The sequence below is a fragment of the Neovison vison genome, chromosome 13 (genome assembly GCF_020171115.1).
Source record: "Neovison vison isolate M4711 chromosome 13, ASM_NN_V1, whole genome shotgun sequence".
In the NCBI taxonomy this organism is placed as follows: Eukaryota; Metazoa; Chordata; class Mammalia; order Carnivora; family Mustelidae; genus Neogale; species Neogale vison.
In genome coordinates, this window is record NC_058103.1 from 47798684 (window position 1) to 47942862 (window position 144179).

Genomic DNA, 144179 nt, shown 5'->3' on the forward strand with positions numbered 1-144179 from the left:
AACTGCTCATAAATCCATCTATAATTTGGAAAAAATAGATAAGGGGAAAATAGCTAACAGTCTATCACGGACATCAGGTAAAATTCAAGGTCTTGCTTGTATTACAGCTATATTTCTGTACACATTAATCTATGATCCTTCGGTTAAAGACCATGAACTAAAAACTCAAGTTCACTTTTCACTGCAACATTGGTTAAGAAAGAGAAGCTACAAATGCAGGCATTAATCATCTCAAAAACCTTTGGCATGTGTGATGGTTTCTCTGACTTTGGTGTAAAAGAAAATGTTTTGAGCTTTTCACTTTCTATGCTAGCTGGTATTACTGGTAAGTTTTCCACAGCCCTTTGAGGAGAGACAGAGTGAGTTGGAAGCATGTTGATATTAATGTTTCATAGAAGTCTCTTGGAGCCCCTGGCATACCAAAATTGTTCAATGTTGAGTGAAACAGAGAGTCTATTTTAGAAGGATTGCCAGCTTGAGTGACCATTTTTCTATTGGTAAACTTTGAAAATCCCTTATCTGAGGAAATGGCTTAACCATTAATAAGAAAAACACGGACTCCTTCTCTAATTCTACAGTGCCCTTATTGAACTTGGCCAATCACAGGTATGATGGCTCAACGCCCACTAAACCATTCCAACACCATTCTGGGTTAGATGTTGAAAACAATAATCTCAGTTGTGTGTGTGTGCCTGTGTGTGTCTCCTTCTATCTATCTATATACACACACACACACCTATATGTCAGCATGTACATATTCTCAAACACACACACACACACACACACACATGAGCTGTTTTCTGCACGCGTCCATACTCTATACATGAATAGCAATGTCCTTACTAGCATAATAAAAGTCTCTTTCAGTTCTTCTCTCTCTTCAGTTCCCATTTCAGAGCCACACCACAGACTCTTTGTGCTCTAAGTTCACAGGAAGCATCCCAAGCATTCTCACAAGTTCTGTGGCTTGGCTTATGCAGCTGGGAATAAAAGGTCCCTTGAATACAGATGGCAATGTTACATTCTAACAGCTGTCACCCAAGGGTAGTGAACCCCTGCAGTTCATGTTTTGTAGCACTACTTTCTGTGCCAAGGGAAAGATAAGAGAAATGTTCTTACTAGGAACTCCTTTTGGTCTGATTTATGAGAGGAAGGAACAATTCTTTTGATGATTCCCTGTGGCATGCAAAATGTTTGACTTTGATTTTAGTTCCCAGGAATACGTGAGCTTCTATACAAGGTCATGTCTGAATTTTGAAGCTAAAAGGATTGGGAAATGGTTCCAATTCGCATGGAGATAGCACTTCTCAGGTTTTAGAACCGATCCACAACTATCATGTGTACCCTCAGCAGCCATGGGTTAGATCCTCTGCTATTAATGGATACCAGAAAAGAACATTTGGGTAAGGTCACCGGGGCTTAGCCAGAGCTGGAGGAAGTGAGTGACTATATTTACAGTCCTAGAATGAAGCCTATTTCAGCTTTCCACACAAAGGATGCTTTCTTTCAGCTTTTAACATGTCACTAAGGCGAGATGGGTAGGTTCTGAGGACTCACAGAGGGATTTGTTGCCAAATTGTAAATCCAAACTCACATGTCATAAATTTCATGACTGTATCCCTCATTCTACCAGAACAGCCTATGGCACGGAAAGTCTTCGGCCTAGTATAATCACACTAAATACAAAGCATCTACAGAATTTCACGGAATGAAAGAATAGATATTGAGCTTTTTTTTTTTTTTTTTTTTCTTTCCTCTTGAACTTTGTGCATTTAAAACAGGCGTGCATACTCAGGAAGCTAAGTGACAGAGGAAGTTCCTAGTGGCGTAGACACAGAGCTTTTCATCCCTAGCTGGTGGGTATAAACCTAGACTGAGTCAGAGGTGATCAAGAGTAGATTGATGGGTTGTATGGTTTTTTCGTGAAAACAGTACCTTCCGGTTGATAGTTACTATTCCACACATCATTACACTGACTGTGACAAAATCCCACAAGTGAAAGGGAACTTGGAGACAATGTAGTCTAACTTCCTCATTTTACAAATATCAAAAATAAGACTGGGAAAGATATATGACTCACTGAAGGTCATGAAAGCTAGGGATATCAAAGCTGGGAATAAAGTCAAGGTTTCCTGATTCATGTTCCAGTGTTTGGTCTCTTTAAACATCTATGACACTTTGTTGAATGGTATGAATTATTTCTCTGAAATGCATAAGATGTCTTTTTGCTACATAAAGTAGTTTACTTAGGTGGAAAATGAAGCAAATGTTGTATAACATGTAAATAGGGGCTGGGGGAAAAATAGCATTTGTAGTGACCCAGGGGGAACTATTTCTGAATGGCCAGCCTGCACATTAGAGTCACCTGGGGGAGAGTTCTGGTTATCCAGTGTGCTGCAACAAACTATCACAAAACTCGGGAGTGGAAGACAACAGTCATTTTCTTGGATTTCACAGTTTTGAGGGACAGGAATTTGAGAGAGGCTTGACCCAGTGATTCTTCTATTCCATGTGGCATGTAACTGGAATGACTTGGTGGTATTTAGCTGGCAACTGGACTGGCAGTTTGGAGGATGAAAAATGGCTTCACTCACTTGTTTGATTCATTGAGGGAATATAAGGGAGTCTGGACTCAGCCAGTTCTCTTTCTTCCCAAGCAGTCACTGGGGATCTCTACATAGTTTTCTTACATGGTAGCTCAGCGTTCAGGAATAGATAGAAACTGACATTGCTTTTAAAAACTAGGCCCAAAGCTGGCCTGATTTTGTTTCTGTCATTCTCTATCAGTCAGAGTAGTCATAGACAACCCAAACCCAAAGGGAGAGGAAATAGATCCCATCTCTTGGTGGGAGGAGTATCAAAGGCTTTGTGGCCATCTTTAATCTACCACAACCCATCCTTTAACCATTAATTATTTCTATTCCTCCCACATACAATACACACTCCCTCTTACCCAGAATCTGATCTTTTAAATCATGTTTAAGGAACAATATGGCTACTCAGATGTGATTCTGTCCATCTGAACACCGGTCAGCCAAAAAGCCAAGTTTCCTATCTCATATACCCAACATAAATGATCACACTGAAATAGAAAATCACAGGAGACATTCAAATTCAGAAGTGGGAAGAAGGACAACAAGACCCACAGAGAAGTACCTTCTCCATAAGTATGAAATACAATTGGCCACAAGTCATGAATTCCTTGAATGGGTCCTGATTTAACTGGGTCTGGAGTAGAGCCCACATACTGGTATTTTGCACTGGCTCCCCAGGTGATTCGAATGGAGAGACAGAGCTGGAAGGACTGACCTAGGGAGTTCATACGGCATTTTTAGTGTGGGAAAAAAAGGGAAAACTTGAAAAGTTCAAGTGTGCTCTCATTTCTGGCAGCATCTCATCTTTTATAAAAATGCAAATTTCTGCCCTCAGACTAGATCTACCGAACTCAAAATCCTTGTAATAAGCCTGCCACCTTCTCCAATGCTTTCCATGCTATTAAAAGTTTAAACCCATTGGATTTACCTCTTTATAAAGTCAACTACATTTTGTAATTTTTTTTCTTTTTTTTAATTTATTTTTTATAAACATATAATATATTTTTATCCCCAGGGGTACAGGTCTGTGAATTGCCACGTTTACACACTTCACAGCACTCACCATAGCACATACCCTCCCCAAAGTCCATAACCCCACCCTCCTTCTTCCAACCCCCCTCCCCCCAGCAACCCTCAGTTTGTTTTGTGAGATTAAGAGTCACTTATGGTTTGTCTCCCTCCCAATCTCATCTTCTTTCATTTTTTCTTTTCCTATCCCCCAAACCCCCCATATTGCATCTCCACTTCCTCATATCAGGGAGATCATATGATAGTTGTCTTTCTCTGATTGACTTATTTCGCTAAGCATGATACCCTCTAGTTCCATCCATGTCGTCGCAAATGGCAAGATTTTGTTTCTTTTGATGGCTGCATAGTATTCCATCGTGTATATATACCACATCTTCTTTTTTTTTTTTATACCACATCTTCTTTACCCATTCATCTGTTGATGGGCATCTAGGTTCTTTCCATAGTTTGGCCATTGTAGACATTGCAGCTATAAACATTTGGGAGCACGTGCCACTTCGGATCACTACATTTGTATCTTTAGGGTAAATAGCCAGTAGTACAATCGCTGGGTCATAGGGTAGTTCTATTTTCAATATTTTGAGGAACCTCCATGCTGTTTTCCAAAGTGGTTGCACCAGCTTGCATTCCCACCAACAGTGTAGGAGGGTTCCCCTTTCTCCGCATCCTCGCCAGCATCTGTCATTTCCTGACTTGTTGATTTTAGCCATTCTGACTGGTGTGAGGTGATACCTCATTGTGGTTTTGATTTGTATTTCCCTGATGCCAAGTGATGTGGAGCACTTTTTCATGTGTCTGTTGGCCATCTGGATGTCTTCTTTGCAGAAATGTCTGTTCATGTCCTCTGCCCATTTCTTGATTGGATTATTTGTTCTTTGGGTGTTGAGTTTGCTAAGTTCTTTATAAATTTTGGACACTAGCCCTTTATCTGATATGTTGTTTGCAAATATCTTCTCCCATTCTGTCAGTTGTCTTTTGGTTTTGTTAACTGTTTCCTTTGCTGTGCAAAAGCTTTTGATCTTGATAAAATCCCAATAGTTCATTTTTGCGCTTGCTTCCCTTGCCTTTGGCGATGTTCCTAGGAAGATGTTGCTGCGGCTGAGGTCGAAGAGGTTACTGCCTGTGTTCTCCTCAAGGATTTTGATGGATTCCTTTTTCACATTGAGGTCTTTCATCCATTTTGAGTCTATTTTTGTGTGTGGTGTAAGGAAATGGTCCAATTTCATTTTTCTGCATGTGGCTGTTCAATTTTCCCAACACCATTTATTGAAGAGGCTGTCCTTTTTCCATTGGACATTCTTTCCTGCTTTGTCGAAGATTAGTTAACCATAGAGTTGAGGGTCTATTTCTGGGCTCTCTATTCTGTTCCATTGATCTATGTGTCTGTTTTTGTGCCAGTACCATGCTGTCTTGATGATGACAGCTTTATAATAGAGCTTGAAGTCCGGAATTATGATGCCACCAGCTTTGGCTTTCTTTTTCAATATTCCTTTGGCTATTCGAGGTCTTTTCTGGTTCCACATAAATTTTAGGATTATTTGTTCCATTTCTTTGAAGAAAATGGATGGTACTTTGATAGGAATTGCATTAAATGTGTAGATTGCTTTAGGTAGCATAGACATTTTCACAATATTTATTCTTCCAATCCAGGAGCATGGAACATTTTTCCATTTCTTTGTGTCTTCCTCAATTTCTTTCATGAGTACTTTATGGTTTTCTGAGTATAGATTCCTAGCCTCTTTGGTTAGGTTTATTCCTAGGTATCTTACAGTTTTGGGTGTAGTTGTAAATGGGATTGACTCCTCAATTTATCTTTCTTCTGTCTTGTTGTTGGTGTAGAGAAATGCAACTGATTTCTGTGCATTGATTTTATATCCTGATACTTTATTGAATTCCTGTACAAGTTCTAGCAGTTTTGGAGTGGAGTCTTTTGGGTTTTCCACATATAGTATCATATCATCTGCGAAGAGTGATAGCTTGACTTCTTCTTTGCTGATTTGGATGCCTTTAATTTCCTTTTGTTGTCTGATTGCTAAGGCTAGGACTTCTAGTATTATGTTGAATAGCAGTAGTGAGAATGGACATCCCTGCTGTGTTCCTGACCTTAGCGGAAAAGCTTTCAGTTTTTCTCCATTGAGAATGATATTTGCAGTGGGTTTTTCATAGATGGCTTTGATGATATTGAGGTATGTGCCCTCTATCCCTGCACTTTGAAGAGTTTTGATCAGGAAGGGATGCTGTACTTTGTCAAATGCTTTTTCAGCATCTATTGAGAGTATCATAAGGTTTCTTGTTCTTTCTTTTATTAATGTGTAGTATCATATTGATTGATTTGCGGATGTTGAACCAACCTTGCAGCCCTGGAATAAATCCCACTTGGTCATGGTGAATAATCCTTTTAATGTACTGTTGAATCCTATTGGCTAGTATTTTAGTGAGAATTTTCGCATGTGTGTTAATCAAGGATATTGGTCTGTAGTTCTCTTTTTTGATGGGATCCTTGTCTGGTTTTGGGATCAAGGTGATGCTGGCCTCATAAAATGAGTTTGGAAGTTTTCTTTCCATTTCTACTTTTTGGAACAGTTTCAGGAGAATAGGAATTATTTCTTCTTTAAATGTTTGGTAGAATTCCCCCAGGAAGCCGTCTGGCCCTGGGCCTTTGTTTGTTTGGAGATTTTTGATGACTGTTTCAATCTCCTTACTGGTTATGGGTCCGTTCAGGGTTTCTATTTCTTCCTGCTTCAGTTGTGGTAGTTTATATGTCTCTAGGAATGCATCCATTTCTTCCAGATTGTCAGATTTGTTGGCGTAAAGTTGCTCATAGTATGTTCTTATAATTGTATTTCTTTGGTGTTAGTTGTGATCTCTCCTCTTTCATTCATGATTTTATTTATTTGGGTCCTTTCTCTTTTCTTTTTGATAAGTCTGGGCAGGGGTTAATCAATCTTATGAATTCTTTCAAGGAGCCAGCTCCTAGTTTCATTGATTTGTTCTATTGCTTTTTTGGTTTCTATTTCATTGATTTTTGCTCTGATCTTTATGATTTCTCTTTTCCTGCTGGGTTTAGGGTTTCTTTCTTGTTCTTTCTCCAGCTCCTTTAGGTGTAGGGGTAGGTTGTGTACCTGAGACCTTTCTTGTTTCTTGAGAAAGGCTTGAAACCCTATACTCTCAGGACTGCCTTTGTTGTGTCCCACAGATTTTGAACCGTTGTGTTTTCATTATCATTTGTTTCCACGAATTTTTTCAATTCTTCTTTAATTTCCTGGTTGACCCATTCATTCTTTACAAGGATGCTGTTTAGTGTCCATATATTTGGGCTCTTTCCAAATTTCCTCTTGTGCTGAGTTCTAGCTTCAGAGCATTGTGGTCTGAAAAAATGCAGGGAATGATCCCAATCTTTTGATACCGGTTGAGGCCTGATTTAGGACCGAGGATGTGATCTATTCTGGAGAATGTTCCATGTGCACTAGAGAAGAATGTATATTCTGTTGCTTTGGGATGAAATGTTCTGAATATATCTGTGATGTCCATCTGGTCCAGTGTGTCATTTAAGGCCTTTATTTCCTTGTTGGTCTTTTGCTTGGATGATCTGTCCATTTCAGTGAGGGGAGTGTTAAAGTCCCCTACTATTATTGTATTATTGTTGATGTGTTTCTTTGATTTTATTATTAATTGGTTTATATAGTTGGCTGTTCCCACGTTAGGGGCATAGATATTTAAAATTGTTAGATCTTCTTGTTGGACAGACCCTTTGAGTATGATATAGTGTCCTTCCTCATCTCTTACTATAGTCTTTGGCTTAAAATACAATTGATCTGATATAAGGATAGCCACTCCTGCTTTCTTCTAATGTCCATTAGCATGGTAAATTCTTTTCCACCCCCTGACTTTAAATCTGGAGGTGTCTTCAGGTTTAAAATGAGTTTCTTGTAGGCAACATATAGATGGGTTTTGTTTTTTTATCCATTCTGATACCCTGTGTCTTTTGATTGGGGCATTTAGCCCATTAACATTCAGGGTAACTATTGAGAGATATGAATTTAGTGCCATTGTATTGCCTATAAGGTGACTGTTACTTTATATTGTCTCTGTTCCTTTTTGATCTACTACTTTCAGGCTCTCTCTTTGAGTAGAGGACCCCTTTCAATATTTCCTGTAGAGCTGGTTTGGTGTTTGAAAATTCTTTCAGTTTTTGTTTGTCCTGGAAGCTTTTTATCTCTCCTTCTATTTTCAATGATAGCCTAGCTGGATATAGTATTCTTGGCTGCATGTTTTTCTCGTTTAGTGCTCTGAATATATCATGCCAGCTCTTTCTGGCCTGCCAGGTCTCTGTGGATAAGTCTGCTGCCAATCTAATATTTTTACCATTGTATGTTACAGACTTCTTTCCCCGGGCTGCTTTCAGGATTTTCTCTTTGTCACTAAGACTTGTAAATTTTACTATTAGGACCTATTCTTATTGATTTTGAGGGGAGTTCTCTGCCCCTCCTGGATTTTGATGCTTGTTCCCTTTGCCATATTGGGGAAATTCTCCCCAATAATTCTCTCCAGTATACCTTCTACTCCCCTCTCTCTTTCTTCTTCTTCTGGAATCCCAATTATTCTAATGTTGTTTCATTTTATGGTGTCACTTATCTAATTCTCTCTTCATGGTCCAGTAGCTGTTTGTCCCTCTTTTGCTCAGCTTCTTTATTCTCTGTCATTTGGTCTTCTATATCGCTAACTCTTTCTTCTGCCTCATTTATCCTAGCAGTGAGAGCCTTCATTTTTTATTGCACCTCATTAATAGCTTTTCTGATTTCAACTTGGTTAGATTTTAGTTCTTTTATTTCTCCAGAAAGGGCTTTTATATCTCCCGAGAGGGTTTCCCTAACATCTTCCATGCCTTTTTCGAGCTCAGCTAGAACCTTGAGAATCGTCATTCTGAACTCTAGATCTGACATATTACCAATGTCTGTATTGATTAGGTCCCTAGCCTTTGGTACTGCCTCTTGTTCTTTTTTTTGTGGTGAATTTTTCCGCCTTGTCATTTTGTCCAGATAAGAGTGTACGAAGGAACAAGTAAAATACTAAAAGGGTGGCAACAACCCCAGGAAAATATGCTTTCACCAAATCAGAAGAGATCCCAAATTGTGAGGGGGGAGAAAGGGGGTAAAAAGAGGTTCAGAAAGGAAAAAAAACAAAACCAAGGAAACAATTAAAAAAAGAAAACAAATAAAGAAAAAATATAAAAAAGAAATATATATATATATATATATATTAGATAAGCTAGTTTAAAAAGTTAAAAAAGAAAAGGGAAAAGTTTAAAAAAATTTAGAAGAGAAAAAAAAATTGAAAAAGAAGAAAAAATTAAATTAACTGCAAGACTAAAGAATCATGGGGAGAAAGCCATGTGTTCCGTGCTTTGCTTTCTCCTCCTCTGGAATTCCGCTGCTCTCCTTGGTATTGAAACTGCACTCCTTGGTAGATGAACTTGGTCCTGGCTGGAGTTCTTGTTGATCTTCTGGGGGAGGGGCCTGTTGTAGTGATTCTCAAGTGTCTTTGCCCCAGGCGGAACTGCACCGCCCTGACCACTGGCTGGGCTGAGTAATCCGCTCGGGTTTGCTTTCAGGAGCTTTTGTCCCTTGAGCGCTTTCCATAGAGTTCTTGAAAACAGGAATGAAAATGGCGGCCTCCTGGTCTCCGGCCCAGAGGGGCCAAGAGCCCGGGGCCCCACTCCTCAATGCACCCTCAGAGAAAAGCGCCCAATTACTTCCATCTCCCTGGCCTCCAGCCATGCTCCGAGCTCACCAAGCCTGCGACCGGTTCAAGGTAACCCCGAGCTGGGAGCTCACTTCTCGGCTCCTTCTCTGTAGCCGGCTTTCCCGTTCTAATACCTGTAAGCTCTGTGACACTCAGACACCCCCGATCCTTCTGTGACTCTGCGGGACCTGAGGCCACACTGACCCCGCGTGGGCTTCACCCTGGTTTAGCCTCTCGAACGATGTCTCTCAGCGGAACAGACTTCTAAAAGTCCTTATTTTGTACTTCGTTGCTCCGCCGCTTGCTGGGAGCCGGCCCCTCCCCCCGGGGTCTATCTTCCTGTCGCTTTGGATTCACTTCTCCGCCAGTCCTACCTTTCAGAAAGTGGTTGATTTTCTGTTTCTAGAATTGCTGTTTTTCTTCTCTTCAATCTCCCGTTGGATTTGTAGGTGTTTGCAATCTTTAGATAAGCTATCTAGCTGCTTTCCTGCTAGCTGAAGAAGTCTCAGTCTGCTACTTCTCCGCCATCTTGACTCCTCTCCCATTTTGTAATTTTTTAAAAGAATGTGGTGATGTTGCACATCCTGCAGTGGGTGATAAACGTTTAACAACCAGATCTTCAGGAAAGAAAAATGCTGGATTTGTAGTGAATGCCAATTTCTCTGGTGTAAATATGCCCGCAGTGGTTATTTCATGTGCAACATGACATCAGGAACTTGCAAAATTCCTGAACATATAAAATGACCTCTCATGAGACAGCACTAGCTGACTCTAGTGTACCATGGCTCACATTTGACATGAAGTGAAAAACCACAGTGACAACACAGGACCAGAACCTTCAAAGGAAGGCTATCTTGAATAAAAATTCTGGTTCTGCAACTTATTTGTTGCATGACCCTGGACAAGTTAGTTTTCTAAGTCCCAAGTTTTACATAAGTAAAGTGGAGACAATAATACCACTTTAATGGGTTAAGTTTCCCCTCTTTTTCCCAATCATGTATTCCCAAAGCACTCCATATTTCCTCTATTACAAGACATTCCATACTCACATGACTTAATCACCTGCCTTCTTCACACTACTGTGAGCTACATAAAGCAGAGCCCTTCCTTGCTTTTGGACTCCTATCTCCAGTGATCAGCAAAGTTCCTGGCATTATAGGAAGGGCTGGATAATCACATGTTGACCAAATAAAGGACATTATGTGTCCTATTCTTCCCTTCTTCACCCATGGCAGACATTAATAACAGATCATAACACTTGGCTACTAGATGACAAGTTATTTGAGAAAATGGCGCTGTAGGGAGCCACTACCCAATAAGCTGGAACTAGCACTTGCCATGAACCTATTTTCCACCCTGTCATAAACTCTGCCAATAAAGGATCCTAAGCCTCAAAAAAAAAAATAGAGCAACCAGGGCTCAGAAACCAACTATATTAACTGTTCTGCTGAAAAAGAAAATCATTTGGATAGGACTTGGACTGTAATGCCTGAAGAGGAGGAGAGGAAAAAGAATATAAAGGAATAACTGGTAACTATTCCATCCTCCAGAAGAGTAATTCCAATCCACATCCAATTATCCTGTGGTCATTTTGGTCTCAGCCAAATTTGGCTCTATCAGCTCTAAGCTAAGATAGTGGGATGAAACAAGGGGACATGAAGCCAGGCACCAGATCTATCCCTGACACCAGCCTCTGAGCTCGGGTCCCCACGGGCAGTACAGGGTCCACAGGGGAACGTAGCAGAGAAGCCTTAGACCTCAAGAGAAAGCTCTCTGGAGGAGACAAGCCCCCTTTCAGAGGAGAGCGATAATGGTCCTAAACATGGAATTCTTAACTGTTCTGCAGCCACATTTCACAGTACCTGGCATCTCTTTTCCTACTTAGTGTAGCTTATCTGCTTTAGAGATTATATACCATGTGTGCCATCGCTCAGGAAATACTGAATTTTCAAATTTCCTAGGCACTGCGTAAATAAAGTGCAACATACACACACACACACACACACACACACACACACCTTTGTATTGAGGAGTTTGCAATCTGCTTAGGAAAAACAGCAGTTATATAAACCACCGCATGCAAGGTTGAAAGTGATGTTTTATTAAAGAACTTCCCATAGAATCTTCAGAGAATTCCAAGAGAATGGGATCTAATTCCAGGTGAGGGCAGCGATGGGGGCTTGGAGTTGGTAGGAGAAGGCAGAGGGAGTACAGGTGACAGAATCACATGGGCACATGGGTAGGTCAACAGAGAGTGAAGGACGCAGCTGAGATGCGGACTGAGTAGGTACAGGGAATGGCAGGGGATGTGGTTGAAAAAATCAGGAAATCTTAAATGCCAGGCTAAGGTACAAGACAGGTAAAAGATTTTTAAACATGAAAAGGGATAGTTACGACAAATGCTTCAGTAAAAGTTACCAGGCAGTAATGAGTCACAAAGATAGCAGAGGAGACAATTATAATAATCTAGAAATGAGGGCTTGATTTTAAGCAAGAGAGTTCACAGACTTCAGACCGGATTTGGAGAGCGAGGGGAAAAGTCTATATGACTCTGAAGTTCAGGGACCAGGTGGCAGGAGAAACCATCCGTCCATTCATCACATAATCATTACACGCTTGCTCTATGCCAGGCATGGCTCTCAAGAGTACTTAGTACTGAATAAAACAGATACAATCCTGCCTTATGGAGTCTATAATCTAGTCAGGAATTCAGAGCACAGACAATGGAAAGATAAAGCACCCAATATCCCAAGTGGTGAGAACGGCTATGGTGGAAGTTAACAGTGACGGGAATGGAGACAGAGGAGGGACCTACTCAGACAAGTTGGTCTGGGGTAGATTCTCTGTGCAGGAACCCAGAGGGATGAGGAGACATGCACAGGAAGTGTCTGGGCCAGAGGGATGCACCCTAGGAATGGGACGGTATGTGGCGAAGTTTCCAAGACCCAAGACAGGCAGATGGTGCAATGGAATGTGGGAGTGAGGAAAGGCAGGGTGGCTGGGAAGACACTACAGATGAGGGAACAGTGGGCACCAAGAAGATATCAAAGCAGATGATGGAAAGACAGGATTTGAGCTCAGATGAGAGGATCACCTGCATGGAGGCAACAGGGGAAGAAGTGCATGAGGTGGGGAGTGCTCCGGGGAGGGATGGAGGAGTCATCAGCACATATGACATTGGAACTGGACACACAGAACCCTGGGGTGGGTGTGCAGAGTCAGTCCCGGGAGTCCTGAGGGGCCACGGGGTCCAGTGTGTGAGCTGAGGAACAGGATCAAGGTGACAGAGGATCGAGAGCTGCTAATAGACAAGTTCATGGGGGGATACTGGAGGTGAAGATACTTGGAGAGGGCACAAGACCAGGGCAGGGAATGAGGTCAAGCAGCAGCATCTAGTTCAGCCTCACCATCTACTGCACCAGAGCCAGGGGAAGCACTGCTTGCCAGCAGCAAGAGCAAAGGATAGAGCCTCAGGCAATAAAAGGAGGAAGGGGCAGGGCCAGATGCTGCCCAGGCTAAAGTGGACACAGATGGCTCTGGTGGTGAGGGACATGAGCTGGAATTCCCTATTTCAGCTGTTTTGTATGAAAGCTAGTCCTGCCCAACTCCAAATGCATGATGTGTTCACAGAAAATGCTGACCTTTTGTTCTCCCATAAGTGAGCAGAGCAGGGATAGAGAAGGGAGTTGTTCTGGAGAAATCTACCACTACATTAAAGGTTCAGAAAGGCTAGGAGTATGATGACAGCTGCTTTTTCTCACACTTTTCTTTCCTGTTCTTGGAGACACAATTTTCCCATAAGCTTTACTGATTGTTGCTAAAGAACAACACAACACATGCAAACTTTTAAATCTGGAAGAAAAAGAAATAGAAATTCCTCTTTGGCACAGCGCTTTAGACGACAACAAAGCCATGAGGAGGAATTTAACGGCGTGACACGTGTGGGACTCCCTGAAGAGGAGGCGTACCAAAAGTCAAGTATCCTTAAAAGAGATCATTTCTGGAATATATTTGGGGAGCCACAGAAGGCTAACAAAAATGGTTGCCTTTTTTTTTTTTTAAGATTTTATTTATTTATTTGAGAGAGAGAGAATGAGAGAGAGCATGAGAGGGAAGAGGTCAGAGGGAGAAGCAGACTCCCACTGAGCAGAAAGCTTGATGCGGGACTCGATCCTGTGACCCAGGATCACGACCTGAGCCTAAGGCAGCCAACTGAGCCACCCAGGCGCCCCCAGTGATGGTTGCCTCTGCCTTTCAATGGAAGCACCCTGATGCACAGACTGTGATTTCCATACAACGCAGATTAAGAATCTGAACTTAAATGATACGTCACATTTTTTACTTTCATTGTGCTATCGGAAATTCTTATAGAAACTGGAGAAAACAATGTCACTAAGTACTTAGCTGGTCTGTATCCACATGTGGACTTGGGGGATTTGTCTCAGTTCATAAAACATCTTAAAACACCTTATTTTAAGCTGATAACAACTTAAATTTCAATTCCAAAGAATTCCTAAACTTTACATTTTACTTCTCCTCCCCCTCACAATTTAGGTTATCGCTGTTACAATCTACATATTTTTCATATTGTGTAACTAATAACAGATTCTTGTAGTTATGGTTATTTTTACTACATTCATGAATGTAAGCAAATTATGCACCACCATTACCATATCACACAATCTAGCTTTGACTACATATTTTCCATTACCAGTGAGTATTTATGATGTTAATCTGTGGGGGCTTGGGGGGAGGAGGAATATGGTCAATGTATAGCTGCTCCTCTTACCTTTCTACTGTGGTCTTTCTTGGTCTCTGTGGTAAAAGGGGATGCTTCTGCTTCACCTCCATGTTCTAGGATGCTACCTTGTTCATGGATAGTTATTAGTCATTGTTCTTGTGAGGGGAGTGAAGTCAGGAATGACCTATGTCGCCATCTTGAAGACATCCTCTCCGCACAGTTCCTGTCACCCTATGAAGCAAAAATGTTCTGTTTCCATATATCTTCTGAAGTCTAACCAGTAACTTTAACTACTGTTCCTTCCCATCCCAGAGGATGAGAGAGAATGCAGCAGTCTTTATCTTCAACACTTCATCAAGGCTTACTTACCTTATTAATAAAATCAAGCACTATGCAGTTTGTACCAAATCAACGGCTACCCAATTTTTCAACTTCTAAACAATATGACATAGAATTTACCGATGTAAATTGTCAAAAGATAACCTGAGGCATAGTAAAAATTTCAAGAGTTTATATGAGCAAAAATCAATTCCAGCAGGGCAGCACCAAACCAGAATTGGTTAGGAGCACTCTACCAACAGAAGCTCAATGAGGAACTTTTACAGAGAAACGGCAGAAGCAAAGTAAGGAAATTATTGACTGGCTCTATCTTGAAGTCAAGTTGGCTGTTTGTGATTGCTTGTCCTCAGCTTTCAATGCCATAACTTTGAGGCATTTACAGGCATAGGTTTTGGTTTGCTTATATAGGCCACCAGGCATTAGAGTTACCTCAAACTAACAGCCCCCTTGTTTAATTACTTTAACCACACATAATGCTAAAATGTAATACTCTTTCACTCACACATTATTTCACATCAACAAGTTCTTTCCCTAATTACATTGGAAACATTTTATACTCAAGGGTTATACATTTTACTTTTTAAGTTTTCCTATATCAAACCCCAAGAGAGTGCTAGATCATTTTTACACAGTGAAGTAGCCCGGTTCTCCAGATGTAAGTAAACTTATCACTAAATATTTAAGTAGCTAATGAGAACAAAAAAGGAGGGCAAAGAAGTTAAACTGGTAAAATTGGTGAAGCAGTCACCTCTCCTCCCCCACTGCTGATATGAAAAAAAGGGGCGGGGGTATGTCAGAACCATCCTCTAGTTCATTAAGATGGTGGGGACAAAATACAGAACCTTCAAAAGAGGCCTAGGATACAGTAGGATAAGTGATTGTCTAGAAGATTCTGAAATAGATGTGTCTAACAATCTGGGAGGGGTGTCCACTAAGAAGTGAAGAGGAAAAGAAGGAAAGTTTCTCTCAAGTGGAAGGAAGGTCAGCCACCTCAGGAGCTCAGTTCGTACTCCAGGACAAATGCTTGTGGTCCTACTAACCAGTAGAAGGGTCCTGGTCTCAAGGTCCACACGCAAGAAGAGTTATAGTAGAGGTGATAAGCAGTCCCCTCCATGGCAGGTGGACTTTCCAGGAGGGCTGCTGGGCGTGGCTTCTTCACACTGCAGTAGCCATGTTGTGGCCAGATAAGGAAATAGCCACTGAAGCTCCATATTGAGATACGAAACTTGGGAGACTTGCAAAGATGAGGGGAGGAGGAAATTCCTTGGAAGGATTGGTTAATCTTGATCTTATAAAGTGACCTATCCTGAAACTCAAGGGATTAATCAGGTCAGGATAAGCTAAACTTCAGAATTTCAGTGGCCTATCATAACAAAAGCTTCTCGGCCACTCATACCACAGTTTCCAAAGGAGGTTGGCCATGAGCTCTGCCTGCCGTGTTCACTCAGGCAGCTAGGCTGATAAAGGGTTCATCTCCCCACACATTTCAAAGCTCACCCAACGCTGGGAAGGGAATTATAGGAACTGTATACTGGCTTGTATATGTTCCTCCTGGAAGTGATGCATGTCACTTCTGCTCACATCTCATTGGTCAAGGTAAATCATGTGGCCAAAGCTAATTTTAGAAGGGCAGTGAGTACAGTCCTATCACGTGGGGGCAGGAGTGGGGAGCTATTTGTGAACAACAGTAATGAACCCACTGATACCATGGAAAATACCAGTTTCCCCCCAAAGCATTGATCTACCTATTCAGCATGGTGAAAATCTTTTCTCCATAAGTGTAACGAAAACTGATTGCCTGCTTGATTTCATACCACCATTGACTATCACCAAATATTAAATGAAAAGATTTGGATTTAAAACATGTTTTAATCTTATTCATAAATTTTACTACAATAAATGGTTAAATTGTAAATTCTCCTTAACTAATTCTTCCTAGAACACTCTAAGTAGGTAGTCCTCTTGTCCACTCTCATTTTATCCTGTAATTCCCTTCATAGACTTTACCAACATTTGTAACTACTCATTTTTCTATGTACTCATTTGTTTAAAAATTTTCAACAAGTAATATTGGTGTAAATCTTGTCCTAATTACAGAAGAGCTAAAATATAAAAATATCACTCTCTAAATATCACTCTAAATTTGCCATCCTTGGCTCATTACATACTGGTAGGGTACTCAATAAATCATGATTACTACCAGGCTGATGAGGATAGTAAATATAAGGGAAAACAGTTTTCTAAGGCCATTTCATGGAAAAACAAACAGAATTATGTATGTCGCTGAAACCTGAATTATTCACTAAATGAATTAGTTTATGATGAACTTGAGTTACTTAAAAAAAAAAAAAAAAGTTTTACACTCAATATCCTCTTGTTAAGGGTACAAGAATAGACTTTGGTCATACAGGTGCTGCAGACCCAGCAAAATCTCTCCGTTCCCTATAATGACTAGAAATATCAAAAGAATATTGGGAAGCATGGATGGCTCAGTTAGTTAAGCATCGGACTCTTGACTTCAGCTCAGATCATGATCTCAGGGTAATGACCTGAGCCCACCTCAGGCTCCACATACAGGGGAAAGCCTGCTTGAGAGTCTCTCTCCCTCCTCCACTGCCCTTCCCCTGACTTTCAAATAAACAAATAAATCTTAAAAAAAAAAAAAAAATACAGAAAACCCACATCAGCCCTGGAAAGCAGGAAAGAGTATCATCAGGACTTCATTGAATTTCTAATGGATTGCAGATAGAAGCAAATTAAAGGAAAGCCCTGGGTGGTGACTTGGAAACTTCCTTCTTGAAAAGAAGAAATAAGTGAAGGGAACTTGTACCCAAATGTTCATAGCAACATTACTCATACTAGCCAAAAGATAGAAACAGCTCAAGTGTCCATTAACAGACAAATGGATAAACAAAATGTAGTATTCATAAAATGAAATATTATTTGGCCATAAAGAAAATGAAGTATTGATACATGCTAAGCATGGGTGAACTTTTAAAACACTATGCTAAGTGAAAGAGGCATTCACTATGTGACTCCATTCATGTGAAAAGTCCAGAATAGGGAAATCTATGGACATGGAAAGTAAATTAGTTGTTGCTTTAGGAATTGGTGGGGGGAAGAGGGGAAAATAGCTAAAGGGTACATGTTTCTTTTTGAGATGATGAAAATGTTTTAAAATTGGCAGTAGTGGGACGCCTGGGTGGCTCAGTTGGTTAAGCAGCTGCCGTCGGCTCAGGTCATGATCCCAGCATCCTGGGATTGAGTCCCACATCGGGCTCCTTGCTCAGCAGGGAGCCTGCTTCTCCCTCTGCCTCTGCCTGCCATTCTGTCTGCCTGTGCTCGCTCTCTCCCCCTCTCTCTCTCTCTGATAAATAAATAAAATCTTAAAAAAAAAAATTGGCAGTAGTGACGGTTGCACATGTCTATGCATAGACTAAAAACCATGGAATTCTATACCTTAAACGGGTAAAGTACATGGTATATGAATTATATTTTAACAAAGCTGTTAAAAATTTAGGAGGAAGGGAAGGGAGCCTCAAGAAACCTTAGCGATACTTCTAAGTCTGGCTGAAGGTAAAAGGCAGCTGTAGGATAGATGAAGCCAGATCCCTTGAAACCTTCCTGATGCAGATGAAGAGCATTTGACAGCAACTACACAGAAGGCCTGGAGCCAAGTACAGCCAGAGCAAAGAGGAAGCGTACCAATCCCAGCTACCTCTCTAACGCTATGGAACTCTTTCTGATGTGTAGGCAAGAGGCAGGGCAGAAGGCTGGGCTAAAGAGCAAACAATATTCAGAAGCTGGCTTCTTGTGCAGTTGCTTTAAAAAACAGGGCAGAAACTACTGGAAAGAGTCTCACTTGGGATTGACCATGGCCTGAGTCTTTGGCCACTATTTAGCAGTCTTTGGCTAGTGTATGATGACACAGACGTGTTACCTCCATTCACACAGTCCCCTGGTTTGTGATCAGAGAGGAGGTATCTAATGACAGCCAGGCTCTAAGGGATCTTTGGCTACATAATTTTTCCAAACCCTTAGTAAATGTCTAATGTGTTTGTTTTGAGGAGGTTCTGCATGTCAATAATCATACCTAAATCTCTTTCCTACTCATAATTCCCAAACCTAATTTCTTTTTTTCCACTCTTTCTCAATTTAATGGTGGCAATTTGGGGAAGCTAGGAGTAAATACCACACTTTTAAGGAGTTCTTTGCCTTGGATTGAGTCTTGAAGGGTTTTAACTCCTCAAAATCGTCTTTCAACTTTTGAGCCCAAAGGCAATCAGCTTTTCCTACTTAAAAGCTCCAAAGTTCTAGTCTCTGTTTTCTTCTTTTCTTTCAAGCCAGGCAGTTATTACTTGGGATTTTGCTAAAACCTTACAAAATGTAGCCCCTGTCAACTACCACCCAGTACTCACATTCTTTTAGTCAATTTCTTCTCATAGAACTAAGAGCTCAGTGCCCACTCCCCAGCTATAAAAACAGTACTATATGGTTTAGCTTGGGGTTATGGTAGAACCCTCTTTCTTTCTTTTTTTTTTTTTTTTAAAGATTTTATTTATTTATTTGACAGACAGAAATCACAAGTAGATGGAGAGGCAGGCAGAGAGAGAGAAGCAGGCTTCCTGCTGAGCAGAGAGCCCGATGCGGGCCTCGATCCCAGGACCCTGAGATCATGACCTGAGCCGAAGGCAGCGGCTTAACCCACTGAGCCACCCAGGCGCCCAGAACCCTCTTTCTTTACCATTTTTTGCATTCATACACACTAGCTGTCATGACATTTGCATCTGAGTGGCTTTACATAGCCCAAGTTTATTTCGGCTTTACATAGCCCAAGTTTATTTCTCGCTCATATATAGTCCGGTAGACAGTAGTGGGGCTCTGCTCCACGTAATAATTCGGGGACTCAAACTATAGAGCCTGCCATTTCAGCTGTGGCTTACAAGGCTGCCGTGGAAACTGTCTGCAGATCAGATAGAGCAAAGGGGTCATGGCTTTGAAGTGCAAGAACTTCACTGTCACCATATTCTGTTAGAACTCAAGTCACATGCCCATGCTGACACCAAGGGAAACTGCAAATCCAGCAAGAGAACCAAAGGGGCATGGAGATGGCTACACAGTGTGTGAACTCATCCTATTAATTCCAGAGATTTTCAGATAGGTCTCAATGAAAATAGTGGCAAAATCTCTAGATTTTCAATAAGAGACAGTTAAATTGAAAAAGAAAAGTGATACAGAAAAGTTCAAAAAGACAAGGGTGACTACAGACATATCAAAAAAGTACACACACAAAAAGAAAGCAAGGGGACCTTCCTAGCATCAGATTAAAGGTAACAAGGCAATTGACATTAAACAGAAAAAGCACTTGAGGAAGTGATCTGCATCAGACTCTATAAAGTGATAACTGGCAGTGTAAGAAAAAAGATGGCCCGATGTATTATACTAGTAAAGTGTTCAACAGTCTACGTTTTCATTCCTGGTAGATGAGGAAGCCAAAAACAAAGATATGGGGTATTTGAACAATGTATTGAATAAAGTTAAACCAAAAATCACTCCCTTAAGTAACTGTTGGTCTAAATGATCAAAACCATTGTGTGATTTATATTCTTTAGGCCTCAGGGAACAGAGACTCACTCAAACGATCAGTCTGTGGGTGGTTGAACTGGCGGATGGACTTGTAATACAGGGAGTACCAGGGAAGTGGAATCTAACAGAAACACACCAACAGGAGCAAAGCTAGAATTGGGGGTCCTCCAGCATAGGCAGGAGGTGACCTAAGCAAGGGGCCGGCAGACTGACCATGTGGCTCTTGCTCTAGTTCTCCAGCATGAACCAACTCAGCTGTCTTCCACGGGCTGTTTCTTCCTGCACTCCACCAACTGGCGTCCTCCCTCTCCGTATCTTGCCTTTCTCTCACAGTTTCTGCTTTTTTAATGAATGTGCTAATTGCCTTTATAACCTCTCCATTCCTGCACTTCAAGACGGCTTCCATATTGTTCCTCAGGCTGTCTCTAACTCTGAGGATTTTTTAGTTCAAATTCTTAAGAAATGGAATCTCATTAACTAGCACATCCGTTGTTTAGGAGACCCCACCTTCAGTCCCTGGCCGGCCTGTGGACTCTCGGGGGCCCCTAAGTACTCCTCACCCAATAAGCAAAGAGAGAGGAGAGTATAAAACTGGATGCCTGAATGCTGCCCTTTCTGAAAAGACAGGGGCAGACTGCAAACTGGATAATAATTTGTTTAATGAACAAATGAAGAAACTGCTAGGATCAGGCGTTTGGCTAGATGCTATACATATTGTCTGCGACACCTATAAAATACCATGCCGTTTTCCAAAATTCACATTTACAGACATGGAATGAGACCCATGATATAATGGTAATTTAAAATATCCAATTGCAAAACAGGATTATTCTGTTCTCTGAAAAATAAAGTATTTGTATGCATAAGAAAAAAAATCCAATAAGATATATGAAATATGAACACGTTCAATCATGGTTTTCTCTCAGTAGCAGGTTTGGGGTAATTTTAATTTCTTCCTAAATCTTTCTGAAGTGTCTGCACATATCTAATATTAAGTTTATACTGGTATTCTTTTTTTACAATCAGGATAATAAAGCTATTTTTATTATGGGATGGGAAGCCTTAAAATATGCATACCTTTTGACCTAGTAAATCCATTTCAAAGAACTTCTAAGAGAATAATTGGAGTTATGCTCAAACATATTTTTATAAGAACACTTAAAGGGTTCTCCCGCCCTTTCTAAAAGGAGAAGCTATTTGACCTTTCAAGGCTCCACAGTTTGTCTATAAATGTGGCTGAAAAATGATCCTTTACATTTCCTTGACTGGTCTGAAGAAAATTCAGTAAAACAAGCTAACCACTGGTTTTGAGACCAAATAACCTAAAGATATAAGTGAGAATACCCCCACGGCATGGTCAGGGAAACAGACTCAGTGAATGCTCGATTCTTTACAGAGAAAAGCAATTTTTCTCATGCCAGTATCAGGAAGACATTTCTTTTTCCAGATATCAAGTATTCCTAAGCTTTTTTTTGTCATGAAAATTCATTTTGGAAAAGAATTTGAAACTAATTTTTTCAAAAGCATAAAAGACACATAACAACAATGTGATTCTCCACTGTATACTTAATATAAATTCCTCCTCCCTCCATCCCAAGATGTGTATCAGAAAGCTTGAGATGTGACCCATGATCAGCATTTTAACAAGCATGCCAGATGAATTTTATGGCAGTGGTTTTAAGATGACACTGTGAGAAATACTGCCTTAACATGCTGTCTCAAGCACAGACATTTACATTTTAACAAGAACCAAAGCCTCAGCTTAGAGGAATGAAGTTGATATCAATTTCTGGCAGCATAGTGGAAAACACACACACACACACACACAAATCCTGCATAAGATGTCTTTTAGCATCTTTTTAAACTGTTCAGAGAGCAAGACTTTCTCTGAGACCAAAAAAACAAACAAACAACAACAACAAAAAAAAACAAGAAGCCAGAGCATCTAGGTTCACTTTTGCCCTGAGGGATTTGCCAAACCCAGGGGAAACTAGGCATTAGTTCTTATCCACAAAGGGGTTCAGGGTAGAAGAGACAAAGTTCTTTACGGAAAGATAGCGGGGATTCTAAATAAGAGATCTCCACTGAAGCTGGGGTTCATCAGGGCTCCTCAGTTAAGTAGCCTAGGGAAAAAAAAAACCGCCCTCATTGCTGGATAGTGTAAAGAAAAGTACCTCTCTCAAACTGTGGGGATGGTGGGAAGGAGAAAAAGTCCCCTTGGGATATCCTTAACCACAAGCCATATTTTATGTGGCTTATGCTATCTAGGTCATCCAAAATGTCTTAAGGTGAATATTGGGATTAAAGCGGTTTGGGGTTAGTAGTTGACAGGAGCCAGACAGAAGCAAAGAGAAAATTCTCTGGGATGGAAACTATTTTGGGGGCACCTGGCTGACTCAGTCAGTAGAACATGCAACTCTTGATCAGGGTCATGAGTTCAAGCCCTAACTTGAAAATGGAGTCTACTCTTCGACAAAACAGGAAAAAATATACAGTGGAAAAAAGACAGTCTCTTCAATAAATGGTGCTGGGAAAACTGGACAGCTATATGTAGAAGATTGAAACTCGACCATTCTCTTACACCGTACACAAAGATCAACTCAAAATGGATAAAAGACCTCAACGTGAGACAGGAATCTATCAGAATCTTAGAGGAGAACATAGGCAGTAATCTCTTTGATATCAGCCACAGCAACCTCTTTCAAGATATGTCTCCAAAGGCAAAGGAAACAAAAGCGAAAATAAACTTCTGGGACTTCATCAAAATCAAAAGCTTCTGCACAGCAAAGGAAACAGTCAAAAAAACAAAGAGGCAACCCACGGAATGGGAGAAGATATTTGCAAATGACAGTACAGACAAAAGGTTGATATCCAGGATCTATAATGAACTCCTCAAACTCAACCCACACGAAACAGACAAACACATCAAAAAATGGGCAGAAGATATGAACAGACACTTCTCCAATCAAGAAATACAAATGGCTATCAGACACATGAAAAAATGCTCATCATCATTAGCCCTCAGGGAGATTCAAATTAAAACCACATTGAGATATCACCTTACACCAGTTAGAATGGCCAAAATTAACACAACAGGAAACAACATGTGTTGGAGAGGATGTGGAGAAAGGGGAACCCTCTTACACTGTTGGTGGGAATGCAAGTTGGTGCAGCCTCTTTGGAGAACAGTGTGGAGATTCCTCAAGAAATTAAAAATAGAGCTTCCCTACGACCCTGCAATTGCACTCCTGGGTATTTACCCCAAAGATACAGATGTCGTGAAAAGAAAGGCCATCTGTACCCCAATGTTTATAGCAGCAATGGCCACAGTCGCCAAACTATGGAAAGAACCAAGATGCCCTTCAACGGATGAATGGATAAGGAAGATGTGGTCCATATACACTATGGAGTATTATGCCTCCATCAGAAAGGACGAATATCCAACTTTAGTAGCAACATGGACGGGACTGGAAGAGATTATGCTGAGTGAAATCAGTCAAGCAGAGAGAGTCAATTATCATATGGTTTCACTCAATAGCATGGAGGACAAGGGGCGTTAGAGAGTAGTAGGGAATTTGGGTAAATTGGAAGGGGAGGTGAACCATGAGAGACTATGGACTCTGAAAAACAGTCTGAGGGGTTTGAAGTGGCGGGGGGGTGGGAGGTTGGGGTACCAGGTGGTGGGTATTATAGAGGGCACAGCTTGCATGGAGCACTGGGTGTGGTGAAAAAATAATGAATAATGTTTTTCGGAAAATAAATAAATTGGGGAAAAAGAAAAAAAAAAAAAAAAGAAAATGGAGTCTACTAAAAAGAAAAAAAAAAAAAAAAGCCACACAGGAAACCATTTTTGACCCACATGCAAAAAACTGGCAAAGATAGTTTTCAAAATATGGGCTCATATAAAAATCCCTCCTATATATAGAAATAGAGAAGATGTCAATATCATACTATCCTACCGTATCGACAAATCCTGATGGCTTGGTCTTTAACATATAAGCACAATTTCACCATCTCCATTTTCACCTCCCTCACCCTAGTTCAAATTATCATTATCTGTCACCTGTATTATATGTTTGGGCTCACAATTTTAGATATATGTGAACAAAGAATTCTAAAGCATGATCTTAAAATGATTTTACAAAAGCATCAAAAATGTAGAGCTATACATCCAACCAAAAAAAAAAAATGTGCAAGGCCTCCATAGGAAAAATTATAAATCGTTATTTCAAAGATAAAAAATAAATAAATATAAAGCTGAGATCACATTATGAATTGGTCAGTTCAATACTGTAAAGAGGCCATTATCCTAAAACCTATAAATTTGATGCAGTACAAATCAAAATCTCAAAAGATTTACTTTAAATTTTCCCTTTTGTGTGTGTGTATATGTATGTATGTGTGTGTGTATATATATATTTATATACAGCTTGTCTAGTTCTATACATAAACATATATGTTTTTGTATTTAAAATACATGTGGAAAAAGGAACCAATAGTACTGAGGGTCATCTTGATAAAAAAAAATTGGGCTGGAAGTAGAAGAATGTACCCAATCAGATGTCAAGAATTATTACATAGCTATATCAATTAAAACACTGAAATATGAATCAGGGATAAGTCAGAACTGAGTGTACCTGTTGTTTATGGCAGAGAGGGATCACAGAACAGAAAAGAAAGGATGGACTTTTAAAAAAAAATGGTCCTGGAGTATTTGGTTACCCATAAGGAAAACCAATCAAATGGCATCTCTTCTTCACAGCTTATGTGAAAATCAATTCCAGGTGAATTAGGAAGACTCATGTGAGAAAGACAATACTCTAACATTATAGAAAAAAATAGGAGACTATCTTTATGATTGTGAGATAGAAAAACAGGATGCTAAAAAGCATCAGCCATAAAGAAAAGCGTTGGCAAATATCAACTATATTAAAATTAAGTACTTCTGTATATTGAAGGACACCAAAAAGAAAATAAAGATGTGAAGGGATTAGAAGTCTGAAGACTGTACGCAAAGTAACCGCTTGAGCTAAAGCCGACCCGAAAATAAAGATGTAAGCCATCAACCAGAAGAAGGTATTTGTGACAAATACAACAGATAAAAATTTAATGTCCATACTACATAAAGAAATTTTACAAATTAAAAAAAAAAACAAAGCTTGAACAAACATTACTATACAGAAAATATACTAATGAACTTGGAAATAGTAGCTTACCTATAGTAAGAAAAATGCAAATTAAAACTACAGTACAGTAGTATTTCATGCCTACCAGGAAACCAAAAATTAAAAATTCTGAAAAGGTGATGATCAACAGGAAAATAGGGACTACAGTTTTCTCTGAAGGGGGAAGAGCCTGCAAAGGACTTTAAGGATAATGACAAATTATTTTTCAAACCAGATGTTTGGTATCATTATTTATTTTATCTTATACATGTTTTGTATACTAGTTTATCTTTCATTTGAAACCACTTTCTGCTATGATACACTCTTCAACAAAGTGAATCTCTATTAGGGTATTTCAAATTTTATAAGCAATTGGGAGAAAGATTTAAAAGGGATTTAGGGCATCTGGGTTGCTCCGTCAGTTAAGCATCTGTCCTGGGCTTAGGTCATGATCCCAGGATTCTGGGATGAAGTGTCCCCCCACCAACCCTGGTCTGGCTCCCTGCTCAGCCTGAAGTCTGCTTCTCCCTCCTCCCCTCTCCCTCTCCTTCCCCACCCCCATCTTGTGCTCTCTTGTGCCCTCTCTCAAATAAGTGCTCTCTCTCAACTAAATAACATCTTAAATAAATAAATAAAAGGGACTCAGAGAACCTTCTTTTCTCCCCAGCCTATGGGCATGAGGAATGTCTGCCTTGCCAGAGACAGTTCTCTCTAATTCTCCTATTCTCTCACTCTTTTTAAAACCCGTAAGTCAAGCAGAGAGAGTCAATTATCATATGGTTTCACTTATTTGTGGAGCATAACAAATATCATGGAGGACAAGGGGTGTTAGAGAGGAGAAGGGAGTTGGGGTAAATTGGAAGGGGAGGTGAATCACAAGAGACTATGGACTCTGAAAAACAATCTGAGGGGTTTGAAGTGGCGGGGGGGCAGGGTGGGAGGTTGGGGTAACAGGTGGTGGGTATTATAGAGGGCACGGATTGCATGGAGCACTGGGTGTGGTGAAAAAATAATGAATACTGTTTTTCTGAAAATAAATAAATTGGAAAACAAAAAACCCAGAGTTCAGATACACTCTCCCAGTCTCCTACCGCCTTTTGCATTCTTGCATTCTTTCCAAGGCTATAGCGGCCCATTTTACTCCAGTCTTTTTAAATGAACACAGTTTACCCGTGCAAGTTTGCCAAACACAGATGTAAGTGCCATTTAGCCTCAGCAGAATTTACCCAGACCTCAACCACTGAGTTTTCTGGTTACTCAAAGGCCCTCATTTTGGCCCCATTCCTTGGCTGCTGCCTTTTGCTCAGCTCAGGGGTGGGTAACCTGGCTGGGCCATGTGTTTTTGGCCCTGCCTCCTGCATTCCCCCCACCCCCAGCCTGGTTGTCTGACATTCATCTTCAGGCCTCATGACCCAGTGACCTCCACAGACAAACACCCTTGAAAGGAATAAGTCCAGCCCCATCAGGCACCCACATCACCACCCCAAATACTGTGGGAAGGAAGTGTGAAGAGAGCAGCTGCTTCAAAAATCACTCAAATATAGTGATTTCATATTAGTCTCATTCGTGTACCTCTGCCAGTGTTCCCCATTCCAGCCCTGTTGACATTAGCAAATTGAATATGACCACTGAATGTTCCAAACAACGGAAAAACTCTCCGGAGAAACTGATGACTGTTTTACTGTTGGCGTGAGCTTAGGGTAGGGCGGGCATTCCAGAGAAGCCCTCCAAGACACCACCTGATCTGATCCTCTTACTCTCAGAGTTCGAGATGTTCCTCACTGAGGGACCTTGCGTTTTACAGACTACTGCCCAAGGAACTTGTTGCTACAACAAAAACTCCCAAACCATGGAAACTGTTTGTAGCCGGCCAAACCCAAAGCGCAACTATATACAAAGTCTAAAAAATCAAGTTGCCTTAATCTTGCATTTTTGGCTTATTTTGCCTGGCCACATCCTCAAACCAAATGGGTTGAATTACTGGATGAGAAATAAATTTCATCCGTGGGAACTGTTGCTATTGTCACAGAAAACAAAGGGAAGGGGCTTCCCTGCCATGTCTTAGAGGAAGTGAAGTCACTGTTTTAGGATCAAAGGGAAGACTGACATTCCCGCCACAGGCAGAAGAGTGAAGCTGGTTGCTTTACTAGATTCCCTGTTAAAAGGTCTCTCATTATTTTCAATTCTCTTTTAAGAAACCATGTCCAGGGAAGCTTTTCTAAAGAAGTTTGAAAACGTGAATTTAAAGTGTTTAAGATGCATACAATTTTACTCAGTAGTGCCAGTTCTGGAAATAATTAGGAAAGTGCCCCCAAAGAATTATCTGCATGGAAAGTTAATGCTGTATCACTTTTAACAGTGAGGAGAAACAAAAACAAAAATAAAAAGACAACTTTAGATGCCCCACACAGGAAACTGGCTAAATAAATTACTGTATGGAAGACTCCTTGCAAAGCTCTACAGGTTCCTGGAGTGACCATAATTCTCTCTTCTTTACATAATCTTATTGTCTAATGCCCCATCATGCCGAGTTCAGGCAGCAGGCTCTCCTGAGTTAACCCACACACTTACACTCCCACTAGGTGAGTCGTATGCTCACCAGGAATCAGTTGTGTTCGTTCCCAAACCTGTTTATGCTAATCATTTTGACTGTAATTATGTAATTTGATTACGTAGCAGGTACATCAATGAAATGACAAAAAGATTTTTATTTCTCCAAACACTGGACTGAATGCTTTTAAAAAGACTGGATTGTGGCGCCTGGGTGGCTCAGTGGGTTAAAGCCTCTGCCTTTGGCTAAGGTCATGATCCCAGGGTCCTGGGATCGAGCCTCGAGTCGGGCTCTCTGCTCAGCAGGAAGCCTGCTTCCCCCTCTTTCTCTCTGACTGCCTCTCTACCTACTTGTGATCTCTCTCTCTCTGTCAAATAAATAAATAAAATCTTTTAAGAAGACTGGATTAAGTAAGCTGCCAAAACAAAACAACAAAAATAAAAACAAAAAAACGTTGAATTAAGTGACAGCAGACAGCTGTAAAATATTAAGGGAGAAACTGTCATGATGCCAAAGGCTTTTTTTTCTGGGTTGGCAAATATATTTTCACCTAAAATACATGGCTTAGGATAGGTTTTAAGTTAAAAGGTTTCAGGGGCACCTGGGTGGCACAGTGGGTTAAGCCTCTGCCTTCAGGCCAGGTCATGATCTCAGGGTCCTGGGATCGAGCCCCGCATTGGGCTCTCTGCTTAGCGGGGAGCCTGCTTCCCTCCCCCCTCTCTGCCTGGCTCTGTGCCTACTTGTGATCTCACTCTCTCTGTCAAATAAATAAATAAAATAAATTTAAAAAAGATTTCAGTTACTCTGATCAAGTTGGAGTGGACAGAATCTACTAGACAGTGATATGGTAGAGTATTAGTCAGCTATTACAAATGAGTATGCAGAAGAGTAGGTGATAAAATGGAAAAACATTTGTGGTACATTTAGTAATAGGTACAGCAAATAAGTCATAGAAGAATATATTAAACATGACCATGATTTCATTTAAAAGTATACATTTATGCATAAGAAAAACTCTAACGGACATATTCTAAAATGGTACCAGTGATCATCTCTGGGTGGTCACTCTGGGAAGGTGTGGCTGGCTATGGGATATCATGAAGGCCATATTTAGCAGTCTACAGGGGGATGGAGGAAGGTGAACAAAACAGAGAAGTCTGACAAAATAAAAGATGCAAAGGGATTACTAGCAGCTTTCTGCTTCCATTTTCATTGCTTAGTGACGGGTTCCAGCATTTTTCTGAGGCCTGGGAACATTCTTGGCTATGGTTCCCTAAGACACCCATATTACTAATTCCTCATTGTTGCTTAAGCTAGTTTTCCTAAACTTGGTTTCTGTTACAGCAGCAAAGAATTTGCTAATAAATAGACTTACTTTCAAAAACAAGGGCACAGTGGCGCCTGGGTGGCTCAGTGGGTTAAAGCCTCTGCCTTCGGCTCAGGTCATGATCCCAGGGCCCTGGGATCGAGCCCCGCATCGGGCTCTCTGCTCAGCAGGGGGCCTGCTTCTCTTCCTCCTCTCTCTGACTGCCTCTCTGCCTACTTGTAATCTCTGCCTGTCAAATAAATAAATAAAATTAAAAAAAAAAAAACAAGGGCACACACTCACCTAAAATTTGGGTTATCTTGGTCTCCGAGAGTTCATTAATGATACCATGCCACTGATGCATCATTATGAGGGAAAGGTCCATTCCCTCATAAGTGTTCATCTTGAATCTGACCAGAAAAACCTAAGAAAGTGTGAGAGCCCATCTCAAGGTCTGAAAGAACCACCCAGGATGCCCCCAGCAACTTGAGAGCAGGGCCTATGGCTTGTCAAGATGGAACCAAAGCACTGACCAATGTCATGGGTCCTTGTTTGACACCAATAGTTCATCCTCATTACATGGGATAGGCATGTTTCCCTGGGCCTAGGATTGAGGCTCTCTGCAGTTAGCCTCAGTTGGACTTGACTGACCCATCTGAACTTCACTAGGAATATAATAAGCTGAGTGAATTCAGTATTTTCCTTGAGAGTTGTCCTTGGGGCTTCTCCAGCAGAACAAATGGGGGACCTTATTCAATGCTGACTCCTGGACCTCACTCCAGGCCTACTGAATCAACTCAGCTGTATTTTTATAAGCTTTTAGCAGGAGTCTGCTGTGCATTAAAGTTTGAGAACCACCGTGCAACCAAAGAACATTACCTCATCTCTCAGGTGTGACTCTATGTCATTAACTGGATTCTGCTCCTGGATCTGACTTCAATTTGCTCTGTGATCTTAGGCAAAACCATTAACCCCCCTGGACTTCAGTTTCCTCATCTATAACCTGGATGGGGTTGGAGAAAAGATTATCCAAGATCCCTCCAGTGTGAAATACTTCAATTTCTATGTTGTACGGGATCTTTTTTTATTTGAAATGTGCCTAAAGTCACTTCAGGCTCACAGGGGGCTTTAATTGTTGACTGATGGCTAAATAGCAGGTATAAATACATTTAGTACCAGCAGACTTGAAAATAACAAAGAATTAACTACATACATGTAGAATTTCAGAGTTTCTGTTCTTTGTCCTAAAATGGCAGTTTCCTTCTGATTCAGCTTAAGTCCTTAGATCATTAGGACAAGAAGATATTTGGCCATTTTCAACCAGAAGATACGAGGCAGGATAGCAGAATGACATTAGTGGTTTTCATCCTGGTTTTAGAAAACCACTTCCAAGGTGAGCCAACATTAGGACCAGGGTTAGGGGTAAGAAGGGATTGTGTGATTTATTCATCAGGTAGAATGGTTCCAGTCCAAATTCAACATTGTAAAGGGAAAAGATTGATACCCAGAGAAACAAACAACTGATCTAAGGTCAGCCCTCCAGTGTCACAACTCTGTCATCCTGACTCCTTGTTCAAGGGCCTTGATATATCATACCACCAAAGGCCCAGTTCCAGGGTTACCAGAATTTTCCTGGGGACTCAGGGCTTTCCCTCATCAGAGAGGTACCACTTGAAAAACTGTTGTTTCCTGGGTAAACAACGGCCAAGAATGGGCTAGTAACATTTTCTTTCCTGTGAATATAGGGAAGATCGTGTAATATTTCCCTCTCTAGGTCATCTTCCAAGCCCCCAAGTGTGTAGAGCAAAGGCTTTTTAAGTTAACCCCATCTGGTTATCTCTATCTGCATACAGTGGTTTACACAGAATGACAGGGCTCCAATTCTGCTGCAAAATACCGATTAAGGTATTTTGGGCACACAGACCTTGCCCATGGACCGAAGAGATGCATGGCAGGTGGAGAGATACCTGCCCTCCTGTTAGGAGTTCAACACTGTCCCTTATTATGTGACTTTCTGATCCCAGGCTCCTGCCCAATCTCCCTCCAGAGCTCCGTGTATCCCAAAAAGGATAAACTTCAGTCCCTTATACAAAACTGAGCTCCTCTTTCCTTCCTCAAGTTTGCTCAGCTTCTGTGTTTATTTCTCTTTCAAGGCACCTTAGTCTTCCTATCAGAGAGATTTGAGGTTGTAGAGACAGCTTTGAGGGTCTCCTCTTCCTCCAAGCAAGCATTGGGAGCAGCAAGAGTAATGAGAGCAGTAACAACAACCCTTGTCATTGGCTATCACGAGAGTCGACCGTACGCACATACGACACGGGGGCCTTACTACATTACCTCACAACGACACCAGGAGTATGATCCCCATTTTCACCTCAGAGAAGGTAAAGAAGCTGCCCAAGGACACACAACTAGAGACTCAGGGTGCTGGTACAAAACCCAGGTGGGTCTCAAAAGCCCCAGTATCCCACTCTGCTGCCATGCCTCCCTACTCTTCCTTCATCTGTCCCTAAAATTCAACCCTACCTCTTCCCAGGCCATGGGGACCCTTCCTCACACCTATCCCAGCTTCTGGTCTTTCTTTGTTTCAGTCTACCCTTAAAGTAGCAGCCAGAGATATCTTTTAAAAAAATTGCTCTGTGAGTTCTTTCCCTGCTCCACCATCCTCCACAGCTCTCCATTTCCTCCCCAGGAAAGTAAAACTTTCTTATGTGGGCGTTAAAACTTTCCATAGTGTGGACCCAAGTGCCTTTCTAACCTTAATGTTACATTAGCTTGTTTTTTTTGTTTTGTTTTATTTTTAAAGATTTTATTTATTTATTTGACAAAGATCACAAGCAGGCAGAGAGGCAGGCCGGGGTGGGGGAAGCAGGCTCCCCACTGAGCAGAGAGCCCAATGGGGGGCTCAATCCCAGGACCCTGGGATCATGACCTGAGCTGAAGGCAGAGGCTTAATCCACTGAGCCACCCAGGCGCCCCTAGCCTGTTTTTGTTTTTTAAAGATTTTATTTACTTATTTATCTGTTTATTTTTTATATTTTATTTTATATTTATTTACTTGAGAGAGAGAGCACATGAGGGAGGGGAGGAGCAGAGGGACAAGGAGAAGCAGACTCCCCACTGAGCAGGGAACACGATGTGGGGCTTCACCCCAGGATCCCAAGATCATGACCTGAACCGAAGTCAGATGCTTAACTGACTGAGCCACCCAGCTGTCCCACATTACTCTGGTTTTAAAAAAAATTAAAATAGAGTTGGCATATTAGTTTCAGGGGTACAGCAGTGATTTGACCATTCTATACATGATTTTGTGTTCACCACAGAAGACTAGGTACAATCTCTCACCAAGGTTATTACAATATTATCAGCTCTATTCCTGTGCTGCACTTTTTTCCCCATAACTTACTTTATAACCAAAAGTTGGTACCTCTTAAATCTCACATGACTCTTGCCCACACACCCAGGGTTTCACTTTCGAGTCTCAGGGCTTGCACCAAACTCCTATGACATCGGACCACCACTCTCCTTGTTCTACTGTCTCCATATGCTGAAATTCCTTCCTGCTGGACAACATGGCCAGTGTGCCACCTTCTCCTGGCAGTCTTCCTCAGCTCCCCACCAGCAGCAACTGCTTCCTCTGCTGACCTCCATCAGCCTTTGTTTGAATCCCTCTATTGTCTTCTGTATCCTTCACCCGTTGGACCTTTGGGCATATGTCTCAATTCTCTATTAGACCATAACATTGTGAGGCATAAACTGAGTTTTCTATTTTATCTCCCATGGAGCTTCATTCAGTCCCCACCTGTAGACAGCACTGTCTTAGTACCCTGAATCTACCACCTACCACCTGTGTGACCTCAGGCAGGTTGCTCAAGCTTTCTGTGCCCATTACTTCATCTCTAAAGCACAATGATCATTCTCTCATGTCTCCTAAATTCTACAGGAATCAAATGATCTCATAGAATTAAGTGAGCTAATAAATATAAGAGCTAGAATGGTGCCTGGTATACAGAGGGCATTCATTAAATGTCAGTTATTATTAGTTCTATATGTATGCATCAGCACTTATAAAATACCGACTTCTACTTTATATGTATTATGTAAGCTGGCTTCACCAATCAACTAAATTCTGGTTACTAATTATCATGGAAAAATAGATTAATAATAAGATGGCTATTTATTGATACCCTAATTCTAACATATCATTCTTATTTTACTTAAATAAAGTACTTATTAGATATATCACTATTATGTGAAACTAGCATAAAATTTCAAACCCTTGTAAAATCTGTTCGAATTACTAATGGTCTATAATCAAGAAATAATTGCTAACTCAACAGAGCAACATTCCCTGAACATTTGAAGCATAAAAAGAAAAAAACAAATTCAATTCTTTCCTATTCCCCTGTATTTTGCCTTATGCAATAAAACCTCACAACTCTACCTAAGTTGATTCAACAATTTCACTGATTTTGACAAGAGCTGGCCTAAAGTTTATTCTGGGAGAATCAATCAATATAAGTAGAACTGGAATAAAAATTCTAAGAAAACAGAAAAGAGAAAAAATCTCTTAGGTAGATAAAAACACTTTGGGACCACCTAGTTAAAGATTGATATCTTGACTGGATTTGAAGCACTTGGCGGTGGGGGGGGGTGGACAGGGGGCCCTGTTAAGGCTATCATGATGGCATTATTTCAGATTATTCATCAGGATCAATTCAAGGAGAAACAACACTTTAGAGCCTAACTCTGATAACAGCAGGTACTCAAAAATAATAAACTTATACTTTGGAAACAATATTCTAAGGATCAGATATGTTTCTAACTCAGACTAGTATCCCAATTTTTAATCTAGATTAGTGAGATTTCACTAGTCCTAGATGTACCCAAACTGAAAGATCTAGTACATACAGATGGTGGCTAATGTCTACCACAGAGGAAAGTACTAGAGTTAATGTTTATTGAGCACTTACTATTTTCAAGTAACTGGGAGGGATGAAAGAGTAAATAGTTCCTCAAAGTGGCAGCCCCACAGACTAGTGTGGGAAATGCACAAAGAGAGGTTGATATTAATACAGTTAATACATCGCAGAAGAAAGCTTTGTGTGAGGAAGACGGAAGAGGGAGCGGTTAATTCTGACTCAGGGAATGAAGGAAGGGTAAGGTTTCCAAGAGCAGAGCTGGGGCCAGGGCATCAGCAGACAAAAGCACATGAGCAAGGGCAGACACATAGGAAAAGGGCTTGCCCAGGGAGCAATGAGCAGTTTGCAGTGAGTCGAGGGTGTGCCTATTTGGGGTGGGGACAAGCAAAAGTGTGGGAAACAGAACCTGAGAATGGGGCTATGGCCACGCTGTGTAGAGACTTAGTGACCATATCCAGGAGCTGGGCCTTTATTCAGTAAGCACGGGGGAGCCATTGACATTTTTTAAGCCAAGCAGTGAGCGGACCTAGATTTGGGGCATTCTCTTAGGCAGCAGTGGGTAGGACGGGTTAGAGTTAGGAAAACCTAGAGACCGGTGAGAAGGTTCTGGGGTCCACTGTTCCTGATTGGGACTCTTATACCCAATCTTCCAGTTTACTTGCTGTGTTCGGAGAGAATTATTAGCCTGTAAGATATGACTTTTTGAAACTAGAAAAGTATAAACTAGGTTCGTCATTATTCCTTTGTTCCAAAAAGCTGGTTATCAGATGTTTCAGTGCCCTTTTCATAATCTAAGAACTTCTAGTGAGTAGTTAATGTGCAAAAAAGATATACATATTGTTCGGTTTATAAATGTTGGCCATTTTAATTGACATTGGTGTGACATGTCCAATGTGCCTTTAATATATAGATGATGAGAAGATGTTCTTAAGAGAAATTGTCTATCTATACATAACATTCTTGAGTAAGGTGCTAAGAGCACTCCACCACCAGGAATAGAACTAAAGAAAATTAGTTCTGCCTTGTCTACAGACCATGACTTCTACCTTGAGGCAGTGTGCCCTGAAATGAACACCCACTTCCACTGGTGTGCCTGGGAGGGATCCTGGGTGGAGGAGCACAGTTTGATTGATTGTTCTTCTTATCTCTGGATGGCCCAACAGTTTATAGCTATTTTTTTAAAAGATTTTTTATTTATTTATTTGACAGAGAGAGATCACAAGTAGGCAGAGAGGCAGGCAGAGAGAGAGAGAGGAGGAAGCAGGCTCCCCGCTGAGCAGAGAGCCCGATGCGGGACTCGATCCCAGGACCCTGAGATCATGACCTGAGCCGAAGGCAGCGGCTTAACCCACTGAGCCACCCAGGCGCCCCAGGCCCAACAGTTTAAACATAGGACCAACATCTCTACCTCATGAGCAAGAAAACCGACCAAAGATTTAAAATGACCAGTTTTGAGATACACACCTCATCAGTTCTAAAGGTAAGAGAAAATCTTCATCTTTAGAATTCTTGTTGGATGTCTCCCGGTACATATACAACTTTCTCCTGAGGTCATTTGCCCGTTTATATCCTAGAAAAAAATTCCGTGTTCAGATGCTTCCAAACTTTCTCCCAGGACTTCACACTTTTAAATATATCAAACATAACCAATTTATTAGCAAAGCGAATTACAAAGTACAATGCATTGGTGCCCTCACTTTTGAAGGAAGGCAAAAAAAAAAAAAAAAAAAAGATTACTATGTAAAAGTTGTTTTTCTCCCCCTATACAAATCATCGCTACATAAAACATATACTTTGCAAGTATTTCCAAAATTTCTGAAAACTTCACATCTCTTGTCTCAAACTCTAAGTCTGAACCTGCCTATAATATTGTGGGGCTGGGGAGAGGCATCTGAACTAACTTGTTAATACTTAACTGCCCCTCCTATAGCAGAAGCCCTAGATACCCTTAAAAAAGGGGGCCTGCAGCAGTGCCCTGCAATGGGAAAACTCTCTTGGGATGTGTGCACTCCATCCTTTGCTTGAAACTCCTTATTTTTGCTCAGTTTCCTTCCTGGTAGACACCTAGAACCACCCAAATCTTTCATATTGACGACTCCCTGGGAAGCCTGCCTATGATCCAGCCTCTTGCTGCAGATAAGATATAATCTCCCAGACCCTACTCTGCTCGTCACTGACTAACCCAAGGGCCAGCTCTTCCCCGGTCCAACCCCTTCTAGAAGGGTGAGTTGCAAACAGTCACAGCAAAGGATAAACCCTCCCAGCTCTACACATGATGTGGCTTAACACTTTGTCTTCACTAGAGGAACACATAATAGCCACTTCAGCACAACTATAACTAGAAAACTAGATTTGCATATTTTAAAAAAAGGAGGTGGTTGGAGCTAACTGATGAGTAAGACCCTTGTAGCTTGCCAAGTTACCTATTAGCGTCCAACTTGTCCCACTGGCTGGCCGACTAACTTGGCCTATGGGTTCCCCCAATGCAAGATTCTCATGACTCACCTGAACTTTTACAATTCAAAGAGCTGGACCTGCTACCTGGAAAGTTTTCCGACAAGCAGGATGTCAATTTGTGAGCCCGAGCGCTGCCTTTGCCCCTGGATGTGTCTGCGTGCTAAACGCGGAGACAGAACTAGGGCAGATGGTGGTTCCGCAATCATTAACTTTGGGCAGCTGTGTTCAGCCACCACGAGCTCCCTGGCAACACGCGCCCCACAAGCCCACGGATTATACCGATAAATAGTACAAGACCGCTCACAGGTTGTAGGCCACGGAACACATGTTTAATTTCTTCGGGGCGGCTGGGGGGGAAAGAAAGAAAAATTTGACAAATACCTCATTTCCTGTTGTATAACCAGATGGTTATGAATCATGTAAAAAATCCCTTCCACCTCCATGAACAAATATTTCGTGTTATTTACAAGCTAATGGTACATTGGTGACTGTGTAAGTGCGTAAGAGATGTCTGGGCCACGGAATAGAGTTCTCAAGTATGCAGAGAAATACAGAACCTTAAAAAAAAATCTTTATCTTCCAGGTGTTCTGAGTCATGTTTATTAAATAGTTATTGATGACCCAACAAAGACGACGGCGGGTATTCAAGCGCAAGACAGCACTGTCCTGGAGAAAGGAGGTTTTCCAGAAGTGGGAACCCATCTTTTTCACTGTGGTTTCACCCTCTTATTTAAAATGAAAATGAATGAGAAAGAGAAAGAGAAAACGAATGCTTTTTTGAAAGTGAGAAAGAGAAAGGGGAGAAATGGAAGGTGGTGGGAAGGAAGGAAGCAAAGAACTGGAGGGTTCTCTGCCAGCCAAGGTGCCTGAGAGCTATGAACAAAGCTAGGAAATGCTGGAGCTTTCTGTACCACCTCTGCCTCTCCCTGGGGCGGAGAGCAGGCCCTCCCGCTCCCAGCCTCTGAGGGGACGCGTCACCCTCCGGCACAATCTGGCACAGAGCGAGCGGCTCTGGCGTTGTCCTCTTTGGCCTCCTGACAAGAATGTTCGCTCACAGATCCCCAGTTATCCTGAGTCCATCTGGTGCGTCGTGAGGCTCAAAAACAAATGTGGGAGCCTCCCCTCCTCCCGCACCCACCCTCTCTCTCAGGCTCTGACCTGCTTTCCTGAGCACTCGGGGTGAAGCCCGGACTTGTCCCAAGGAGGTTGCTCCGGAAGGGAGCCTCTAAGCGCACAGTGCAGTGCCTCTGCCCCCTCAGCCCGCCCCAGGGGCCGAATGAATCAGCCTGCAGTCCCTGACAAACCGCGTTGGAACACCGCTCGGTCTCACAGATCCTCCATCCTGGCCACTCGCCCCACACTGCTTGGTTCTTATTCCAGTCAGAGACTCGATTTTACCGAAGGACGAAGCTCCGCAAGGTCGGCAGCTCGCTATTGCTCACACGAGTCACAGAAGAGCTGGGACGAGATACCAAGGGCGGGGGTTTCCGTTTTATTTTTATTTTTTTTAAGATTTTATTTCTTTGTCATTTGACAGAGAGAGAGAGAGAGAGAGCAGAAGCAGGCATTGTGGCAGGCAGAGGCAGAGAGAGAAGCAGGCTCCCTGCTGAGCAAGGAGCCTGATGTGGGACTTGATCCCAGGACCCTGGAATCATGACCTGAGCCGAAGGCAACAGCTTAACTGACTGAGCCACCCAGGGGTCCCAGGGGTTTCCTTTTTAATGTTCTGCCATCGAAAGGCTAGGTTTAGATTAGAACCAACTTTAACCCAGCTACTCTTCAAGGAAAAATAAAGCCAGGGAGTTTGGGGCATCATGAGGGGAAAAGGAAACATCAGTCAGCGTTTTATGTCACCAAACAGACACCTTTTCTGACACAGGTGTGACACGTCCAATACAATAGCATGCCATCTGCACCAACTGGCTTGACCTGAAAGGCGGGTTCAAATGCCAAGGTGGCTGGGGGAGGGGGAGGGCACCGGAAGAGAAGAGAGGGGAGAAGTTCCTACACTTTCTCAGGGCAGGAGTCTGGCACCTCAGTCTTTCCTGAACAATAGAGTCACTGTGTAAGTCCCACATCACCCAGGGAAGGAGAAAGCCAGGAGGCCCCACGCTTTGTAACCCACACTGCTTCTTCCTCATTTCCTCACTGATTCCTCACTCTGGGGGCTAAGGGTGGGCTGCGCTTGATGTCCAGTTATTGGAACTGTCCACACGTCCTCTCCTCGATTTCACTCCATTGCAGGAAGTAGCCAGAGTGCCACTGGAGGCTCTCGGTGTCTGGATTTTATGACAAAAGAGGATTTATAAACAGAACTTCAGAGCCTTCCTGAGAAAAAAGAATCAGCCTCTCTTCAGGCAGGAGCCAGGGAATTATTTGCACGCCAAGCAAATAGCTCTCGAGCTAACAGTAAATGACTCTGGGGACGTGTCATTCACTGACCCTGGGAATTCACCAGAGACACCTCTGGAATTTGAAAATTGCTGTTAATGACATTAAATTGTGAGGGTTACAGATTCTTCCAGAAAGGGATGATCATTAGAAATGTACGGTGTCAAATGAGGTTCTGATGAACAGGCCCTACCAGTCTGAATTGTTTTTCTTATAACCCAATTGTTTTTCTTATGTCCCTTAAAATGATCTGAGTGTATGAACACTCAAGCTAACTGTAAGTCGGGCCAATATTATGAAGTGAAGTTAAAACCTACGCTCTTCTCACCTCCCCCTTAACAGTATATACTGCATTGGTCTGGTGCTTGAAACACCTACCACAGGTTATTGCTTTGGGCTGAAGCATTTACATATCTAAGAGTCTTCCCTCAAAATGAAAATAGGCTGGGAAGGGACAGCACATCAAGCCATTATGGGCTGAATTTTGTCCTCCCCCAAATTCAGATGTTGAAGTCCTCACCCCCCATATTTCAAATGTGACTGGGGCTTAGAGACTGGGTCTTTAAAGAGAGAGTTCAGTTAAAATTAGGTCATTAAGGCAGGCCTTATCTAACGTGACTGGTGTCATTATAAGAGTAAATTAAGACACAGACATGAGGGGCTCCTCGGTGGCTTAGTCGGTTAAGTGTCTGCTTTCAGCTCAGGTCATGATCCCAGGGTCGTGGGATGGAGCGCCACATTGGGCTCCCTGCTCAGTGGGGAGTCTGCTTCTCCCTCTCCCTCTGCCTGCCTCTCCTGTGCTTCTGCTCTCTCTCTCTCTGTCAAATAAATAAAATCTTTAAAGAAAAAAAAAAAAAAAGACACAGACATGTACAGAGGAAAGACCAGGTAAAGACACTGGAAGAAGGCGGCCACCTGTCAGCCAGAAAGAGAAGTCTCAGAGGAAAACACCTTGATCTTGGACGTCTAGCCTCCAGAACTGTGAGAAAATAAATTTCTGTTATTTAAGCCACACAGTTTGTGGGTCTTTCTTATGGAGGCCCTAGAAAACTAATACACAGGCTATTTCCACTTAAACATGAATTACTGATAGTAGAAAAAAAGCAAGCTCTGTAAGTTCTACAGGAACAGAGATGGCAAACCAAAGTAGAAAAAAAGCAAGCTCTGTAAGTTCTACAGGAACAGAGATGGCAAACCAATCATGGCCCTTGCAGGGACGTGGGGCACAGTGTTTAAGAGCTTGAACTTTGAAATATGCACTAGCTATGGTAACCTAAGCTACTTAACCTCTCCAAACTTCAGTGGTTCATCCATGATGTGGGGATTATAACTGGACCCACCTTATGAAAGTCTTAAGATTAAATAAAATACAGAGCAAGTGTACAGTGTTTGCAACATGGCAAGTCCTTGTGTACTGGAATTATGATAACTCAAGAGGGGCCAGGAGCAGATGTCTGAGAATGGAACTCGGTGGAGCCTTGGGTGGGAAGTTGACAGAAGAGTGGTGCACCAGAGAGTTGAGAGCCCTGGATTAGCCCTAGCCCTGCAGCTGATAGGGTTTGAGAAATGACTTTTCCACTCTGATCCTCGGTCTCTTCATCTATACAGTGAGAGGGCTGGGCTACATACCAAAAAATGTACGGGAAGAGGGAGCTGACAGCCACCTCAATCTCTTCTCAAAGTGGTCCTGGAAGGAAGAGGTTCTTTATTCTTCCTTTCCACAGATGTCAGTAACAGATCAACTTCAGAGTTGGGGGGCGGGGGGTGTAAGTGTAAGTTTTTACTTTACTTTACTTTACTCCTGTTTCTGTTCCACCAAATTCCCATCCCTGTAGCACGTACCATGATTGGCAAGTGATCTCAGGACTCTGGAGCAGCCCCCAGACCCTTATCCATTGACCTTCATTTGAGTCTCCTCTCTAAACTTTCCTATCCAGGAAACCAAGATTTCCACATCCCAGGGCAACATTCCCCTTGGTCTTGGGAAAGCAGAAGAGCATGCATGGCTTAGACCTTGTGTTACTATGAAGAAATACACAGAATTTGTCCTGGCGATGAATTCTCTGCCAACATCAGAACTTAGGAGCCTTAATCACAAAATGACTGCATTTAGTTGATGAGAATTGACGAAGCTTTAATCAGAGCACGCATTTAGGCAGTCCTTGCTCTGTGCCTACCAGCTGTCAAGATACTGTGCTAAGTGAACACAGGAAGAAATAAGACACCGTACTTCCTTGGAGGGAAATTCTCAGAGTATTAGATAGTTAAAAAAGAGTCCATCATCTTACCATGCTCTTTATATCAAATGAGCCATGGTATACTGCTATCAAATACTGATAAAAGCCATCATGAAAATAATTAAACTTCCTTACCTTCCAGAGGCACCAACTGAACATTTCTCACCTATTCATGAAAGCCATAGAGCACTTCTCCAGATTCTAGGACTCAGACACATTGCTAATAACAGGATACTTCTCAAGTCTGGAGAGTCAGAAAGATCCAGGCCCCCCACACACTACTTGGGCATAATGTTATGAATGGACCTATAAATCAACAGAAAGATTTGTGCCCTTCAGGTATCTGGTCAAAACAAGTACTTGAAATGTGACTCTGCTATAATCTGGCACCCAAGCTGAGCCCATTACTAGAAGTAACTGGACTGGAAAACATCAAAAGGAGGGAACTAACAGGTAAATCCCTACTGAGTGGATATTGGGCATAGAAGTAACTTAAAAAGAGTGGTTATAAAATGGGAACACAGTTTTCTAATTCCAGAGTCCATGAGTCTTACACACTTGTGCGGAGACTGTAAGCCATGCTTCTCATTGCCTTGATTACCAAAGGAAGAAGGAGGATTGAAGACCCTCAGAAAGTTCCACCCCAGTCTTTAAACACCGTTTGAATGGAGAGTAAGGGACACATTCCCATTTTACAAGGTAAAGTTTAAAGATTACATGGATGACCTTCATTGCCACTTGTCCTGTGGTTATAAAAAAATCAGCAGCCCTATGTATCTCAGAAGGAAACTAATGCAAAGCTTAACATTACAGAGAGCAAGAAAGTGCCAAAGCAAGAGAAGAAGGAGGGAAAGGAAGGGAAGAGTGGAAGGGAGGGAAGGGAGAGAAAGAGAAAGGAAATGCTATATAAAATGTGGTATTTGTCAAGCTCTGTCAATAAACTGACCTGTGTGCATACAGATGAACCTGGCTGGCTTGACAATGAAGACCCCAGCATAGAACTTCTTGGAAGATTCCCCATGCAACAGGGATCCTAAGGCTCTCTGGTGAATGGACTGCTCCAAGAAGGATGCATGATCAAATACTTCCCGCAGCCAGAAACCACTCAGAGCTGCCTCACAAATCCTACTTATATACTATAATGAGTTGTGAAGAATATGCTTTACTTTAATTCTTGACTACACAGAAGATTTAAATGCCTAAATGCATGAGAAGACTCATGAGATATGGCTTTAAAATATATTTTTAGATTAAAGGTTTTCCAAAGCTAGAAAGTTTCAAACTTGCAAGTAGGTTTCTTATGAGAAAATGAAAACAGAATGCATCCAAAAAAGTGGGTCTGTATAGTAGTGAAAAACAGTCCTTTCTGCTTTGCAGATTTAAAAATATGCACAGTCAGTGGAAGGAAAGTGCTGTTTTTAAGGAAAGAATAGCGAACACTAATGGGTGATGTTTATTGAGCATTTACTATGCACATTTGCTCTTCCCAACAATTCATGGAGCAGGTATCATTTCCCCATTTTACAGATGGAGGCAATTGAGAAATAGCAACATTAAATCCCCAACCAAGGTCACAAGATTAGGAGGCAATGAATGATAACTAAGACCTGGAGCAGCCCAACCCTAGCGCCCATTCTTGCAACTATCACATTGCACTGTCTCCCTACAAGGAAACCATCTTAACCTTCCATAATGTCCTGAAATGAGCAGCGATTCATCTACTTTGGAGTAACTGAAGTATTTATGGTGCAACAAACTCTCTTTCACTTTTTTCTACGCCTCCAGGATTTCCAAAGTTTGGCTTCTTGTCAGCTGCTCAGCAGAGGAGGAACCTGGAACCTTCCATCCATTGTATCTTCTCTCTAGCTGGCGCTAAGAACTGCCTCACCCTGCAGGCTTGCTCAGCTACTAAAACCCACCTACTCCCTCCCACACCAAGGAGGGAGCTGTCTGGAGAGCCACCGCAAGTCTGATGAGTGCTGAAGAGGCACTTGGGCAAAGAGGTGCCCACTAAACATTCTCCCAAGAAATCTGGGGTCATGGGACCCCTGGTCACTGCAGAAAGGAACAGACAGAGCTTTTCCACCCACAGATGATATACATGTGGAAGAATTATCTTTCAAGCATGAATGAGGTACATGTAAGATCTCAATCTTTCTGTCATCTCTGTCAGTTGTGGTCTTAAAGATGGGCTAATGACCCACTTGCTCATTCTCTTGGCTAGCAACCTGGGGGACATTCATCAACATTTCATGCTGTGTAAGGGATGAGAAAGTAAGTCAGACTTCAAGCTATCAAAAGTATGGCATCCTGGTAAACAACCGAGCTGGAAGGAGGATAAACAAATTCCATCAGATGGGAACATTGTCTTATTGACTGCCTACTCCTCCATGAATGTCGATAAGCGCAGGGGGGCCACAGAGGAAGTGTAGGAGGAATGAAACTATTCCCCGCTCTAGAAAAGTACCATTTGATGCTCACCTAAGCCTCAGGCGCCCCCTCGTTCTCAAGGTCTTATTAATTACGTCTTAGGTGAGTGAGATTTACACTTGTCTAGTAGCATCGATGTAGCACTCAGCTGGTTTGCTGCCAGTTTCTCTTAACTATACACCTAAGGTCAGGAAGGAGAGTGGTTATACATTTGTTATCTATTGCTACATAGAAACCATCCCAAAACATAGAAACTTAAAACAATGGCAATCATTTAGTTGCTCACGATTCCGTCATTTGGTCAGGATCCAGTGGGGACAGTTGGTTCTACTCCACATTGTGTCAGCTGTGGCAGCTCAACTGGGCCTGGGTGGCCCACTTCCAAGACGGCTCACTCACAAGGCTGGCAAGTTAGCGCTGGCTGTGAGTTGGGATCTCAGTGAGGGCTGTTGGCCAGGGCCTTGGTGCTCCTCTACCTAGGCCTACCCACATGGCTGCTTGCGCTTTTTCATAGTATGGCAGCTGGCTTCCAAGACCAAATATTCCAAGAAAACAAGCCCTAATATCAAAGCACTTCTCAGACTTTCACTTGTATTACACTTGCTAATGTCCCATTGGCCAAAGACAGTTCCATGACCAAGTCTAGGGTAACGTAAGAGGGAGCTTCACGAGAATATGATTACCGGAAGTCATGGGGCATTGTTAGGTTACCAAAGTGACAGCCTACCACAGAGTATGATCATTTTTGTTTCCATTAGCAGAGAAAAATTGAACATCAATGTTATTCATCCACTTGCATATGTTTTGTTAGCCAGAAACTTGGTACTAATCGTTTCCCAAGTTTTTAATTGGCTTAGAAAAATTGTCAGGAAACAAACTCTATGAGAGGAAAAAAAAAGTGCCCTGCGTATATAAAATCAGGAAAACAGAAGTTCTTATTTTAAAAAACTAAACTATCTTGTAACCACAGGAAAGAAAGGGGTAGGCATGTGACTGGGGAGGGGGGGAATGATTACATAAACTATGGCATGTTGGTTGGCAAAAAACACACATGACATAAAGCACACACAAATTTCATAAATAATAGAAATGCCACAAGTTAATAAAGCCTCTTGAAGAAATAACAAAGACTTTTCAGGTAAAGCCAGAGAAACAAAAGCAAGAAAATAGTTCAATTTTATAAGCAGCATTTCAAGTGGACTTTTAAAGGTTTATTAATTTGACCAATATTCCATGTTTTTATCAATGATGAGATTATTAAAATAGGGAAATGACTAATACTTTAAAGGACTAGACCAGAATTTAAATTAACTTAATAAATAGAAGAAGTTAAGAACTAAAAGTACAACTTCCATCTTTGTTAACTACCATTAATGGTTTTTGAACCATTACATTGTTCCAAGTCTATATTACAAACTCTGTGTATATTTGTCTTCACAAAAACTTAAGCCACAGAGTTTTAGTCACTTGTTCGAGGTCACACAGTTGGTTAGTGTGGGAGACAGGATCTTAGCCTCATCTGTCTGCTTAATCAATTTGTTAGATAACAGGTTTTTTGTTGTTGTTGTTATGTAAGTGGATATGTAATGTAAAATATGTAAATGGAAATTTTTTTTCATTGACTCTATGAAAATGGAAAAATATATTCCCATAGGGGAAAAAGGCACTGACTAAAAATGCAATAAAACCATCACTTGGAAGAATTTTGAAAAAAGAAGTTTTTAAGAAAATGATAATAACTCTTAAAGTAATTAACCAAATCAAATACTGAATGTTTAAATATCAAATTATGAACATGCTTCCCTGTGGCTAGATGTATATGAGAGTCTTTTAAAGGCAATAAGCTGCTACTTTCTTTATTCCAAGTATTCTCTTTTAAGCCCCCCAAAAGGGGGTGCCTGGGTGGCTCAGTCATTTAAGCTTATGCCTTCCACTCAGGTCATGATCCCAGAATCCTGGGATCAAGCCTACTTCTCCCTCTCCTCCCCGCTGTCCTGCTTGTGCTCTCTGTCAGTCTCTCTGTCTCTGTCTCTGTCTGTCTCTCTCTCTCAAATAAATAAAATCTTTAAAAAAAAAAAAAAGTGCCCAAAAAGTTATAAATAAAATACCAAATTCTGGTCAAAAACTTGAAAATAATTTGTGCTGTAAAGTCTTTATCTTAGCTTATTTGCTTACTTCCAATGGGTCCCTCCCCAGTCTTTTATTAACTGGGGATTCTGCTGTGCTTGGGCCAAAAATACTAATATGCTGCACTTAATTGGTCCAGTTGCTTGACATGCTTTTTAAATTTCTGATGCTAAAAAAAAGAACTCATTTTTATGTTTTTCCTTAGAACAAAAAGGGTATGTATGGAGATTGACCAGTACTGCAGTAACAACAGAAGCTCTATTAGACATGATTAAAAGCCCTGGCTTCCTAATTTATTGCTTTCTTTTTACTAAACTTGGCATTTCTTCACAGCAAGGAAAATGACTCAATAGTGCTATAGAGTTACCGTGGACCACACCCCTAGGGCATATAAGCAGGGGGAGAACATACAGGACCATGGGGCAGGTCCTCCAGTTCATTTTTCTCAGAGCTCTGTTAGAATTAAAAGTCCAATTTTGGACTCAGTTATTTAGACAAGTAGTGGGAAGCTTGGAAAACATCCAGAAAAAGAGTTGGGAAAATTATTAAAAGGCCAAGGAAACAGATCTTATGAGAAATTGAAAAGAACTAGGGCTATTTATTCCAAAAAAGAGATGCTTACAGTGAGATTTAAGATCTGTCTTCATGTCTGGGTCAAACTATTAGAGTGGCAGAGGCCCCTGTGAAAGGGCGTCAGGCTCAAAATGAGGTTGTCTGTATACGCTGGAAGATTCTAGAACAGACTGCTAAGAAGAGGACTGACTAAAAACAAACAAACAAAACAAACAAAACCAGGCTAGAAGCATCTTTTTCTAGTGTTGCCCAAGATTAGGTTTCTACTTAGCCATCAGCAGCAGGATTGGGTCTGTTTCTGGGACACTGATTATTCAGAGTGCAGTGAGATTCGGAGGCTAGGCCAGAAGAGTAAGACCTCTGGCTCCATGGCCCCTTGTTCTGTTTTCAGTGGACTCTTTCAGTGCAACACTAAGTATTTGCTAATGGTAACATTCTCTCAGTAGACCACCCGGGGTCCGGGAAGGCATTCAGTTTCCAGATTCAAGCAGCCATAAGCCGAAACTTCATCCCTACCATTTTATCAATTCGCAAATTCTTCATGCTTCATTTCTCCAAACTCTGTTTCCTCAACGGTTGGATGAGGATACTACTACTTGAACTTAATTTAGTATTTACTGCATTGCACAATCTACTGCAAGTGCTTTCTGAATGCCGGGCACTTTACATCCTAATACAACAGGTATGTATTGTTGTCCCCATTTTATAAATGAGGAAACTGAGGCCCTGGAAGGTTCTGTGAGTGCTAACTAAGACATAAGGCAACGGAGATGTGGAGCCAGAACTGGAACCTCGTCTCTTTCTGGCTGCATCTTCTGCGATGGGGAAGGAGAGAGGAGAAACAAGAGGGCTCCCTGAGGGCAAAGCCAGGGCTCACACAGAAAGCTACCAAGCGCAGAGCGATGAGTGAGTCGCACCACCAGGGCCTGGTACCTCAAACCTGTCACCATTTCTGGGTGCCATTAAAAAGACGTTTCTAGGAGTTAGCCGTGAGCACATTGCATGAAACCCACTGTGATGGATGTTTACAAGGAGGAGAGAGGGCGGCTTACTTCCTCAGACCTAAACTCTCTATATCTTAAGTAGATTTCTAAGCGTACAGAAAAAACGCTCTCTGCTCCTGACACCAGGAAGTCTTGAGTGTCACCTGATTTCTGCTTCTTCCCAACTTGTGCCAGCATGCCTCTCTGTACCTACAAATAGCTTTCTATTCATTTAAGGTCTACAGGTAGAAACAGAGCAATTCTGACTCACCGTTAGTCAGTTCCAACACGGTGCTATTTGCCTTTCCTCACCCCATCACCAAGTTAATGGGTTGCATTAACGGTGATATTTATAGACAACGGATTGAACCCAAAGGCAGCAGTGATGCTCATCCCATTCAGAAAGAGCCTTTTCACTGTGATTTTCACACTGGCAGCTCTGCTATTTCCCTATGGCCCTAATCCCAAAGTGTTTGCCAGATAGTACCTGTGTTTCTTTCCCTTGCATGTAAGAAGTTTTTGGCCGTAGGGTTGGAAGGAAGAATGGGTAATAGAAGAACATCCATGATAGTGTCCCTGATGTCTTATATCCTGGTTTTTACATCCTGTCATCCTTGGAATAAAATAAGAAGTTGTTCTCCGGCCTGCGGAGCTCTTCATGATCTGCCTCTCCTCTAGCACACACTCAAATACAGCCGCGTATGTACCAACTTCCGTCTCTCTGCCCCTCAGTCACTGGGCTCCAGCCACTGTGGCCTCTTTTTAGCTTTTGAAACACAGTTAGCACATGCCTGCCTCAGACCTTTGTACTTACTTTTCAGGTGCCTGGAACTCCCTTCCCTTATGTAGCCTTATGACTGACTCCTTCGTGTAGTTCAAGTCTCTGCTCACATGTTAACTGAACAAAGTGAACTTCCCTGGCCATCCTATCTGAAACAGCACCTTCAGTCATTCTTTATCCCTTTATTCTGCTTTATTTTTCTTCCTAGTACTTATCTATTTGGCATTATATTGTCATTTGACTACATACACGCACACACTCAAATGGAAGCTCTATGAGGGTAGGTATCTGTTCATTGCTATAGCCCTAGCACCTAGAAGAAATCCAGACCCATAATAAGTGTACGACAGATAGCGACTGAATGAATAATTGCTTTGTGAGGCTAAACTAACATTTAAGGTACAATAAAGACTTTAAAAGTTCTGTGTATCTAGTACCAGCCAGCCTCACAGGATATTAAAACCAGGAATTTCAATTTTTAAATAAAAAATTTTATTGGTATAAGAGTAGCCTCTGAAAAAATATTGCTTCTCTTGACGTAGAAGGAAAAAAAATTGATACAGGTAAGGAGAGCAAAGAGAGAGAGAGAAATAAAGAGGCTGAAAGATCTAGTGACTACTGTATCTAGTTAATGAGAGAATTGTTTTAATTGAAGGCAGAAGCTAGACCTCTTGCTGTTTTGAACAACATCCAGATCTTAAGCTTATACAGAAACATTCCAAACAGTGCTAAATTTCAAGGCAGGGTGTTTCATAAGTCATTACAAACACACTGAAAAAGATAGTTGGTGGGCCAGAAAAGAGACATTTAAATCTAGTGTTTTACACTAGAAGAAGGAGAGCTCACAGCTTTAGAAGTCAATAGAAAAATATAATGAATAGAAAAATATAAGGATATCGAAATAGAAAGAGAAAATATAAGAAAGCAGAGCTCACTGCTTTAGAAGTCAATAGAAAAATATAAGGGCAACCCACATTCTCCCTCTGGCTGGTTTTCTCCCAAAGGTGCTTATTTCCTCCAGTTGCCTTGTCCTCTAGGCTTTAACATTCACAATTTGTCATCCCTTTTCCAAAGGGAAATTCGTTTTCATCTCTGAACCTAAGCCAGCATTTGCCAAACCGCATTCTTCATAATACGTAAGGTGTTTACAGATGTTCTCAAATTAATATAGAATAGGTATATAGTACATTATAGACCTTTAAGAGAGAGAGAAAGATAGACTGTTGGCTTCCTAAACTTAAGGATTTATAAAGCAGGAAAGACCCTGAGAAGCCACGCAAAACAGAAATTGTGTATCTTTGTATAGCTCCGTACTTCTAAAATTTATGTGCCCAAAGAAAATAGGGTTTTTTATTTTCTTAGAATTTTCTCACAGACGCAATTGTAAAAATATCTCCATTTTTGTATCTATACACACACAAGATAATCACTTAGGCACTGACCCTACATTGTTTGTATATGAACAGAAATATACAAAAAGATTACATATCATAGGTATACACTTATGTTGCAGGACGTGCAGTTTATCTAGCCAATTGGGGGAACGGTCACGTGACGTGACAGTAGACTAAGCGCTCCCGCAGAACTAAAGCTGCAGTTAGCTGGCAGGAAAGAAAACAGGGCAGCAGGTAGAGCATGCACACTATTTAATCCTTTGCCTAGCTCCTATATTCTAGGAACTGCTTCAACCCTCTCCCACGCTGCCCCAGGGGTTGCAGGAGGAAGCACCATGTCTCTGTGCTCTGGGGAGGCACTGCCCACGCAGCTGTAGTAGACCGGGACATGGGGTGGGCTCTCTGTTAACCCTGGCCAATTAATTTTGGATCCAAGACAGAAAGACCTTAAGAAAAAAGAATAAACGTGATTAAAAGAGATGCTGAGACAAGAGCTGGAGAGAAAGGAGGTACTCTTGGAGAGTCCCACCGTCCCCCACTCTTCCCAAGGTTCAGCTGGATCCCTGACTTGGGATTTCCCTCCAACCCACCAATACATTCTCTCCCTTCTCCTTTCATCTTACTATTTTTGCTAGAATCGGTTTGGGCTCCTTCCTGGCAGGCTAATACACATCAGTCTTACCAACCTACTTGTAATAAATGCTTTCAAATTTCTGACTGTTTTCTAGAAGTTCTTCACGTTACTCATATATCATACTTCGCTTGTTAAATCTCTCTCTCTCTCTTTAAGGACCTCTGAAGCTTTTTTCTGAGGGAAGTATTTCAGGTAATTTATTCTTTTTAGTACACAAGTTATTTAGCTGTGTTAAAGCCCATTGTTGTTGCGGCTACATTTCAAAAACATAACTCCAGATGGAAATCTATGTTTTGGTTGGTGAGGGTGGAGAGTATCAGAGAGCAATTAATAATCTAACTTGATGGGGGTGCCTGGGTGGCTCAGTGGGTTAAACCTCTGCTTTCAGTTCAGGTCAGGATCTCAGGGTCCTGGAATCGAGACCCAAATAGGGCTCCCTGCTCAGCAGGGAGACTGCTCCCCACCTCCAGCCTGCCTCTCTGCCTAATTGTGATCTCTCTGTCAAATAAATAAATAATAAAATCTTTTAAAAAATAATAATCTAACTTGATGGTAACCATTCACCTTAAACAGATTTTAAAATTGGTTCCCTATAAATGAGGCCAACACAAAAGAGCTCTTGAATAAGCAAATAATCTTAGAGGGACAATTACGGAAGGATTCAAACCTACAAGGAATCAGAGAATTACAAACTAAAATAAGGCATCAATTTCTATCAGCAAAATTATACATATACGCAGGCACACACACATATGGATGCTTCCTTTGGGGAATAATCTGGGAGTATATACAAAATGTTATATAAATGCACATTCCCTTTGATCCTCAGTGCAACTTCTAAGAAAATGGGAAAAATATCATATATGAAAAGATTATATCCTTAAATATGTGAAATACTATTATTTTTAACAGTAATAAATGAAAACAAGAAACTAATGTTCAGCTAGAAGGGAATAAATAGGTATAGTATAGTATATTTAATTGATAAATTGTTATCCAATAACTAAAGTGATAGTTGAGGAGACTATGTAGGCAACTAAAAATTATTAACTTTGTATTAAAGAGCAGTTCAACCTTGCATGTATGGGGTATTTACAACTTTGTAGAAAGAAGTGTATTTTTTAAAGTCTAAAAGAAATATTCCAATTTGCTTAGACTGATTTATTGAATGGTAATGTATCTACTTTTCAGTATTTTTAAACTGTGATTGTATTCTTTCTCTAATTTTACATCTTCTAAATGAAGTGAGCCTAGAAAACCATCATACTTCAAGAAACCAAATTTTGATACTAATATTCAGCCAACTTGATTTAAAGACTCAGGAGAATCTTTGAAAAAGCATCTGTGAGAAATGTAATTAAATTACTGATCTAGATCTTGTATGAGTTCTAGGAAAAGTGTTATAGTAGAGAATATTAAAGCAGGGTACACAGTGTTTTAGAAGCTGTGCATTGAGAAAATATTTTTAAGTGTTCACCAGTGCAATTCTTAGGTGTGGTAATATAGTATTCCATATAGACATGGGTATTAGATTTCATTTTTATAAATTATAAATTATAAAACTGTTAAATTTCCTTCTGAGAAAAAACAAACATGCCACTTCGTGTTATAAATTTAAACATCTACTCTTTTGCATATTATTACTATATTAGACTTTGTTCATGTGCATGAGAAAGATTGGAAACAATTCCCCCAACGTGTAACAAATACCATAGGTAGGCCACTTTGAAAGAAATACAGGGGTGTTACTATTCTGTTGATACTGCTATTACTGCTATGTGCTGTGATTGAAATTTAACATTCTGAGGACAAACTTGTGCTTCCCCACCACTCTATGAAAACTCCCCCCACCCCGCCAAATGTCATTAATTAACCTCCCTTTGCCAAAGGTGATGAATGGCTTTTATTTTCTCCCCATCATCATGGAGTCATCTATAGCATTTGGCAACATCATTGGTTTTTGAATTATGTTGTATTTCAGGTATTGTTCTGTGTACTTTCAAGCATGACCTCACTTAAACCTCACAACAACTCTATGAGCAGATACTTCTGACAGACCCCTTTTAAAGACGGGGGAGCTGAAGCGTACACAGATTCAGTTGGCCAAGACAACCCAGCTAGTTAAGTTGTGGGATCTGAGTTTGCATTCAGCCAATACTATTTGAAAGTCCATGCCCTTGTCCAACAAAGAATCCAGGTCAACACATCCAAGCTGCTATACTACCTGGAGTGACTTCCTGTTGCATGAGGTCCTATGTGTCCTTTGCTACTTGGTACTGTTTCTCATGCGTCCCAACTGATGCATAAGCCCAGGGCCTAGTCCTGGAGTTAAAGATCATTTTCATGACAATGAAGGCCCAGCCTGTCTCTGAAAAAACACCTGTAAAACGTTCATTTTTTTTTCATGTTCACGTTCACATTCATATTCATGAACGCCCCATGTTCAACCAATGGTATAATTGTTACTGTTTTATTATATGAACATAGTGCTGTATACTCTAGAAAGTGCTTCAGTACATTTTTTTGCTTGATCCTCAAACTCTTCATGTTCAAGATCAAGTTTATTATATTTCTCCCCAGCAACTTTCGGCCTCCCTATTCTTTCAGGTCATTATCTTCCTCCCGTCCTCAAACCCGAATCATCGTTAACTCCTCTTTCCTCCTTAGTCTCCACATTTGATCTGCTACATGCTCCTATAGGTTCCACTTTCACCAAGCCTTGGGGCTCCTCTCGTCCTTTCCATTTTCCCAAAAGGCAACTAAAGCACTGCTCCAAGAATATCCTCCTTCTTACTCAAAAACCTTCAACGGCTCCCTACAGCTACCCATTAAGTGCAACTTCCTGAGTCAAACACTCAGATTTATGTCTTCAGCCTACCTTTCAGCATTAATTCAAGTTAATCCACTATGTGTATCCTATACTCATTCATATTAGACAGCGTTTATACTCCTCTTTAAGCAAAGGGAACCACTGGGGTTTTAGACAGATTAAATCACACACATTTTGTCAGTGTCAGACATTTCTTAATGGGTGACTTCAGAGTAATTTGACCTTCGAATCCCTAATAACATCTTGAAAATATCAGCTAAGATTATCTCATCAAAACAACAACAACAACAAAAAAAAAAAACCCCAGTATATCATGTAACTATTCTCCATAGTCAAATTCACAAAATAATCCCCATATTTTAACCCAGAGAGCTGCTCCTTCCATCCCACATAGCAGTAGAAAAGGAAAAGAGAAAGTTACAGAATATGGTTGGGCTATTGAACTGTGAAAATCCCCTTTAACTGTTCTCCTTTATCTAATAAAAGGGTATGGTTCCCAAATAGAAATCCGTGTGAGTCAGAAGAAATGTAATCTTGACACTGGGGGTGGTTGGGGGTGGGTATGAACAGATTTACCCTGAATGGAGAAAGCAGTAACAGAGTGGTGAGACAGGTAGTACGTTTTTTCTTAGACTTTGATTTGTTTAATAGCTTACTCATATGAATCATCTTTAAACCTAATTTTGGCAATAATTTTTAAATTCTGCATTTTTAAAGACGTAAAAATTACCTTATTTTCTATGGTAAACTCCATAGTTTTACTGCACAACCAAGGTGCCAAAGTGCCCCCTGGTGGCAGGCTATCATTATTGCAGGTTCATACTTAATCCCCTTAAGGGTTCTTCAACTTCATCCTTTCCTCAATCTGGAGAATCCCTACAGCTTACAAAGTGCTATTTTAGGGGCCTATTTATTCTAATTTTCCATCCACCTTTAAAAAATCCCGGGCCACCTAGCTGATACCCACTATCGCCTGGTAGTGCTTTGTTTCTTTGTCCACAAAAGCACGGGAAGAGAAGGAACGCTATGGTTCACCTTGATGTAAACAGGTTACTCCATGGCGTGAATGAGTTCATGACTCTGCTGAGGGTTTCGACAACAGAGACACACACCAGGGCCTCCAGGATGGAAGGGGTGTTGCTGGGAAAGGTGAGGGAGGGGCACAAAATGGAGTGTCTGGAGAAGTTAAAAGATAACTTGCCCATCTCAGGGTTTTCTTTGGTTAAACCATAGTCAGCTTTGGAAAGGAATAGCTTTAGTGCAAGCAAAGACATTTTGGTGAAAATGACAAAGAGCCTTAACAGGAGGATAGGCACTTGGACAGGAGGAGGTTGGGAAGGAAATCATCCCTCCCGGGTGGCTGTGCACACACTGCTACTGTCGGCACTAGTCAACTCTTCTGCAGTCTGTCCTGGGAAATGTGTTTAACCTAGTTCTCAGCACATGGCACTAAGATTTTCCCCCTTATTTGCCTCAGGCTCAGAAGAGCTACATGACCTGGTTATAGTTTAACACAAGCCATTGACTAAGTGATTCCTCTAATTTCTTAAGGGGGGAAAAAGCCTGTGGTAAAAATCAGATCCTGAGAATCCAATTTAATGTTAACTAGGAAGAAGATCTCTGTTATACCCAGCATCTGGTTTGGGAGATCTGTGAGAGACACTTGTTTGTCTGTCTGCCTGTCTGTCTTTTTTAAAGATTTCATTTATTTATTTAAGAGAGAGAGAGCATGAGCAAGGCAAGTGAGAGAGAGAGAAGCAGACTCCCTGATGAGCAGGGAGGGAGCCTGATGCAGGGCTCAATCTTATGACTCCAGGATCATGAGCCGAGCGAAGGCAGCACTCAACTGACTGAGCCACCCAGGTACCTGGACACTTGTTTTTCTAAGAAGAGAAGGAGGACTGGACCAGGAAGACCAAGCCATAAAATTTTATCCTTTCACATCCCTGATTCTAGCACTGACTCAGCTATGCAGACGCCAGAATCCCAAAAGATGCTTATACATCATACTGGTTAATTCCAGGAGACAAAAAAAGGGAATGTAGCCAATGACTGCCCTCTTATCTTTTCCTAGATCAAAACTGGTAGAAGTCCAATACTTTCTACTATCATAAGGTGCGGAGACACTCAGCACAGTATCCCTGTGTCTCTCTACCACATAATGGAAGGATATGCCTACATCACTTCAATCCCAGACAATAGTTCCCTTTTTGGAAGAAATTTTGCAAACTTCAGAAACCTACTTCTTCATTGGACTTCCAAAGTAATCTTTTAGAGGTTGTTTGCAAATAGAAAATATTTGTCTCCTAAAATCATCTCTTAGATGGTTTAGATAGAAAAATTGTCTCCTAAACCATCTCTTCTACTTTACATGGACAGTATTTGGTTTTCCAGAAGTGGAAACCTATCTTTTGCCGTCTGGTATGACCAGTTACTCCTTGAAGCTTCCCTGTCCAACACAATACCATTAGCCACAGGTATCTACTGAGTTTTTGAAACATGCCTAACCCAAGTGGAGATGTGCTATACATGTAAAATCCACAACAGATTTTGAAGCATTACTTAAAAAAGGAATATAAAATATCTCATCATTATTTTTTCCCATTGCTTATGTGTTGAAATAACATTTTGAACATATTGAGTTAAGTACGTCATATGACTAACATTAATTACACTTGTTTCTACCTTTTTAATTTGGCTAATAGATCACTGAAAATTACATACTTAATTTTATTTCTACCATCAGGTTCAACTCTTCTTGCATTAGGATCACTCAGAGCTTTTTAAAACTCGAGAATACTCAAATCAATATACCTGGGCTTGGGGCTCACAATGGGTGTTTTTTATGTTTTTGAAAGCTCCCAAGGTGATGCTAATCGACAGCCAACATGGAGAGCTACAGCTCCACGTTCTGGAATTCTATGATTCTAAGACTCTCATGACTACTCGTGCAGGTTAAAAGTTCAGAGTTGTTTTTTTCCTGATTCTGTATAATCAACTTTGTCTGTGCTGATCTATCTCTCCCTAAAGAAACAATGAAATGTTTTTCCAGCCATGCAAGTAAGAACTTTGTTTGTTTTATTTTTTAATGAAGTTCACATGAATCCATTACACTGCCAGGGTTAGGGAAAAGATGCAGTGAACTTGGGATTTTAAAGTTGATGAGTAACATGTAATCTTTCCTGGGGCTGCTTCTTACACTTGCCTTTCTCTTCATGGAAGCACCTGCTTTGTTCCTACTAATAACAAGGAATACATTCACAGCACTGCTAGACTTGAAAGTGCCTGTGAATCACTGGGGAATCTGGTGCCAATAACAGATATGGATTCCGGAGGTCTGGGGTGGGGCAGAATCCTGCGTTTCTAACTGGTGTCCAGATGAGGCTGCGGCAGCTGGCTGGTGGACAAGTGATGCCCACCCTTCTTGCGAGAAACAAGGCATCAGGGCTTAGGGAATTAACTAAGTTTCACCTGGGTGGGTGGTGCTTGTGCACAGTTGCCCAACCACACACAAGGAAGTGGGCAGCGTATTGACTCTTTTCTGCAATGTGCACAGAGCAACCTTTTAAATGACATTTGCTCTGATTTGCCCATTGAAGCATAGTGACGCAAACACCTATGTCCTCTCTCTATTACTATGAGCATCCTGAGAGAGAGTGCATCTTTTTCCCATCCATGAGACTGAACTCCCCAAGGCCTTCTTCCTTTGGGCCTCAGGGCTGGAGGTGGAGGCTGCAGGCTTGGAGATGGGTGTTTGAGGAGGATTAACTCCGTGTTTCTCTGGACCTCTAGGCATCCACTGACAGTGATCGAGATGGGAGTCCCAGGAAGCCCAAACTGCTCCATGCTCTCCAGCCCCTTTGCCAACAGCCACCACTGTCTCATTTGGGTCCCGCAGGAATACTCACATCATGTTTTTTATCCCTGACTGTGTCTGTGGCCCCAGAAGCCGCCTCCCTGGTGGGCCCACCTCTCTGGTTTTCTACTCCCCAGAAGGCTGTATTCATCCCCCATTCTGTCTCATCTCTCAATCACAAGGCCCTCCAGTGAGCCTTCTGGCTCCACAGTCCTTCTTTTGCAAAATTGATTCCGAATGTCCCTTCCCCCTAGGGCTCCTGCAAGCGAGCACACCTCCCCTGCGGGGTCTCATGTAGCAGTCCTGTTTGCCCCTCATGCTTCCAAGCACTGTGCCTGGAGGAGGAATGGGTGTCCTCCCTGTCTCCCCACCCAAATATTGCCATGATACCACCGGCCTCCCTCCTTGCTAAAACTCCCCAGCATTCTCTCTAATGCAATCCCCTTCTAGCCCTCACTACCTCACCTTGTTGCTGTGGCCCCTCCGGGTTCCTCTTGCCCCTCATGGGATCACTTCAGCTCCTGGCTCACAGTCCTCCTGTACCACTTCCCTCCCTCTTCTTGGTGATTTCAACACACACAGATGGAGCCTGCAACCATCTGTCCTCTCAGTCACTTGAACTCCCCTCCCCCCCACATCTTGTTTGACCTCTCCCCTCGGTCAACCACACCCAAGGACATACCTTCCCAAACCAGTAATTCCAATGTCTCTGATTTAGTTAGGGTGGGATCAGTGCTTTGTAAACTATCACAAAATCAAACAAAACAAGTACACCCAGAGCTTGTTTTTGTCTCATGGTATATCACTCTATTGGGGTTGGATGGAGAGACTTTCACGTGAGGGGCAGCCACGCCCCAGGAACTCACAGTCCTTGCCTGCATTCTCAGCATCCAGCTGCCTGTCAGAACCAAGGGAGGGTATGGGAATTGCATGGTGGGGGTGGGAGGGGGGATTTGTAGGCCAGACCTAGAAACAGGGCCCATCACTTCCACCTCCATTCCATTGGCCAGAAGCAGTCACTGGTTCTATCTAACTGCAGGGAGAATTACAAAAGGTGGTCCAGCCACGGATGGTGGTGAACCCCCGCCCCCCACCACCCACAGGCTCACTGTCATTCACCCTTTGACCACTCACCTCCTAATCCTCCAGTTCATTCTGCCGGGTGCCCCAACTACAACAAGACTTCAGCCATTGCAACCACAGATCCACGGATCCCACCAGCTCTCGCCATTCCTTGCCCTCTTCCCTTTTTCACCTGCTTCAATTACCTGATCAATGATCATAATGCCTCCCTTGTCCCCTCTAGCTTCATCACTTGGCAAGACCTCAGCCCTAGTTAAATCCAGAAACTGCCTGCACCTAAACAGCTAAACAAGACTGGGGAAAAGCTCAGCCACACTCACGGATCCCACTGCAAGTTCACGATGACCTGCTCTGCCATCGCCAATTTCAGGTGATGACCTTCCCGTCTATTTCACTGAGAAAACTGAAGCCATCAGAAAAAAAAAATCCACAGACTCACCCACTACCCACCCACTGGCACCGGTGTGCATGTGTGCTGCCTTCACACCTAATTCAGGGACGGCCCATCCTTGCACCCACCCCCCACTTGTGCTAGCAATCCATCCCTTCCCACCTACTCAAGGGCATTGCTCCAGCAACTCCTCCCACACCCCCACCCCACTCTTTGGCATCAAGAATCCTTCCTTTCCTTATCCTTCAAACAACACACACATCACAACAAAATACTATAATCAATCCCATTGAACAAGAAAAAGCAACAAAAACCTTCTCTGGACTTAATTCTCCTACTCAGCTCCCCACCATTCCTCTATTCTGTCTCCAAGCTGGCTTTAACCTCTACATAGCAGGCTGCCCCAGTCAGGGTAATTCATGGCCTCCCCATCAGGAAACCCAGTGGCTACTTCTCAGTCCTCTACTCTGACCCACAAGCAACACCTGGCTCAGTGCCTCTCACCTCACCAGCCCTTCCTCATTGTTCTTCTTTGCTGACTCCTCCTTGTTTCCCAGACCTCTTGGGGAGTCCCAGAGCTCAGTCCATGCACTTTGTCCATTTTGCACTCCCCAGCCCCCCTAACCAGTGCCTGGCATTAAACACCCCCATACGCTGACAACTGCCCACATGTGCCCTTCCATCCCAGAGACTCTTGCTAACTCCGGTTCCAAGGCCTCTTGGACATCTCCACATGGGGGGACAGACTCAAATGACCCAAAGCTTCAACCCACTGATTTTACTGATACAGCCTAGCACCTAGAGCAGTGCTCAATAAATATTTATTGAATGAAATCAATCATATCTCCATAGTCTTTACCCCAGTAGGCACTTAATAAATTTTCGTTGCACAGATAACTTAAATCACTCTGCCACTTTTTTTTTTAGAAGGGTTGTACTTTATTTGAGAATGTCTAAAGCTCTCCAGCAGAAAGCCATTTTAAAATATTTAAAATACAGAAAAACCAGAAAAGTGAATGGAACATTACTTCATGCAAATGAAGTCCCCGGCAGAACCATCTTCCATACGCTTGCATTTGTTGTTCGTTTAAAGCTGACTAATTAGCACCAAGGCCTTAGTTTTGTGACTTTCATTTAGCCATTTGCTGGGATCGATGTCCAACATCAACACTCTCAGTCTTGTTTTTTATGCCTCTGCTCCCCTAACCATCTCCTGAGTCCACTTAACACCCACACTGAATACAAAGAAGAAAGGGAGAAAGAATGAGAAGGAAGACAAGGTAGTACACCAATCCAATCGTGCTTAACTCAGCTTGAGTTTCATAATCACCAGCAAGTTTTGTTTTTGTTTTGTTTTGTTTTATGAGAGAGAGTGCACGAGCAGGGAGGTGGGAGCTGGGGCAGAGGGAGAGGAAGAGAGAGAATTTCCAGCTGATTGCACACTGAGAGCAGGGCCCCACATGGGGCTCCATCTCACGACCCTGATATCCTGACCTGAGCCAAAACCGGGAGTCTGATGCTTAACCAACTGAGCCACCCAGGCACCCCCACCTGTAAGCTCTCTAACACCATGGATGCTAGGCACCCACCCTCGACTTACTGAGTCAGAGTCTCCAACAGTCAGGTGACCTGCAGCCCGGTCGAAGCGTTACCCAATGAGGCACTTCACGTTAGGCCATTTCATCTTCAAAAGCCACAGAAAGTAGGTATTTTTGTCTTCATTTTATAGAGGATGAATCCAAGTCTCAGAAAAGCTAAGAACTTGTCCAAGGTCACACAGCTATGAAGGGGCAGGATGAAGCCTCAAATTCAAGCCTTTCTAAGCTATACTCTGTAAGTAGACACCCCCTCGAGACCTAAAGCACCTGGCAGAGGCAGGCGATGCTAATGTCCTGGGGGAGCCCAGATGTTAGTCACTCTCAGAAATCCAGAGACGTCCCTTGGAGTCAGTGACTCAGGGACTGCCTACTGGGCACCCACTGGGCCCGGCAATCCAGCTTACCATCCCTGGGCCCCAGTACTCGGCATTACCCTCAGTCCCTGTTCCTAAGCCCTGCCCTCCAGTCCAACTCTGCATGAGGTGGTCCGCCTTGCTGTAGACAGACCCTTCACTAAAACCACATATTCCTGGCCCTGGATTCCCCATCTTCTTGCTGTATCTTCTCAATGAGATTCTGGTCCTTCATCTTGTAGAACCCCGTACCCCAGTTCTCAGCCTGAGGCTACCATATTATGCACTTGTTTATTTGTTCATTCACAGAGTAGTTCTTCTTGTTTGTTTCAAGTTTTTCTTTAAATTCCAATCGGTTAACATAGAGTGTAATATTCGTTTTGGGAGTAGAATTTAGTGATTCCCATCACTTACATGTGACACCCAGCGCCCATCCCCAAAAGTGCCCTGCTTAATGCCCATCACCCATCTAGCCCATCCCCCACCTACCTCCCCTCCGGCAACCCTCAGTTTGTTCCCTGTAGTTAAGAGTCTTTTATGGCTTGCCTCCCTCTCTCTCTCTCTCTTTTTTTTTCTCTTCCTCTATGTTCATCTGTTTCATTTCTTGAATTCCACATATGAGTGAAGTCAAAGGGTATTTGCCTTTCTGTGACTGACTTATTTCACTTAGCCTAATACTCTGTAGCTCCATCCATGTTGTTGCAAAAGGCAAGATTTCATTCTTTTTAATGGCTGAGTAATATTGCTCTGTGTGTGTGTGTGTGTGACATTTATATATATATCACAACTTCCTCATCCATTCATCTGCTAATGAACATCTGGGCTTTTTCCATAGTTTGGCTATTGTTGATAATTCTACTATAAACATTGGGGTGCATGTACCCCTTTGAATCAGCATTTCTTTTTAAAATTTTTATTAAAGGTGATTAATCAGGGTGCCTGGGTGGCTCAGTCATTAAGTAGCTGACTTCAGCTCAGGTCCTGATCCCAGAGTCCTAGTATTGAGCCCCACATCAGGCTCCCTGCTCCCTGCTCAGCAGGGAGCCTGCTTCTCCCTCTCCCTCTGCCTGCTGCTCTGCCTACTTGTGCTATTTATCTCTCTGTCAAATAAATAAATAAATTTTTTTAAAAAATAAAAAAAAAAATGAAGGTGACTAATCCTTACTATTCTAGCCAGGATTGTTAAGAGAGACCAAGTTGGCAGATGATGACTACATTTATTGTGGTGAGCACTGGGTAATGTACAGAATTGTCAGATCACTGTATTATACACCTGAGACTAATATAACATTGTATGTCAACTGATCTTCAATTAAAAAAGCAAATAACCGGGGCACCTGGGTGGCTCAGTGGGTTAAAGCCTCGGCCTTTGGCTCAGGTCATGATCCCAGGGTCCTGGGATGGAGCCCCACATCAGGCTCTCTGTTCAGCGGGGAGCCTGCTTCCTCCTCTCTCTCTGCCTGCTTCTCTGCCTGCTTGTGATCTCTCTCTGTCAAGTAAATAAATAAAATATTAAAAAAAAAAAAAGCAAATAACCAAAAAAAAATCCATGTCAAACAAAGTGAACAGTTTGGAAAACGGGCCATTTTATACCTCTAAGTATCTTCTTAAAACTTCTATAATGATTGAGAATGATGCACATGTAATATCCAAACCAATGTAAAGAATTAAAGCCACTAGGACTACGAGTCGCTTGAGCACCCACCAAGAACTAAAAATTAGCAAGCTTAACAGTCGTAGTACCTTCATGAAAGTTAGGGCAGAGACAATGAACAGGTCAACTCACACACATGCTTCCATGCCTGTATCTACTTATTTGTTGAAACTGCCATTAACTCCTGCAAGAATTCCACAAATATTTATTCACAAGTCCATATGTGGTAAGTGCTTTGAAGAAAAATAAGAGGATTCAGCTTGAGAGATTTACCTGTGAGAGGCTGTTTCAGAAGGCTTTGTTGCAGTGGATCGTCAGACGGCAAGGAGCCAGCTACAGGAATGAGGACAAGAAGGGCACCAGAGGAAGACGGGGCAAGATGGACACGTCTGCAGGACAGGAAGGAGCTCCAAGGGACAGCAAGATCGCTGGCAGGCACACGGCTGGGTCACCATGGAGCTTTCTGAAGGAAAGACAAGTGCAATATACACATTTTATGAAGAGATACTCCGTTTAGACTGACTGGCTCACACAAAGCCATGGACACTGAAATGGGGCAACAGGAAAGAAAAGCAGCAAGGCAGGGGAAGGCAGAAACAAAGCCCTGCGCGCTTCAGACTCTTCAAGCAAAAGGCAGACATTTGAACGGCACTTTCTAAATTGTGTTCGGCAAGTTATTTCATTCATCTTTTCAACAAACGTCTAGTACATGCTTATGTGGTGACATACACTGTTCGAGACTCTGGGGAGCCGGTGGCAAATAGGAACCCCTCCCCCAACCCTTCTCTCCTCACTGAACACACTCTGACTGCCCGCTTGGGATTTGTCCTTCCTTGTCTTGCCAGATGCCTCCTTGGGGTTCTTTAACTACAGAATGGAGGGATGCCTGGGTGGCTCAGTCATTAAGCATCTGCCTTTGGCTCAGGTCGTGATCCCAGGGTCCTGGGATCGAGCCCTGCATCAAGCTCCCTACTCTGCAGGAAGCCTCTTTCTCCCTCTCCCACTCCCCCTACTTGTGTTCCCCCTCTCACTGTGTCTCTTTCCATCAAATAAATAAATAAAATCTTTGAAACAATAAAAATAAACAAATACACACATACAGAATAGGAAGCAGAGAATAGAAGGACAAGACAGATATAGACGAAGCTAGAAGAGGTTGCTCCCCTCCTCCTGACCACCACGGATTTTTAAGAAAGTGATAATGTTGCAGGGCGTGAGGAAAACGAATAGGAGAGAAAAGCAAGTTTTAAGAAACAGGAAGAAATAACATAGTTAACAGGTATTGAGCGCTTACTATATGCCTGGCAATATTCCAAATAGTCAAATGGATCATCTCATTTTAACCTCACAATGACACTCTGAGGTAGAAACTATACTGTGATCCGTTTTACAGACGAGAAAACTGAAACTCAGAGAAGCTGAGTAACTTGCTCAGGATAACACAGCTGCTATGTGGCTGGGCTGGGATTTGGTTCTTGCTGGGGTGTCTCCAGACCTCACGCTCATTATCAGTGCATTGTACTGTGTCTTGACACAGTATGCTCTTGACCATCAGAGCCCTTTATGGCCTTCACATAATGTAAATTTGAAAACTCCTATTCTGATTCTTTTCTCTTTCAACCCTCCCATTAGACAATAGAACACAGATTCAAAAAAAAAAAACTGCACAAAGTGTACACAGAGCTTAATGAATTGGTATAAGGTGAACGAACACCTTATCAACCGCCATCCCCAAGTCAAGGAGTAGAGCTTTGCCTGCCATGCCTAAAGCCCCTCAATGTGTCCTGTGCCTTCCTCTTCACAAACATACACACTACCCTGACTTTGATTGGAATCATATCCTTGTGTTACTTTGCAGGTTCATCATGTAAGCCTGCATCCCTACATACTAGAGTCTAGCATCAGCCATTTGTAAATTTCATGTGTCTTTGAAATCTTTTATTGTTTACAGGTTCCTTCCTCCACCCCTTTCTTTTGCCTACAACTTCTCTGGAAATTTGACCTGTGGACCTCCTACCCTCAGGACTTTGCTGATTGTACATGCATGAGTTAGTTCCCTATGTCCCCCTGTCCTACAAATGGGCAATTGGATTCAGAGGATGATTCAGTCCTTGGTCTGATCTTTTGCAAGAGTTTGGTGTTGATTTGTTCTCTCCTCAATTTGATGTCTGTGTGTCTCTTTGGGATGGCAGCAGCTGCTGATGTTCTAATAATTCAGAGGCGTTTGCAGAATGGTAATATTCTACTTCTAGAATATTCTAACCTTTGTTTTCTACCATTAAGCCATCTGTTGGAACACTTTTATAAATATAGCTTTCCCTCATCTAGTATTTGGTTACTCGGTGATACATTTCACCTAGGAAAAGCAGAATAAATGATTCCCTTCATCTATCATTTTCACAAAAATAGTTGGTTTCCCATCATACTATAAAAGGGATCAATTTTTAAACTATCTTTATGAAGCCATGGATTTGATGATTTCGGGGAGGCCAGGTGGTTCAGTCAGTTAAGCATCTGACTTGCTTTTGGCTCAGGTCATGATCTCAGGCTCATGAGACTGAGTCCCACATTGGGCTCCCTGCTCAGCAGGAGTTTGTCTGGATATTCTCTCCCTCTGCCTCTTACCCTGCTCATGTGGGTTCTCTCTCTCTCTCTAAAACAACTAAGTAAATCTTTCAAAAACAAACAACAAACTAAACAAAGTTATTTAATGGGTTCCAAATGATTAAAATTTATTATCCTTTTTAAAGCTCAAATTTCCCCCTCCTAGATCACCAGCAGCCTCTTCATGTTGGCTCCGGAGTGTTTTTGACCTAATCCTGGTGGTCTTTGATGGCTTCTCCACCCTCTAGTATGACGCTCTCTAGTATGTTCCAGACACATGTTCTTCATTTCCCACTCAAACCTGGAATTAGCTATTTCTCTAGATTCCTTTGGGGGAAATGACATTTCAAGACTACGGTCTGGGCTCTAGAGAGCTCATTTACCCCATGATCACGGTTTCCAGGTCTTTTCTGTGAGCACAGCTAGGAAATAGGTGTGTGTGCATGCACACACATACACAAGCACCCACTTTTTGAATGTCTGTTAGACTCAATAAAAAGGGTGCTTTGGTAATATTCTACATTTTTTAAAAGATTGTATTTATTTATTTGACAGACAGAGGTCACAAGTAGGCAGAGAGCCAGGCAGAGGCGGGGGGTGGGAGAAGAAGGCTCCCCCCTGAGCAGAGAGCCCAATGCAGGGCTCGATCCCAGGACCCTGGGATCATGACCTGAGCCGAAGGCAGAGGCTTAACCCACTGAGCCACCCAGGTGCCCTGGTAATATTCTACATTTTGTCCCTCATTTTGCTTGCCTAGACTCATGGCATAGCCCTCTGAGAGACTTTTGGTATGAAGCCTATCCCAGTATTTTAGAGGCTCTGGGGACAAAGAGAGGAGTTGTTCTTCAACTGGAGTTTAGGGACCCAGCTCCCATTTCAATGTTTGTTTTTTTTTTTCCCTTTCACACATTCATTCAGAAAACTCTCTGCTCATCCATACCATTTTACAAAGTGTATTTATGTTTTCCAAATGTCAAAATTTCATCAAATAGTCCTTTGGGAGACTGTTTCAGAGGTAAGCTGTTGCAGAAAAGAAGAGGAAATATTATCCTGCAGGCCAGCCCACCTGCCCTTTGCTCTAGCTCTGCGAGCTTGCTAGCAGCAAGTCAAACTAAAGAACGAGCTGCACAGATTGCTAACAACACATCCTCTTACAAAGGAAATTAACAAAAACATGGCCCTGAATCCAAATTTGGCTTAAGCATAAGGCTGTAGAAGGACAAGTACAAGGGACTTTTGAGAGCCACTAGATTAAGAAAGGATTTAATCTATAATGAAAAGCATAAAAATAGGACGGCATATGCAAGAGTCAAGGGCAAATACGCAGTTTCCGTCATCCTCCCCAAAGGGAAAAAGGAATTTGCTTTAATACTTGTGTGATCACGAAGACAGGTCTAATGTTTCAGGTAGTGCGTGGCATAATACGTGTGAAAGTCCTTTCCATGTCGCATTACACTCTGCAAATGAACGAACAATATTATTATTAAATATTATTTAATTAAATTCAAAGATCCTTTCAAAATCATCTTGACCAAGTCTATGTGTCTCTACATGCCCTTTTATAATGAAAGGCAAAGGAACATCAGAGCATCAGGCTGGCTGCCTCTGAGTGCCTGCGGGGTGGCCAATATTATGACTCTGTGATTATCATTATCTTCATAAAAAGAGAGATCTAGAGGCTGAAACAGGGCCAGCCTCCCGGGCTTCCCACTGACAAAAAGCACAAAGTCAAAAATCTTCCTGTGCTCGCAAGTCCACACATGCCTTTCGTTGTTTACCAGAACTCGGGCCACAGGGCATTCAGATAGAGGTGCCATGTCTCGGGAAAAGTTCCAGAAAGTCTGTTTCCCTGAGGCGGGGTTCTGGGGGCCTGAGCATAAGGAGGGAATGCATGTGTGCTGTTTCAGGGAAACTGAAAATGAATGAGAGTTTTTGAGAGGCAAACCAAGTGAAGGGATGTACATCTCCCATGGGCCTCCAACTGTGTAGGTTGGTGTGTGGGAATCCCAGCCACACTGGAGGTAAATGAGAGCTATCCTCTCAAGGAGGTGATTCTTCTCAAGAGGGGGATAGAATGATACGCACCTGCAAAATAGGTGGGGGATGCTATAATTATGTTTACGGATTATGTTGGAATAATATCTTTAAAGATGCTTCAAAAATTATCTTCTCTAGATCTGTATCTCTCTCTCCTCCGTGGACCCAAGTGGCCTCTTTTTCAATCCACGTAGATCTATGCTTCAAGTTAGGCTAACCACTCCCAGCCCTCGCACCACACAATGAGTTCTCACTGAATTTGTTCTAGTGCTATTGAGAAAGAATTGGCAAATGTGCTGCCCCAAAATAGGAAGTGTAATTATTCTGGTTACACAATTTACTTAGTTTTCCTCTGCTGTGAGAGGAATAACAAATGAGATGGTCAAATTGAAATTCCTGACTCATAAAACAGAGCCCTTTCCTTTCCCAAGTGGAATGTCACGATCGGAGAGAAGCCCATCAAAAAATGCCTAAATTTTAAAATATGAATTTCGGAGATAGGTTGCCTCAACCTCAACTACAGCCTTCTCTGAATCTCTTTCAATCTCTCTCTCCCTTGGTTCCTCCCGCTCACGCACCTTCTCTTCAGTTCAACTCAGTGTTTCAGGAACATTCAAATTCCTTCTCTAGAAAGGAGCATGAATGTACTATCAAGGATGTCCCCATTGGTATGCAGATCTCCGATGTCTAAGCTCCAGTATGATCTGACCCTTGAATCCCCAGAGAATGGTAGCCTTCCTGTCGCTTCAGAAGAGCTGTAGCTCTCTGAGGAAACACTAGTGCCGGTGCTTAGGGGCCTCAGAATTCTGTGTCTTCTCAGTCTAGGATCAGAACCCAAATCCAGCCTTTTCTCAGTTCTCTACTTATGTCCCTGGCACTTCAACTTCTGGACCCCTGCCCCTCTGTCCTGCTTCCAACTTGGCCCTCCTTTCCACGGTCCATGTCAGTGGCCGTCAGGAGCAACTGCCTATTTCTGACTCTAGGGCCCTGTTCTTGGGTCTCAGAGCTCCCAGTGCATCCCCTCTTCCCTGCCTACTCCTGCCTCCTGGCCGTGAGCACCCTGGCTGCTCAGCTCTAGCAGGATTCAACCCTTGCAATTCTAAGAGGAATTAATGTACTGGATTGTAACAGCCAACTATGTTTAAAGCTGCTTCCCAGTGATGATGCCATGGGCTCCAGGTATGATGGGTTTCTGCTACATAAGAAGACATAAGGACACACAGAGCACAAGTATGCTTTGGCACGAAAGGAAGGGACATGTTAAATGGGAAATCAAACTCTGCTCCAGAGAGAAAAGTATAGAAAAGACTCTTTTGGCTTCAGGAAGATTTTTCAGTGTATCACAGCAAGAGAAGACTGTCTTTTCAAAGTTAAGAAAGAAATTCACCAGAACCGTTGAGGACTTGTCATAAGTTCATTGGAGTGATACTTACATGAAGTCTGCAAATGTGGACTTTAGTTCAAGAACAAGGTATGTAATATATCATCTTAGGAACATGTCGGACAAGAGGAGTCCATGTACTTCTTTGTATGGGGAGAAAACCTCAACTATCCAGAACCCTCGGCCTTGGGGAACAGGTCAGACCAAGAAACTGAGAAGGAAGTGAATGAGCTCTCTGAAGGAGCAGCTACAGCCCTTGGGATGTTTCCTAAGGGCCGCTGGAAAAGGGACAGGACACAGAAGCAAAGTGAAACAGGGGTCATTTGTGGAAGGGAAGGGTAGGGGAAAAAAGGGAATCATGACAAATGTCAGACACTAGAATTGACCTCAGAAAAGAGAATCAGCCAGAAAAGTTTAAGACTGAACAGCTCCCAACAAGTACAGTCAAACAGTCTCAAGGATTATTTGCTAGGTACCATGCCCTTATGTGCACTTCAATATCCTCATCTGTAAAATGGGGCTGATAAGAGTACCTCCATCAGTTAAGGTTGTTGGTGCACATAATAGTCACTCAGCAAACATGAGCATCATAACTACAGCACTTACATCACCACCATTCAGAGCTAGACCATCGACATGTAACATTGCATTTACACAAATGACACTGTGCTTTTGGGGTTTATCCTCCAGCATAGGATTTAGTGGAAAGTGATGAGCAGAAATATACAAAAGTACATAAAAAGACACTATACTAGAACAGGCTAATCTCTATGTGACTTGAATAGGGCAGGTGCAAGAAAATGCTCTTTGAGAATAAATAACCGATTAACCTTGTATTATATTAGAACTCGAATGTGTTTACTGTTAAAATTCTGAAGAGAGTTCTAAATTACACAAAGTTAGGAGCACACAACATATACTTTTAGCTGGAGAGAAAAATTCCAAAGGGATTCATGTACATAAGGGATCCTATTTTGTTACTCAAAAGGCAAAGAGTCAGCTTGTGTATAAGGAGCCAGTATGACAGCCAGTACAAGGATTTCCAGAAAGGAGCCAAGAGGGAAAGATCCAGGAAAAGATCAAAGCCAAATCTGGAGACCAAGACAGATTGCCAAAAGTCTTACCTGCCGTTGCAGATTGCTTTTATGAATCAGCTCATGAGTTTGACCATGGGGCATAGTAAAGGACCCACCCATGTGTTAGTCAGGGTTCTCCAAAGAAACAGAACCAATAGGGTTGGTACATATATGGAGAGAAAGATTTATTTTAAGAGATGTGTTCCTATAATTATGGAGGTTGGCTAGCCCAAAATCTGCAGGGTAGGCTGGCAGGCTCCAGAGCCAGGAAAATGCAAATGTTGCAGAATTCTCCTTCCTTCTGGGCAGATCAGTCTTTTTCTCTTAAGGTCTTTAAGTGATTGAATGAGGCCATTTCTAGAATGGCTTTCCCATTCTAGAAAGCCATCTGCTTTAGCCAAAGTCTCTGCACTGAAATGTTAATACCAACTAACAATAACTTCACAAAGACATCTAGAATGATGGTTGACCAAATATGTGGGTATCATGGGCTAGCCAAGTTGACGCATAAAATTCACCATTATAATCCACTCTCTAATGATCAGGAGGCAGCCCTCTGAATCCCAGCACCTAGACGGAGGCTCTGGAAATGATCAAATTCTCTAGAAACAATCTCAGGAATAAAAGCTAAGGAAGCTCCTGTCTCCAAACTCCTGGTAGGGCAGAAATATCCTATGAGCATGGCGGTTTCCTGAACCATATGTGTGTATCTCAAATCACCGGTTCTGGTATTTCAATGCAAGACAGTATGCTAAAAAAGGCTCAAAGAGACTGGAGAAAATTCTCAGCATTGGTGATAGGGCAAGACTTTTTATTTATCAAAAACTAATTTCTAAATAGAATGTTATCCTTTAACATTTAAAAAATTCCCACAGGGGAGGAAAAATGCCCGTGAAACCCACCTCATTTATGGCTACTTGCCACTTCCCAGCCTGTTTAGGCTTGTGGGCTTAAGAAAGTAGACAGGTTGACTCTGGTGCATGTTCTGTCTGCAGTGCCCACCAAATAGGACCTTCAATGAGTGGAAATTATTTTGGAAGAATGAGGGTATCATATATTTACTTTCTACTGATGGAGCACATAGAAAGGCAGAGTATACAGCAAAATATCTTATATGTATTCAAATTCTGAGTGAAGTGAATGATGCAAAATAATTTTTAGTGAATTCTTTCATTGCTCGGTACCTTATTAAACAGGTAATTTACTAATCGAGGGTCTATTGGGGAGTTGCCAGAATATTCTATTTATCTAATAGCATTTAAGTCACTCTGTGGAAAATCGGGATTTTATCCAGAATATAACACATCACTGCCTCAGACCGTGCAAGCCTTTCATTCTCATTTTGGCAATAAATGTTCCCAGTGCCTGAGAAACTGTCAGTTGAACCTTAAGGAAAGCTTATGTAGAATTGTGGTCTGGCATCCTGACAGCAAATGTCAGAGCTTCCTTATGAAGATAAAACCTTTTTAATCTTCAGAATAAGCACTCACCAAGTCCTACTGTATATTCTTGAAACATTGAAATGTATTCCTCTGTCTTTCTCCATGAAATAAACAGGGTGGGGTAAAGCTGATAGGAGCTGCCTTTGGATCCTGAGCCTCTGATCAGGAATGCAAAGAGCCTACTGCTCTACCTCATGCTGTCAAGTCAAAGGCTGCTGATAGAGCAAGGGAGGGAGACTTCCACCCTGGGGTAACTGACCCAGTCTGCAGGAAGGTGACCACCTTTATGTTCAACAGGTCCTCTCTCCCCATGTGAACAGCGAATGGCAATGCAGCTCAACCAGGCTTCATCTGTACATAAAAGAAAGAACCTGGACCCCAAAGGAAGTAATGGGTTTTCAGTACCCTCCACAATCCTCAATGTTCTTTACATAGTTTGGAGGTATTCATTCTCATTTGTGAGTTATTTTAATGGTTAAAAAGTATACCCATAAAGGGCACCTGGTGGCTCAGTCGTTAGCATCTGCCTTCGGCTCAGGTCATGCATGATTCCCAGGGTCCTGGGATTGAGCCCCGCCTCGGGCTCCCTGCTCTACGGGAAGCCTGCTTCTCCCTCTCCCACTCCCCCTGCTTTGTTCCCTCTCTCTTTGTCTCTCTCTCTGTGTCAAATAAATAAATAAAATCTTAAAAAAAAAAGTACCCATAAATATTCAGGGGACCTTATACTTATTCTACATAATAGCTAACTCCTTGGGGAAACTCTCTTAGCGCAGTTATTCACAAACTGTGTTCCAGAAAGCATTGTCACCAGAAATCAAAATCACTTGAGGGAAGGGGGAGGAAGGATTCTGAGCTTAATTTCAGAAAAATATGATTAAACCAAGTTCAAAAGTTCTCTATGGTGGGACTTCTCAGAGCCCTTAACATGATAATATGGGTTGTCATTTGTGTGTTTTGTGCATACACTGTGGGGTGATGTGTGTATTGTGTGCCTGTTGCATGCATTGTGAGTGTGTGTGTGTGTGTGTGTGTGTGTGAGTGTGTGTTGTATCATAGAACTTAATGTGTTTCAGGTATGTGCAGAATATACACTGGAAATGCTATTTATTTAATCTTAACTTTTCAAATGTACTTCTTAAGGTTTATTTTTGTTTTCTGCATTTAAAAAAATCAATATACTTTAGGGCTAGATGAAACAGTTTATTATGACACTGCAATTTCTTGTTTATCAGAATTTTTGGTAAACTTGCATAAAGGAAAATTCTACTAAATACATACAATTTCCTATCGAGTCTGTAATCCTCTTTTAAAGTGTTCAGCTAAAAACTGAATATATTAGGCCTGATACTAGCAATAAATGAAATGCAGGGTTTTTGTAAAATTCAAAGAGGAAATAAAGCACTAATAAAAGAGTAGTGATCATACTTCAAATATTGCTATACACAACATAAATTAGAGCATTTAAATATAAATGCAGAATGTCCATACAATATGTTTATTCACTGTACCACAACTCGAATGTTGGCATGGCACAATTCCTGAAACTTTAGTCATTCGTCAGCTAATTTCCAAGAATTAAGTGCCTAAAGTAATTTTAATATTGTATCCAATACCTTTTTCTTCATATCTTGGCATATTTTTCTTTCACTTGAACTTGGTTTTCTTCTCAGCCAATCCCACCCATCCAACATTACCTGAGCAAAGATGGTGGCATATAAAGGCAAGTCATGATTACCTTTGTTTAACTACAGAAAATCACTCAATGTCTACTTCCCATCACTCAACTAACTTTGTGGTTCCAAATCTGGTAGTCTAATAAGGTTCAACAATTCTTTTCCAATATTTCAAAGGCTAATGGGAAGTGCATTAACTATAACATCAAACATCTTTGCTTTTAGCCAAATTGTATTAACTATAATTGTTCTGTTGCTATTTTAAGCCAATTAGAAGCTCTGCATAGCTAATTAATTAGAAATAGATAAGAAGGGGCACCTGGGTGGCTCAGTGGGTTAAAGCCTCTGCCTTCGGCTCAGGTCCTGATCCCAGGGTCCTGGGATCGAGCCCCCCATCAGGCTCTCTGCTCAGCAAGGGAGCCTGCTTCCTCCTCTCTCTCTCTGCCTGCCTCTCTGCTTACTTTGATCTCTGTCAAATAAATAAATAAAATCTTTTAAAAAAAAAAGAAAGAAAGAAATAGATGAGAAAATGAATTATTACTTAATAAATTCAGTTAAAATGAAGACAAAAATCATCAAAACATGAGGTATATGGAGAAAAGATAAAATGAAAATGTTTAACATTATGGAACTAAAAATGTCCCACCTCTGCCAGCAATGAAAAACATTTACTGGGAACCTACTAGTGTCATATACCATGCTAAGTAACTTATATGCATTATTTCATTCAATCCTCCACACACTATCTTAATAGTTAAGGTAACAGTCTCAGAAGGGTTAAAATTTGCCAAGGCTGTATAGCTAATAAATAGCAGAGCTGAGATTTAAACCCACTCTCTTATACTACCCTGATAAGGAGACCATATTAATTCTCTGTTGCTGAGTAACAAATTACTCCCAGCTTTGCAGCTAAAGCCACATCCATTTATGATCTTAGTTTCTACAGGTCAGGAGATAGGCTCAGGATCTTTAAGAACTGCAATCTAGGTGTCAGCCCCACTGCATTCTTTTCTGGAACGTGGGGGCCTTTTCCCCGGCTCACATGGTTTTGAGCAAAATTCAGTTCCTTGTAGATGCAAAACTGAGGTCATGGTTTTCTTTCTAGCTCTCACCTAGGGGCCACTCTCAGCCTCTACAGGCTGTCCACAGTTCACTACCACGTGATGGCTTACTTCTTCAAGGCCAGAAGGGCCACCACATAGCAATAACATAAGCACAGGGGTGACTATCCCATTACCTTTACCATATCTTATTTGTTAAAAGCAACTCATAGGCTCCACTGGCACTCAATAGGAGAAAATTATGCAAGAGTGTGACTCACTGTGCTCATCTTAAAATTGTGCCTACTACAGATACCAGTGTTCTGTTCTTAATTGTTTTATTTATTTAACTGATAATTACTGTTTTCTGCATAGGGGTCGATATGACATGGGATCATCAAAGAGTTCAAGTTGGCCATAGCTCATACAGTTGACAACAAGAGAAATCAAATGACAGATTCAAGTTGGCAATCTGGATCCTCAAATTCTGTCAAAGCTGCAATTTCATTGGTAAATAATTTGAGATCAATGTTAGATAAATTCCCAGTGAATGAAGAATATTATTTTGGCAAACAACAGTTACAACTAATCTTCAGTTTATTAGTGTGAACTTTATTCACAGTAGGTGAGGACCATTTAAGCACTGAGTTTTTTGAAACAGTCATTAAGCAAACTGACACTGAGCTACCACTTTATTGCTGTTGAGCTGAATGCCCAGAAAAAGGTTATCAGGACAAACTCCAAAACTGGTAAGGTTACAGTGACCCAGCTGCTTATAGGCATAGCTACTGGTGAGATTGTCAAGGGGTACATCCTTCTATAAAGCAACATTGTCCTGGCTTTGCTAGTCAAGTTCTCTTTAGGCTTCCCAGCAGGATATGTGCACAAATTACTAGCAGATATAAAGATTTATTAAAGAGAACCATGGGAAGTTTCAGGAAAAGAGAATTGCCCATCAGCCACACAGATACACAGGGGCCTCTGCTGACCGACTGTAACATCCCACCAACTTCATAAACAATCAGGGCCATTTGCCCACGCTTACTCTAGACAAGATCATAGCTTTAAGCTGAGTGGCTTTTCTTTGATCCCCTTATATTTATATATTGTTTAAATGGGGGACCTGACTGGGTCATGTAGCACTGCATGGGTTGGAGGAATTTAATGGATACAATCCCTCCCACCTTCCCAAGCGTGATTGGTTCCCTTACACCAAGCCCATACAGCATTGCCTTCAGCTTCTGAATCTGGCTCAGGTCCAGTAGGTAGGAACCAGTTAATAGGAAATTCTACTCCCTGAGAGAATAGGAACTAAATAGTGACTATACCAATGGCAAAAAGTTGGAAGGCCATTTTTGTAAAAGGTGGATGTGTCTATGAATGGTCTTCAAAAATGTAGGAATATCCCCTTCAGCTCATGTGGTTCAAATGAAATATCAAACATTATAAAAATATTTAATCTTTTTGGCTCTTTGAGGGTCTTTGACTCTTAAGAATTTGCCCTAAGGAAAAGAAAATACCAGCATGAGAGGAAATAAAATGTATGCTTGAAGATATGTTATGGTATTGTTTATAATAGCTCCAAATCAGAAACAACCTAAATGTCCAGTAAGAGAGGTTAAAGACCCCCAAATAATCTAATAAAATAAACACTAATCAAATAAGCAAGTAAATATATTGTATGCTGTTAAGGGTTATTTTGTGTTCAAGTCCTAACTCAGAATGTGACCTTACTTGGACACAAGGTAATTGCACATGGATTAGTTAAATTGAATTGAGGTTGTACAGAATACAGTGCACCTTAATCTAGTGTGACCGGTCTCCTTTTATGAAATAGGAGACACAGAGGGAAGACAGCCATGTAAAGATGGAGGCAGAAACTAAGTGACGTGTCCACATCTATGGAATAGCAAGGATCGCCGGATGTCACCAGAAGCCAAGACAGGCATGGAACAGATTCTCCCTCAGAACCCTCAGAAGGAAGTGACCCCGCCAACACCTTGATTCTAGACTTCTAGCCTCTAGAACTGGAAGAGAATACATTTATGCGTTTCAAACCTCCCAATTTGTGGGACTTTGTTATGGCAGCCCTAGGAAACTAATACACATGCTCCATATACAGAGAAAAATAAAAATAAGTAAGAGTGTGGAGAGGGAGTATTGGGTGGGGAGCTAGCTCTTTATAAAGATTACTCAGGGACAACCACAGCTAAGATGGTATTTGAACAGAAACTTGAAACAAGGAGGAACCAGACAGGCAGATCTCTGGGGGAGAGCCTATCAGGTTAGGACACAGCCAGGCAAACCTCCAAAGGGAGAGCAAACTGGACGCCTGTGTGCCTGGAGAGAGTGGATGCTGGTCAGAGGGGTGGGGGTAGAGGCAGTGATGGTGCCTGGGGGCTTTTACTAGCAGAGCAATTGGAATATTTTTGAGGGTTTTGGATAGAGCAGTGATTATCTAGTTACTCTGCTGAGCATAAACTGTCATGGGGCCAGAAAGGAATCGGGATGAAGGCCCATTCAGTAGCTATGGAATTCATCCCACCAGAAGATGAAGGTGGTTTGGGCCAGGATGGTTGCAATGAAGATGAGATAGAGAGGTGAGTTCTTTTAGGTTCTAAGTTCTAGCACAGTCGAAAGGCAGAGCTGGTAGGTTTTGCTGAAGGCCTGGATATGTGATATGAAAGAGTCAAAGAGAGGCGCCTGGTGGGAAAAGTCCGTTAAGGGTCTAATCCCTGGTTTCAGTTTAGGTCATGATCTCAGGGCTGTCATCTTAGCATCGTGAGATCAAGCCCCATGTTGGGCTTCATGCTCAGGAGGGAGTCTCCTTGAGGATTCTCTCCCTCTTCCTCTGCCCCTCCCCCCAGTTCATGCATGTGCTCTCTCTCTCTCTCTCAAAAATAAATTTTAAAAAAGAGGGGCACCTGGATGTCTCAGTTGGTTAAGTGACTGACTTCAGCTCAGGTCACAATTTCCAGATCCTGAAATAGAGCCCCATGTCAAGCTCCATGCCCAGTGGGGAGTCTGCTTTTTCCTCTCTCTCTGCCCCTGCCCCTGCTCATGCTCTCTCCCTCTCTCTCTCTCTCTCTCTCAAATAAATAAAATCTTTTTTAAAAATTAAAAAATTCTTTAAAAAAAATTTTTTTTTAAAAGTCAAAGAAAGCCTCAGACAAAGTTGAAGATCTGTGTAGGTCAAAGATAGAGTCGCCATTTGCTGAGATGGGAATCTGGGATGCAGGTTAGTTAGGAGTTTAGCTTGGACCTATTAACTTTAATACATCCATGAGTCATAGAGATGCCACAGAGATGGCAGATAGGCAGGATTTGGGGTGAGTAGCTCTGAAGATAGAATTGGGGAGTTGGCAGTAAATGGATGGTATTTGAGGCCATGGTAATTGATGGAATCACTTGGCAAGTGAATACACCTGGAGAAGACAAGCATCCTGAGGCCTTAGGACTGAGTCCTGGGGCACCTCCCACTGTTAGAAATTGGAGAGGTTCCACAAAAGAGATTTAGAAGATGCTAAGGAAGAGAACAAAGAGAGAATGAGAGAGATATCCCAGCAGCTAAATTAAAAAAAAAAAAAAAAAGTATTGAGAAGGGAATGGTGAACTATTATGCAATCATTAAAAATAATGTATTTTAATCTTAATGTTACAGAAATAGGGTGATATAAGGTGAAGGGAAAAAAACTAGGGCTCCAAAGTACATAGAGCAAAGTGTTAATTTGTTCCAAAGAAACCTATGTAGGCATAGAAAAATAGGATGAAAGGAAGTATAGCAATGCAAACAGTTAATTCTAATTTTTACTAAAGGATGACATTTGTTTTCTGCTCTTAGAGTAATTTCCAGGTTTTTGCTATGAACTTATTTTTTAATAAATGTATATATGAGATTCTTAAAATCATAATAGCAAAGAATTCAGGATTCGGTTTTTCAAAAGTTAAAAATATGTAACACTTGAAAAGACTTTTAAGCAAAACAGTAGAAACTGTTGATATATTATGTGGTTAAGTGGTTTTGCCTGATTTCAGTTTGCTTTTTTTCTCCCAAAAAAAATCAGGAAAGTATTAAGATTTTTTTCACTCGCATTAGAATCATCTCTCCTCAGAAAGGAGCAGTATAATTAAAATAGCATCTGATTATTTTTAATTCACTTAAATAATCATTTCTACAGATATATAGAGGATGGGTTTCCATTTTCAAATGTTAGGGCTTCAGTAAAATAAGTCAGACAGAGAGAGACAAATACTATATGATCTCACGTCCATGTGGAATCTTAAAAAAACCTAAACTCCTAGAAACAGAACAGATTGGTGGTTACCAAAGGTGGGGATTAGAGGAGGTGGACAAAATGGGTGAAGGGGATCAAAAGGTACAAACTTCCAGTTATGAAATAAAAGAGTCATGAAGATATCATGTACATGAAGATAAAGTTCGGTGACTATAATTATTAATACTGCATTGTATCTTTTGAAAGTTGCTAAGAGAGTATATCTTAAAAGTTCTCATCTCAACAATAAAGAAAGTTTTAACTATGTGAAGTGAGAGATGTTCAGGAAACCTAGCGTAGGGAATATTTTTGCAGTATAGACATAAAGCAAATCATTATGTTGTATACCTTAAACTTCTACAATGTTATATGTTGATTATATCTCAGAAAAACTGGAAAATAAAATAAAATTTAAAAACCAAATAAGTAAATAAATAAATAGGAAAAAAAAGTTAGGGTTTCAATGTAACCTTAAATCTTAATAAGTCTATGTCCTGGTTTTCTCAGGCTAAATGAGCTTGATGGACCGTCCACGCTCCCCAGCATGGTTGTGAGACTATTGGAGTAAATTTAGTTGGCACAGACAGTGGTCTTGCCCCTTATCAGCGGCATTCTAAGAACCCCCTCCCCCACCATGGATGCCTGAAACCACGGATAGTTTTGAATTCTATGGTTTTTCCTGTACATATAGATACCAAAATTGAATTGACAAATTAGGCAGAGAGATTAACAACAACAATAATAAAGTAGAACAGTTACAACAATATACAGTAATAAAAGTTAGGTGAATGTGGTCTCTCTCTCCCTCAAATGATCTCACGGCACTGGACTCAATCTTCTTTTTGTGATGAGTAATGATGATGAAAGAAGTGATGAAATGTCTGCACCGTGAGATGCAGTGAGGGGAGTGACACAGGCCTTGTGACGTCCTTCGCTGGGGCCCACCAGGGCCTGGGGACAACACACACTACTTCCACACTGCGGTTGACGGCGGGTAAGTGAAATCGAGGAGGGCAAAACCACAGATAAGGTGGGCTCCTGGAGGGTAGTTGTGAGACTGGAGACGTGGGGAAATTCACCGGCCTCCTCTAGGTTGTGGCTTCAACACCAGCAGCCAAAGCTCACAGCAATGGGGGACTTAAACCTGTCGGTTGGCTATCGGTGCCCAGAAGTGGCCACACTAGCTCCACAGATGGTCCCAGAGGACACAGACCCTGCCTGGCCGGGGAAGGAGCTAATGGTTTCCAGCCAGACCCCAGAAGTGCCGGTTTAATTTCTGAAGTTGGTAGTGAGACAGGAGCCATGTTACCCTGTTATTACCCCAGTGCAGCCGGCATTCAAGCTGAGTTCGGCCCAGCCGGAGGCCCTGCCTGGGCATGTGCTGAAAGCCTCTTTGAAGTGTGAAGAATAACGTTTTATTTCTCCAAACACCACACGCAACTGAGGGCAGCCTGGACTCAGCAGGCCGAACATTTTTTTAAGCAGTTTATCACTGATCGTTTTAGCAAAAAGCAGGGCAGGGGAGAGAAGAGGTTGATGAGGAGAAGGGACAGAGGCAGTTATAAAGTTCCAAACACAGCCTTTTCCTCTGAAGTTAACTCCCAGATAAAACACACACACGACAGGAGCAAACAACACACAGAGCCGGCCTCTACTCTAGGGTTAGGAATAAGGCTGGGCTTATGTGGGATACGCTAGGAGCAGATAGCTTTTCATCCGGGAGCAGGGTAAGAAGCAGAAAGAGATAAGCCTTTTCTGTCTGCTAAATACCAGGTGCCCCTAAGGAGGCATTCCCCCTACCTGGGAAAGAGAAACCATCTGTCACGTGATTAGCCACTTGCTGATGTGCACGTGTGAGTTCACCAATCCGAGACCCGACTCACCTCCTATTTCTGTAAAACGTGGGCTAATCATACACACAGCCAGGGTGGCTGTGAGGGCGAAACACTGGATGGCCAGTGGGCTTTTTGGCTAACGTTCACTGTGTCCTGTCTACAAGGCCACTGCCCACGTTTCCAGAACCCTGTTACCTCTGTCTGTGGTTGTTCAAGAAGCATCGAGTTCCCTCCCCACCCCGTGACCACCTCCCACCCTCCAACTCAGTGCTAGACCTTCAGCCCCTTGACAGTAAGGGCAATCTGCTCTCCTTCCTCATTCATCGTACTTCTCCCTCAGGCGGCTCCTGGCCGGTCCCCTTCCCACTTGGCATTGCCCAGCCCTTGGGAATCCTAAACCAATCTACAATTCCTCTTCCTAGAATCTCTCCCCAAGAGTTCGGATCACATGTGAAACAAGTTTAGCCATTGTGCAAATGAGTTCCGTGGCCAAGTTCCTAACACAGTCTGGTAAAAGCCAAGGGTGGGACTGGGAAAACAAAGTCAGCCTGACAACCCCACGGCTAGTAGGAGTGTAGGAAGACTGTGTGATCCAGAGGGAAACACACCAGTCTAGGAGTTGGACGACCTCTGGCCCAGTGCTGGAAGCACTGAGGGTCACACATCTCACATCTGTGGGCTTCACAGAGGAGCAGGTGGGGAAGTCAGGACCAAATCAAGCATGGCAAAAAGAAGGCACAGGTGCCCTTGTGTACTCACCCCTCCCACATTCAAGGCAAACATCCTTGATCAGTCAGTCCTTCTTTCCTGCAGAACCCAGACTACACCCAGCACTCCAGGCAGCCACCGTCCCGTAACTGGAGTTGGCACGGGCGACAAAATCTCTTTGGTCCCCTTGAGCTACAGTCTAAAATCTCCCTTAGTATTTGAACATTCTCTGCTTCTGTGACATGAATTTCCTCAAAGTACAAGTTTGCTGATTGATGAGCATCCCCAGAAAATGGGGCATCAGGGCTTCCTAGAAATCAGCCAGATACAACTACAGCCTAGTACCCTCTCCTACTGCAGCTCTGGGCAGACTCCGGGATGGAGGCCAGCATGCCACACAAAGGAAAACCGATCCTAACTGTAAGCCACATCGGGGTGAAGTTGGGCCCAGCCCGTGCCCATGCAGTGTGGGATGGCCCTTTAAGGCTCAACACTGACTTTTTTTTTGTTAGGATTTCCAAAGAACATATCCCATGAGCCCCATTTCACCGTGGATAACCAGACTAATTCCACAGATTCTGCTGGGCTAAGTTTTTCCTTGGTTGCTAGCTTCAGTGTCTGCTTTGGCCTTCTGCCTTGCCTGTGAAGACCTGGCCCAGTCTACTGTAGATTCCACACTCTGTGACCTTGACTCAACTCCATCTCTGCCTCCAGCCATCTTGGACTGACGTGGTACCCCTTTCCCTGCCAGACCCAGAACTGCCCTGGGTGGCCTCATCTGCCCTCGGCCTTACATCTGAAATGCAGCCTCTAAACGGAGTCTCCCCAGATGCAGCTGACTTCTCACCATTTTCCCCTTTGGCATGCAAGTGACACCCAGCTCTGGGCACCCCAGAAATGGTAACAACTCTCCTGGCCCTGCTGTGCCCAGGAAATAGTGTTACCTTTCCTCCTCAACAGCCTTCAATGCCATCAGTAACTCCATTTTCTTATCTACATTCCCTTACTTGGCTTCTCAGGACCTCTGTGACCAGCAAGTCCCACGTCCTTCCCAGTACATCCCTTCCCTGAAGCCATCCTGATCTTCCTACTGGGCCACTAGCCCCCAAGGCCTCTTCTACTCTGGGCTTCCAGACACCATGTTCCTCTGCTGGGAACTTCCTATCTTCTTTTTCAGGCCCCAAATCTACCAATTCTTCACAATCCAGCTTATATCCAACCTCCTCTGTGAGCCTTCCCTAGCCTATGCCAGCCTGTTTTTCTCTAACATTTCACTTTTTGCACCCAGCAATCTAGTACTAAATTACATATTACTTCACAGGATTCACAAATGTTTCATCAGTGTCGGCCTTAACATCTCAACCAGTGTGAAAGTTTTTTGAGGCCAAGAAGCTGACACATGACCTGAGTAGATCTCACTGGTAACATCACAGCAGATCAACAAACACAACAAACACTGAACACCCCTTCTATGACAGAATGCCTAATAAATGCTTGCTAACTCTTGGTTCTAACCACTGGGTGAGTCTACTGAGATGTATCCCTCCAGTCCTTGCCAATATATGTCCAATCCAGACCATAGCAGATCCTCCTGGTCCTGAATTAAAGAAAAGGTTAAAGTAAGACAGAGCCCAGGAAAGTATCTGCCTATTAGGCTTCAGCAGTGGTTTTGAAACTTTTAAGTATGAGGAGACATCTGGAATAGTTTCTAGAAGAGCAGATTCCCCAGCTGTACTGACACAGTCTCTGAATCACAGGGTCTGGGGAGAGACCTGAAACGTGCATTTTAATAAGTGGCCTAGGTAATTTGGAAGTTGACAGTTCATCACCCAGAGCAAAAATGGGCTATGTTTTCCGGAGACAATCTGCAGTGGGTGGGCAAAGGTAAACAAGAGACCACCCCCCTCCCCCCCAAAAAAAAAGTTGATTGGGGTGGCCTGTGGCTGAGAATTTCCTTAGCCTTTTCCTTGGTTATGGTCCAACCGTGGTTACCAAATCTCTGAGACGTTCCGCCAAAAGACCATTTGGCCTCGAAGGATCATTTTTATCTGCAGTGATCTCCCTCCCAAAGGGCCTCTGCCTTTGGCCTGTCCTCACCAGAGGAAACCAGGCAATAAAGCAGTGCTCACTTAACCAGTTGCAGTGTGGGGTTTACAGGCCTTTTTAACTCCTGCTCTGAATCAGAATGGAATTATAAATAATTTGTCTGAGGCCTGTCTCATCTTGTTTGAGTCTTTCTTCAGCTCATAGTTTTCGTTGTTCGCCTTTCAAGCACTGATATGCCTATTGACATTAACGGCTCCAAGTCTGGAGTACTACATATGCAGCCTTACACAGAACCTCGCTTCTCAGAGCTGACCTCTCATATTTATCACCCAACATGTCAGCAGGAAGGAAACAAGGAAGCTTTGGGACAGGCAGGGGGCAGAGGCCGGTAGGGAGCCTCGACTCCCTTAGGTCCTGCTGGTACCTTGGCTGAGTAACTCAACTGTGTGTCCTAACACGTTATATACAGATGCCTGAGGCCAAGTCGTTTTTCACAATAACTTCTGAAGCATTATTAACACCCCTCCTGTTTATACATGGGGATTTTGCATGGTAAACAACTGTTCACAGAAAGAAGTGAAGTTTAAAAAAAAAAACAAAAAAACAAAAAAAACCTTGCCCCAAAGCAGATTTAGTTAAACCATCAGGTTCAAAAAGAAAGAACCTTGTATAAATGATCCTCTAAGCCTCACTTAGAATCCCTATTTCAGGAAAAGCTGAAACCAAACAGGAGAAATAGTCTCTTGAGATTTCCCCTGAGGCAGTGAATGCCCCACCACCACCACCGCCCTGTGGCACCCCCAGGCACAAGAGACAGCCTAGAGCACCATCAGGGTTTCCTCAGAGACAAGAGAATGGAATCCAAGATGTTCTGAAGAATAATAAGTCACGTGTTCTCTTGCTTCCTCCAAAACTTGATTCCCACCCTGGGAGTCACAATAAGCATGTGCAATGTTTACTGAAAAACTAGTTCTCATTTTCTTGCAGGGGTTGGGGGGGGTGGTATTGGAGAGCCAGGGGAGGGTCCCAGCGTGGGAAGAGCATCTGAGGAGATGGGAGAAAGGAAATGTGTGTCTACCCATTTTTGCAGCTGGGCCTTTTCATCAGCCTTCACACTGGACCCTTGCTGTAGGCCCCCAGTCAAGGCATCACAACGGTCTCTGTGGCTTGTGTTCAGGTCTCTTCAACTCACCCCAAGCCTTAGGAAAGTCACCTATCGGACAAGTAAATTCATTGAACTTCACTACGCCCCTTTTAAATCATGATTCCCCCTTTGAAATAATAGCACATTAAAGGCTATTGTTTGGCATTAAAGTTCAAAAATGCATTCCCTTTTATCACCATTCAATAAAGGGTCAGAGATTGAGTCAATAAACCAAAGAGAAGAGCCCCCACATGGGAAAGGGCAGTCAGGTGGGTGTCTGTGGGCTCATGCCAGACCGTACAGTACAGCTATCCGGAATAGGGAGAGGCAGTAGGGGCAGGGGTGAAGGGCCTGGGGTCCAGGGTGAACCAGCTTGGGTGCACGCCCTGTCTCTATCACCCCTACCCATCTCACCTTAGGCAGCTGACTTGACTGCCCGTGCTTTAGTTTCCTCCTCTGTGAGGCGGCGATACTCATAGGAACTACTTTAGGGGATTGCTGTGAGTATTAAATTAATTACTTACATAAAAATACTCAGTAGATGTGTCATAAGGGCTTGACAAATGTTATTATTGACTTATTATTATTATTAACAAATGTTATTACTGACTCGTAAAATCAGTGTAGGATTTAGTCCTCATGATGGGTACCTTCTGAAAATGTTCAAGGCGACATTGGCAGCTTCCTGACATGGTGAAACAGGCAGTGTGACTGGGCTGGGGCACAGTATTCACAGCCCATCATCCCCCTGCCCCCCAGTCATGCTCAGACTGTCTAAGGGAAACATGCTATGGAAGGATCTCTTGATCTCCCACCTTGGCAACATGAGCAGAAAGCCTTTCTCTACTCGTGCTCAGTTTTCATTTCCTGAAAGAATAAGACCTTTTCTGAAAGTCTTAAGTGTGGAGTTCTTAGGGCACCTGGGTGGTTCAGTGGGTTAAAGCCTCTGCTTTCGGCTCAGGTCATGATCCCAGGGTCCTGGGATCGAGCCCTACATCGGGTTCTCTGCTCAGCAGGGAGCCTGCTTCCTCTCTCTCTCTCTCTCTCTCTCTGTCTGCCTCTCTGACTACTTGTGATCTCTGTCTGTCAAATAAATAAATAAAATCTTAAAAAAAAAGAAAAAAAGTGTGGAGTTCTTACCTTGCAGAACTAATCTGCTAAGAAAACAATTAACAGTTCATGCTAATAAAGTACCTACCTTAAGTCCTTAAGTATGTGTTATATTCATTATCTTATTTTCTCCTCACAACAACTCAATGAAGTGGGTCCTATTTCCATCTCCATTTTACAAAGGAGGCTGAGACACAGAATAGTAACTTGCCCAAGGTCAGCAGTTCACCAGGAGTTGAACTCAGGGTTTTCAAATCTAGCGCCTTTGCGACAAAGCTATTTCTCACCTTCATCTACCCTCTCTCATTCTGACTCACCAAAGTTTTTCATTTTTTTAATGGCTATTTGTTAAGAAAGCCAAATGGACAATGAAAACTGTTAATAAACATTCATCTTAGCAAAGTTGTATCCAGGACTTAACTATGTACCATGTTACAAATTATTCTACTAAGGGCAGAGATGAAGGGTGGGGGGTGGTGGGGTGGGCAGCAAGGAAGACATCCAGCCTCCACCCCATGAATGTTCAGTCTGCTTGATGGCAGGAGGTATGAGGGAGAAAGGCCCTGTGAAGTAAAAGTAGCAGGATATAAGGAAAGGAAGGGGCACCTGGGTGGCTCAGTGGGTTAAGCGTCTGACTCTTGATTTTCGCTCAGGTCATGATTTCAGGGTCGTAAGATTGAGCCCAGCATTGGGCTCTGAACTGAGCGTGGAGCCTGCTTAAGATTCTCTCTCTCCCTCTCCCCTTCTCTCTCCCTCTCCCTCTCTCTAAATACATATATATATATGGAAGGGGGGGAGGAAGAGGAAGGGTACAGCAGGTATGGAGGGTGATGGGATAATATGACCTCACAAGGAAGGTCAGTGTGACTTCTTGGCTTTCGTAGCACACTGAGGAAACTGACACTCAGAGCCCTTAAAGAGTTAATCCTCGAACACTCAGCAAGCCGCAGGAGAGGTAAGAGTCTGCACCTACAACTCTGAAGCCCACACTCTCCCCATTGCATCATACATCTCCCTAAGCCCAAGGAGGTATTGAAGGCCATGTCCTGAAGAGCCTTAATGTCACCCTAAGGAGCTTGGGCTTTCTTCTCTAATGGGTGGAAGTATACACAATGCCCCCTCGGCTCTAAATTTAAAAGCCTCAGCCAGGAATTTCTGAACAGGAAGCAAATCCCACTGGTTTCCCTCCGGGCATCCATATGTACCCCCACCCCCCGGGGCGTCCAGTGAGCCAACTAACAATTTCTTTCTTTTATGCAAACACGGCAGCTGGGTTAGCTGCACCTGCAGCCCCTGCTGGGTCACACACGATAAAAGGATCAAAGCCTAGAATATGACTTCAGACTATAATTTAAGTTAATTAAGATTTTTTTAACCTAAATTACATTTTAACATTTCATAATAGAGCTGTCAAGATTCTATCTATCAAAACTCTATCAAGCAAACAAAAGAGGATAATTATATTTTCAGACACAGGCAGTCATCACTCCACTTGGTTTCTTATGAAAAGACTCCCATCTTCCTTCACATTCTCATTTTCAAATGCTCTTCCTCTTTTTTACCCACCCTCAGAATCTGAGACTATGCACTCTTAAACAAGTGGAAAATAAACCAAAGGAATGTGTAACTCAGGGAATGAAAGTGTTTCTCAGAAGCAGCAACTCTAATTAGAACTGCATCTAAAGGAAGTGTCTCTTAGTTGGTCCGAGCATCCTGTCTCACTAAATAGACTCTGATTGCGGGGTGGAGGAAAAGCAGGATATTAAACTCCTCAAATCAAAGAGAACAATGAAGAAATGACAAGCTTCCTGCTAGAAGCCGAATTTGCTTTTATCCTGTCCCATTAAGATAGGAGGTCTGGGTTGCCAGGGTGGCTCAGTGGGTTAAAGCCTCTGCCTTCAGCTCAGGTCATGATCCCAGAGTCCTGGGATCGAGCCCCACGTGGGGCTCGCTGCTCAGCGGGGAGCCTGCTTTCCCCTCTCTCTGCCTGTTTGTCTGCCTACTTGTGATCTCTCTCTCTGTCAAATAAATAAACAAAATCTTAAAAAAAAAAAAAAAAAAAAAACACCAAGGGAAGAAATACTGTCTGTATTGGGTATTGTTGGATGTCTCCTACTCATCCACTTCACCTTCGCCCTTAAACATAATGAAAGGGTCATGCTGTTAGGGCAAAAATGACCTTATTAATAATCTCACTCACTCTCTTCCGGTTGGTTTGATTCAGGACTGGGTAGGTACACAGTCCTCAGCCAATCAGTGCATGCGATCCCCTGCCCCTGCCCCCCCCCCCCCCCCGGCTGCAGTCTAACATAGACCATGATCCTTCTTCCTAGAAAAAGAAAGCCACATGCACCAAAGCTCAGGTACAACTTAGAGGAGACAGGGGCACTGACTGAGAGTTCCCAGCAGACTGGTTAGACATTTAGGCTTTGGGGTAGGACAGAATTGAGTTCAAATCCTAACTTGAGTTCAAATCTGTAACTGCATTACTTGGGGTTGCCTGATGCAACCATTCTGATTTCATTTTATTCCTCTATAAAATGAGATTAATGATCATGCCTACTTCGTAGGGAAAAAATTGAATAAAACCATGGATGTCTAGAGATTAGCATGCTGCATAATCACAGCCCAAATACTCTGACACGGAGCAAGGAGGAATAGTCCTTCAGGGGCTCCAAAGAGAAAGCCCTTTAGGTAAACAGCCATGTCAAATGTTCGCATATGCGCAAAGGCAATGCCCCACCTACTCAAAATATGAAGCAGTTGATCAGGAATTGGTCTGGGAAAAGCTGACCTCTGGGGAAAGATCTGGGCAATACACAGCTTTCTCATCTGCAAAGTACCTTGACAATGCTCAGGATTATTGTGGACCCAATGAGGGGAAAAAAAGAGTTGATCCTCCTAAGGGGGAATGGGGAAGGTTTTGTTAACTGTGACGTTAAAAAAAGGGGCGGGGGGTAAAGAAAGATCTGCTCATCTCCTATAGACTTTTGGAATCCTGAAAGAACAAAAAGTAGCAATTTCCCACCCCAGCTGGGCAGAAGTGACGCATTGCATTGTCCTTTACAGGCCAAACTCCGAAGTTTCTTTTAAAAATGAGAGACCCTATTTACCCCAAAGATACAGATGTCGTGAAAAGAAGGGCCATCTGTACCCCAATGTTTATTGCAGCAATTGCCACGGTCGCCAAACTATGGAAAGAACCAAGATGTCCTTCAACGGACGAATGGATAAGGAAAATGTGGTCCATATCCACTATGGAGTATTATGCCTCCATCAGAAAGGATGAATACCCAACTTTTGTAGCAACATGGATGGGACTGGAAGAGATTATGCTGAGTGAAATAAGTCAAGCAGAGAGAGTCAATTATCATATGGTTTCACTTATTTGTGGAGCATAACAAATAACACGGAGGACATGGGGAGATGGAGAAGAGAAGGGAGTTGAGGGAAATTGGAAGGGGAGGTGAACCATGAGAGACTATGGACTCTGAAAAACAATCTGAGGGGTTTGAAGTGGCGGTGGGGTGGGAGGTTGGGGTACCAGGTGGTGGGTATTATAGAGGGCACGGATTGCATGGAGCACTGGGTGTGGTGAAAAAATAATGAATACTGTTATGCTGAAAATAAATAAATTAATTTTAAAAAATAAAGTATTAATACATAAAGGCATTTTCCCATTTTTTTCTGATTTTTCAGAAATTATTTCTAAGAATTATTTCTCAGAAATATATTTTTAACATATTTGTTGTTTAATGTACTTCAAGATAAAAAATAAATTAAAATTTAAATTCAAAAAAAAAAAAAGGAGAGACCCTGTGCTCCATGGGCGTGGCTACTCCATCCAACACCTGTCTCTGCTGTTCCCCTCACGCCCTGCCCACCTCTAGCACCAGCAGGCCCTACCCCATCCTGAGGGTTTCCCCAATGCTCACATACCGGCAGAATTCTTCAAATACATACCCTTGATTTATGACTTAGAAATATCAGCAGAAATGGAATATCCAGGGCAGAATAAGGAAGAGCACCACCCTGGACCATTTTAGAGCCGACGTGACCCATCTGCTTGACCTTCCACTGTGGTCCTCTATTTCTACCTTTTACTACCTTATTTTTCTTTCTGCATCAAAACTTTCCTTCCTTTTCCACTCCATTTTCCTAAGTAGGCCAGTCGCAAATAAGCACTTTTTGGAGAATGAATGCAATCCCATCCTTGATTTCCTGCATTTTTTGCAGTTACATAGACCTCGGAGCAAGTCCAGTGAGATGGCCCGGTGTGAACAGACCCTTCCCCACCAACAGGGGATCAGAAAGACTGGGCTGGGAGGAATTATGTCCCATCCCAGGCAAATATCCCATTAAATCAATTCCTTCCTATGAATCTCCTCCCTCAAGACATCCTCAGAGCTCCAGGTGGGGGTGTGTGTGTAAAGTAGGGATCACGAATTAACAAGAAGTTAAAAGCTGTTCTAATACCCCACACCACAGCCAGTGAGTGATGACTCAGTAAGAAAGTTCTTCTCCCTCCTAGAAACAACTGAGACCAGGAAGGCAACAGGGAAGAAATGCTGACAGGGACTCACAAAGCCCGCTGCAGTTATGCATGCCTGCATGCCTTATGCAGCCTGCATGCCTTATGGAAAAGGAGAGCTGATGCAACCACAGCTGATGCAACCACAGTTGGCACTGACAATGGCCAAGCCACAGCACCACTGATGACATTCGCCACTCTGGAGAAACACCCCACAGGCTGCTGCAGAGGCAGCAGCTGGCTCACTGAGGAAAATGTAAGTCATGGCTGACTGACAGGAGGGGAGTTGGGCCGCCCTCAGGAAGCAGCAGCATTATCTGCTGTACACCAAAAGCTCAGTCTGAAAGCAGACATTCAAGGAACTCTGGGCAAGCACTTGAAGAAGCAGGATTCAACGACTACGAAGATTTTAGACAAAACCCTTGGAGATTTTTGTAAATTGATGAGCGCCTCATATAAACATTTTCTTAAAAAGCAAGATGAATGGATGGAGAATGGAAAATATTAATGCATCAAAATATTAATGGGCTGTAAGATCAGCCCCCGGGGTGAGGTGGGACTGGGCATTTCCTCCATGGTTGCTTTCCTGCTGACTACCTTGAAAGGAAAGAAGATAAACAGGTGATGGAATTTCCACTAGACCCAGCTAGCACTAAGGAAAACCCTCCTCCCTTTGGGTTCTGATGACCCAGATTGAGGAGAGGGTGTCACATCTGGTCTGGGCCAGTGGTTAAGAAGCCCAATCATGTTCCAGTTTGTGTAGTGTGGGTTGGCATTCAGCCATATGAAACAAAGGCCTTCAGGTTTAGCCTTCTTGAAGAGATGGTCCAGATCTGATCCGTCTCCTAGCCAAACACAGGATTATGGGGGCCGGAGAAGAGGGGGGCTCTGGGAACACTCAACTACCTGGAGGATACAATGCCCTCTGGTCCCTTATGTCCTTTCTGTAGCAGGTAACTTGACAAAAAGCTGAAAAGAACATCCCCAGGTCTTGTCTTCCCATCCCTACAGCTACATGCTCCTTCCCATGGCTTAGCCTTCACTCCTGAAGGAGCTCATGCTCCCAGAGGCTGGGCAAGTGGAAAACATAATAAAGAGATTGTGATGCCAAAAAAATAAAAATCATGAAATAAAATGTATGATAATCCTTCTGCAAGGCTGGTTATTCCCACTTTTTAGAGAAGAAATTGAGGGGAATCTGGGTGGCTCCATGGGTTAAGCTTCTGACTCTTGATCTCAGCTCAGGTCTTGGTCTCAGGGTCATGAGTTCAAGGCAAGCTGGGCATGGAGCCTACTTAAAACAAACAAACAAACAAATAAAACAAACAAATAAAATCTTTAAAAAAAAGAAAAGTAAAGAAGAAGGAAATGAAATAGAGAGAATGCTGTGCTGAAGCTCAGAGCAACTAATGTTTCCTCTAGATAGCAAGTATGCAGTAAATAACCAATTCACAAAGAATTATTGATATGCTCAGCACTGGGCACTATTCTATCACCAAGGTACTCAAGTCGAAAAATCTTTTTCTGACCTAAACCTCCTTTATTTCTCACCCTACAGCTCTCTAATTCCTACTAAAACTGTCCTCACCTCCACTGGGCCTCCATTCTCTAGATCCTTCTCTTGTGTCCTCATCCATCAGTGTCCTTTAGGCTTCCTCTGCCCCCTTCCCAGCCTTGACCTATCAGAAAGGACTTTAGCAGGGTTTTCCCCTGAACCTTAGAATTACTCACTCATAATCTACCTCCTGAGTGGCCAGATTTCCACTCATCAAATCTGAGATACTCTCACTTTTCCTCCTCCCCATTCTATAGCTGCCAAAGGATGTGGGACAAAACACCAAAGCACACAGTTTACATCCCATGTGTCCATTCTCTCTAAACCCTGCCTGAGTCCTCACTCCTTCTTGACAACCTTTTCCATTAACTTTTCCTATCTCCACATGCCACTTCTAACAGCACTGGTCTCCTCAGACACATGTGACTGCCTTCACTAAAGAGACAAACTCATTTATTATTCTGAGAAGATTGGCAGGTCATTGCTTTACTCAAAATTCCCCTGTATTTTTTTTTACTACAGTTTTGGCCTCTCTCCTATTTCCGAGAAAGAGGTATTCCTCTTCTTTTCTATGAAGTTATCCCTAGGCTCCTCATCTTCCAGCTTCTCACCTACTCCAGGATCTGAATCTATCAATTTTGTCCTCTCTCACTCAGGACTTACCTCTCTGCTGCTACTATGTCCCCCTTTGCAAGATATACATAACTTTCCTGAAACCATACTTCAGCTGTTCCTTGTAGGGATGCTTAAACCAAGTGGGGACACAGAAGTCCCACAAGAAAAAAAAAAAAAAAACCTGTTGATAGAGAGCTCAAAATAAAGTATTAAAATCCACAAAAGAAATGAATAAATCACAAAGAGGGAATGCCAGTGGATATAATATGTGAAGGAATTATCATTCCATGTTTCTGACACAGACAACAAAATCCATATATGTAAGATGATTAAGATACTTTTAAAAGAATGGAAATCATAAATAAAAGTATGAAAAATGACTTTTTTTAAAGCTCTTATTCATTTATTTGAGAGAGAGGGGGGTAGAACACAAGCATGAGCAGGGGAGAGGGGCAGAAGGGGAGGAAGAAGCAGACTCCCCACTGAGCAAGGAGCCTGATGCGCGGCTCGATCTCAGAATCCCAAGATCATGACCTGAGCTAAAGCAGACACTTAACCAACTGAACCACCCAGGTACCCAAAGGATTTTTTTTTTTTAATGGAAACTTTAGGAATGAAAAATACAGTGTTAAAAATGAAAATCTTGGGGCACCTGGGTGGCTCAGTGGGTTAAAGCCTCTGCCTTCAGCTCAGCTCAATCCCCACAGCAGGCTCTCTGCTCAGCAGGGAGCCTGCTTCCCCCTCTCTCTCTCTGCCCGCCTCTCTGCCTACTTGCAATCTCTGTCAAATAAATAAATAAAATCTTCAAAAAAAATTGAAAATCTCGAGAGATACAACAGATTTAATAGATTAGAAGAGAGTGTAAGATGAATGTTAAATAGATCTAAAGAAATCATGCAGAATATAGCACAGAGAGAGATAAAGAGACAGGAAATGTGAAGTCAGTATGAACACTAGAATGTGGAAGCCCAAAATGCATCTCCAGAAAGAGAGAAAAGCCAGAATAAATTCAAGCTGGATTTGAAAAGACAATGGTTCAGATTTTTTTTTTCAAAACTGAATGTTTAATTCCTTAGAATGAAAAACTACCCAAATGCTAAAGAGGATAAATAAAAATAAATCTACCAAGAGACACATGGTGGTGCAGAATTTCAAAATCAATAGAAAACCTTCTGAGCAGAGAAGAGACAAATTACCTACAAGAGAATGACAGCCAGGCTGGCAGCCAACTTACTAGTAGCAATAGCATATTCCACAGGAAAACGAAACAGTATTTTCATACCATTGGGAGAAAATAACTGTCAACCTAGAATCATACACCTGAGAAGCCCAAAATTCAAGGAGAGAGCAGGGGAAAAAAAAAAACCACGCGTAGACAATGACAAGGAAGCATTTGTCGCTCAGAGATCCTCACTGAAACATCTGCTAAAACCATAGCTCACGAAGAAAGAAATGTAGTCCAAAGCAAAGGAGCAAGGTACCAAATGCTATAATGAACGCCAATCTCTGTATCTAGAGTAATCAATCTAAGTAAATTTGCCTATAAAGAAAACAATAATAATATGATGGCTAACAGGAAGTTGGAAACAAGATAGAAGAAATTAGTAGGCACTGAGAACATGAAAATGGGAGAAGAGTCGAGCTTGAAAAGTGGGAGCTTCCCACTCTGCTAGGTGAAATCAGCTAGCCACAGAATGACAAATATATTGTGACTCCACTTCCATGGGGTCCTGAGAGTAGTGAAGATCACAGAGACAGAAAATCATAGAGACAGCAAGGAGAGTTGTTTAATGAATACAGACTTCCGGTTTGACAAGACGTGTCCATCGGGGACAGGGATGGTGGTGATGGCAACACATTATGAATATATTTAATACCACTGAACTGTACATGTAAAAATAGTTAAGATGAAAAAAACAAAACAAGACAAAACCGAGAGGGAGACAAGCTGTGAGAGACTCTTAATAAGAGGAAAGAAACTGAGGGTTGCTAGAGGAGAGAGGTAGGGAGATGGGGTGACTGCGTGGCTCGGGATGTAACGTGCACTGGGTGTTCTATAAGACTGATGAATCACTGACCTCTACCTCTGAAGCCAATAATACATTACATGGTAATTAACTGAATTTAAATAAATAAAGAAACAAAACAGAGGATCATAGGGAAAGGGAGGGAAAAATAAAGCACGATCAAATCAGAGGGGGAGAAAAATCATAAGAGACTCTTAATCATAGGAAACAAACTGAGGGTTGCTGGAGGGGAGTGAGTAGGGGAAAGGGGTGACTGGGTGATGGACATTAAAGAGGGCATGTGATGTAGTGAGCACTGGGTATTATATAAGACTGATGAATTACAGTCCTATACCCCTGAAACTAATAATACATTATATGTTAGTTAATTGATTTTAAATTTAAAATGTTAAAAAATAAAAGTTAGGGGCACCTGGGTGGCTCGGTGGGTTAAAGCCTCTGCCTTCGGCTCAGGTCATGATCCCAGGGTCCTGGGATCTCGGCCCTCATAGGGCTCTCTGCTCAGCGGGGAGTCGGCTCCCCCCTCTCTCTCTGCCTGCCTCTCTGCCTACTTGTGATTTCTGTCGGTCAAATAAATAAATAAATAAATAATCTTTTTAAAAAATTAAATATAAGTGAAACATTCTAGGGAGGAAACAATAGTTAAGATGGTATATTTAACATTAGGTGTATGTTACCACAATTTTAAAAAAAAGCGGGAGGAGAGTGGAAGTCCTTACACTGTTTGGGAAGTGTTCACTTTATACTTACGCATTGATGGCAAAATTTAAAGATTACCACTAACAGAAACAAAAAATATAACTTCCAACTTATAAAAGGGGGAAAAAATAAAAAATCAAATGTAAGGACAAAAGGAGCAAAAAGAACAGCAAAGAGAAAGGAGAGTAAGACGAAAACAGAAAATCAGATGGAAGAAAAAAGTTCCAAATATACCAGTAATAAATGGAAAAAAACATTAAAACCACTGGTTATAATATGGTCTCAGACCGGCACTTTTAAAATTCCAACTGAATGATATTTGGAATAGATGAAAAAAGAAACATTTATCAGGCAAATAGCAGCTGCAAGAAAGTTAGTGGAGCCTTATTAGTACCAGGCAAAACAGAATTTAAGGCAAATAGAATTATTCATAAACAAATTAAATGAAAAGGAATTTGGAGGGTGGTGGGGAGGAGAGAGAGAATGAGCCTCGTTCTGTTATGCTGAGCAATATGGTCTCAAAATAAATATAGCAAAAAGCCACAAAGTTTCAGGAATTAAAAGGAAAATCATAGGGAACAATTCCAATATGCCTTCCCAGAAAGTGATAAATCACCCAGACCAAAAATTGATAAGACACAGAAGATTCAAATTACAATTATCAACATTGACCTAAAGGCAATATAGAATCCTGAATCCCCAAAGTGCAGCAGGAAGACATAATTTTGAAACAATGGAACAAACCATATATCCAAATAATTTGCATTAACAAAGAAGTCACAGTAGAAATCATTAGCATAACCTGCTAATACATATAATACATCTTATATATATATATTAGCTAATATATATAACAACATCAATATATATGTATATGAATATTTATATATGATGAGCTAAGCATTCAAGAAGTCAGAAAAAGGAAAGATGAATGAATACAATAAAGACAACAGGAAGAAACAATAGAAAGGAATGAAAAACGAAATGGCAAATCGAATAGACTATCTTCTGATAAGACTGGTCTGGAAAAAGAGACAGTACAAATTAATCAAGGTTAGAAGTAGAAAGGATAATTATTTCAAATGTACTAGCGATTGAAGAAATGATATGAGTGAATGCATAGATCCAAATTTTGAGATCTAAATTTATAATTTTTAGTCAAATTTGTCAATATTGACTCAACAAGAAATAAGAAGTTTAAATATATCCATGTATTTTTTAAAACAGCAAAAATGCATCCATATATATTCCAAGGCCTGATGATTTTTATTTTAATTTTATGATTTTTATCACCAAAGTTTCAGTGAACATATATCCTAATCCTATATAAACTATATTGGAGAGTAAAATGAGAGAGAAATTTCTCAGTCTCCCTTTAGATACCATCATAATCATGATACCGAAACTACACAAAGAATTTCTGAGGACTAATAGCAATGGGAAGCAGAATAGCAGCTGACATACAGTGAATGTTTACAAAGCACTGGGAACTATTCTAAAAGCTTTACTTGAGGGGCACCTGGGGGCTCAGTCAGTTGAACTTGGGACTCTTGATCTTGACTCAGGGCATGATCTCAGGATGGTGAGACTGAGCACAGCACTGGGCTCTGCGCTCAGGGCTGAGCCTGCTTTTCCCTCTCCATCCCCCTCTGCCCTTTCACTGGCTCATGCTCTCTCATTCTCTCTAAAATAAATAAATAAAATCTGTAAAAGCTTTACTTGATTATTTTGTTGGTATCTGTGTATTAGGTGTTACTGTTAACTTCATTGGGAGAAGAGGCAGAACAGAGGGCTTGTGTGATCTGCCTACATTAAGGGTCAGAAAGTGATAGAACAAGAGTTCAAACTCAGCACAACCTTACTGCACAGCCTGCAGTCTTAACCCTCAGGCCATATTCCCTCCCGTTTGTGTCTGTGTTCCAATAAGCAAATATTAAAGAATGAACACCAGATAAACATATGTGCAGAAAATAAGTATTAGCACATCTAGTCAAGCAATTTCTATAAAACTGGAAACCCACCCATGATTTTAAGAGATAGAAAACTAGCAATTGGGGTGCCTGGGTGGCTGAGTCAGTCAAGTGTCTGCCTTTGGATCAGGTCATGGTCTCTGGGTCCTGGAATGGAAACCAGTATAGGGCTCCCTGCTTAGCAGGGAGTCTGCTTTGCCCTCTCACTCTCCCTCTGTGTCCTCCCCCCACTTTCCCTCTGTCTCTCAAATAAGTAAATAAAATCTTAAAAAAAAAGAAAGAAAGAAAAGAAAAGAAAACTAGGAATAGAAGGGGAATTTCCTTACTTTGATAAAGGGCATCCATTTAAAGGATACATTTTATGCTGAGAATTTGATTTCCCATTACATTCCTGAAAAAGAAACAGACCTCCATCCCTGTTTCTATTCAACATTGTACTGGAAACCATATCAAGTAAAATAGGTCATTTAAAAAATGAGATGCATAAGGATTAGAAAGAAAAATCCTGATTTTCAGACTATATTATTATATACATAGAAAATTCAAGAAAATCTCCAATATTAGAATGGAAAAAGATGCTTCAAAAGACTCTGAGATAAAAAATGAATAAAAAAAAACTTTGAACTCTTATTGTATTCATAATATCCACAAAAATATACTCACTCAATAAAAGTTTCAGTATCCAGGCACTGAACTGTATACTGGAATAACATGTATAAGACTTCCATTGGAAAACTTGAGCTTTCCTGAAATATAGGAAAGAAAACCAAATAAATGGAGAGATATGTCATTGTGACAAGACTTAATATTCTATAGGGATAAGTTTCTCCAAATTAATCTATACATTTAGTAAAAGTACAGTCAAACCCTAAAATAACTTTGATTGGAATATGACAATGATTCTAAAATTAATATAAAAAAATCACAGGAACAAGGATACCAATTTTAAAGAAGAAAATAAAGCATAGCATTAGCCCTAAAGGATATCAAAATTTATTTTCAAGTTACACAAAGTGAGAGAGCAAGTTCTTGGCACAAGGAGCCCCTGAGAGGTGGGGTGGGACATCCCCCCAGGGGACACAGCTTTGCAGGCCCTGAACTGAAACACACCTACTATCAGCTTGATCTTGTCAAATGAAAAAGTTGAATTCTCTGCTCCCCTCCATGAAGAGCTCCTAGAGAAAACAGAAAATGCATTCACTTTCATTGTCTGGACAATGTAAATGGCTTTTTGGCAATCGTCTGTAAAACAGAATATCATATAGTAGAGTCTTTCAGAATCCCACGCAGAATGGGCAGCCTTATCAGGAGACAAAACAGGAGTTGAGATCTGCCTTGGCTGGGCAGGAAGAGAGACACTCGAGAGAAGAAGGCCAAGCATGGTGACCTTAAACAACCTTCATTAATAAGAGGGGGTACACTTCAGAAAATCAACATGAGCCATTGGCCACAAAGTAATCCTGGAGTGAAGGGCAGTGGCCTTAATTCCACTCCTTGCAAGGCAGAATCAGTCTTTTCAATTTTTCTGCTCTCACTCTCTTCTCTTCAAATATCAGGAAGAGAAGACATGGGGATGATCCCTTCCCTGAGGCTGAAAAGTAATAGTGAACCAAATTAGGGCAAGAACTCAGTTTATTTTGGGCATGAACATTAAATGGAATCTATGACGGATGAGAGCTCTTATTTCTTTCTTTCAGTGGAGTGATTCATAACAGCTAAGACAGGGCTATCCCCAAATACAGAGGGATGTCTTTAGTCTCTTCTCTTGGAAAAGGCCAATACTCAGCACTTCTCAATCTTAGAGCCTCCCACCCCCAACCCCTGCAACACACATACACACCATATACTCTCTACTTTTCATCTAAGGAAACCAAACTGCCCTCAGCTATGAATCCATAGTTCGCACTGATTTCAGCAGGAATTGTGGGCAGGGCTTTGGGAACCATAACGTGACCCATGTCCTATTAATCAGTCCTACACCATAGGAATGGAATTTGAAATTAACAGAAGGGTCCTGTGCTCTAACCATCTGCTCATTGACTTCAATTCCTTCACATGACAATGAGAGCAGCCAGAGGGGTGGTTGCTTGTTAGCAAGACTCCTACTTCCAGCCTAGACCCCCATCTTTTTGTGCTGCCACATAAAAGAAAAGCATTGGTCAATATTCCCTCTCTCCAGTGTCTTTACTATATGGCTGCTCTTTGATTAGGCTTTTGAGGTCAGAGGACCCCAGCAGCCTCCCCCAGCCCACTTGGAAAAGAAGTTCAGTGTGTGGAAATGGACCACTCCACTGCAGGACTCAAGACCAAATAATGCAGGAAGTTGACCCACAAAGCAGACAACCTCCTTTCTGAGGAACAGTTCTCAGTTCAGAAACGTGAAGGTTAATATAGGTAAGGCAAGAGCCTGGGAGAGCAAGAATAAGGGGAAGGAATGAAAACTATTCACTGAGGTTGTAAGGACACAGGCCATCCCATAACTTGAGGTGCTCCTCTTGAGTAAAGCTGGTATCACTCCATCAAGTCCAACATATGAGCTCTGGTTTGCTCAGGTCTCAGGGTTTCACACAATGAGCAGGAAATACTGGCATTTGATGAGTCATTCATTGCTTCATTCTGCATTTTACTGAGCGCTATAAACCAGGTACCATGTGAGACTCTGAACAACCCAGGAGGGAAAAGAAACACAATTGCTATGCAGTGTGATCCATGACCAGATGAGATGTGTTTGTGATGCTGGGGAAGGGTGCAGACAAAGGTGTCCCCAGGAGAGTGGCTTATGAGGGTGGGAGGGCGTGTCTTGAGTTATTAGTGTATAGGGCGTCTTGGTGATGCCTCCCCAGGATCTTTGGTGTATTTGCCCTTCACCAAAAACACTCGCAGAGCTTTTGGTATCACCATAAAGATGAATCTTCCCTCTGTTTTTGAAGCGTTTCATTGTACCAAAATGAAACAATGATCCTAGTAAAAGATGCAACATTTCTCTGAAATTAATAAACTATCCTGAATATTTTTCAGCGGCTTTTTTAAAAACATTTTTTTAAAAAAATTTTTAATCACAAAAGTAATACCTGTTTTCCATACAAACTCTGGAAAATACAGAGAATGTAAAGGAAAGGTAAAAATTACCAAGAATCCAGGTATTAGAAAAAATACTATCACTGTTTCGGTATTCCATTTTATTTTCTCTGAACAGACTTTTGGTTTGCTTTGGTTTGTGCAGAACTGGGATCACATACTGTACACATAATTTTTTAACTTAACATTATATTCTAAGCAATTGCCACACCCTTAAATACTATTTGAAAATAATACTCTTAATGGCTAGAAAATGTTCTATCATATGGATGGGCCACAATTATTTCAACTATGTCTCCACTGGTGGAAATTTATATCACAGCCGTTCTTTTGCTCTCCATACTGCAATGAACATAAATCTATCTGTGCATCTATGATATTTCCTTTCAACAAATTTCTAAAAGAACAATAACTGAACAAAGGTCATGCATATTTTTAGGATTCTTGCTACATGTTGCTGAATTTCTCTCCAGAAATGTAGAAATAGTATCTACTGTCTAGTGAGTATTTAACAAACATATATTTGGGGCGCCTGAGTGGCTCAGTCAGTTAAGCATCTGCCTTGGCTCAGGTCATGATCCCAGGGTTCTGGGCCCGAACCCTGAATAAGGCTCCCTGCTCAGTGGGGCGTCTGCTTCTCCCTCTCCCACACCTCCTGCTTGTGTGTGTGCTCTCTCTCTCTGTGTCAAATAATAAATAAAATATTTAATAAATAAATAATAAATATATATTAATCAATGAATAATTAAATTATTTCTACCATTCTCCATAATATTCTTTCTATAAATTGCCACACTTTGAACAGCAGGAAACTACATAAGCTTTGTGGGAATGAAAAAACTATTGAATTGGGGAACTAATAAACTAATAACATTTTAATTACTTCTTAAAAGAATAGACCAAGAAGTATTTCTAAAGTTGAGTTATATATTTATCTGATAGAAAGTTGGGTAGCCAAAATAATATTATAGAAGAATAATTATTGTCATAGAAAAATGTGAACTATGTATCAAAAGTAGTCTCCAAAGTTGTAAGTGTATGATCCCATTTTTGTGGAATAAATATATGTGTGTATACATACATAATACATATGTATATTATATTGTATATAGCATTAGAAAACCAAACAACAAAATATTAACAGTAATTCTTTCTGTGTGCTGTATTATGGGTGATATTTTTTTCCCCTTTCTGTGGGTGTGTGTTCTAACTCTTGTGCATTAAGCATGTATTACTTTTTTTGAGAGAGAGATAGAGAGAGAGAGCACGTGCCTGCTTGTGTGAGCAGGGAGAGGCAGAAAGAGAAAGAGAGAAGGAGAGAGAATCCTAGGCAGGCTCCATGCCCAGTACAGAGCCCAACACAGGGCTCAAGCTCACAGCCCTGAGATGATGACCTGAGCCAAAATCAGGAGTTGGACACTTAACTGACTAAGCCACCCACATGCCCCTACTTTTTTTAACTAAAGAAAAACAAATGTTTTCAGATGTTGAGTTACCATGGAATTAAAATCTGTCTTAGAGACAATAAACAAAATGATAAACAGACAGTTCTTCCTCTGAAGGTCTATGAGTCCCCTTGGCTGCCATAACAAAATACCATAGACTGGGTGGTTTAAACAACAGAAAGTAATTTTCTCACAGTTTTGGAGGCTGGGGTCTGTGATGAGGGTGTTAGCCTGGTAACTTCTCATGAAGACTCTCTCTCTCTCTGGCTTGCAAACAGCCCCTCTCTCCCTAAATGCTCAGGTGGCCCTTCCTTGGTGCATGCTTGTGGAGAGACAGCAAGCTCTCTGATGTCTTTCCTTATAAAAGTACCAATCCCACCGTGGGGGCCCAACCCTTACAGCCTCATCTAACCCTAATTACCTCCCAAAGACCTCATCGCCAAATAGCATCACACTGTGGGTTAGGGCTGCAGTGTATGCATTTTGGAGAGACACAAACACTCATCTGAAGCAGAGGGTATCTTCCAGAGATGAATAGTGTGATAAGTTCAAGTTCACATTTTTAAAAATGAAATATTTAGAAGAGTGCTAGGTGATATAATACAGGGAACGGAAAAAAACCATGTCCTGTCCATCAAGGAGACACGTTCTTGTAGGGGAAGACATAATATTATAACCAGTGCAACAGAATTCTAACAAAAATACATACTAGCCCATATTTGAGGGAAGAAGGGGAATATAAAGAGCTCTTAGTCTGGGAACAAGCAGGAAATGTTTCTAAAAAGAAGTGAAAGTTAAGCTGAGTTTGGGGAGGAAAAAAAAAGTAGGATGAGTCAAGAGTGTGGAAGGCTGTGCCAGACAGAGGGAACAGCTTGTAGCAAGGTGCAGAGGTGCTGGAAAACATCACTGCACACATATGGAGGGGTGAGGCAGGAGGGGCTCGAGGAAAGGCTCCCATCTAAAGTACATCTCAACAGAGACTCAATAAGCTCAACCACACTGAACTAGTATGCCATGCCAAGTTCAAACCTTACCTCAAGAACCATGCAAAGCACTAGTTTTTAAGGAGAGAGAAGCAAGAAATGACGGAGGATTTAGAACTATCCCGCTGGCAACAAAGTGGAAGAGAATGGCTTAGACACCACTTTGGAGAATGGAGGCAGAAAGCCGGTTTAGAGGTTCTCCTTATAATTCAGAAGAAAAAATGGCAGACCCAGGGCACAGATATTAGGAAAACGAGTGAGGTAATTATTGTCAAACAGCCAATGTGGTTATAGGAAATTTCTGTGGTAAAGCTACAAATTGTGTATGGTTGAGGTACTTAATGACAAAAGAAGTGGCCCTATGGTTGGTGTGGGACAGTCCTGGATTTCACTGTACAACTATTCATAGCACCCCTTCTCTTTTCAAGAGTATCCCAATTTGGGTAATAAATTAATGGGCACCCTGTAGCGACTCCCTTCTGCTGACTCCCTGAATATCTAGTCTGAAGGCCCTACTGTAGACATCATTCCTTGGATCTCTCTTTGTTTTCACCATTTTGCCCCTTTCCAGGCCATACTTTTGACCACACAGGAAAAAGCTGCCTTTTCTCTCTGGACCCCAGGATCAACCTTTTTATAAGATTGTTTGTCTTACACTTATCTAAACCCCCTTGTTTCTGACCACACAAATTCTATGGAGGAAACACTTCTGTTATGGATCCCAAGCCTGAAGCCTGCTTCCAAATCAGCTGCTTCTGCCCGAATTCCTCATTCTTTGTTTATCACCGGCTGAGTGCCCTGGCCTTTAAAGTCCCAGGCATTTCACTGGCTACAATGTCCTTCATTATACCATCTTGGGTCCATGGATTGTCTAGACTAAAATGTCAAATTCCTTCCCAACTTCGGCTCACTTTAGCTGGTTCTCTATTTGACCAGTCTCAAACTCCTGTGGCAGACACCTCACCTTTTTCTCCACCACAGCCAATCTTCACTGGGCACGTAAGTCTGCCCAAAACGTGACCTCCGCTCCCTCATTCAGAACTAACCAAGATGGAAAATAGTTGTTTATGGGATGATTTTTATTTCTCTTTATTCCTCCACTTCTTTGTGTATTCCAAATATTCTACAGTGTATAATGAAATGCGTTTTTTTTTTTTAAACAAAAAACAATTCTACCTTTATTCCCTTCAAAATTGAACCATGTTTTCCTCTGACCTTCTAAGTCCCACTGAGACTACTTACCTCACCACCTGGAGCTTTCCATTTAGGATAAGATTTGGCTGGGATTAAGGGTGCCAAGCTCTCTGTTACAATCTTCCCGCAAACTGGAGAAGAGTAGCAATTTGAACAAAACGGCAAAAGAACCCTATTTCTGACAGGAAATCCTTTTGACTCCCTACAGAAGTCTAAAAAGTTTTAAGAAGTTTAAAAGAATGAGTAGAGAAAGGGCAAAGATCAAAGAAATGAGAGGTTGCAGCGGAATTTACTAACGATCCAGAGATGAAAGCATCAGCGTCACTATGCTCTCCAAAACATCGATCACCAGAGCAGAATTCACACACCAAGTAGCTTGAATGAGGTGGAAAGCCTGGATTAGAAAGAGAGACATACCGTAGAGATAAGATTACTTAAGCAACACACCAATCAACCAGCCTATTATAATGTGTATTGAACCATCTTTGTGTAAATGGACCACAGTTGTAATAATCCAATGTTGGAAGATAAGGTTTTGTGTATCTACTGATCTGAACCAGGACCTTTCAGTTTATGCTCCGATGCTAGTGCATGAAGAGGGGGGAATGGCAGAAACAAGTAAATAGGTAAGTCTGACTCCCACTCACATCAGCCAGTCTTTGCTACCTTAAAGATAAAATGTAGTTGAAAGACACTGATCTAAATAAAGGTGCATGAAAAATAAACAAATAAATAAACAAATATGTGTGTTATGGTATGCATAGCCTAAAACTTCTCATAGGACCAAAATCTAACCGAAGATGCATCACCTTGGCATATAAACCACCACTGTATGTTTTCGTTCTTGTTCACAGATGTAGAAACATTTCATTGGGAGGCTTAAAAATGCCTCTTTTTAATAATCTCATATTCACACTTCTTTTTTTTTTTTAAAGATTTTATTTATTTATTTGACAGAGACAGATCACAAGTAGGCAGAGAGGCAGGCAGAGAGAGAGAGGAGGAAGCAGGCTCCCTGTTGAGCAGAGAGCCCGATGCAGGACTCGATCCCAGGACCCTGAGATCATGACCTGAGCCGAAGGCAGCGGCTTAACCCACTGAGCCACCCAGGCGCCCTCATATTCACACTTCTAAACCACATACGAACTCATCTACTTCCACTAAATAAATTCCTTGAAGACAGGGGTCCCTTCCCTCTCACTGTCTTGTACAGACTTCACAAATAGGAGGTTCAACAAATAGTGGCTGATTAAAAAGAACATTGAAGGCAGAATACATTTTTAAAATACTTAAGCAAAGAAATTCTTTCGTAGACCCAAAAGCAACCTGAGAAATATGTCCAGGGCTAAAATTGTTATCTACAAAGCATAGAGCAAGAATGCTAATTATCAGGATAACAATTTTGCTATAAGGGTCTGACAGTGATAATGAAGTCCACATACCACGACCCCAGTTTACAACACAATCATCTTGGGATGTGGTAAAAATAGCCTATCAGAGTAGTTTGCCCTTGTGTTAAGGAATCATACCTGCTCATTACCTTCTAAACGACCATGGTAAAAAATTCTTCCCATGCTACATTTTCTCTTTATGTGAAAACACACCCACCCACCTACCAATATTTGGGCATAACCCTCAACTCATCCTCTGAATCAAAGGGTCAGGTTAAGCAAAATTTATTGTCTCTATGATGTCTTCCTATAGAATGATAAATATAAGTGAGATGAGATCTTATGTTGGTACAGTCCATAGGAATTTAAAACAAGCAAACAAGGAAGCATCCGGGTTGTGCTGACTGCCTCAGAAACTAGACCTAATATCTCACTTAAAACTTGAGACTACCAGAGAAAACACCACTTGCAGTGACTCTGTGGGTTCAATGAAAAGGTCAGATGGAGGGTGAACTTGCCTTAAGTGCTTGAGAAGTGTATTGGGAAGACAGAGAAAACTCACACAGGAAGTAAAAGGGCCGTGTCCGTGTTAGCTGTTTATCGCAGGCATATGACTGATGCTGTGAGGAAAAAAGGTATAAACCAAACAACAACTTGGTGACTTGCCCTAGCATAGTTAAATTCATGACTGTAAATTATGCATGGTATTGTTTTATAAAGCCTTTCAAAAGCAAGTGGAATAAAGGAAAAACAGCTTGGTTGCCCATGGGTAATTTTTCTTTGATACCGGTTTTGAATAAAACAAGAATCTTTTCCTGGATTTATAATGTGACCGTGCGAGTCAGGCAGGGGATGGATTAAAGGTGACAAGACAGGTGGCGTGTCGTCCATGTGCAGGGAGCATCACACTGACAGGGCAGCCTACGGGAAAAGTCTGCAAACGGGGAAAACGATTGCACAGGAAGGCGGAGATAATAGAGCTCAGCGACGCTTAGGGTGTTTGTGAAGGAGAATTTCTTCATGGGTGATAGAAACCCAATCTGTAACTTCCCGTTTTTTATAATAAGTCCATAAATTTAAAACCCTACTATTTGAAAAGTAGAGTCACAGTAGATTTGAGATCACATTATATCTTGTCCAGCAAGATCTATTAGCCTCGCAGGAACAGCTGTGGCTAGCAGACAGGGGGCCAGTGATGGGTCCCCCCTGCCAGGTCTGTGCCATGGAGCCCACACGCTGTCCTGTTCTACAGCTTCTTTCACACTGAGTGATATTGTTGAGTTACCGCATCCACATCATCCTCACCATGCTGAATTCTCTCACTGAACAATTGTAAATCTTTCTTTTTTATGCCCACCAATTATTTCGCAATCCTCTTTCTCAACTTCTTGCCCTTACTAGTTACCTCTCTTGAGAGTAGGTTTCCATTCAACAACCAAATGTCCTCTTCATCCTAATCGTGGGAAATGGTAAGGAGATATTCCCTCGCCCTCAACACCAAAAGCGTGAGAAGAGGATGTGAATCCAGGAAAGAACGAGTACCAAGGGAAAAGAAAGTAAGCAGTCGCTTGAAGGAAGGAAAAAACTCCACCGTGATCCCATCAGACAACTTCAGATGCAAACCTGGGAGAAAGGCAGCCACATTCCCATGACTGTTTCAACATGGCTGGAATGCCACAAAATAAAATAAAAGTAGTTATTGTTGATGAACACATGCTATTTACTTTTAGTATGCATTTTTGGGCCTTTTTTCTGAACTGAAGCAATGATTTCCAATATTTACCATTTGGTTGATTTATTAAAAGTTCAGAGAGACTCTGGATCAAAAATGCAGTGCCCATTGGAAATATTCATAGTCCTGATTTTTTACAATTCAACGGGAAGGGTTGCACAAGGTATGCCCAGAATTCTGTGCTTACTTTGATGTTCCAGAATGCTATTTGTGAGAATGTAACAGATTGGTGGGGCTGTGAGAGCAGTTGCAGATTGCAGTAACAAATCCATCCCATCTCTCCCCCATAAGGCCTTCTGGGGGACGCATTACTGTCCTTCTACATTTTTTAGTCATATGATGCTCCCAGCTAGAGTTTCAAAGGCTCTGTAGTCACAAAGCACTGATAGAACAAGGAGGCTGATTTCAGTAGTGTGTGCCTCTCTTGCATGGATGACAAATAGATGAGTAGAATGTCCAACATCATACCCACTGTTACTGGCTTTATTTATCATTAACCAAAAGACTTTTTTTCCTGGCCCTATATCGTCTATCACCAACAACGCCAGTGAACAGTCAAGAGCACAGGTGTAAGAACAGAGAGTGATTTCTGTTTGAGAGGCAGAGTCAGGTGTATATCCAAGGAAAATTCCCAGAAGGCATGAGTCCAAACCAAAGTAGGAGGCAGCATGTGGTGGAGTGGGTTTGAATGAGCAGCTAGTCCCCCATTACCATCCTCTCAGGAAGAACTTTTTAAATTGCCACTTCCCTGAAGCCACATCAAGAGTCTTCCCGTGATTCTCTCATCTCCCTAGATTTCTATTCTTGGGATTGGATGCAAAGCCAGAAAATTGAAGGGATTCCTTCTCTCCTCTATAAATTGCCAATGAGACAAAAAATAAAGCCTATTCACCAGTTCTCCTCTTCTCAAAGGGCTTTATTTGCATGGCTTTATCAAGTGAGTTATAAGAGAAAAGGCTTAGCAAAGTTGGCCAAACTCAGTAACTATCTCTCACGGTTTTACTGAAGGTAAGCAGTTAGAATAGGCAGGTAGCACATCAATGGGAAGTATGCGAGGCTAAACCTACAAAACCTCTTTGTAGAAGTCTCGGTCCTAATATACAAACACTGAACCCCAAAGAATAAACAAAACTGCAAGGTTGCAGTTGATTTACCCAATTTACTCCAGAATCACAAATATGCTAAGTGATTAAAAGAAAAGAATTAAGTGTCTACCAGAATGTGTTGAACACAAACACATTGGGCATTGGGCATTATCCATGTGAAATTTCATCATGATGAAACTTCTTAACTTCCTGTACCACTCTCCACCTCCTTAATGTTTTATGTAAGAATAACAGCAATGCAAACTATCAAAAAATTATCCATTGTGGTTTCTAAAGAAAGGTGCAGCTCTTTGTTAAAATGCTCATTTATGCCATGAATGACTTTGGACTTGCAAGGAAAGGTTCACCTCATTATGTGACACAATTGTAGGACATGAATCCAGCAGCAGTGATTAAATCTTAAACACAAATGTGGAACAATTGCTCAAAGAGCATGCAAAGTCCTTTGTGATTAAATTAAGCGGGGACTGTAAAAAGAGTGTATAAGAATAATTGCTTTGCCTGAACATTTTCTGCAAAAATCATCATATCACAGAATCTCTAAATTGGAAGAGACCTTAGATGACATTAAAGGCAACCCTCTTTGGTAGGGTGACTGCTTTACCCAGGTTTGCCTGGGATTTTTATGATTTTAGCACTCAACATCCAAGTCTTTTAAAACTCCTCAGTCTTGGAGCACGTGGGTTGTGCAGTCAGGTAAGCATCTGACTCTTGGTTTCAGCTCAGGTCATGATCTCAGGGTCATGAGAGCGAGCCCTGCATCAGAGGTTCTGTACAGAGTCTGCTTGAGGTCTTTTCTTCCTCTCCTACTGCCCCTCCCACCCATGCATGTGCTCTTTCTCTCTCTCAAATAAATGAATCAATCCTAAAAAAAAAAAAAAAGAAAGAAAGAAAAAAGAAAACTCCTCAGCCTTGTGCAAACTTGGTAGTTGGTCACGCTAATCTCTGGATTCATAAATCCCCTTGATGACATAACCTACAAGAGACCTAACTTTCATAGGGTTCTGTTCCTGATGTTGAGTCAAAATCAGTGTCCCTATAACCTATCCTTCTTCTGTCTTCTGTAGCAAGATAAATGCCCTCTACTAAAACCGGTGGCCTTCTGATTATCTGAAGACTGCCCCTTCCCATCCCATGCTTCCCCAATCCAGTCTCTCCATTCTCTAGGTTAAATTGACCCAGTTCCTTCATCTACTCCTCTAGTGTTCCTGTTCCACTGGTGATCCAATGACTCTCCTTTGGGTAAGCTCATCTGTCAAGGTCCCTCAAATGGTGACATCCCAAACTGAGTTCAAGTTCCATGCACTGTCTGAGCAGAGTCCTTTAGCCCTTCCCCTGTCCTGAGCATCAGGCTCCCATGTGGACATTCTATTAGCTCATTTGGCTACCAAATCCCCACTACTAAATAACAGTACAATTATGTCAACAGAAAGCCCTGGAGATTTTTCACACATGCTGTTGTTCAAAGATCTGCCATCCTGTAGTTATGCAATTGGTCTTTAGACCCAAACACTACACACTGATCTCTTAGAGGAACCCATTATTCAGTCCAGAATTCCAGCTTTGAATCATAATTCCATCACCCAAATCACTTGCTCCCCTCCCAGGTTTATGTAGTCCCCAAATGTTTTCTAAGCGTCAACATCTGCCTTCACTGAAATCATTGGAAGGAATGTTTACTAGGTCAGGGTGTAGGGCCAGATCATTAGCGTATGCCCAGCTATCTGCTGCATAAAGGCGGTATTCACATAGGTCCTTTATTTTGAAATATTCTCTAGGGCTTTCCCTATTTGCAGATTTTAGAAGGGAAGTTGAAACAAGGAGAATGCAAATACACTATAGCAATTCTTGCTTCATTTTCAACCAGCAAGTGCCTTCTCCTTTACTTTTAGCCCAAATACAGTCCTTCAGGTATCTCCAAACTTCAGTAAGTGAGGAGGATGGCATTCCCACCATGAGCCCTGAAACAGAGTAGGCTCTGCAGACACCAAGTGTGAATCATTAGTGCAGTTCATCCAGCGTCCCTAACTATCCTTTTCTAAGGGTTTCGCTTGCCCAGCTCTTTGGAAGTCAGGCATAGCCACGTGACTTGTTTTAGCCAACAACAGACATATGGAATGATAAGTGTTACATCCTGGTGAAGCTTTAAAAGCCAGCTGTGTGGTGTGTGCCCTGTTTCCTTCCCACTGTTGTGAAGATGAAAAGCCTCACATTAGCCTTGGTCCCTGAGAGGACACATGATCAGAGCCCCCTGCTGGCCCACATTAGACATGCAGGTAGAGTAGGAAAGAAAGCCCCTGAGGTTTGGGACATGTTGTGACTGCTACATGACTTAGCCTGACCTGATTGCTACATTGAGGATGCTGTAGAAGAAGACACCAACTCCTATTTACAAGAAGCTTCGAGTATAGTTGAGGCGAATAAGTCATAACCACAAAATAAATGTAGAGACTCAATTAGCAGGTAGTAAAAAGCTAACGTGGAAAGGAGAGGTAATTAGCAAAAGGGACGTGGTGGTAAGGTGAGCCACTAAGACCATGCATTAAAAGGGAATAAGAAAAGGGGCAGCTCAGCATGGGCTTACAGTTCTCAGAAAACATTTCATTTCCATTAAACAAAAGAAAAAGTAAAATTACATAATTTATTGAAAAGTATTATAGGAAATAGCTCTACAAATATGTTGACTCTTCTCTCTTCATATTGTAATAAAAATATAAGCTTAAATTATGGAGCCATTTTAAGTATATTTGATTTTAGGCTTTTCAATAACCAATGCTAATAAGGCACTCAGTTTCCTTAAATGGGTGTATTATAGGTCCTTCAGAAATGGACAGATTTAGCATTTATTAAAGACAGATAGGTCACCCATTATAGGGGTTTTACAGAAACCTTGGCAATTTTGGTAATGCAGATAAAATAGAGCTGATCTTGACACCCACCTATAATACGATTGGCTTTATTTCACAGAAAGGTCCATTATTATTACTGTAGAGATAAACACTGGCCTGAATACTGAAGGCTGAATGTCAGTTTGGTTAATCTAGCAAAAATATAGCCTTTTTTCTTTCTAAAATATAATTAACCTCTCCTTTCTGTTCCCTTCATAGAGATGGAAGAATATTGACGTTAATTGGAGTATTTGTTCACTCATTCAGCATAGATTTATGCAGCACCTATTCTCTGCCTGGGACTGTGTTAGATGTTGGCTATTCATTAAAGAGAGGGACAGTCAAGGGTCTGTCCTCTGGAAGCTTACAGTCTGGAAAGGGAACAGGCAGAGAGTGGGAAGGGTGGGGAGAACTTTCTAAGCAGAAGAAACACCATATGTGCCTTACCCTGAAGTAGGAAAGGGCTTTGAGTGTTCAAAAAATTCAAAGCGCACAATGTGTCAATCATATGTGGTAAATGAAAAGGAAAAAAACTTGAGATGGGTTTAGGGCTGGGTAATGGGCCGACTCCATGAGCCTTGGAGGCCCTGTTAGGGAATTTTTTTTCCATTTCATCCCAAATGTCCTCAGAGTTTTGAACAGGGTTGCAGCATGGCCCAATCTCCATCTTGAGAAAGTCTTTCTGCTGCCTACTGTGTGAAGAATGGACTGATGGGGTTAGAGATGGGGATTGAGAGGAACTATTGCAATAATCCAGGGAAGAGGGAACAGTGACCAAGACAGGGGCAGTAGCAGAGGTCATAGCATGAAATAAATAGACTAGAAATATATTTTGCCGTCAACACTTCAGGAATAGGTAAGGTGTGAATGTGGAGTGACGGATCTGTCAGGGAGAATGCCTAGGTTCTGGCATGAGCAATTTTTCTATTTTGTGCAGTGGGGAAGCAAGGAGGAGGAGCCACATTGGGAAAAAAACACTCATGTGAGGCTGCTGAATGGCAACTGGATTTGCTGGTCTGAAGCTTGGCAGAGCGGCGTAGGTGAGAGCTGCAAATGGGCGGGTCATGGGCTCAGTGCTGGTGTTAGGCTGTGGGAGAGGTTCAGGGGTGTACAAAATGGCTGCCGCCTCACACCTTGCCTGGCACTGGACAAGGATGGCGACATGGTGCTGGAAAGCCGGAGCAAGATCAAAGGAGTTCTTGGGAACCAAGGGGAGGTTTCATGAGAAGTCTAATGACTTAAGAAAATAATTAATTCTTGATATCCCTTGATCCAATCTGAGACCCCTAGGAAAATATGGAAAAGTTTATACCTGGCTCCTGCCATGTCCCTAAATTACAATTCAAACAAGTGGCACCTCTCTCCTGTACTTACCCCCACTTCACAAGTTAACTTCATTTTCTGCTTTCACTCAAGTTTCATCTCCCAGCCAATGACTACTCTTCAAGAAAGAATGCCATTTCTATCACTTTGCAAGTTTTTACTATCCAAGCAATCTTGAGTAAAGAGATGCTTCCCAAACATCAAACTGTGACAGAATGCTCACCAGTCCACGGCAAAATGGAAAAACTGGTACCACGGAACATATACATGTCAATATAAAGTGGCCAACTATCATTTGCTAGCGGCGATGCCCCTTTATTATCAAACAATGTCAGTCCTGTCCTTTAAACATTAAAATGTCCTTCTTTGGGGCACCTGAGTGGTGCATCCAACTCCTGGTGTCAGCTCAGGTTATGATCTCCAGGGTCATGGGATTGAGCCCTAAGTTAGGTTCTTCACTTAGCAGGGAATCTGCTTGAAGATTCTTTCTCTCTGCCCTCACCCCACCCCCTGCCCCCATTCATAGGTGCTCTCTCTAGTAAATAAATAAATCTTTTTTTTAAAGATTTTATTTATTTTGCAGAGGGGGTACACAAGCAGGGGGAGCAGCAGTCAGAGGGAGAGGAAGAAGCAGACTCCCTGTTGAGCAGAGAGCCCAGGATCATAACCTGAGCTGAAGGCAGATGCTTAACCAACTGAGCCACTTGAGTGTCCTGAAATAAATAAATCTTTAAAAATAAAATGTCCTTCCTTTTATGAAATAATGGTGATTTTTTAAATGTCCTTACTTGGCAAAATAAAAAAGCAATAATCCTATATAGGACTCCAATTAAAAAAAAATTGTCCCAATCTGTGAAATCCCAAATCAGGAAAAAACAAGGAGAGAACAGAACATCACAGAAAAGCCAAGTGCCAGCTCTCAGCAAGGCATACACTCTTGTTGAACAAGTTCCTCCCAGACACAACCCCAGAAATGCTCAGGATTCACAACTGTGCCTTGGCAGACTTTGCTAAATGCCATGAACATCTGGAGTTGTTTCCAGACAGTCAAAAACCACAAATGTTAGGGTGCACTTTATCGGTAAAGCTGAGTCAGTGTGCAAAAAGCAAAGAAATTCCTGAACTCTAAGAACTGTAAACACGGCCCTTTGTAGCTCCTCACCACATTGGGATCTTGATTCAATCAAACCAACTACGAAAAGACTGGGTTGGCATTGAACATAGTTAAATATGGTCTGGGTAGAACTTGCTAGTAAGAAGTTACTGTTAGTTTTGCTAGGTGTATCAGTGTCATCATGGTAAAAAATATTCTTATAATGTAGAAATGCATACTCAAGTATTTGAGGTGAAACTGATGATGTTTGATACTGTTTTAAAATATTTTAGCAAAAATAAAATAGAGAAACCAAATATGGCAAGCTGTTGAACATTGTTAAATTTAGATGATGACATTGGTAAGTTTAGATGATACCTTGATGTATGTTTGAAATTTTTCACAATAAAGTTGCAAGGAAGGAAGGGAGAAAAACTATCCCCAACATGGTTATTATCATTTCATAATGACTTTAAATGGAAGGAAGTGTTAATTAATTAAATAAGGACGCCTTTAGTCTGAGGTGGCTCTAATGCCAAGCTAGCCCAGTAAGCAAACCAAAACCTAAGCCTATAAATGCCTCAAGGTTACAAAATTGAAACCTAAGGACAACCTATCACAAACAGCAAACAGGGCTTTAAAGCTGAAGCCAATAATAGGGTACCTGTGTGACTCAGTTGGCTAAGAGGCCAACTCTGGTTTTGGTTCAGATCATGACCTTGGGGTTGTGAGATCAAGCCCTGCATCAGGCTCTGCACTTACCAGGGAGTCGGCTTGAGGATTCTCTCTCTCCTTCTCCCTCTGCCCCGGCTCACCCCAACCCCCGGCTCACATGCATGTGCACACTCTCTCAAATAAATAAATAAACCTTAAAAAAAATAAGCTAGAGCCAATCAATAATTTCCTTACTTTCCCTCTGCCTTTTCTCTGCTAAAAGCCCCTCCCCCAGCTCTGGCTGGTAGAGCACAGCTAACCACTTCTGGCTTGGTGCTGCCCCACTGGAATCAATTTTTGCTTATACCAACTCTCAAAATGTTCAATATGCGTGAGTTTATCTTCTGACAGAGATAAGATGAATTAAGAGAAAAGAGAAACTCCACTAATATTTGGGAACACCTACTCTGTGTTAGTCTCTGTGCTACGGGCCCTCCTCTGGGTACACATGTGTCAAGTAGCTTTTATTACCCCCAGTTCATAGAGGAGAAAAATTAGACTCAAGCTCCATCTGCTTTCACACAGAAAATAGAGAACATATCAGGCCCATTGGGACTATCTTGGCTGCTAAAGAAATTCACCAGTGAACAGATTAACAACGAAAAGAATTATGCTGAGTCCTCGTGTGCTCTCTTTCAATCCACAATGAGGCAGGGGCGAAGGCTCTGCCAGGGGTGGGAGCAGTCCTCCCCCAGGCCTTTCCATAACTGTTTCTGGCAACACACACAGCTCCCGGCATCCCATCCCGGGTCCCTTCCATTTCCCTGCCACTGGGGAACCAAACATGAGTTCTGACCTGGGACTATGAGAAGGAAAAACAGTGCTTCTGTCATCACGTCCAGAAAAGGGCAGGAGGAAAATCGTATCCAAGCTGCTGGACTCCCACCCATGACCAAGAGCTACACTAAGCTGAGGGCTCCACGAAGAGCATGTCATATTCCTCTGCTCTTCTCCTACGTGGCTTCCACCCTGCACATCCAGGCCCCACTTTCTTCAGATTTCATCCTGCCTCCAAAAGTCAACGGCAATCTGTGCGTCTGCACAGCATAGTGGTTCTGAGGACAAGCTCAGAGCCAGAACACGAAGAGTCAAACCCTGGCCACTTAGTTGCTGGGTGACCTGGGACAAGTTTATAACTTCTCTGTGCCTTTGCTTCCTCCTCCCCTCCAAAAAGGAGGAATACCCCAGAGCTGCCGATGATGAACCAAGTTAGTTCATTCGAGTTAAGGACTTAGAACACAACACACAGCACTTAACAATGTTAGCCCTGTTACTATAACCCACACTTATTTTGTTTTACCCCAGGCCACTTACTTCCCAATTGATTCCCAAAAGCAGGTAGATCTCTGTGCCCCCTTGATCTTTGACTTTGCCCGATGCTCTTCCCAAATATTTTCTCTCACTGCCAGCAAATCCCCAGCTGAAGTCCTGCCTTCTCCCCAAGTCCTGACTGTCGGAGCCCACCAGCCCAGACCCCCTGCCAACTTATGTACTGCTTACTGCTATCTGCTGCTACCTGGAAACTTCTAAGAAATGAGTCTGTGAGTCATGGTCTTGTGAGAAAACAGGCAGCACCTCAAAAAGACAACCACAGGGACTCTATATGGAAGGGTGGACAGGGTTAAAGGAAACAAAATGACCCAGGGAACTAGCAACAGACCTCCCCAAGGTCTGAGGAGACAGGAGGAGGAAGCAGTTACTGAAAACCAATGGGAGGCCTTGAAGAGGCCGCCCAAGTCATGGCCTTGAGGTAAAGAAACCATGGGGACGGGGAGTGAACAAATATCCCACCTTGGTCTCTTCCACTCAGGGAGTCTTTTGCAGGTAGTTCCCACTGGGCAGACACAACTGGAGGCCGGAGCCCAGGCAGAGGTCAGTCTCCCTGGGATGGAGAGAAGGGTGAAGGGACCTGGAGGGGCAAATGGTGGCTAATCATCATGGACAGGTCTGAAACAAGCAATCATCACTCAACCAGGGGCCGTCTTGTGCTCATCCTTAGTGTCCTCTGCGAGAATCAGCATGGAGAAATGGAAAAAGCATGGACCTGGAAATCAGCGGCCTGGTATATGGATAGACCCTGTCAACTACCTGCTGTACAACCTTAAGAAAGTAATTTCACAGTAAAATCACACTGTGATTTACAGGGTTGCTGTGAGGATTAGAGAAGCCCTTTCCTCCTCCCTATTCTCTTTCTAACTAGGACTGAGGGTTTAGCTCTTATCTCCTCTGGATCTAGAAATGCTGAAAAATCAGTAAAAATGTGCATACTTGTTGATAAGAGATACACTTCAGTGAATCCAAAGTCATTCTAGACAACTTAAGAAATTTGTATGGTCTTTGCTTAAAGCTGGCTTGTCCATGGAGAAAAGCTGAAAAATTTATCAAAGGGCCCACAGATCTTTAGAACCTTGCAAATCCAAGTGTGGTGCAGCAGCATCCCCATCACCTAGGAGCCTGTTAGAAATGTAGAATCTCATGAGGCAATGGATATTAACTAAACTCACTGTGATAATCATTTCATAATATACGTATGTCAAGTCATTATGCTGTTTATGCCTTAAACTTCCATCTCCGTAAAACTGAACAAAAATGCAAAATCTCAGGCTTCATACCCCCACTGGCCACCATAATTTGCATTTTAACAAGATCTCTGGGTGATGTGTATGCACATTAAAGTTTAAGAATTCCTTAAAAAAAAAAATTTAAGAATTCCCGGTTTGGGGGGCACCTGGGTGGCTCAGTGGGTTAAGCCTCTGCCTTCAGCTCGGGTCATGATCTCAGGGTCCTGGGATCGAGCCCCGCATCAGGCTCTCTGCTCAGCAGGGAGCCTGCTTCCTCCTCTCTCTCTCTGCCTGCCTCTCTGCCTACTAGTGATCTCTGTCTGTCAAATAAATAAACGAAAAAAAAAAAAAAAAGAATTCCCAGTTTGGGGAGCGTCTGGGTGGCTCAGTGGATTAAGCCTCTGCATTCAGCTCAGGTCATGATCCCAGAGTCCTGGGATCGAGCCCTGCATTGGGCTCTCTGCCCAGCAGGGAGCCTGCTTCCTTCTCCCCCTCTGCCTGCCACTCTGCCTACTTGTGATCTCTCTCTCTCTCTGTGAAATAAATAAATAAAATCTTCAAAAAAAAAAAAGAATTCCCGATTTTGAACTCAAGGAACCCCAGAGACCATGTACCTTCTAGTTGAACCACCTCACTTAGTAACTGAGCAAACTGACATCCATACCAATACAAATTGTCCTGAAATTGTCTGAAAAGATGCTCACCTTGACTAATCCTATAGGCATTTCCAACCCCGTCATCCCTTGCTACTTTCGACTTTACAGTGTGAACCACTAGATAGTTTCCCAGTCTCCTTTGCTGCTATGGGTGACTGCATGATAGCCCTGGGGGTTTCTTGCAAATCTGCTTTGTTGGTAGAAAAAGCCAGACATGGAAGCACTGTCCTTCCCTGTCCATGTTGCCTGAGTACCCCTGGGGTCTGGAGTTGGGATGGGTCTCTTATGACAATAAAGCTGTAAGCAGAAGGATAAAAGGGCTACATAAGGGCTATACGAGGTAGACACAAGGCCCCTGGTCCTGGATGATGTCATTCAGCTGGCAGCTGAAATCTAACCAATGATTTCCTACTTTCAACTTTCCTGTCATCTAAAAGTAAATAAATTCCTTTTAGTGTAAGACACCACTTTTCCATCCTGTATAATGTCACACAGCTAGCAAGTGGCTAAGCCAACATTAGGACTCAGGGCCCTGACTCCCAGCCCAGTTCTTCCTATGCCTCCTTCCTGACTAAATTTTAATAAACACATATAGAATATTGCTAAGGGAGGCCTGCATGGCTCAGTCAGTTAAGCTCCTGACTCTTGATTTTGGCTCAGGTCATGATTCCAGGGTCGTGGGATCAAGCCCCACATCAGGCTCCCTGCTCGAAAGGGAGTCTGCTTGAGATTGTTGCGCACTCTCTCTTTCTCTCCGTCTGCCCCTCCTGCTTGTGCTCTCTTTCTCTAAAATAAATAAATAAACCTTTATTTATTTTTTTAAAGATTTTATTTATTTGAGACACAAAGAGAGAGTACAGAGGGAGAGTGAGAGGAAGAAGCAGACTCCCTGCAGAGCAGGGAGCCTGATGTAGGGCTCGATCCCAGGACCCCAAGATCATGACCTGAGGTGAAAGCAGATGCTTAACTGACTGGGTCACCCACATTCCCCAAATAAATAAACTCCAAAAAGAAAAAAAAAAAGTGCTAATGTGGGGATGTACCTCCCATGGGAAAAGAAGTGTTATATCAACTCTTACAAAGTGTACGGTAACATCTTAAGAGTGGATCATCAGGCTTAATCTAGGCTTTTTGCATGTGTGTAGTCTCCTGACTTTTAAAAAGGAGACTTGTACAAAAGGGATGAAGAGTACACAGACGTTCATTTCACCAAAGACTCTGTTCTGACCATTTGTGTACCATGTGGAACTTCATAAATAAAACTGGAATAAGTGCTAGGTATACTTCCCGTTCAGTGACACCACTGCCAAATGTCATGTTGATTCATCCCTGTCTACAGATTCCATTCATATGGAATATGGATCTACAGAGATATGAAAAATGAATGTCTAACCACATGTTGCTGTTCTCAAACTTACTTTTTAAAAAATCAACAACATATAAGGGCTAGAATTCATTAAGGCAGAGAAACCATAAAAATAAATGAAAGTGATGACACACCCAGAAACTGAGAAAGTTCCAGAAGCTGGACAGCCCATTGGAGAAAATGCTGATTCTGGCAGGGCCCAGGGAGGAGTCTGAAGAGACATGGCCATCAGAGCCAGGGCTGATGGAACAGGGCAGACTTGCTTCCTTCCTTACACAGAAAGGCTTTTGAAGAGCTAAGGAGGGTCCCATTTTGGCTCTAGCCAAAACCAGTCTCCCATTTTTAAGTGACAAAAATGAGTTGCTAGACACTGAGCAGTCATAATCGTTTGGCTTCTCTAAGACTACGTTTTACGAAGCAACATTTCATCCTTGCTGTGTCCTTGTCGGGTTGGCTCTGTCCACCCCTTTTACAGGTGAGATGTTAGGAAACTTACTCAAGATGACATACAAATAAGTATAATGAAAAAACCTCCATAAGCCCCTGCAGGATCTCGTCCTGATTCTCTCTGACTTCACCGGGTCACTTTTCCCCGTTTCCTCAGCCACAGCCACTCTGGCTAGGCCCTGGCTCACCAAACATTCTACACCCATTCTTACCTCTTATTTTTGGTCTCAGCTTCAAAGTTACCTATTTAAAATATCTTTCCCTCATGCCCTACCCTAATTATCCTTCTTGTGAGCTGCCACAAGGCCCTATACTTCTTTGCACTATGGCTGTCATTAACTAATCACTTGATTGATTGATTGACTGAGTAAATGAATTAGATAATGATTTGTTTACTCTGAGATGTTGGCACCAGGAGATGGCTTTGTGTTATGGTGGGAGGGAGGGGTCTTTGACCACTTGACACTCTCCATCAGCTCTTCTCCACCATCTATTCCAAACAAACAGATAATGTGAGAGAAATCATTTTGCAGAGCAAAATCACCTTCAGGACAAACCTCGACGCCACTCCCTTTCTCTGTGAAATCAGACTGAAGCCTTCATTTCCTCCTATGTAGAACTTCAGAATCATTTTTTAATGTCTTTCATTCTGACTAGAGTGAGAGCTCCACGAAGGCACAGACTAGGTTTCGCTCACTCTTGAATCCCAGCACCGAACCCAGTGCTCAGCACACGGAAGTACCACCTTTGTTGATGAATGGATGGATGACTTCATCAAGCCAGATGGGTGGCTTCCCACTCTACCACTCCGCCTCCTGCCAGGAAGAAGGCTACAGCAACTGCCACTTTGGACACTGTCTTCTGCAGATCTCCAATGCAGAGCCTTGGTGGGGTCAGGGGCTTGGAAACACAGAGCTCCCAATAGACCATTCTTGGCTGAGTTAGCCAAGATGTTTCATCCCACACTCAATGCCTTTTCAGGGGATTCTTCCCTTGGCTGGGGAGAAATCCTGAAGTGCTGGAGGCAGCAGGGCTGAGCAGAAGCTTCCCACCTGCCAAGACTGAGGGAGCCATGGTCCCAAAACCCATGCTTCACATCTGTAATACATCAAAATAGACCTAGGGCTTTCCTCTCAGGCCATTCTCCAAAGATAAGAAGAACACCCAGACCCAACAGAATGAACTCATGAAAGGAAGAATGTTGGAGGGACCAGATGTCCTTCTCTTCATCCAAGCTCTCAACATTTGGAAAAGCAAAATTTTATAGCTACTTCCTCAAAACCACTTGGAGATATTGATCTATAAAACAGGAACAATTCCAGGACTCCCCTGCAGACCTACTGAATCAGAATCTTTAGGGATAATCTAAGAAATCTGTTTTGAACAAGCTCTCCAGCAAATTTCTAATGCTCACTAAAGTCTAAGATGCCCTTAGCTCTCAAGTCCCTTCTTAACCTTGGACTTTTAGAGGCTAAGCATCAATTTTGGCCAAGCCAGGCATTCAAAGTAGAGGAATTCCATGGGATCAAATGAGACTCCATCTAACCTGATTCCTTGCCACCAATGGCAAGTGGCCTGGATCACTGCCTCTTCACCCTTCTCCAAGCTTATCCTTATCACAGTCAGAGTATCTCGGACCTGCCAGGATGAGAGGAAAACTAAAGGATTAGGGCCTGGTTTTTGTCACTTAAAAATACAGTTCAAAGTACCAGACTGAACCTGGAAGGCACAGGAATGTGAAGGCTTTTTTTTGTTTATTTTGAGGACAAGCAGGGGCATTTTGGCAGCCAAATCCCAAAACCAAGACAGAATCACAAAACCCCTTTCATTTCCCAGTTACCCACTCAGTTGCTATTGGGTCTAGCCCCCCCTCCTACTATACAGCCAAACATCTGCTAAAAGTTCCCAGAGCCAGGTCACCCAAAATGCAGACTGGCAATCCATGGACTCTTTTGTTCTTTAAAAAATGGACACTTTTGAGAAACTGATGACCACCACAATTCCTCTCCTCAACACCATCAAAAAGGATACAACCCCCAAGATTTTCATGTACTTTCAGGGGTATATAGATTCTTTTGAGCCCATCTATGAACCTCTGCCCATGAGCCCCAGGTTAAGAATTACCATAAACATGATGGAAAATTAAGAACCAGAAATGGCTAAAAATTCTTAGACACACAAGAGCAAAGTCAAGATGGGAATGGGGTGGGATGCATAAGGAAACAAGTTGTTATGTGTGCTTTTTATTCGTGTTAATAGAAATTTGACAGAAATGCAGATACATGCAATATTTAACTTTCTAGTGTTTTTAATAATCTGAAGAAGTTTTGTTATTTTAGGGACATTAAATAATTGACTATATAGAATTTAATCCACTCATAAAATAATCATGCTTGGCAAATTTAAAGGTATAATCTTCAAGACAATTAAATATTTACTAGTTGAATTTACTTGACAATGTTTTATATTTGCTGTGGGGTATGAAAACAGGTAAGCTTTTTAAGAATTCAGGTTTAATTTTTTGCTATTGTATATGAAGCATCCCAAAACTGTAAATATTTTTCTTTAAATGAAAAACTATACTTTTTAAAAAAATCCCTTTGTCCATCTCAGAAGACAGGTTCTTGCCCCCTCCATGCTCTTGAGACCTGTTCTAGTTCCTTTTGGTACAGTCATTTGGGCACGTAGCAGCAGAAGCATACAGGATGCCCCTACCCACACAAGGCTTGGTCAACAATCAGCCAGCCTTATGCTGGCCTCCTAATTGTAGGCCCGCAGCAGAGAAGGCATTGGATCTCTCTTTTCCTGTAAAATGGTAATGGCTCCCTGAACTTTGTAATCCTGCATTTTGTACCATGTTCCATTAACTGTAAGGCAAACCTTTTCTTATGCATCACATCCAATGGACATGTTCACTTAATGGCAACACATGTCTTAACCACAGTCCTCCGCAGTGGTGCAAGCCTTTCATTGCTTTGACATCTCTTTCCTCCACCCAACGTGCATTAGCAGTTTCTCCTGTCACTCGGCTGGGCTTGTGATGATGGCCAGCTTGACTCTGGATCTCAGCTAGAGTTTCTTCTACATGAGGACGTGGCTCTTCTGTTCATAGGCTCCAGAAAGCAGTCGGTTGTGGTTTTGCAAAAACCATGCAGTTGTTCATTCCTCCAACCATGCATATCTGCTTCACTGATATTAAATTCAAATCCTGCAGCTCTGTTTCCGTACCTTTTTGCAACAGGACTTTTCAGTGCCAAATAAGAGTGTCAATCCCTACAGCAACAACAGTACACTTACCTCGACTGTTGTGATGACGATATGAGCAGCTATGACTGAGTTTTGGCAATATTAGTAACTGTAACTCTGCTGAATTTAGCAGACGCCATCTGATTCCCAAAGATGTTGGAAGGTGGAAAATGTGTGCTCTAGAATCAGTGAAATATGGTTTCCCACTCTTTACCCCTGCCCCCCATCTCCATGTCTCTAGCAGACCGGCAGTCATAACTAAGATGAAGACGAAAAACTAAGAATAGTATAGTGGTAAAAATAATAACAATGTTTTTACTTCCCATAATGTTTTGACTCATTTCCATTACTCTGTCTTAAAATGAGGGACTCAATGCTATCTTTCTTCTCACTCACCTACACTATGTCATATTACTTTACTATGATCTTAATAACAGTATCTCATTACAGCTCTTTTTCTTTGCTTCTCTCAGTTTGTCCCTTTTTTCCCCTTCAGCAACCTGGAAGTGAAAGCAAGTACTCAACTCCTATTTCACCTGTCAATACTATCTAGTATATGACTGAGAGTTTATGATAAACTTATGATAAAATTCCTTCCTCTCATTTTTATCATGAATCCCCATAATAACTTAATTGAGTGGTAGAGACAGGAAGAGACTATGATGTTTCTGATGATGAAACTGGAAAGAAATCCTGGAGTGTTGGCAGGGGAAACAACACTGGGATGCAGCAGTCTCCCTAACTAGTATTTACTCTTCTCTGATTTCAAGACCCCTCTGAAAAGAGCCACCCCGCAAACAGAAAGCAACTCTTGCTGAGATCCCTGAAAGGGTCACCCATCACAAGCCCCCCTTCAGGATGGAAAGGCTTTATTGTGGATTTCTAGAAGCTCAAATCTGCTTACATGTGTTCGATTTACTAAATACTCATTCAGACACTGTGCATAAAGCAGACCAAGCAGGATGCTGCTGGGAGATTCAGGATGAAAGTTCTGGTGCTGCCCTCCAGTGACTCATAGTCTAGAGCTGTTCTCAGTTTGGGGATGGAGAGGCAGAAAGGGAGCATGGACTCTTTTGTGAATCAGATGACATTTATAGGTCATAGAAAATTGTTCCAGATCCCCATACACCCACACAATTCAGCAAATAATTTCTTAGGGCTTATAGAGCTCCTGGATGTTGGACGAGTAGCTCATGTGTGTGTTCTGGAACATCCGGCCACAAAACTCATGGTGGGGGAGCTTTCTGTCATAGTTAGTCCTAACCAAATACAAAGAGACCAAATCAGTCAAATAGTTTAAGAAGAGAGTAATATCCTGCCCTTGGAGCTTAAGGTTTTCTTGACTAATAGCTGCTATTAGTCAAGCGGGGTAGATAGGGTGGCTGGGTTATGGACTTCGGGGCAGATATGTGCTATGGTGAATGCTATGAATTGTGTAAGCCTGTCGATTCACAGACCTGTACCCCTGAAGCTACTAATACATTATATGTCAATTTAAAAAAATAGTTGCTAGACAAAACGACTTAATCTCACTCAGATTTGTGTTTTGAGTCCTTTCCTGGCAGAGACTGACTGTATTCTCCAGAATGCACAGCCAGCAAAGGCACTATTCAGAAGAGCCAAGGCCCTCCTTGCTAGACTTGCCCACAATACTTCCTGCCCCAGTCCTCCATTTCCCCTTTAAAGCCCCTACGCAAGACCTCCAGGGCCTCATTCTAAAATCTGACCTGCTCAGAAAAGAGGGCTCCTCTTAAAGAGATTGGGAGATTCCACCCTTCTAGAGACCTCTCTAGCCAGGGCTATGGTGACAAGGAGTTTCTGGCATTTGTGAGTTGGCTGGTGGTTGAGGATTTTCCTGTCTTTCCTAACACTGTAAAAGCAACCAGATTTTTTATTTGACGTTATTAGGATGTCGAGGTGTCACTGAATTGCTAGGGGTGACGTGTGGGATCGGAGTCTCATCTTGACCACAGCCAGTGTCTCTGTATCACGTAAGAACACAAACATCCTGGCTTCTTCCCCATGTTAATTTGTGAATGTGAATGTGGGATTTTGTTATGTTCCCCACACCCTCTCTTAGGAAAGCAGTCAGTTCCCATTTGGCTTCTCTTTCTGAGATCTTTCTGAGGATCTCAGGCCCAGAGCCATGGGATTTGTTGAAATTCTGAGGTTGCATGCATTTTCTTGTTTCTGTCATTCCTTGTCTCTGGATGTCAGTGCTTCAAGCCACACACAAAGGAAGCTCAGATATGGCCTCATTTGGAACACTACTTCTTCGACTCCTAGTAATCATATATAGTGCTTTTGGTTTTAAAAGAGCTTTCACCTTTATTGTTATTTTAACAATTGTTATTCCTCTCCAGATAGAGTATCATTTGGGATTGCACAAGAATCAAGGGGCACCTTCAAAGAGTTTGACTGAAAATTCTTTAAAGAGGGAACAACTTACAGAGATATACCTGCGTTCAATCAGGAAAACAGAAATTATGCTGACTGTTTTAACAACAAAGAATTACTTTAAAAGAGTTGGAGATCTTTACATAGCGTATTGAAAGCAGTCAAATTCATAAGGACAGAAAACAGAATGGTGGCTGCAAGAAGCTGGGGGAGGGGAGTTGTTTCAGAGTTTCAGCTGAGCAAGATGGATGAGAAAGTTCTGGAGCTCTGTTTCATGGCAATGTAAGTACACTCAATACTCCTGAACTGGTTAAAATGGTTAGGATGGTAAATTTTATCTGATGTGTTTTCTGACCACAGAAAGAAAAAAGAACAAAAAAAGAAAAAAAAGCGTCGAAGAGCTGAATATGTGAAAAGGGCTCCCTCAGGTAACACAGAGAAGTTAACTGCAGAGAAGCCTCAAGGGGCATGTGGTTGGCTCGGTCAGTGGAGCACAAGACTCCATCTCAGGATCGTAAGTTTGAGCCTTATACTAGGTGTAGAGATTACTTAATAAATAAGTACATAGACAGACAGACAAATTACTGTGAAAAGAGGGTGGCATTACTCTGGCCAGGGAAGCAAGGGATGAGCTTCGGAGTGTTATAACCCAGAAGTTCAGAGGCGCTGCCATGCTGATTATGGGTTACCCAGCCGTGTTAATGGCTCAGGAAATCCTGGCTGTTGTGAGGGAACAGGGAAAACAAGCAAAGAGAGGACCAGGTCCCTCCTCCTTCTCGGCCTTGCAGGCTCCCTGTGGCACCCAGTATTGGCAGAATTGACAGGAAGTTGTTGGCACAGAGGGGTGTCATTTGCAAAGTCCCAACCCAGCACCAAAAAGGGCACAAAAGGGTTAGGAGCTTTGATGGATTCCAAAGTCCTAGAGAAGAATGTAGGCAAGTAACCATGTTGACATCGGCCTCAGCAACTTCTTTCAAGACATGTCTCCAAAGGGAAGGGAAACAAAAGCAAAAATGAACTTTTGGGATTTCATCAAGATAAAAAGCTTCTGCAGAGCAAAGGAAACAGTAAACAAAACAAAGTAGCAACCCATGGAATGGGAGAAGATACATGCAAAAACACTACAGATAAAGGGCTGATAGCCAAGATCTATAAAGAACTTCTCAAATCAACACCCCAAAAAACAAATATTTCAGTCCAAAAATGGGCAGAGGACATGAACAGACACTTCTCCAAAGAAGACATACAAATGGCTAACAGACACATGAAAAAATGTTCATCATCATTAGCCATCAGGGAAATTAAAAGCAAAACCACTTTGAGATACCACCTTACACCAGTTAGAATGGCAAAAATTGACAAGGCAGGAACAACAAATGTTGGAGAGGATGTGGAGAAAACGGAACCCTCTTACACTGTGGTGGGAATGCAAGTTGGTGCAGCCTCTTTGGAAAAGTGTGCAGGTTCGTCAAAAAGTTAAAAACAGAGCTCCCTATGACCTGGTAATTGCACTGGTGGGTATTTGTCCCAAAGATACAGATGTAGTGAAAAGAAGGGGCACATGCACCCCAATGTTCATAGCAGCAATGGCCACAACAGCCAAACTGTGGAAAGAGCCAAGATGCCCTCAATAGATGAATGGATAAAGAAGATGTCCATATACACAATGGGATATTACTCAGCCATCACCCAACTTTTGCATCAACATGGATGGAACTGGAGGAGATTATGCTGAGCGAAATAAGTCAAGCAGAGAAAGTCAATTATCATATGGTTTCACTTATTTGTGGAACATAGGAATAGCATGGAGAACATTAGGAGATGGAAGGGAAACTGAAGCGGGGGATATCAGTGGGAGATGAACCATAACTCCATGGTTCCATAGAAACAAACTGATGGTTTCAGAGGGAAGAGAGGTAGGGGGATGGGTGAGCCTGGTGATGGATATTAAGGAAGCCACGTTTGCATGGAGGACTGGGTATTATACGCAAACAATAAGTCATGGAACACTACATCAAAAGCTAATTATGTGGGCGCCTGGGTGGCTCAGTGGGTTAAGCCGCTGCCTTCGGCTCAGGTCATGATCTCAGGGTCCTGGGATCGAGTCCCGCATCAGCCTCTCTGCTCAGCAGGGAGCCTGCTTCCCTCTCTCTCTCTCTGCCTGCCTCTCCGTCTACTTGTGATTTCGCTCTGTCAAATAAATAAATAAAATCTTTAAAAAAAAAAAAAACTAATGATGTACTGTATGGTGACTAACATAACAGAAAAAAAGTGTTAGGAGCTGAGCAATATTAGCATAATGTGCACAAAACGTGTGGGGCGAGGTTAAGGGAATAATAAAACCACCACCAACTGGGAACAGCCAGAGGCAGTTACCACCCCAAGCCTAAGGGGTCAGAAGAAGGAATAACCTCACAGAGACCTCCTGAGGGTCAAGGCTGTGGGAAAGGGGAGACCAGTGGGAGTGGCGATCCCCTGCCTAAACTAGAGCCAAGCAAAGAGGGAGCAGGACAGAGTCAGGGGATAACCCCCTAAACTCTCTCCTCCCACCTGCTCATCTCCTGAAAACCAGCCTCAGCTAAGCCAAACCAAACTGGAAGCCAGAGATCTGTATGTTTAGTATGCATTTTATGAAAATAAAACCTACCATATACACATATCTGCATCTTTGTTTCCCCACCTAAGGACAACAATAACAAAACAGAAATCCCTCCAAGTGAGTACCCATTCTTTCTTAGAAATAACTTGGCATGAAAATTTGCTTTTAAGGATAAAAAACTAGGAAAAAAGTAAGTAAAAAATAGGAATATTTTTCAAATCTGTCAAATGCCTCATATACGCCACTAAAATACTTGTTGATTTTCACAGCCCCTTACTAGAACGAGTGGACCAAATGTTTATCACCTGCTTCTCTTGCCCATGGTGGAGTTGCCTTTAGTTTAGGTTCCTCCTCTAAAATGGGAACAATAATAATACATCTCAAAGGATTGTTATGAAGCTGAAATGACAAAAAAAAAAAAAAATAGGTGAAAGTGCTATAAAAAGATGAGGTTTTATTTCCAGTTCCCTTCAGTACCCGCTGGGCCTCGCAGAGCCACCATCACCATCACCACCACCAGCACCATGGCCAGCACCTTCGTCACCGCTACCAGCATCGTCAGCGTCTCCACGGCTGCCTATAGCATCCCCATTGCCATTATCACCCCTAAAACCATCTTGGCTCCAGGTCCTCAATTTCCTTGAATTTCATTGCCTTTGGGGCCTTCAAAATTTTATTGAGCAACAAAACAAAACAAAACACAAAACCCTCTTGCAGGGAAATATGATGTGGGATTTGGAGTCGGAAGAGCTGCCCTGAGGCCTACTCTGGCCAGTGGCCATTTGTAGGTGCCTTCTGAGTTTTCCAGTTTTCTCATCTGTTAAGCAGGAATATCTACATACCTCTGATTGTTCTCCTTTTACCCTTCCAAATCCATTTGTAACCCATTGCTATTCTAGTCTGTGTTCACGGAGGACGACCTTTACAAACTAAATCATCTGAGCTCTCTTGTATGTGCATATGGTTGTATGACTATTGATAGAAGGGCTAGAAAATATACATACTAAGCTTAAGTACCCGGTTTAAGGGGCAGGAGGGTGAGCATCTGCCTTCAGCTCAGGTCATGACCCAGGGTACTGGGATCGAGTCCTGCTGTGGGATCCTGCTCAGTGGGAGCCTGCTTCTCCCTCTACCCCTGCCCCTCTCCCAGTTTAGGCTCTCAAGGTGCACACACACTCTCTCTCAAATAAATTTTAAAAATAAATAAATAGGGTGCCTGGGTGGCTCAGTGGGTTAGAGCCTCTGCCTTCGGCTCAGGTCATGATCCCAGGGTCCTGAGATCGAGTCCCACATAGGGCTCTCTGCTCAGCAGGAGCCTGCTTCCCTCTCTCTCTCTGTCTGCCTCTCTGCCTACTTGTGATCTCTGTCTGTCAAATAAATAAATAAAATCTTAAATGAATAAATAATAAAAACATTATGCTGAGTAAAAGAAACGAGACACAAAAATGAGAAATCATTCCCAAGACATGAGAGGGAACACTGATGGGCTCAGACACAAAATATATTTGGCTCCTCAGCCAGCCTTGTGCTAATGGTTCAGGAAGTTTAAAGCAACATGATTAGATCCTTGAGTTCATGGAACTAAGCAAAGCCCCTCTTCTTTATGCCTGTCCAGTAGCTCTCATCTGGCCCATTTTCTAGAAACATCTGTGTAACTTTGAAAAAGTTTAGATACCTGAGCCCATCCCTTGAAAGGTAGGACTCAGGGGGGCCTGGGGCATGGCCCAGAGAACTGGGTAAGTTCAAAGGGGGACCCTGACAGTCCGCTAATGTTGAGCATGCCTCCACTGGGCACCCGCCCTGCTCTCCTCAAGCAGCCCAGGCAGCCCAAAACTGTCCTCTCAGAAGGATATTCCACTCCCAGGCCCCAAAGAAACACAAAGCAGCTTCCATACACAGCTGAGACCAGACACACCTAAACTGGGTAAAGGAGAGATAGGTATTAGACAGTGTAGACACCCTTCCATGTTTTCATTCAAAGGGCTTATTCTGAATCTCCTTTCCTACTTCCTGAGTATTGGTGACTAAAGTTGGTTGGCAAATAGGACCCGAGAGGCACTGTTTGCACCTTCTGCAATAAAGGTACAAGGAAGTGAGATGGCTTCCAGACCTGCCTCTGACACCTTCACATACACCCAGCCTCGAGATCCAGGCTTCTCAAGAGCAAGAATCAGCTCTTCCTTCATGTCCTCAAACCGCATGCACTGGCTACCTGCTACGTGCAAGCTCGATTCTAGGCACTGGGGACACAAGACGGAGTTACGGACAAGCCTCTTGCTGTTCTTGGCTATAGTCCAAATCAAAGAGACAAGTACAAAACAAAACAAAAAAGATAGAATCCAATTTTGATCCCTGTAATGCAAGAAAGTAAAAATATGCAGTGATAAAGAGTAAAGAACAAGAGGCAAGCCATGGGGGTGGGCAGTGAGATGGGGAGGTAGTCAGGGAAGGGCTCTCTGAGGCAGTGATGTCTGAGCTCAGACTCAAGAAGAAACCAGCATGCAGAGAGCCCAGAAGGGAGCATGAGGGTATGATGGCTGAGGTCTGGCAGGAAGCAGGTGACACCCAAAAGGGGACTCTGGACAAAAGTACAGACAGAGTTTAATGAAACTAGAGAGAGAGTGGGATCTCCCAAAGGCGGGGGGAGCTAGGGCACTCCTGGGACACAGCCAATTACCTGTGACCTAGCCGGAAAGCAGTAGGGAGAATAAATATCCTGAATTGAGTATCTTTTCCCTCCCTCTGTCTGACCCTTTCTAGGATTTCTGTTGGCTAATTCCAATAGGAAGCCAGAACACTAGTATGTCCATGGATACAATTCATATGGTCAGCCTATGGGGTTACAGAACAAAGTGAGAAAGGATGGACGCTGGGAAAGAAAGGGTAAAGGGAAGGCATCAGCATAAACAGCAAGTATGAAGGCTTGAGATGGGAAAGAGCAGAGCTTGTTCATGGAACAGAAGGGCCACTGAGCTGGAGATCAGAGGACAGGGTTTAGGAGGAGGACAGAGAGGAGACAGGCCCTGACCATACAGAGCCCTGTATGCTGATGTGAGGTGTTAGTACTTTATTCTGTGCCCAATGGGAAGACTTTGGACCATGTAGAAAGGTGTTACAATCCTGCTCGGCTTCCTGTGTGGAGTAGGCACTTGTAGGAGCAGTGAGGATGGGTGCAGAAGAAAACGGCGTAGCAGGTTTGCAATGAACTCAGCCCAGAACTCCAAATGTGGGGAGAAATCAGAATTCAGCCTGGTCCAGAGACCATCTGTTCTTGCTCACTAGCTCCTATCAACTCTAGGAAAGTGAAAGGAGCAGGGAGATAACCCTTAGACCAATACAGTGACTGAAGCAGTCTTTTTGGGTAAAACTCAGCCTCTTTGGTTAGATGCACTTAATCTCTAGATTTTGGCACTGCCCCAGGCTCCAGAATGGTGTACAGAGTGAGAGAAAGATGCATGACCTTATGGATTTGGGGAAAAAAAGAGTCCTCAAAACCATGCAGGGTCCTCTGGCTCCCTAGCAATGTCCCTTGTCCCTCATGTCATTAGCCTAAATGGTGTCATTAGGGGCTGCAGCTGAGGCTGAGTGGATCTATATCTTGACCTGTACCAAGCTCTCAGCCGGGTGGGACTGGCAGTCACCTCCAATTTTCCTGACATGACAGGCCCCTCTGAATGTCTCGCAGCCCCAATCTCAATAGGCACATGTCAGCCCTGGTGGCTTGCAATTCCACGTTCATGTCTTGGAATAACAGAGGAAGGCTTGGGGATACAATGAGATCCTCACTCTCTCTGACCACATCTCTGAATTTACTTACATGCAGTCATCCTCCAGGTTGACCAGAAAGATCCCTCACAGGGCCCTCGGGTGACTTTTTACCAGTGTCCCATACTAGAGGCCAAAGAGGAGGCCCTCGGCCCTACCTCCAGGTATCTAATTCACTTCTCTCTCCCTGGGCTTCCCTAACTGACCATTATCACCTCTCTTCTTTCCCTCTTGACTTCCTCCTCTAAAAATCCGTGTAAGAGGGTGTGCAGGCCTCCTTACCGTGGCCTCATCATCTACACAGCCTTCTCACTCACTCAGCATGAGGGGTGAATAGTACAGACATTCTCTGTGTTGTTGGAGACATTTATAATCAAGTCTTTTAGTCCTGATCTCTGCTACGTAAATGGGCACTAAAAACATTTATAAAATCCTTTCTCTCCCTATAAAGACTAGCTTTCAAGTCTACTGTCTTTCTGGACGACCCTATTTTTTAATGTCAGAAGCCAAATCTTAGCTTTTCCAGTTTGTAATTTTTTTTAAAGATTTTATTTGTTTGAGAGAGAGAGAGAGAGAGCAAGCGCGCACACATGCGCGAGCACAAGCAAGAGAGGGAGAGGGGGAAGGCAAGGGAGAACAGACTCCCCACTGGACAGGGAGCCCGATATGACATGGTGCTCTATTCCAGGACCCTGAGATCATGATCTGAGCCAAAGGCCGATGCTTAACCAAATGACACACCCAGGTGCCCCTTGGTTTGTATTCTTTTATCCCTTCTCTGAGAGGTATATTTGGGAAAAAGATAAAAGCACATTAAATTCTTCCAAGTCATTGCCATCATTACACCAGTTAGGAATCTATCTTAATGGTCTGGATGATAGAGAAATGCAGCACGCTGACGTGAAGTAGAGAGCAGGAGAGAGAGAGCAAAGCAGGCATATGGAGGAAATATTTTGGAATTAAAATAGAATTGGCTGAAGAATAAGATTGTAGGGGGTGAAGAAAATGGGGAACCAAGAATGACTCCTTAAGTGAGTAATAGACAGATGGTCCATTTGGGAATACTAGAGAAGAACAGCTTTGAGGCAGGAAAAGTCAAGGATTCTGTTTTGCACCCAGTAAATTTGAAATTTCAATTAAACAAATAAGTGATCATGTCAAACAGGCCACTTAGAAGGGGGCCCAGATATGATGATGATAAAAACTTTAGAATCCGAAGCATACAGATGGTGCCTAAAATGTTATGAAGAAAGGCTAGGTCCATGCATGGACGGTACAGGGGTAGAAGCTTCTGGAGGCCAAGCCACATTAGGACAAGGGGGACAAGAAGAATCCCAACCCAGTCCAAACCTACTTCAAGGTAAGCTCTCAGGATTCACTGTAACATTTAAGGTCCAGACTCAGGCACCACAAACCCCATCTAGGTTTTAGCTATAACCACAGAGGAGAGAGAAAAAGTGTATGTGGGAACTAGGTAATTGTTTTTGTACAGACTTTTATCTGAGAGAAAGTAACAAACACTTGGGATTCTTCATCATGGAGATCATGGAGAAACAAAGCACTCCTGAATAACGGATCTTTCTATCCACAAAACATCTTGTGATGGACCAGTTTTTCAGCCCGGACGCCAACCACAGGATGGGCACTCTGACTACCCAAAACCATACACTCTAACATTTCTGTTGTTGGGTAAGAATATGGGAATGCGTCGGCCCTCTGAGTGGGGGTAGGTGCAGAGTGCAGTGATGGGGGTGGAGGACCAATACCATTTCCCAAAAAATACCCCAATTGCTGAAACAAATTTCCACCTGGGTTCCTTGACAATCACTCTTCTGAGACAGCATAGTGGAATGGAAGCAAGGCTGGCAACTAGAAGACAGATAGACTTAATAAGAGTTTAGGGAAACCTATGTGGATGTCACATAAAAGAAGGAGGAAAATAGAAAATGATAAAGAAGACATGATTCTTTAGAACCAACATGTTGGGGCACCTGGGTGGCTCAGTTGGTTAAGCGACTGCCTTCGGCTCAGGTCATGATCCTGGAGTCCTGGGATCAAGTCCTGAATCAGGCTCCCTGCTCAGTGGGGAGTCTGCTTCTCCCCCTGACTTCCCCACCCCCGCCAACTCATGTTATCTCTCTGATTCTCTCTCTCTTTCAAATAAATAAATAAATAAAATCTTTCAACAACAAAAAAATAAAATAAAATAAAACCAACATGTTTATGTAGGTAGGATAAAAGAGAAAAAAGGAAGACAAGAGGGAGAGGAGGGATGAGAACAAGGGAGGATAAAGTTTTTTTTTCAGGATCCGTTACTATTTAACTATAACCCTCTTGCTCCCTCTGGAGGGCAAGGGTGTGAATGACACGTCTGTAAACGAAAAATCACTGTAATAGATGCCTTGGTTTCATTTGGACGGCAACTTTCTTCACTTTAAAATGTCAGGAAAAAAATAACAAAATAAAATCAGTATCAAATAAAAGGACAAAATAAGGGTAAGAAATAAAAATTTCTCTTGACTTTGAGGCACTTTCCATATATTCTGAAATTTGAAGCCCCAAAATTTGAGGTGATTTGTAAGCAAAGCTAGACTGCAGCACTAATCAAAAATTTAAGGCAGGCCTTATATAGGATGGGGAAAAGGTACAATACCGCATTAGCCTACATTAATCTATTTCCCATACGGCTCATTGTTTCTCTGTAAACAGGAAGATTCTTTAGGATGGGTTTGTTTTTTTTTTAAGGCTTTATTTTTAAGTAATCTCTATACCCAATATGGGGCTTAAACTCACAACCCTGAGATTAAGAGTCACATGCTCCATTGACTGAGCCAGCCAGGCACCGCTATGAGAGTGTTTCTCCTCACGTCAATGTAAAGTCATCTTGGAAGGACAACATCTGGACTTCATTTTAGATTTTTTGTATTTTAACAAGGATGTCATTGTTGCCAGGTAACTCTGTACTTAAGACATAGGTATAACACGAAAGTTAAATTATCTCATATTTCTAATGACTAGTCTGGTAGTAACCACAGTATTACAGTTTGTCTCCCAAGATCTAGCAGCTGAATTAAGAAAACAAGTCAAGGAGCCAAAGACAATGAACCTTTATAAAACTAGTGCTCATGAGACCATTCTTCAAGGTCTCAATACAGTAGTTCCAAGCTAGCAGCCCTGCAACTCATTTTAGGAAGCCTCATTTTAGCCTAACAACAGAGACGGACTCAGATAACATTTGGGCAGAAGAAGCAATGCAATGCCTTAGAGTTGTGGGTTCAATTTGGGTAACAGTGTTTAATAAATACATCGCCAGAAGGTAAATTTCTCTGGCTTAATTAACTATTCTCTCAGAAGAACAAATATCAGTCTGGAGCATTATGTGTGGCCACAGGCAATGAACAGATAACATAACACCAACCACACCATGACTAAGTACAAAAAGAGCGAAAATGAATTTTAAAAGGTGATTTGATATAATTTAGTATATGCTAAAAGTGACATCTCAAATCACTTTCGAGTGGTGTCAGGACAAGGGGGGAGCCATTTGGAACAAAAGGTAAAATCAGACTGTATTGCACTCCATACAAAAGAATGAACTCTAAATGTATCAGATATCTGACAAAATTATCCAGGTACTAGAATAAAATACGAGTAAATTCCTCTTCAATTTGGGTGTAGAGACAAAGACTTAAAATAAAGAGGCGATTAAAGAAAAGACAAATAATCTGACCACATAAAAATAAGTACAATATAGAACAACAATTTAAAAAGCTCAACCACAATAAACAAAGAAAAAAGACAATTGACAAAGTGGGAGAAAGTATTTGCAAGGCTTATCTATAATAGGTAAAGTGCTCTTAAAAATCAAGAAAGGGGGTGCCTGGGTGGCTCAGTGGGGAAGGCTCGGGTCATGGTCTCAGAGCATCATGGCCTGATGCTCCCTGCCGCGCATCAGGCTCTCTGCTTGGCAGGGAGCCTGCTTCCTCCCTCTGTCTCTGCCTGCTTCTCTGCCTACTTGTGATCTCTGTCTGTCGAATAAATAAATAAAATCTTTTAAAAAAAAAAGAAAAGAAAATCAAGAAAGGACCAAAAACCTCAGTAGAAATAAATGGAAAAAGGAGACAATTCACCCCTGAAATATAAAAAAGTCCTTAAAAACATGAAAAAAATGTTAGAGAAATATAAATTAAAGAAAAAAAAAACAACACTGAGATACCATTTTTACCTATCAGACTGGCAAAAATTAGAAAGTATGATAATACATTCTGTTGGCAAAACTGTGGGGAACTACTCTTGTAAATTGCCAGTAGAAATGAAGATTGATACCATCCTTCTGGGAATGAAATTTGACAACACTTAACAAAAGCTATAGATATACTTAACTTCTGCCCCCACAATCTCACTTTTAGGAGTCTACTCTGAAGATAAACCTCCAGCAATACAAAATGAGTAAGCACAAGGTGATTCACTGCAGCACTGCTTGTAACTACAAAATATTAGAAGCAACCCAGATGCTCAATGCCACCAGTAGGGGAATTGCCAAATACACTGAGACACCACACAGTGAAATAGTATGCAGCTGTAAAAAAAAATAATAAATAAAAAAAAGAATGAAGATCTCGGTGAATTTATATGGAGTGACTTCCAGAACATATTAAATTTAAAAAGCAAAATGAAGAGTATCTATAGTATGCTACCTTTTGTATAAGACAGAGGGGATACAACAATATATGTGTGTCTATGTATATTCATTCATTTGTTCAAAAGAAATGCCAAAAGGTTAAACCATATATTAATGAGCTTTGCCTATAGAAAATGAGTGAGGCGGGTGGGTGTTTGGGTGATTTTTAGCATCTTCCTTCAGCTCAGGTCATGATCTCAGGGTCCTGGGTTCCAGCCCCACCTCAGGCTCCCTACTCAGCAGAGAGTCTGCTTCTCCCTCTGCCTCTGCTACTGCCCCTGCTTGTGCTCTCTCTCTCTGTCACCTAAATAAAATCTTTTAAAAAAATAGCATTCCAATTAATAAATGTGGAAGGAATGAAGGAAACAGAGTCACCATTACGCAAATACCATATGTACTATTGCATAGATGATCCATTAATGGACAATAAAATCAGGAAGCAAAAGTATTATGAGAAAAAGGATGTTTGCATGGTCTCCAAGTATCTCCCTATGAAATACTAATGACAAAGGCAAAAACAGTTACCTTACAGGACAGAAACCTGCCACACAACATCTTAAGTAATCGAAGTGAATGTCACCAGGAATTAGGCACTGCAAGATCCTGTGCCCCTGAGAGGACACACTGAGGAGGGTTCAACATAACTTCTGTGATGTTCTTGCAGAAAAATATATCAACTCACATCTAATCCTCAGAAAGCATTAGAAAAAACCAAATTGGGGGATGTTCTAGAAATTAACTGATCAGTATTCTCCAGAAGTGCCAAGGTCAAGAAAGACAAAGGAGACAAAGACATGACAAATACACGCAGTGTGTGTGTGATCCTGGGTTAGATCTGGGACCAGAGGATTACTTCAACATGAGTGGGAAAACTGTTCAAATTCAAATAAATTAAAAGTTGGGTGTTGATATTAATTTCCCTCTTAACTCTGTTGACTACCAACATGACAGAACGTGAGTAAAGGTTATATGGGAACTCTGTATTAGCTTTGCCAATCTTTCCTGTATGTGTACACTTACTTCAAAACAAAAATTTTAAAGGATTTTTTTAAAAAAGTGGTTCTGTTAAGTGAACACATGTTCCACATGGCACATTTCTTTTTTATTTTTAAGATTTTATTTATTTATTTGCAAGAGAGAAAATGAGAGGGGAGAGGTCAGAGGGAGAAGCAGACTCCCCACTGAGCAGGGAGCCGATGTGGGACTCTACCCCAAGAATCCAGGATCATGACTTGAGCTGAAGGCAGCTACTTAACCAACTGAGCCACCCAGGCACCCCTACAAGGCACATTTCTGAAGGGCATTACATGTGCAAAACTTCATTATGACTGCTGGAGGTAAGCTCTGCAGATATTGATGTGTAAATTCTACAGGACGATGTTGGACCCCAGAAAAAAACATCAGTAGGAAAATATCTTGTTTAAAACACTGTAAAATGAAGTATACCCTCTTTGCTAAGTGCATAAAATAGTCTTAAAGATGTTCACGAATGAGAATGTTACCCATTACATGATCTGTTTCAGATGGAGGCAGACTGTGAGGTGATCCCTGAGGAGTAATAACTCTTTGAGAGAGTAACTGAATAAGCAAAGACAGACAATGCATCCATGGACAGACAACGCAGGACTCAAGCTGGGTTTTCTTTTAGCCAACATGGAAAAAAGGACTGTCATAAGACTGCGATCAGCACTGCTCAAGGATGTATGTATATGACCTCTCAAAGAAGTCTACCACTAGCCAGCAAAAAGATGAAAAATGGAAGCATTCTTAGCTGGGAAAGAGAAAGTTATATTGCAAGGTTGTTGATAGGAAATATTAAGTCCTACATTTTCTTAAGGGAGAAATTTTTTGTGTGTGGAATGCCAGATAGGAAATAATCGATTTATACAAAGAAAAAAAAAGCAAAAAAGCCTAAAAGAAATACAGTTTCCATTTGTTAATAAAAATGAACTTGGCCCTACTGATGTCTGAGATATTTTTTAACAAACCAGCTGCCTAATAATTTGTGCCAATCATATCATTTTATATTTGGCAAACAAAGATTCTGTTGCTCTTTTCCCCATATTTCCTTTCTTTTGGTAATGTTTTCTTTGAAAGATCTAGTAGCTACTTCCCTTAAAAAGAAAAAACAGAACTGTGAACTAAAACTATGGTTAACCAGTGCCCAAGTTGCTTGCCAGTCTGAAACGTCAGCTGGAAAAACAGCCACTTAGCATGGCACATTTTAAGCCCAGTCTTCAAGAAATCCATCAAGTTTTTTTTTATTTATTTTTTGAAGATTTTATTCATTTGAAAGAGAAAGAGTAAGAACAAGCAGGGGGAGAGGCAGGCAGAGAGAGAAGCAGGCTCTCCACTGAGCAAGGAGCCCAATGTAAGACTCGATCCTACGACCCTGAGATCATGACCTGAGCTGAAGGCAGACGCTTAACCAACTGAGCCACCCAGGCATCCCTCCAACAATTTTTAAAAGATCTGCAGGAAAGCCACTTCTCTGAGGATGAATAGCCCTCCCAAATGTGGTAAACACACACAAAAGGATGTCAGTATAAATAAAAAAGATCTGTTAACATGAAAAATAAAGTCTGACTGAGAGACTTTACTATTATCACCTCCACAATTAACACACCTGATAAGGATGACTTTTAAGGGTTGCTATTGTTTTTTTAAAAGATTTTATTTTTATTTGACAGAGAGACTGCGAGAGAGGAACACAAAGGCAGGGGAAGTAGGAGAAGGAGAAGCAGACTTCTGCCAAGCAGGGAGCCAGATGCAGGGCTCGATCCCAGGACCCCGGGATCACTACCCCAGCTGAAGGCAGACACTCAATGAATGAGCCACCCAGGCACCCCCGACTTTTAAGTTTTTAAAATCCCAACCCCATAAGACAATTTTTCTTCAGTATGTAAAATCATGTTGCTTTCATTTATGTTTTTCAGTTTCTCAAACTACAGGATCCAAGCTTTTGGGAACTCTAACTACCATATATATATACAGTTACACAGTTTGTGCACTGCATAAATGTACCTTATGCCAAAAGGAATGTGAGAGCTAGGGAGGGTTGGGGCCTAGGAAAACTCAAGAACATAATTATATCTGTAAAACTATACATAATTTCAGGGGATCCCAAACCCTATGAAGCACAGATCACAAGTTCAGGCCCTTCTGTTCTATTGTTTCTACCCAAATAAATGAGGTTTGCATTTTACCATATTGAGAATTTGTTGCTGGGTCAAACTAATTACAAGTGTGCCCTTTCCAACGTAAAAGGAAATTTATCTTTACCAAGTTAATTAACTATTTTGTCCTTTGTTACAAAACAGTTTTTTTTATATGAATAAGATCTTAAGATAGTAACTCTCAAGTATTTTCATTTTTCTTCTGTCCCATTAAAAGGTCACTCTCTGCCCTTTATAAATTTAATAAAGAGCTAACATTATGGAAAGCACATCTAGGAGTAAAAGTCTCAACATTTATAACTTTATGATATCTCCTTTATATCATTTTAAAGTTTCATTAAAAATGAACAGAATTCAGGGTGCCTGGGTGGCTCAGTCTTTAAGCGTCCACCTTTTGGTCAGATCATGATCCCAGAGTCCTGGGATGGAGCCCCACATTGGGCTCCCTGCTCTGTGGGAAGCCTACTTCTCCCTCTCCCACTCCTGCTTGTGTTCCCTGTCTCGCTGTGTCTCTCTCTGTCAAATAAATAAATAAAATCTTTTGTTAAAAATGAGTATTTATCAATTGAATCTATCAGTAATAAAAGCTTAATTGAATGAAATGACACAGGGACATACCTTTAGATACACACATTCATCTGTAAACCCAACTGATCTAATGAAAATATCTGACAATAAAAGGAAAAAAAAGCATCACACTTAATTTTTGGGATGCAGCTATAAACTTAAATTCAATTCTGTCTGTGACATCACCACCCCATGTTTCGGTATATAAAAGTCCCCTATGTAACAGCTAAAAGACCTCCCACAACAAAAGTTTTTATTAATCTCTACATTTTTCTCAAAACACTATTAAAGTAATGGTAAAGAGATTTTTTTTTTTTTAAAGTGTAAACCCACAATACCAGAAAGAATAGGATAGTAGTTCTGTTTCAGGCAAAATGATTTAGTGGAATGAATAACTTAAGAAAAACTCCTGGGACAGACATCTAAAATTTCTGGATAAAAAAAAAAATTGTAATCTAATTATATTCATGGCTGGGCATTATGAAGAAACACTCCATAGGCCAAAAACGAAGCAGGAACTAATCAAGTGAGACAGCTAAGTATAAGAGCTAATAGTTACCACTGATGGTTCTGCTGATCAGTGTTAGTGGATCCCAGGTTTTTGGTCTTTATACAAACAAGAGCACTAGAGGAAAAAAATCTAGGACTTAGGTAGGTTGACAGGTCAGATGAGATGAAACCCACCAACAACTCCCTCAGAAATAAGATAAACATAGAAGGAGATAGGAAGGAAATGTACCTATTTTATATTAGCTCTGGAAGCAGGGAAGATTCCTCTGGGAGTTTCTCCACAAGCTGGCCCTGTACACACAAGCAAAACCTATAGTACCTTTGGGGGTGAAAAAAAACTCCAACGTGAGAATTTAATTTAAGACACTCCTTTGGGGCGCCCAGGTGGTTCAGTGGGTTAAGCTTCTGCCTTCGTCTCAGGTTATGATCTCAGGGTCCTGGGATCCAGGCCTGCATAGGTCTCTCTGCTCAGCGGGGAGCCTGCTTCCCTCCCTCTCTCCCTCTGCCTGCCTCTCTGCCTACTTGTGATCTCTCTCTGTGTCAAATAAATAAAATCTTTTAAAAATAAATAAATTTAAAAAAATAAAACACTCCCAAGTGACTGGCAGAAATAAATGCAAATCCTAGTGGAACTTTGTAAAGCCAGGTCTCCAGGAATTTACAGATAAAGTAAATTATGAATTAAGATTAAAAAATTCCTAAGGTATAGGAGAAAACAAACAGCATACATGACTGACACTCAAACAGAACACAACCATATCAGACTCACAATGTCTGGAAATAATTACAGTGACTATATTTAAATATAAAAAGATAGTACTTAAGGGCGCCTGGGTGGCTCAGTGGGTTAAGCCGCTGCCTTCGGCTCAGGTCGTGATCTCAGGGTCCTGGGATCGAGTCCCACATCGGGCTCTCTGCTCAGCAGGGGGCCTGCTTCCCTTCCTCTCTGTCTGCCTGCTTGTCTGCCTACCTGTGATCTCTGTCTGTCAAATAAATAAATAAAATCTTTAAAAAAAAAAAAAAATTTAAAAAAAAAAAAAGATAGTACTTAAGAGTATGAATAGGCATGTGTCATAAGTAGAGTGTCTAGAAATTTAAGACATATAATTGGATTTAGAAACTCAATAAAGAGATGAAAAGAAGACATTGTTGAAGAATTACTATTAAAGATAATTTTGAAGAAATTATTCAGAATGAAGGAAGAGTTTAATAAGAGATGAAAAAAAGGAAATTTAATAGCTACCGAGGACAGAGGGAGAATGTTTAACACATCTCTAGTAGGACTATCAGAAGGTGCTAATAAATAATATAGGGATGAGGCAATATTCAAAAACATAACAGCTGAAAAATTTCCAAAACTGATAAAAGGAACAAATCCTCAGATTCAAGAATCTCGATGAGGGGCGCCTGGGTGGCTCAGTGGGTTAAGGCCTCTGCCTTCGGCTCAGGTCATGGTCTCGGGGTCCTGGGATCGAGCCCCACATTGGGCTCTCTGCTCAGAGGGAGCCTGCTTCCTCCTCTCTCTCTGCCTGCCTCTCTGCCTACTTGTGATCTCTCTCTGTCAAATAAATAAATAAAATCTTTAAAAAAAAAAAAAAAGAATCTCGATGAATCCTAAAATGCTTAAATAGATTCACAACTAGACATTACAGAACAACAAAGGGTAGATCTCAATGCAGCTAGAGAAAAAGATTACATCAAAGAAATCAGTCTAATAAAATCAGTCTGATAACAACTTCTAAAATTTGGAAGAAATAAAAGGGACCCTCCTAAAAATGGTCTATGATGCAGAAACCAATGGTGAGCAAAATAGGTGGAAAATGCATAAGAAAGTCTAAACTACTACTATATAAGGCAGTGACAATGATACCAAAATTGTGGGGTTAAATACAGAGAAGTAAAATAAAAAGTAATAAAATATAATTTGGATGATGGGCAAAAATAGCAATCACATTTTGTATCTGTTAAGTTAAACGTGCTGTTTAGAATTTCTGGGAGCACAAAAAAAATTAGTAAGAGAGAGAATCAATTCAATGGAGAAGATGGATTTTAAAACAAAATTTTAAAAAATCTCTATCGGAAAAGAAAGGGGAAAATAGGTATATTAAGAAGAACACTTACAAAGCACAAAATAAGATGGTGGAAAGAATTCCAAATTTGTTAGTAACCACAATAAACTGTAAAGAGCAAATTCTTCATTAAAAGAAAATGTCCATATACAGTCACTTGTTTTAGAGATAAAGTAGTATTGGGACATACCTACACTCCTTCATTTACAGCTTACCCCAGGCGGTCTTTGTGCTCCAACAGCAAAGGTGAGCTCTTCAGCAATATCTCAGTATGGGTTTTCTATTTATTATAAACATTTCTAATTGTACAAGAGGAACCTAAACAAACTTTTAACGTTCTGATTCAATTTCATGGGAAGCACTAAAGGCCAAGTGCTCGCTATAATCTTCCTCTTAACCTAGCAGCAAAACCTACTGACCTGGGAAGAAGAGCAACTAACCTGCAGACTCTGTTTTGGAATCTCCTTTAAACGTGATGGTGTCTCATGCTGTACCATCTTTGGTACATCTTTGGTACTCAGCAGGTAATCCTATCTTCTACGAAATCCCATTATTTTCTCCGTGCATGCATTTATACTCATTGTTGCCATTCTTTCAATACTGCTGCCCTTCTATGACCTGAAGGAGACACTCATAACTGTTTAATCTTTATGCATGAATGACACATGCTCCAAATTGATTTATTAGAAAACACAGACTAAACTTCTTTGTGGATGAACCTACCCAGAAAAATATTAGAAGAAAGACACTGTAACAAGTCTCAGGCTTCACCTCTAGGATGTGACTCCCTGCAAGCAACAGATTTGCCATTATACTCAAGAGAGCTTACTGACTACTTACACATAAGAGAATCAATACATAAACTGGTAACAGGTATGAGCCTGGATCTCAGCAGAAAATCTAATTAAGATCAGTCAGCAGATTAAAGAACTTCCAATACTCTAATGTTTCCTAAAGTACTGGTATTATAATGGTTGGAATTCATCTCAAAAGGGATAACACAACACAAAACAAAATACCCTGGATGATCACAATGCGAGACAGGCATCTCTTGCTAACACCCTAGCATCCATGTAACCCCAAAAGACCAAACCCTTGGAGAGGTGAAGTTATATTACAAGATGCCAGCAATTAGATCCAGAGTTAGAAGATAGCTACTGGAAGAAATCTGGATGCAAACTGCATACGGATGATCTCTTGACCTCTCTCAGCACGGGATGTTGTAAAAAATTTACATGAAACTACTGACCACAGTAAGGAAAAATTGGCCACTGTACTGAACCAACATTGGTGTATCAGGGTTATCCAGAAAAACAGAAGCAACTAATGAACAAACTAAATAAATAAATGTATTTATTTAGAGAGAGATAAATAAGAGAGATAAATAAATAAATGTATTTATTTAGAGAGAGAGAGAAATCGGATCACATGGTTATGAAGGCAAGAAGTCCTGTGATCTGTCATCTGCTCTGCGAGCTGGAGAAACAGGAAAGCCAGGGAATTATTCAGTCCAAGTTCAAAGATCCCCAAAACAGGAACTTTGATGTCCAAGGGGAAAAGGAGAGAAAATTCACTCTCCAGCCTTTTTGTTCTATTTGGGCCCTAAACTGACTTGATGCCGCCAACCCACATTCATAGGGCAGATCTTGACTCAGTCTAATGATTCGAATGCTAATCTGACTTCAGAAACAAACCAGAAATACTGGTAACTTTCTGGGTAACTAAATTCAATCCTTTCAATAGGCAACTTTTTAGATGGCAAATGACACATGGACAGCCAGAAATCTAAATCCTCTATGAGGGGCGCCTGGTGGCTCAGTGAGTTAAAACCTCTGCCTTTGGCTCAGGTCATGATCCCAGGGTCCTGAGATCGAGCCCCACATCTGCTTCCTGCCCCCGCCCCCACCCTGCCTGCTCTCTGCCTATTTGTGATCTCTGTCTGTCAAATAAATAAATAAAATCTTAAAAAAAAATCCTCTATAATATTCTATGCAGAAAAAAAAGACTCTCATGTCCACCAAAACTAGTATTTGGGACCTTTTGTAGGAGCTAGCTTTCGTATCTGAACCTTCAGATATTGACCCTGGAAGAGAACTAGAGAACATATGGTAGAGATTTGGAAGCTGTCTTACTTTATCTAGTTTTACAGGTAAAACACACGATTTCTTTCACTTTAGATGTGCCTAACTGATAACCCTGACACTATAAATTTCAACACCTGGGGCCAGACTACTCTCAAATGGCCCCAAATCATTAACTATTTGACAACCCCACAGGGGTATCCTGACCAAAAACAGATGACGGGGTGGCCACCAATAACTCCATTTTGTGACACAAAATTGATCTGTAATCCAGTTAGATCTGTAACACGAAAGTCTATTGGCTACTAGCAGCAAACTGGACAAGGGCTTGTCACCAGGGTAAATGGACACCTGCCTAGAGAACAATCAGCCACTCTGACTCATTCATCTGCCTCTTAGAAAATGTAATTAAGGTGAATTAGTGAAAGGAGAAAAATTGGGCCTTGTTTTGAAAATTGAAACCTTAGCTACTCACAGCGGATCCTAGACTGCTTTCTTTTCTCTGATAAACTCTTTATTTCACTTTGCAAGTGGCCTAGAAATAGGGGGACATCTTACATGCTACATGTTCTGAGAAAAAAGCACAAGAGCTAGACAAAGCCGCTAAGCCTATAAAGTTCCCACCACGGCAATCCTCATCCAAGAGATTCAGGAAATTGAACTGAATAGAAGCCCATTAGATATAATATTGGTGTCTTGAGAGGAAGCATGTGCTGTTTTAGGGGTAAATGGTATGATTATATCCCTGCAGACCACTCTGGCATCTTTAATACTTCTAAAGAGATCTAACAAAGAAATCACAAAATTAGGTAATTTGCCTAATAATCTCATGTCTGGTACTGCAGACTCATCATGATGAAAATGAAAACTGTTCTTCCATCTTAATTTGGGCACTCTTGGCTCAGGTTTAAAAGGTAGTCAACAAACTTTGATCATAGCCCTTCTCCTAGAAGCTCTCCGTTATAGAGGGGCTCAGATGGGTGATGGCAAATTTGTTTTAAATTTTTTTAAAGAATTATTTATTTATTTATTTGACAGAGTGATGGCAAGAGAGAGAACACAAGCGGGGGAGTGGGGGAGGGAGAAGAAGGCTTCTGCTGAGCAGAGAACCCCATGAGGGGCTCGATCCCAGGACCCTGGGATCATGACCTGAGCCAAAGGTAGATGCTTAATGACTGAGCCACCAGGTGCTCCTGCAAGTTTTAAATGCTGCCATGCAACTGGTGTCCCACCATATAAGTAAACAAATGATCTATAAAAAGAAAAATTTTAAAAAAAAAGTAACTTTATGGATGTTGAAACAACCATCTAGGAACCGTGATACATGATCAGGATGCCACAAACATCAGTGAAGATCTATAGTAAAGATTGTGGGACCACAGCCCATTATGAATTTCTCAGCTCAAACCAAAGAATGGCAGTAAGAGGGTGATACTGAGAACTGAAACTACTTGCAATCACATAGCTGTCAACATTAACAACTTTACTATTCTGCTATCTTCATCCACATGGCATTAATAGTCTAGGTAACTACCCCAGAAAGCTCAAGTTGCAAAAAACTTTATTGTTCATTTCAAGAACTTCCTCAAAGTCAATTATC

General features: G+C 41.9%; 1 long non-coding RNA gene across 1 annotated transcript; it reads right to left on the reverse strand.

Annotated features, from left to right (window-relative positions):
• Positions 1 to 14066: 14066 nt before the first annotated feature.
• On the reverse strand, positions 14067 to 96686 carry LOC122893914. The gene is made up of 4 exons (XR_006381718.1): positions 96622 to 96686; positions 96175 to 96257; positions 62018 to 62207; positions 14067 to 14337 (listed from the first exon to the last, which is right to left on the reverse strand). It is a non-coding gene; the product is annotated as an uncharacterized LOC122893914 (long non-coding RNA).
• Between the last annotated feature and the right edge of the window lie 47493 nt (positions 96687 to 144179).